The sequence below is a fragment of the Mercenaria mercenaria genome, chromosome 13, assembly GCF_021730395.1.
Source record: "Mercenaria mercenaria strain notata chromosome 13, MADL_Memer_1, whole genome shotgun sequence".
Taxonomy (NCBI): Eukaryota; Metazoa; Mollusca; class Bivalvia; order Venerida; family Veneridae; genus Mercenaria; species Mercenaria mercenaria.
Window position 1 is genome coordinate 58,216,726 of NC_069373.1, and position 102,169 is coordinate 58,318,894.

General features: G+C 36.3%; 5 protein-coding genes across 10 annotated transcripts; 3 read left to right on the forward strand and 2 right to left on the reverse strand.

Annotated features, from left to right (window-relative positions):
• Positions 1–1,537: 1,537 nt before the first annotated feature.
• Positions 1,538–2,638, forward strand: LOC128547766 (toll-like receptor 4). The gene has a single exon (XM_053520925.1). It carries the CDS (start codon positions 1,538–1,540, stop codon positions 2,636–2,638), a length of 1,101 nt encoding a protein of 366 aa, XP_053376900.1.
• Positions 2,639–6,179: 3,541 nt separating this feature from the next.
• Positions 6,180–11,090, forward strand: LOC123528765 (toll-like receptor 4). The gene is made up of 2 exons (XM_045308738.2): positions 6,180–6,333; positions 6,859–11,090. Coding segments are annotated over exons 1-2 (2,943 nt in total). The 5' UTR covers positions 6,180–6,331; the 3' UTR covers positions 9,800–11,090.
• A 6,145-nt stretch (positions 11,091–17,235) lies between these two features.
• Positions 17,236–27,739, reverse strand: LOC123530022 (mesencephalic astrocyte-derived neurotrophic factor homolog). 2 transcript variants are annotated; one of them, XM_045310707.2, is made up of 5 exons: positions 27,666–27,739; positions 27,325–27,493; positions 24,587–24,711; positions 22,716–22,857; positions 17,236–20,366 (listed from the first exon to the last, which is right to left on the reverse strand). In XM_045310707.2, the coding sequence occupies exons 2-5, from the start codon at positions 27,437–27,439 to the stop codon at positions 20,167–20,169; spliced, it is 582 nt and encodes a 193-aa protein (XP_045166642.1). In that variant the 5' UTR covers positions 27,440–27,493; positions 27,666–27,739; the 3' UTR covers positions 17,236–20,166. The 2 variants fall into 2 exon arrangements, with proteins under 2 accessions (XP_045166642.1, XP_045166641.1); XM_045310706.2 differs by having other exon boundaries at positions 27,629–27,704.
• On the forward strand, positions 27,734–62,517 carry LOC123530021 (heat shock 70 kDa protein 14-like). Its single transcript, XM_045310704.2, has 14 exons — positions 27,734–27,832; positions 31,464–31,544; positions 32,497–32,628; positions 37,834–37,939; positions 38,558–38,648; positions 44,025–44,129; positions 45,535–45,696; positions 50,600–50,755; positions 51,436–51,538; positions 52,867–52,995; positions 53,726–53,818; positions 54,820–54,981; positions 61,130–61,188; positions 62,061–62,517. The coding sequence occupies exons 1-14, from the start codon at positions 27,773–27,775 to the stop codon at positions 62,134–62,136; spliced, it is 1,515 nt and encodes a 504-aa protein (XP_045166639.2). The 5' UTR covers positions 27,734–27,772; the 3' UTR covers positions 62,137–62,517.
• A 15,636-nt stretch (positions 62,518–78,153) lies between these two features.
• LOC123528552 (early growth response protein 1-like) lies at positions 78,154–98,196 on the reverse strand. Of its 5 annotated transcripts, XM_045308350.2 has the most exons (4): positions 97,816–98,196; positions 97,376–97,574; positions 95,511–95,581; positions 78,154–81,204 (listed from the first exon to the last, which is right to left on the reverse strand). In XM_045308350.2, exons 3-4 carry the CDS (start codon positions 95,541–95,543, stop codon positions 80,224–80,226), a joined length of 1,014 nt encoding a protein of 337 aa, XP_045164285.2. In that variant the 5' UTR covers positions 95,544–95,581; positions 97,376–97,574; positions 97,816–98,196; the 3' UTR covers positions 78,154–80,223. The 5 variants fall into 5 exon arrangements, with proteins under 5 accessions (XP_045164285.2, XP_045164282.2, XP_053377917.1 ...); XM_045308347.2 differs by having other exon boundaries at positions 97,376–98,196; XM_053521942.1 differs by lacking the exons at positions 97,376–97,574; positions 97,816–98,196 and adding an exon at positions 96,548–96,565.
• Positions 98,197–102,169: the final 3,973 nt, after the last annotated feature.

Below are 102,169 nucleotides of genomic sequence, written 5' to 3' on the forward strand. Positions count from 1 at the left end.
CTACTAGGGAACTTAACCTGTCATCTAATTACCTTCAGCATATAGACAATGGGAATTTTGAATACTTGGAGGAGTTAATAAGTTTAGATTTATACAACACGTCATTGAAAAATGTCTCATCCGATGCCTTCAAAGGACTTACGATTTAAAGTTCTTAAATATCTCTCAAAATGACCAATTTCCTCTTACCATGAGTCTACACCAATGGAACTATTTGAGCACATTCCGCCCTTGAAGTGCTCCGAATGTATGGAACAACAGGAACGTACAATATCAAGAATGGATACCCGGATGTACAACTAAGTAAGCTTCCATCTTTAGAAGAACTTTGGATAGATGGACTTACAATTTGACATTTGGCCCGGCATTCAGGAACATGACCAGTCTAAAGGTCTTACGCCTCGCGGGGATTTTGTTGAACCATCGTGGAGGAGCAAAGAGTTTTGCATGACTGACCTAGTAGAGGGAATGTTTGATAATGTCGCTTCTATCACCATCTATATATAAGAAAATGTTACGTGACACAATTGATAAAAATGTTTTCAAAATTTGGAAAAACTTGGAGTATCTTGATTTGTCTGAAAACAAAAAGTGGGACTAGAAGATATGTTTAATTCATTTTGTAGTCTCTCCAATACGACTACAAGTCTAATTTTGAATAGCGTTACAGCAACAAAAAGCGTGTGGTCTGAATAAATACTAAAAATGGTTAAATGTATTGAAAATAAATCGATACGAGAACTTCAGCTACATCACAATAAAATTCGACACATAGACACACACGTGTTCTCTACTTACCTAAAACTCTTCAAGATTTTGAGAGCAACAAGTAATTATTTTTGATCTAAAATATCTACATATTCATATATTCCATTATGACAAATTTAACGCACTAGATATTTCTTATTCAATTTTTCACGGATGAGATATCACTTTGGCTCAAAAAAGAATATACCCAAGAACGAAAGACGCAATGTTTTCACAAGTAAGTACTGACCAATTATACTAACGATGGACAATCGCAATGAACGACTCGTATCGCATGTGATTACGTTATAGCAGCGAACAAAGTGAAGAGCACGGTGGTAGCCATGGTGGTATTTTCCATGATTATGCTCAACAACTTCTCTTGGATATTACTCACCAAAATTATTTTCAGTACAAAACACAAAGCACAGGGAAAGTATGTCCACAGTTAAATAAGGACAGATATATTCCACCTGGAACTTTTTTAGGAAACATTCCACCAAACATGAAATACTTAGATTTAAGTCACAGTAAACACGCATATCCTATATTTGAGTTATTTATCAACTACTCAAATACGTTAGAGATCATCAACGCCAGTAATTCTCTACTCTATTGCTGGGAAGGTCCAGTGCATGGACTAACAAAACTAGTAACTTTAGACCTCTCAAACAACTTTTGTAATAATGTATCCTTTAGGTTTTTCCAAACGTTGCCAACCCTGAAACGATTGAATATCAGTTATAATTTTTTGGGTTCTACAATTGCAAAAGATATCGAAGGAAGCATCATGTCCAATCTTACAGCACTCGAGACGTTAGATATTTCTTTCAACCTTATTGAAACAATTCCTAAGTTGTTTCTGAAGTCACAGAAGGAACTAATTGTACTGTCTGCAAGAGGAAATATTCTTGAAGATTTTAATGTTGATATAAGTCACATGACCAAACTTAGAAAATTAGATTTAGAACGGAATAGGATCAGGACACTTTCCGAAAAAACGTGTGAGGATTTAGAGAAAATTTCGCAACGAAGCAGCAATAACATAAACAGCCCATCTAGGAAAACTTTATTTGTTAACCTCAGATCTAACTCTATCGAGTGTTCGTGCATCAACATAAGGTTCGTGAAATGGTTATACAACTATTTTGGGTTCAACTCTACTTTGGCTGTGAATGTATCTTACTGCGTACAGGATGACGAAAATCATACACATATGACATTGGATTCCCGGAATAAGCTCGGACTGATAGTGGACATGTTGGAGCATAAATGTCGGTCGTATACCGCTCTAATTATTGGACTATCTACTGCAATAGCATTCATTGTAAATGTTATTTTAGTTATCATTGTTCACAGATACCGATGGAAGCTACGATATTGGTACTATGTTGTTTTTGACAAGAGGACTGTTAGAAGAGGAGATTATGAGCTTGTCGATGAACCGAGATTCAAGTACGATGTGTTTGTTGCGTCCTCTGATGATCAAAAAGAGTTTGTCATTGATAAACTTCGGCCTGCTTTTAAACAGAATGGATTAACTGCATTTATCTCTGTTTACCATATCAACTTTGGCAACAATTTGGTAAATGTTATTGGAAAGGCAATAAATGAAAGTAGCGTAGTTTTGTTCGTTTTCTCAGAAGAGTGGTCGAGTGATGACTGTATGAAAATTGCCTTACATATGTGGCAGTGTGACATGGTACACCGTAATGGGCCTGCAGTGCTTGGTATCAACCTAAACACATTGAGAGGCAGGGATGCCGAGATGGTCCGAGAAATTTACTGCCAACACTTTATTGACTATCCAAACGGAACTGATGAGGAAGAGCAAGAGGCATTCTGGAGGGATTGTGCAAAAACAATAAGAGAACAAAAAGAGGCGCAGTAAACTATAAATCATATTCTACAAAGGATCAGATTGTGTACAAAATAAAAAAAGCACTAGTTAATATGTGGTTGACTGGAGAGAATCAAAATTTAAGTATTAGGTGTTATATTTTAAACTGCAAATATCTGCTATAGGAAATCAGAATGTGTGCAAACTAAAAGAGCTTTAGAAGATGTACAGCAATATGTTGATATATTACAGAATTATTCAGAATATGTATAAATTGTAAAAACTGTAATATCACTTTGTAATGTGCAGCAATTTGTTGATATATTATAGAGCTAATAAGAAAGTATATGAAGTGTGATAGCATATAAGATTAAATGTATAAATAGCATGAGATGATGTGCAGCAAACAACATTTTTAATTATTTTATAACTGATTAGAATTTGTGTAAGTTGTAATAGCATGAGGTGGTTTGCATGAAACACCTTCTATATATATTTATATTATATTCAATTATAATTTATGTAAATTGTTGTAGTGCAAGGTGATGTGCAGCAATCTCATAACACAATCTACAGCGAATCAGAATGTACTGTAGCAATTTGTTAGTATCAGAATATATGTCAATTGTAAAATTGATAGGTTATGTGCAATGAACTTTTGATGTATTATTTTAAGCTAGTTATAAGAGAGCAAGGTAACATTCAACTAACTTCGATTATTTTGATAACGAATCAGAATTAATGTAAAATTAAAGGCAGTGTGCAGTGAACGTTTTCTGGAGAGGGTCTGAATGTATTCCTAGAGTTAGAGTGCTGGAGAAAGAGTACTGAATTTTGAGATGTGAAAAATGGTTATGGTTACAGCCAGTTGTTCCGTTTGTGTTTTTTTTCTGTTTCTTCGTGAATCTTCTACATTCCTATCGATTTTATCGTAGTATTCTTGTGTTAAACATTTATTATATCTTATAATAGCAGTATTGTGCTCCTGCATGTCTGTGTTATTCTATTGCGACTTATTCAAGATGACGTTTGCCAGGCTGTACATCGTCACCAGGAGAATTTGTTAAAAATATAGGACGTACGATGGCAAGTTACTGTCTGCTTTTTTATTTAGATATTTTTCTAAAACCACTAGTTCATTATATCGCGGCTTACTTTCAGTTTGAATATAACTTATTAAACATTTAGCAGGAATGCAAAGTCAATATTAAGACGTACTTGATAAAATAAATCTACATAGCCCACAAAGAGGGAACTACTTTGAGTCTTGGAGGAGTCAAGGTCGTTACAATCGCATTACACCACCCATACCTTCTCCCCTTTGCTGTGTGTCCTCAACCAACATCCTTTCATATCTGAAATAATGTCCTGTGTGTATTGATTTTGTTCTGGTTTAGAGTCAAAACGACATAATTCAGGTCATATAGCTATATTTGCAGCTTTTGATGGTAAAGGAAGAACCAGGTGTCCCGCCAAACAATATTTCCGGCAAAGGTTGGCCGCTGGGCCGAACCACTGACCTTCCATTATCCAGCCGGATGGCTTCCTCATACGAAGAATTCTACATCCAAAAGAAATGTTTCGAACCCACACTGGTGAGGGGCAAGTGATTCCAAGACAGTAACCTTAATCACTCGGCTATAGAGGTCCACTGTGTGTATTGATCAGGTAAAACAATAAAACAATATCGACATTCTTTAATGTTAAGACCCTGCATTAGTTACCTATCGGTGATAATTTCCCTCAACTGAATTTATACTCAAAAGTTTCTCATAAATGAGTCGCAAGTAGTTGAGTAAAATAGAAATAATCCTTGTAAATGAATGATGATCAAAGTGTCTACGTACGTCTTTGACCTGCATTAAACCTAACATAATACAGGTACAAGCTACTGTTGCGCCATTATGTATATAAAGTGCTACAATATTAGGTAAATATATACATGAGTAAAAATTAATGTAAGTCACATCAACACCAATCAAAACAAACAACATGAGATCATCCCTTATTTTTTACAGTGAAGCAATACATAAATGAGCCGTGCCATGGGGAAACCAACAGGTCGCCCAAATTGAAAATTTAAATGCGCCTGTTCATGGACGGTAGTGGAAATTTAAGCTAGCGTCCACGCCTTCTAGCCCCGAGGTGAGCAGAATTCAACATTTATACATGATATAAGTACTAGAATATGATTTAAAGACATCCGTAGATGTAGTCATACGGTTTCAATATGACACAGAGTTAAAAAAAAACAAGGATGAATATCTAACGGGGAAAGCCACGTCCTAAATACGCAATCCGAGCACGCGGACGCGCACACGACAAACACACACACGCGCATGCACACGCACACACACAAAGTAAACACACAAGGACAAAACAAAAAAATAAAGGAACACAGTGGAGCACCGTCCTGGAACGGTCAGTGGCAAAACTACCACTGGAGGAACTTAAACCGGTTTATCGTGCACCTAACCTCACTTCAACCCCCACCATGTTCCAAAGTCACAGGACAGTGTAAATAAAGGTTATCCCCGCCAGGTTTATCTAAATAATTCATTTAAATAATCAGACCGTTACATGTCAGAATGTAATCTGTTCCACTGTTTTACAATCAGGAAACCAGCTCAGAGTTTTAAATTGTTCATTAGTGATATGAGACCTATGTTCCATGTTTAGTACAAACCTTATCAATTCACTTTGGAGCAAACTGAAGCCTGTCTTTTCGATATTGCTTACACCACCAAAAAGAACAAGCATATTTGAAAAGACACTGAATAAAAAATTAAACAATTAACACATTTCTTAGTATTATCTGTGAAAAAATCTCGCTTTCAGAACATAAATTTAAGCCTAGCACTGGATTTTATGATAAAAAGAACAGGCCATGGATTCACATGATAAATTTAAGTCTAAAGTTTGATTGGGTCTATTAGCTTTCGGACAATAGAAGATAAACAAAACAAGTATGAAAGCAAGTATCTGTCAAATACCCAAAAGTTGTAATTTGAAATAGAAAATATTTAAAAATTATATAAAAAGGGGAATACTTGTGCATACTTGTAGATAATGGCGTTTGCGTGTTTAAAGTCTCATAAGGCTTTAAATTTTATGTTGAAAACAGATGAGCCATGCCATGAGAAAACCAACATAGTGGCTTTGCGACCAGCATGGATCCAGACCAGCCTGCGCATCCGCGCAGTCTGGTCAGGATCCATGCTGTTCGCTAACAGTTTTTCTAATTGCAATAGGCATTTGAAAGCGAACATCATGGATCCTGACCAGACTGCGCGGATGCGCAGGCTGGTCTGGATCCATGCTGGTCGCAAAGCCACTATGTTGGTTTTCTCATGGCACGGCTCAGATGGTAAAGCTGTCCGATGTTTGATATGTATAATTACATGGTAAATGATGGTTAGAAAGACACTGCGGGTGTAATCAAAACAATATAATCTATAAAACTTTGTAATTGTTAAACAATTACTGAAAATAGCATTTCACAAGAAATGAATATATATTATTTTCAGTATAAAAAATGTGTCAGTCAGGCATTATGAGCCTATAAATATAACTAAAGGTTAAGAAATGTGAAACCACTTTATTTAACTTCCTTGAATAAAATGTGTTTATTTACTTTTTACAATGTATAAATGCTATGACAAATAATCAAATTACAGCTTCGTAGAGGAAATAAAAGCAAGTTATTTACTTTCCTGTTTAGGCTGAAAAGAAATAGGAATTAAAATGTAAGTAGTCGTAATTAATACCTGATAGCTAATTTGGGATACCTGTTGTTTTTGCCATTTTTATTACCATGTTACTAAATGATAAAATCTAAAGCTATTACATGTTTACCATGAATATGAATTCATTTGAGTTACACCTGTCATTTTCCTATTTATTGCAATTGTAGTTTACATGTATTTATTAGTTTTGAATAATAACTGCATTTTCTGTGAATCTTATTTAAAACATATTTGAGCCGCGCCATGAGAAAACCAACATAGTGCGTTTACGACCCGCATGGACCCAGACCAGCCTGCGCATCCGTGCAGTCTGGTCAGGATCCATGATGTTCGCTAACGGTTTCTCAAATTGCAATAGGCTTTGAAAGCGAACAGCATGGATCCTGACCAGACTGCGCGGATGCAAACGCACTATGTTGGTTTTCGCGTGGGGCGGCTCATTTTACATTTCATTTATTAAACACATTTACAAGAAGTACAATTTCTTGGTATTGATATAGAAAGTAAATATATTTTCGATTTCAGGACTATTGCAAATACACTCTTGCTTTTCCTCGTTGGTTGTGTCTGTGAGTCAGTATTTGCAGACGATGTGTATATAGACACGTGTACAACATGTAAATGTAACATCACTACGCTCCAAGTAAACTGCTCAAGCACAAACCTTACAGAAATACCTACGGACCCGTTTAACGGCAAGACACGTCTTCTCAACATGTCATTAACAGCACTACACATCATTAACAATAAGGACCTGGAGACATACAGCGCGTTGCAAGTCCTGGATCTTTATAAGACTTCATTAGAAAACATCAGCGATTCAGCGTTCAGTAGTTTGAAAAACCTCAAATACTTAAATCTCTCCAATAACGACCAATTACCGATGACAGAGAACACGACCAGTCCAAAACTGTTCAGTAATCTTGATTCTCTAATCGAATTAAAGATATATGGAAATACTGGCGCGTATAACCAAGATGGCTATCCTGGTGAAGCTTTGGGTGAAATAAAACAACTAAACTCTCTGTGGATAGATGGTTTAACAAACATGAATTTCGGACCTGCGTTCAAGACCATGTCGTCTTTGAAAACCATCTGGATACCTGGTGATATTATTCAACCTCCTTGGAGATTCTGTGAGACAGATATTAAGGATGGGATGCTTGACAATTTAGTACATATTACCAATTTCACAATGAGAAAATGCGGTGTACGACATGTTGGGTCTAATGCATTTAGAAACATGACAAGCCTGGTTCACCTCGACTTATCCTACAACAGGTTCCTTACTATTGAAGGGCTTTCGCATGCTTTCCCCAGTCTGGGAAACACTAAATTGGCTGTACTAGTTCTAAATGCCATCGAAAACGTTATACACATGAGTTGCGGAGTGACTTTCACAAAAGATATAACAAAGAGAGCGTCCAGTATCAGCACACTAAAAGAAATTCATGTTGAATACAATGCGATCAATGGCTTTGAAAGACACTCAATACAATACTTGCCAAAGTCGATAGAATACATCAATGCAAAGAAAAACGAATTTGAAATAGGTTTTTATGCATTTGACGCTTATCTTCTGGAAAATTTGAAAGCATTTGATATGTCATACAACTTTTTCCCTGATGACACTGCGATATGGTATCATGATCCACCAAAGTTTTCTCAGAAACAAAAACAAACAGCAGCAAATTCATGCGAAAATATTCCTTTGGAAACGGACCAGGTTATCAACTCGGAAGCAGCCATATCGAAAGGAAAAATTGCTTCCTCTTCTCGGCAAAATAAACAGACGTTTGCTAAACAAGGAAACACAAAACACAAAGGAAATCTGAATATGGAAATCTATAGCTCTAATGATATTTCTAAGCAGCGAGCACTGCCAAATAAAAACCAAGACCACTTCAAATTTACTGATTTCATGCATGAGAACATCAAACGGGAACATTCAGAACCGGATACGAGTGATAAAAATGAAAGCGACGAGCCGGTTTGTCCTCCAGCTATTTCATTCATTCCGCCGGGTACAATCATTCCGTACCTTCCAAAGAACTTAGAAACTTTGGATCTAAGCCACGGCAAGTTCGTTTACCCGATTCCTGAAATGTATTTCAACGAGACAAACAAACTTAAAGTTATCAATGCTTCTTTCTCGCTGTTTTATTGCTGGGACGGTCCAGTACATGGAGTAAAACACCTGGAATACGTAGATCTGAGTTCGAATCTCTGTTCGAAAATGAGACTTTCGTTTTTTGACGGAGTTCCAAACTTGAAATATTTGTCAATAGCGAGAAATTTCCTTTATTCTGCCATTGAAAACGACACAAATGGTAGAATTCTAAGAAATCTGACAAAATTAGAAAGTTTGGACATGTCGGACAACAAAATAATGAAAATACGACGCCGTTTCTTAATGAGACAAGAAAACTTGAAGCTTCTGAATGCATCAGAAAACAAGCTTACTACATTCGATATTGAGATAAGCCATATGAAACAACTCACTACAATTGATCTGAGAGAAAATATTATACACACTCTATCAAAGGAAATGCGAGATAACTTGGAAGCTATTTCGGAAAGGAATTACAAGAAAACGATGAAATCATTGTTCGTCAATCTCAACGGAAATGACATTCAGTGTTACTGTAACAATTTAGACTTCCTGCAATGGGTATACGATCATATGTCTACTTGTCGCTTTCTTGATGTTGCTATTTCCAAGTGCATTTATTACAATTTGACTGAGATTGAACTAAACGACCGTAAGCACTTTGGTTCAGTACTTGAACATCTGAAGAGTCATTGTGCCTCATACACAAGTGTTATAATAGGTGTTTGTGTTACATTGTGTGTTTGTCTCAACATCGGAGTGGCTGTTTTGGTCCATCGCTTCCGGTGGAAGATCCGATATTGGTACTATGTTGTTTCTAGCAAGCCTACAACTCGCTCCGGCTACATTTCTATAGACAGCCTCAGTGCCATTGGATCAAGGTACAAATTCGATATATACATTGCATCTGCTCAAAGCGATAACACCTTCGTTATGTACAAAATGAAAAGCCGACTGGAAAACGAAAAAATCCGGCTCTTTATCCAAGATGTTGATATTGTTCCAGGACAAAATATCTACAGTATGATTGCAAATGCTATACACGTCAGCCGAGCAGTGATCTTTATCATTTCAGAGGGGTGTGAGCAAGACAGGGAATGGAAGATAGCCATGCGGATGGCCCATGAAGAGTCTCTAAAAAGGGGACAACCGATGTTCTTTGGAATATTTATCGACCATGAGCCTGGAACACCGTATTCTTCGGATGTCAGAGAGATAAGGAAGAGGTCGTACATAGACTATCCTGGGGACACCCAGCCAGCTAATGAGCAAACGTTCTGGATGGAACTGCTGGAGAAAATTTCCGAAACGGGAAATGCGCAAATTTTGAGCTTTGATACAAGAATGCAGCAGTAACTACACATAGTTGATTTTGAGTTTAACATTTGACATTTGTTCGAATAACACATCGGTATTATGATTAAAAAAAAGGATTTTATGTCAGAAACTGTATACAACAACTTTTTTTATCATATATATTAGCTCTGAAATTATGAAGGGAGTACTAGTATGAAGACCATTTTATATTAATATTTCCTGTGGTCAGTGTTTGCCAGTGAATATAATTAGAGATGCTGGCTTTATCGTCTGCGAAATTTCTAAAGTGGACTGGTCGATATTTCTATTTGGACAGTGCCTTTAACTGTTTAAAGGGGTGTTTTCCAAAAAAGATACTGACTGAATGGTGGACAGTGCAGACAGTGATCTTGGTCTGCACTGGTCGCAAAGGCAGAATCACTTGCTGCCAGCAGGCTAATGGTTAAAGAACCAGAAGTGTTTTTTTTTTAATTTCTCTATGTGGACATTTCCTGTTGTAAATCACGTTATGTCTGGGTGTTTGTTTTCAGAAATTCTCAAAACTGCATCGTCGCTTTCCCAAACTGAATCACAAGACAGTTTGCTTTTAAGGTATAGGTCCATGTTTCGGAGAAAAAAGTTCGAACGTCATCAAATCATAGAAAGAAAGCATTGTTTTACATGAAAATTTAACAGCGTATAAAACATTTATATTCTACAAAACCATTGTCAATTTACTCATATATTATTGAATTCCGGAAAGGAACTGCATGAAGGTGCCACACTTCTGGACAGTTTAGCGCCTTTAAAAACTGACCGTTTTTTAAAAGCTGTTACACGTCTTCGTTTTGATGCATTTGCAACATCGTGCGAGTGTTTAAGCTTTACATAACTAGGTAAAACATCGTTTTGACAATTGTTTACATTTATTTCTTTATAAATGGCATTCTTATTTAAAGGGGGACAACTCGTTCAGAATATTTTAAGTATCCAACTCTGTGGGGCAGAACAGTAAAACATGTATTGGACAGATAAGTTGTGTGTCAAGATGCTGTTCATTCATTAAAAAAATCTGTTGTTTTGTGATATACTGCTAAACCTTAACTTTTTTACAGCAAAATATATTATTGTATACTAGCTTATGCTTTTTTTCTCTTTCAAGATTGAACTTTATGACTTTTTTCTGGAAAAATGGATGTTATTTTCTGTAACAGTGTATGTGTTGATACTTTTTATAACAATGTTATTTTTACACTTATAAGTATGATAAATATTTTTGAAAAGAAACACATTTTCTTTTAACAGATGTATATTTTATATTCGTCTAGATGAAAGACAAGAATAGAGCGTTTTTAAACAACTTTATTTATTGGCTTATTAACCATGATGTGAAGTTCGTGAAAGAGTATTTTTCACATGACCTTTTTGTTGTCATAGCAAATGGTAGTTTCTTTAGGCTCCATTTGTAATCGCTAAAGTAACATCTTCATGAAATTTCAATACATCTAGCCAAGCGGTATTGTAAAAGATGAATTGTATATCCATAAAGCATATGGCTTATAATGGACACCTTACCATTGCAAAAGCTGTCGTTCAGGTGACCTAATAAACGTGAGATTACGTAACCTTAGTGCGACACTACTGTAACCTTAGTGCGACACTACTGTCATCTTAGTGCGACACTACTGTCATCTTAGTGCGACACTACTGTCATCTTAGTGCGACACTACTGTCATCTTAGTGCGACACTACTGTCATCTTAGTGCGACACTACTGTAACCTTAGTGCGACACTACTGTCATCTTAGTGCGACACTACTGTAACCTTAGTGCGACACTACTGTCACCTTAGTGCGACACTACTGTCATCTTAGTGCGACACTACTGTAACCTTAGTGCGACACTACTGTCATCTTAGTGCGACACTACTGTCATCTTAGTGCGACACTACTGTCATCTTAGTGCGACACTACTGTAACCTTAGTGCGACACTACTGTCACCTTAGTGCGACACTACTGTCACCTTAGTGCGACACTACTGTCATCTTAGTGCGACACTACTGTCATCTTAGTGCGACACTACTGTCATCTTAGTGCGACACTACTGTATCTGCTTCATGTACAACAGGTCTGCACTGAAGCGACGCTATTAGGCTGGTGAAAACTAATCCCAATATGTATCTCTGCCTCCTCTGACAGGTCCATCCATAGAATATCAGACTAAAAAGATATGAAAGAGATAATTGCGACAAGAGTTGAATTAAGTGAAAACATGAGAAGCACGAGTAGTTCAGTGATTTTGAGAAAGACGTAATTAAAGTTAATATTTTTATTTTTATACCTCTTGCAGCTATTAAGCACTTCAAAGCAGAACCATTTGAACATATTTCTTAGAAATCCATTTAAGGATGTTCCTGGTTGGAGGGCATCCAGAAGTGACGCATGTAAAGGATGTTCTTTTTAGCTCATCTGATTTTTTGAAAAAAAATGATGAGTTATTGTCATCACTTGAGCGGTTGTCGGCGTCGGCGTCGGCGTTGCCTGGTTAAGTTTTATGTTTAGGTCAGCTTTTCTCCTAAACTATCAAAGCTATTGCTTTGAAACTTGGAATACTTGTTCACCATCATAAGCTGACCCTGTATAGCAAGAAACATAACTCCATCTTGATTTTTGCAAGATTTATGGCCCCTTTTGTACTTAGAAAATATCAGATTTCTTGGTTAAGTTTTATGTTTAGGTCAACTTTTCTCCTAAACTATCAAAGCTATTGCTTTGAAACTTGGAATACTTGTTCACCATCATAAGCAGACCCTGTACATCAAGAAACATAACTCCATCTTGCTTTTTGCAAGAATTATTGCCCCTTTTGGACTTAGAAAATCAGTTTTCTTGGTTAAGTTTTATGTTTAGGTCAGCTTTTCTCCTAAACTGTCAAAGCTATTGCTTTAAAACTTGCAACACTTGTTCACCATCATAAGTTGACCCTGTACAGCAAGAAACATGACTCCATCCTGATTTTTGCAAGATTTATGGCCCCTTTTGGACTTAGAAAATATCAGATTTCTTGGTTAAGTTTTATGTTTAGGTCAACTTTTTCTCTTAAACTATCAAAGCTATTGCTTTGAAACTTGCAACACTTGTTCACCATCATAAGCTGACCCTGTACAGCAAGCACCATAACTCCATCCTGCTTTTTGCAATAATTATTGCCCCTTTTGGACTTAGAAAATCATTTTCTTGGTTGAGTATTATGTTTAAGTCAACTTTTCTCATAAACTATCAAAGCTATTGCTTTAAAACTTGCAACAGTTTTTCACCATCATAAGTGGACACTGAACATCAAGAAACATAACTCTATCCTGCTTTTTGCAAGAATGATGGCCCTTTTTAGACTTAGAAAATCATGGGTAGGACAATATTTCTATTACACAAAAAAAAAATCAGATGAGCGTCAGCACCCGCAAGGCGGTGCTCTTGTTTTACTACTAGTAATGCAGTGTAAGGGAACCATTACGAAATCTTGAGAGGACCCCCACAAGGATAATCTGTCCAAACTGGAAACTCCTAACAAAAAAAATAAAGCTGCCATGTCAACCAAAAGACCTGAACCCATATGTAGGATAAATCCATGCTCTACTTTATCAGTGTCGGTATGAGTGTTTGATAAAATATGAGGGTGATTACGACCATTTGTTGTTTATCATTTATTTGTTTCTTACTTTGTCTGGTGCACATCAGTCAAGTTGTGTTGTAAAAAGTGTCTAAAGCAGATATTCATAAAATCTTAAATTTTCGAATATATATATATATATATAAAAAAGGACAAAAATCCCAGAATTGATGTCCAAGTCCTCCAAATGACCACTACAGTAACTATTTAACAAACTTACATTATGTGAAAAGTTTATTTATCATAGTAAAACTTTTTACATCAGTAACCACAAAGAAAGACAACTCTAAGCTAAGTCTGGTACTTATCAGGTGTATCAATAAGGTATGTTACTTTACAGTAGAAGGGAAGTTCAAGGAAAAGAAAAAAGTTATTTTGATATCAATAGTTTAACAACAAGAGTGCCATACTGTCACAAAATACGCACATCATCAAAATTGGCCTAATTCGAGGGCCATAATCCAAAAGTGCCTGGGTCGATTTGGCTGATTATCAAACTTGGTCGAGATACTCTACCCACAAACATTGTCAGCAAGTTTGGTGAAGATCGGGTGAAAACAAGCGGACATGCTCTGGACACCGACCGACTGCCGCCACATGTTCACATAATACGCCCCGCTCTTTCAGTGATGGGTGTATAAAAACAAGAGCTGTCCGTAAGGCAGCACGCTCCACTATTTGGGGATTTGACAGTAAAACAAGAGCACCGCCTTGCGGGTGCTGATGCTCATCTGATTTTTTTTGTATAATAGAAAAATTGTCCTACCAATGATTTTCTATGTCCAAAAAGAGCCATAATTCTTGCAAAAAGCAGAATGGAGTTATGTCTCTTGATATACAGAGTCAGCTTATGATGGTGAACAACTGCTGCAAGTTTCAAAGCAATAGCCTGAATAGTTTCGGAGAAAAGCTGACCTAAACATAAAACTTAACCAATAAATCTGATATTTTCTAAAGACAAAAGAGGCCATAATTCTTGCAAAAAGCAGGACAGAGTTAGGTTTCTTGCTGTACATGGTCAGCTTATGATGGTGAACAAGTGTTGCAAGTTTTAAAAAAATAGCTTTGATAGTTTATGAGAAAAGCTGACCTAAACATAAAACTTAACCAAGAAATCTGATATTTTCTAAGTCCAAAAGGAGCCATAATTCTTGCAAAAAGCAGGATGGAGTCATGTTTCCTGCTGTACAGGGTCAGCTATTGATGATGAACAAGTGTTCCAAGTTTCAAAGCAATACCTTTGATAGTTTAGGAGAAAAGCTGACCTAAACATAAAACTTAACCAGGCAACGCCGACGCCGATCAAGTGATGACAATAACTCATCATTTTTTTTTCAAAAAAATCAGATGAGCTAATAATATATGTCTGAATAAGAGACCTCTACTTTAAAAGGAAGATACACCAAGGGGCATAGTTCCATCAAATACACAAATTTGAGTTATTAGGATTGCTACAACACATTCAGATGATGATAATAAAGATATGTTTTGAGTTTCAAGTCATTATCTTATATAGTACCAAAGTTATGTCCAGAAAACGAATTTTGTAAAAATTTTAAGTATAAAAGGGGCATAATTAGGTCGGTCAACAATACAAATCAGAGTTATGGGAATTGTTACCACACATGCAGATGATGATGATAAAGATACATTTTAAGTTTCAAGTCTTTATCTTATATTGCATTAAAGTAATATCCAGAATGCGAAGATTGCAAAAAAAGTTTAAGTACAAAAGGGACATAATTCTGTCAAAAACACAATTAGAGTTATGGGGTATGTAGCCACACATGCAGATGATTATAAACAAATACTTTTAATTTCAAGTCATTATCTTTTAAAGTACCAAAGATATGTCTATAAATGAAGCTTTTGAAAAAATTTAACATGAAAATAATTCCAAGTATAACTCCTTGGTGACCTTGACCTTGGGCATAATGCGCCTAGCCCCTGCACATACTTTGTGTGTATGCTGGACAATGTTTATGTGAACTTACAGTATGATATAATCAAAAGTAACAAAGATACGACAGAAAAACAAAGGTTGCAAAAAAACTTTAACCTTAAAAATAACCTAAGTATAAGATCTTGGTGACCTTGACCTTGGGTATAATGGGCTCAGCCCCTTAACATACATTGTTTGTATACTGTACAATGTTTATGTGAATTTACAGTAAGATATAAGCAATAGCAACAAAGATATGACAGAACAAGAGGGCCATGATGGCCCTATATCGCTCACCTGAGTAGAGTTGCTTGCTTGAACAAATTTCTTAGCTAAAGCTTTAAGATCTAAGCCTTCTGGTTTATTTTTAGCAAATTTATGAAGATTTCCCTATGCACAATCAAGCAACCCTGGGGCTGGGTCAATTTGACCCTGGGGGGTCAAGATTTGAACAAATTTTGTAGAGGTCCACTAGGCAATGCTACATGTCAAATATCTAAGCTCTAGGCCTTCTGGGTTTTTTTTAGAAAATTTTGAAGATTTTTCTATGTACAATCAAGTAACCCCATGGGGCGGAGCCAATTTGACCCCGGGGGTCATGATTTGAACAAATTTTGTAGAAGTCTACTAGGAAATGCTACATGTCAAATATCTAAGATCTAGGCCTTCTGGTTTACTTTTAGAAAAATTTTGAAGATTTTCATATGTAAAATCAAGTGACCACTGGGGCGGGGTCAATTTTGACCCCGGGGGTCGTGATTTGAACAAATGTTGTAGAGGTCCACTAGGCCATACTACATGTCAAATATCTAAGCTCTAGGCCTTCTGGTTTATTTTAAGAAAATTTTTGAAGATTTTCATATGTAAAATCAAGTGACCCCTAGGGCGGGGTCAATTTTGATCCCGGGGTCATGATTTGAACACCTTTAGTAGAGGTCCACTAGGCAATGCTACATGTCAAATATCTAAGCTCTAGGGCTTCTGCTTTTTGAGAAGAAGATTTTTTAAGATTTTCCTATGTACAATCAAGTAACCACTGGGGCGGGGTCAATTTTTACCCTGGTGTCATGATTTGAACAAATTTGGTAGAGGTCCACTAGGAAATGCTTTACACCAAATATCTAAGCTCTAGGGCTTCTGGTTTTTGAGAAGAAGATTTTTTAAGATTTTCATATGTAAAATCAAGTGACCCCTGGGGTGGAGTCAATTTTGACCCCGGGGGTCATGATTTAAACAAATTTTGTAGAGGTCAACTAGGCAATGCTACATGTCAAATATTTAAGCGCTAGGCCTTCTGGTTTATTTTTAGAAATTTTTTGAAGATTTTCATATGTAAAATCAAGTGACCCCTGGGGCGGGGTCAATTTTGACCCCAAGGTCATGATTTGAACAACTTTAGTAGAGGTCCACTAGGCAATGCTACATGTCAAATATCTAAGCTCTAGGGCTTCTGCTTTTTTAGAAGAAGATTTTTTAAGATTTTCCTATGTAAAATCAAGTGACCCCTGGGGCAGGGTCAATTTTGACCCCGGGGTCATGATTTGAAAAAACTTTGTAGTGGAGCTAATGATATACACATTCGAGTATACTCTTAAAGTTGCATTATGAAAGCATGTAAAAGAATTTTGCATTGAACAAAATATCACAAATATGGAAATGTGTAATGAATTAGTAAATATGGAAATGAGTAATGAATTAGTAAATATAATATCATTTTGATCTCTACTGCTATGAGTAAAGTATTGTTTAAAATTGAATGCTGACAGCAGACATATGAGCAACTGCCAATACTAATCCTTCCTTCAAAGACAGGACAGAATCATTTAAATATCGACCTTAAATTCTTGTTGGAATTTTCAATGGCTAACTGAAAAGCAGACTTAAGTATCTATAACAATATAATTTTATTCCAACATAACATCAAAGTATTATGATCATGTTACACCACTGTACACAATTCAGACATAAAACTATCACAATATTGACTTCACAGTCAGTATATATGATACAGCTGACGCTGTTAAATCTTCATCAAATGAGTCGCACCATGTGAAAACCAACATTTTGCTTTTGCAACCAGCATGGATCCAGACCAGCCTGCACATCTGCACAGTCTGGTCAGGATCCATGCTGTTTGCTAACGGTTTCTCTAATTTCAATAGGCTTTGAAAGCGAACAGCATGGATCCTGACCAGTCTGCGCAGATCCATGCTGGTCGCAAATGCACTATGTTGGTTTTCTCATGGTGTGGCTCAATATTAAGTCATATCATTAACTATACTTTTAGATTTATACTAAGATTTACTATCTTAAGGCTGAAAATGTTCAAAGAAAAAAATGAATTAGAAATTGGATGTAACATTCAGAGGCAGTTTGAATATGTTCAGTAATCTAATGTATATTTTATACCCTGCTGAAAAGTTTCATCAAGAGTGTAACTGCATCCTTGTTCATTTTACTTTCAAGCAGATAAATGAAACTACATACTGGCCGGATGTAAGTCTTTTTTGTATAATATAATAGGGTTATTATAACAGTAACTCAATCTGGGATGCTGTATTCCACTCGAGTGGATTTTGCCAGATGAGATCGGATCTCACGAGGCACGCATGCGCCAAGTGTGACCCATCCTTGTAAAATCCACGAGTTCCGAATACAAAATCCTACATCTAGCTACTGTTGTAATGACCCTTTTATTATATACCTGCAACTCTTTGTTTGTTTATTCGTAATCAAATGAAATCCTTAATGTTTATTGATGTTAAAATGAAATGAGTGAAGCTTTTGTATGCACTATTTATATAACTGTGTCACCTCATGCATATTCAATGAAGGTAGTCTAGCAACAAACAATACAAAAGGTACAATACAGATTTTTTTCTGCCCGGTCATATTTACTTGCGAAATAAAATCCAAATTTTTGACAGAATTTAAAAAGGTATATAATAAAAAATGTGTATCTGACATTTAAAGATACAAAAAAAAGAAATAACTGTTAAATTGACATAACATCCAAGCAGATTGTCCATTTTGTTCATGACAAAAAAGAGTTATAACACCCATAGATACATTTTTGTACAACATATGTAGGAATAATGAGTAATTCAGTTCCTGTCGAAGATCATCTAAACAGTTTACAAGTTTTATCTATTTTGAGATTTTAGTTGTAAACAAGTCAAAGCAAAGGCAAAAAATTCACACTCATCTCTCCATTTCATCCATATTTGAAGTCTTTGTCATGTTTTACACATATCAAATAGCACTCACAAACAGATATATAAATACAGCTATGATTAAAATATAATTCACTAACATGGACTCTGCCATTAATGAGTCTTATGTACAGAAATGAACTTGATGTGTACCACTTCTTATATAGCTTTACACCTTAAAAGGTATCACCCTATCTCATTCACTCTAACATAACAAATATTCAATAAACTGCCTGTTTGAAATAGTATGTCGTGACTAGCTTTTACCTTTCAATGTTAGTCTGTCATTAACACAAATCGTGCGTCTTACCTTACTATAAATAGTAACTTAAATGTACAAGACTGTTAGACAGAATCCTGTTACTGATGCCATTAAGAGTTTTTTTCTCATAAATCTGGGAAGATGGCTCATACCCACTGATGTGGGAACTTTAGCAGATTTTTGTCAAAACCGTTCAGTTATCCATTTTACAACAGCATAATATATATGCAACTGACATTTGTTTCTTTACAATAATTTACATTTTGATGGACTTCCCTACTATTTTTTGTTTTTCCCCACTAAAATTTCAATATTTATCACAGATTTTTTGCAGGGTGCAACTGAGAATTTCTGTCTCAAATTTTGCTAAAAAATAGAAACTTTTATCAAATTGGGAATATATGCCACTAACCACTATAAAGTCTGCTGTAAAAAAATTCTGCAATCACCCAAAAATTTATGCCATGCAACATGCCACATTAATAATTGGTAACATGCTACAAATTATAATATTAAGGTGTATAATTAACAAATTAAAAAGCAACAGTGTGTCTTTGTGTTTATTAGCAATATCTTTAACCTATATTGGCATAGGCTATAAGTTTAGGGTTTAGTTGTGCCAATAACCACCAAAGACATGCAACTGCCATTTAATTAGTCACTTGGTGTATATTCAACTGTTAATTAAATTGAGATTTAAACAGTGTAGAAGGAATTCATTATATTACAAAATGAAAAATGGTTGTTTGCTTGAGAATAAAAACGTGTCAGCTGAATGGTAAACACACAAAACTAAATAAGATGGTTATCATCTTTCACACAGTCGTAACAAATTGTTTGTATCCTAAGGTTCAGTAAAATATTATTACATGGTAGTTTTGTTTGCTATCTTTGATCTTCAGGCCTTGGGAATGGCTAAAATTAAAGCAGTGACCTAAACGAGACAGAAATGTTGCAAAATCAACATCAAACCTAACATTGTTACCAATAACATGTATACTGATCTAAAATTATATGTAAAATGTATCACATGTTTTCGAAGGGCATACTCATTATTCAAATTAATTTTCATCTATAAATCTTGTACCAATATAAATAAAAACATTTTCCATAATTTGTACCTTCCTGATACTTAATAAGGACATACCCTTGCTTTATCTCAGATATGTATAGTTCTACTATTAAATCTGGGACATTTCTGCAATTATGGTTCGCTCGAACCACTGTCATCTCCGCAGCTTATTTATATAAAAGTATGAGTATCAGGAAGAAATATTTGATAACAGGTGATGAATGAATTGGAAAAATACTTCTAATTGGAACCTAAAATAACTAGCGGTCATCAAAGCTCTTCTTTTTCTTTAAGTTTTTTGTATGCCTCTGGTGCGTGTTTTGGCATGAGCTCCTTCACTGCACGTACAAAGTCTGATTTTTCCGAGCATCCTTTGCAGGCTTTTTCTTCGTTCCAGTCAGACAATATCTTTTTCAGGTCCTTGACTTTGAGTTTCTTAAAGTCCACTGCGGTCAGGTCAATCTTCTTCTCTGAAATAACGGAATGTTACAATCTATTAGCCATTTATTGCCAGCACTTGGCTTTTACAATATTCAGATATTTGATACATGTACCAGTATATCACAGAAAACAATTATCAAAAAAGCATTTATTAAGAAATTAATAAATTATGTTTATTACAAAAAATCTGGCAGCCATGCCATAAACAAAGGCGTTATTCTGTTTACACAGATATTGTTTATCATAACATTATAGTATAAAATTTTAGCATAACATATCTTTAAGACTTTGCAAAGCTGATATATTTCATCATGATCATAAGTTCATAACTAGAATTTCTATGCGAAAATTATGGTCTGGATATGAGTCAACAGTTTGACAATGGCTTAGAGTTTGTGTGAAGCAACCTAAGTGTGCAAATCACTAATTTAAAAACATAATTTCCTCTAACAAAGTTAGTGTATTTCAAGCCAAATGGTAATTTAACAGTTTGAGTAACTTTAATAAAAGGTGAACACAGAAACACCCCAGCCTCATTACTAAGTCATGAGACATAAATGTACCTGTAGACCACATAACTAATCTCAATTCTAACTAGAAAATGCTTTTGTAAAAAAGCGCATGTCTCCCCCAATGCAAAGTCCTATAGGCAAGAAGTCAATAGGGGTCAGGAGTGAAAGTCAAAGAGACACTGATGGTTGGCTGCAATAGGGATCATCTACTTGGCATGTCCAGTCATCCCGCTAAATTTCAACACTCTTGGCCTAGTGGTTCTCAAGTCACTGTTCAGGCTCCTGTGACCTTGCCCTTGGATCAAGTGACCTCAAAATAAATAGGGGTCATCTACTCTGCATGTCCAATCATCCCATTAAGTTTCAACATTGTAGGTCAAGTGGTTCTCAAGTTATTTCCAAAAAATGATTTTACATGAACAGGCCACTGTGACCTTGACCTTTAATAGACTGACCCCAAAATCAATAGGGGTCATCTACCCTGCATGTTCAATCATCCTATGAAGTTTCAACATTCTTGGTCAAGTGGTTCTCAAGTTATTGATCGGAACTGGTTATCAATGTTCAGGCCTCTGTGACCTTGACCTTTAACGGAGTGATCCCAAAAACAATAGGGGCCATTTACTCTGCATGAACAATCATCCTATGAAGTTTCAACATTCTGGGTCGAGAGGTTCTCAAGTTATTGATTGGAAATGGTTTTCCATGTTCAGGCCCCTGTGGCCTTGACCTTTAACAGAGTGACCCTAAAATCGTTAGGGGTCATCTACTCCGCATGACCAATCATCCTATGAAGTTTCATCATTCTGGGTCAAGTGGTTCTCAAGTTACTGACCGGAAATGGTTTTCAATGTTCAGGCCCCTGTGACCTTGACCTTTCACAGAGTGACCCCAAAATCGTTAGGGGTCATCTACTCTGCATGACCAATCATCCTATTAAGTTTCAACATTCTGGGTCAAGTGGTTCTCAAGTTGCTGACCGGAAATGGTTTTCAATGTTCAGGCCTCTGTGACCTTGACCTTTAATGGAGTGACCCCAAAATTGATAGGGGTCATCTACTTTGCATGTACAATCATCCTATGAAGTTTCAACATTCTGGGTCAAGTGGTTCTCTAGTTATTGATCGGAAATGGTTTTAAATGTTCAGGCCCCTGTGACCTTGACCTTTGATGGAGTGTACCCCAAAATCAATAGGGGTCATCTACTCTTCATGACCAATCATCCTATGAAGTTTCAACATTCTGGGTCAAGTGGTTCTCTAGTTATTGATCGGAAATGGTTTTCAATGTTCAGGCCCCTGTGACCTTGACCTTTGATGGAGTGACCCCAAAATCAATAGGGGTCATCTACTCTTCATGACCAATCATCCTATGAAGTTTCAACATTCTGGGTCAAGTGGTTCTCTAGTTATTGATCGGAAATGGTTTTAAATGTTCAGGCCCCTGTGACCTTGACCTTTGACGGAGTGACCCCAAAATCAATAGGGGTCATCTACTCTTCATGGCCAATCATCCTATGAAGTTTCAACATTCTGGGTCAAGTGGTTCTCTAGTTATTGATCAGAAATGGTTTTCAATGTTCAGGCCCCTGTGACCTTGACCTTTGACGGAGTGGCCCCAAAAACAATAGGGGTCGTCTACTCCAGCAGCCCTACAACCCTATGAAGTTTGAAGGTTCTAGGTCAAATGGTTCTCCAGTTATTGCTCGGAAATGAAGTGTGACGTACGGACGGACGGACGGACGGACAGGGCAAAAACAATATGTCTCCTGGGGGAGACATAATTATCACATGTCCTCATACTAAAACAGAACTTTCATAAAAATATCACCAGTATGTAAGTATTTACAGTTTATACTGTACATACCATATTTCAGTTCACAGATCTGTGCATCCATATCTTTCAGTTTTTCACAGATCTTCACATAAGGCAAATGATGTTTAAATGGTTTTGTCATCTTCCTCACAATATTTGTTGCTGAAGTTGCTGCTCCTCCAAGATAGTAACACTATAAAATAAATGAAATATCCTGCTAAATTTCTATAATGAATTTGTGAATGTCCATCTTCCAATTTGGACAGTACCATTAACTGTTAAAAGGGGTGCTTACCAAAAAGATGCTAACAGTGTAGATCATGATCTACACTCGTGACTGGTCACAAAGGCACAATCAATCGTGTCCAGCATGGTAAGGGTTAATAATATTTCAATGAAAAGGAATCTATTATCAATTCAGTAAGTGACAAATATAAAATTATTTCAGGCTATAATAGCAAAACCTTCACCATATATTCAGTAAAATACCAAAAGCAAAAACCCAAATTCCGAAGCTCTACATTCTGAAGCCTATAATCTCATTTTTCCAATAGTTATATAGGGAAATCCTGGCAGTCAAAAGCCTGAAATCAGGGCCAGTCCTAAAAAATTCCAGACCTGTATTGGCCTTATCACTACGAATTTACTTCCATTAATACAGAGACTGGGGCCTATTGTCTTGAAAATATGGTAAATGCCATATAAACAAGTTTTAAATCTTTGTAAACTTCCATCTTAAGTGAGCATTTGAATTTTTAGCTTTTATCTGTAAATTCAAACCAAAGAGACGGGGGTCACACAGGATATCATAATATATAGCTTCAATGTGTGTGATAGAAAGTAAAATAGAAATCAAGTCATTTTAGAATTTAGTCTGTATTACTTTTATGCAAAATTTTCTATGAAATAGCATTTCACAAAATCATATCTATCTTGCACTTTATGGATCGCTTCAGGTTTCTGAAGCTATCTCAACAAAGAACAAGTAAGGCAAAGAAGTGATACAATTATCTTTGAAAATCACGAACAACAAGAGCTGTCAGTGGACAGCGTGCTCGACTATTCTCAGTGCTTGACAGTATAATATAAGCTATGAGTAAAACTTTAACATTACAATAAGCATGTTCTAAGTCGAAAAGGGGCCATAATTCAGTCAAAATGCTTGATAGAGTTGCCTCCTCCTTTTTACAGGCTGGGGTCATGATGGTCAACAAGTATGCAAAATATGAAAGCAATATCTCAATGGACTTTGAAAATATTTGGGGTGGTACGCAAACTTTAACAATAAGCATATTCTAAGTCGAAAAGGGGCCATAATTTAGTCAAAAGGCTTGATAGAGTTGCCTCCTCCTTTTTACAGACTGGGGTCATGATGGTAAACAAGTATGCAAAATATCAAAGCAATATCTTAATGGACTTTGAAAATATTTGTGGTGGTACGCAAACTTTAACATTACAATATTGCATAAGCATATTCTAAGTCGAAAAGGGGCCATAATTCAGTCAAAATGCTCGATGGAGTTGCCTACTCCTTTTTACAGACTGGGGTCATGATGGTAAACAAGTATGCAAAATATCAAAGCGATATCTCAATGGACTTTGAAAATATTTGGGGTGGTACGCAAACTTTAACATTTGTGTGACGCTCACGGTCACGCTAACGCCGATGCCGGGGCAAGTAGGATAGCTCCCCTATTCTTCGAATAGTCAAGCTAAAAAGGAATGAAAGATTAAATAAATCATTCTTTGAGCATCTTAAAGCTGGGCATTTTTGTCATACAAATCAGAGAAAAACCTATCTTCCTTTTCTGTCTAATAATTTACAGGGACGTACATGTTGACACATTCATTTATCCATCAAGCTACAAACATTTTAGAAATCAACTCCAAAAATAAGACAAAGTAAATGTAACACCACTTACAAATCTTTCATCTTTTCCTTTTGTATGTTTGCAGAATTTTTTGAAGGCATCTTCAATGTCTGCTTCAGATTTGTCTTTAAGTTCTGGGTTCTGTCCATCAAAGTTCCTCAACACATTTACACATACTGAAACAAGAAATTGAGTTCAGGATGTAGAAAATTAACCTTAAGCCTGCTGGTGGCAAGTGATTTTGCCTTTGCAACCAGTGCAGACCAAGATCAGCCTGCATATCCGTGGAAATTTTGATATATTAATCAATATATATCAAAATACTTATATAGTACATATTATATTTTATAATGCACCCATTTTCATGATAAAAAACATTCTAAGGTGCTTAACTTAGCACAAAGGCAGCCACTTAGGGCATCAAATTCATCCTCAACTAGTACAGACACACAGCGATCTGACCAGAGGGAGAGTGAGACAAAGCCCAAAGAACAGAGAGAGAAATGCTTTTGTATACAGGCCAGTCCGGCTAATTTTGCTTAGTTCTTTTGAATAGACAGTCTGGTCCTTTAACGTGCCTGGTGTATAGCACCGATACACGCAATATAATCATACTGATAATATCTCCTGTAAAATAAGTTACGGTAAAAAAAAATTTTCAGAAGATATTTAATGGCAATGTCAGACATTTTAAAATAAGTTCTTATTTTTGTGAATATGTTTAGGGCATGCCATAAGCATGCTAAAAGGGAACTTCTTTAATTTGTCATTACATTCTCTGTAACGAATCCTCTGATGCAACACTTAAACTTTATCTTTAAATTAGCTTTGAAACTTCTATTTGACAAACATTGTCTCGAAACAACATTACAACAACACAAGCATTTTTTAAACAATGAGAGTGTATGTCATGAGCAGCATTTTAACACATTATATTGATCCAGTGAAGGTAAGAAACTTATTATCTTAAGTATAGCACAATATTTTAACAGAAAAACACACACTTTATAAATAAATTGATTATAGGACACCTAGAGAGCCCCTATAGGACATGCTAGGTATTTGGTCATGGAATGGCTAATGGTTAACGGATGACTAACAAATCCTCGGGAGATTTTCTAGCGGCCTGGTAATTGATTTCTTAGTGAATATGTAATGATTTTACATAGTTTTAACTGTTATTTACTTAAGATATCAATACTTTATCTGCAAGCAAAATATTGTGTGAAAACATATGTGAAAACTTACCAAAGTGTATTTTAAATCATCTCGAATAGATTACTGATTTCCACTGATATTCTGTTTTTAAAAATGATAAAACATTGACTGCCGAACGTCACGTTTTTTTGTAAAAAGTGATGTTTTTCTAACGGCCTAAGCTTTAATTCTTTTACACATTTATAAATATTTTTCTGATGAATGGAAAGATTATAAAACAAGCAATCATTAGTTAATTTTGATTATTATTTTGAAATAAAATGGATTAATTATGAACGCTTAACTATCACAAACTGCCGCTATTGAAAAAAAAATGTCATTCAAAACAGTTATTTATTAAAAAATATTTAAATACTAAAATTGTACTTCAAAACTGTCTTAATTTTGAAAATCCGGTGAAAATGATGTTAAAATTTAAAAATCCTGATCCCATAAAAACATTGTTTTGTCCACCATCAGATGAACAGGTTATAATGAGTGACGTCACGGCTCTCGCCATTACTGATTTCCGCAAACTTTTGTTCCTTTATTTTAGTTGAAAGTTTGAGATTTTACACAGGGAGTCTATGATAAACTCCGATTAAAATGTAATCATTACCCAAGTGAAGTAAGTATTATTCTGCAATGTTTTGGACATGTTAAAATTATGAATCAGCTGAATAATGCAGTGATTTATTCGAGACGATTAAAAGTAAATCTCTAGTATGTATTCACACAGAATTTTGTTTGCAGATAAGTATCGATATCTTAAGTAAATAGCAGGTATCATTACTTATTCATCAGAAAATCTTTTACTATGACTAGACACTTCCTTAAACAGACTGGTAACATTGCCCGATCGGGCTTATGACACAAAAAGTAATATTTCTTGACAAATAATGAAGATATTTCTTTCAAACTTGGTCCATTTATTAAGCATTACATATAATGCTTATCAAGATAGAAATAATTTTGTTGCCTTCAGTTTAGTTAGAATTACTTCCCTTTTTCAGATTTTTATGATGCATAATTTTTGAAGTCCAAAAATATTATATTTTAATGCAATGTTTAAAACAGAAAAGGGTTCAGTGGCTTTCTAGTGCTTCAAACTTGTGTGCCAATACCTTTATTCTATATATTTAGGGTAAATTTATACTTTGTTTCTAGTGCAGATGTATGAGCAATTTTTTTAGGACTAACATTTCTCTATAATGTTGTAAGTGAAAGCAGAGTAAAATGTTTACATTCATGTACTAGCGCAATAATTTAGAGCATTAGAAAGCCATTTAACCCTTTTTTGTTTTAAACTTAGCATTAGAACATTGTTTTTTTGGACTTCAAAGATTATGCGTCATAAAAATCTGAAAAGGGGAAATAATTCTACCAAAACTGAAGGCAACCAAGTTATTTTTATTCTAATTTGTATCATTTGTTATGCTTAACAAATGGACCAAGTTTGAAAGAAATATCTTCATTATTTTTCAAGAAATACTACTTTTTGTGTCATAAGCCCGATCGGGCAATGTTACCAGCCTGTTAAATGATGCTCTCAGTTTCAGAAACTTGTTCATTCCTAAAAAGCTAAAAAATACCTTCACAATCTTCTTCTTTCAATGGTTTCTTTGCTGAAGCACCCGACAGGAAAGCGCACACAAACGCGCACACAAACAGAGTGCACAGAGACACCACTCCAATTTTATTCAACATTGTTCTGACAGATTGAAAATTTGACAGTCAAAAATGTAAACACAGCACCAAAATCTGAAAGTAAAAAATATCTTCAAAATTCAGAATGAAAGAATCCAAAGCTTCAGTTGTACTTCAATTTGTGGATTGTGAAGTACTAACTTTAACATTCAAAACAACTTGAAATGAGATATAAACAAGATATTAAACCTTTTTCTCTAGAAATACAATAAGAAGTTATTTTTACCAACGTGTTCTGTGAACTTCTGATACATTTGGCGCAAGCTGATTGGCTAAATTTTACCGGCGATTCACTTCCGGATCAAAATCTCGCGAGAAATTACGCGATTAAAGATGTCAGCCGCCTATGGGGTGCATTTTGGCTGCTCGTCAGCCTGTTTGGCTGTAAACAAGGTCTGTTTCTGTATGACAAATGAAAAAATCTCTTACTTAATGCAGTCTGTTATCTTTTTCATTGACTTGTATTTTTAAGTTCTTATATTCACTTGAAATTGCAGTAAAAACATTTCGAGATAGTAAATTGTTTTGATTCGTTCTCAGAATACTTCGACCTCGTACCAGTAAAACTGGCGAATCTTTTCTTTTTGTTCACTTATAAGTTTGTTTATATAGTTGCAACCGTAAGTCTCAGTGGGCGACTTTTCCAGAAAACTTAAATTTAGTTGGAGGATACTGTATGGGAAGTGGCTATTCTTACGGTCCCGCCGGTGGCTATTCCTACGGCTGTTTTGTATTACAATACATTGTACTGAAGTCATTCAATATTAATAGGGGATGAAAATCCCGAGACGGTTAAGTCCGTATATAGATATTCGTCTTTGCTGTTTGCATATACTGAGGCAATTTTTTCGATGTTTTCCGGTTCCGGTTTATGTAAAATCCGCTGACTGGTTGTCTTTATGAACATCCGAGCACCCAGAATCAGTCAAAGAAACTCGTAAACCGCGCTAACATGATTATTTTACTTCTTTTTCGTAATGAAAACTGTACATGCAACTGAAAAACACTTTTAAAACAGTAAGGAAGTGTAAAGACCGTCAAGTTTCTGCGTGGAGTGCAAACAAACAAAACAAAATTCTAAAAGCTAGTGCGAGAACGCTGAATGACGTCACCGGCATGACTTCCGTAAATTTTGCAAAGTATGATATTCGCTGTAAGAGGTATGATGACACTAAATGTAAACTACAGTTTAAAGCAAAGTTTCACTTTCTTGAGCGTTGAATATTTCTTTCTAAGCGGATATATAAAAGATAAATCCCCAATGCTAGGCGGTGCCTTAATTCATATTATATTTCAGAAATTTGTATGAGTTTTTCAGAATTGATTTCGAAATCTGAAACAGTGTTCACAAATTGACAAAATTGTGCAGAAAGTCAAAGACACAGAGTCATGAAAAAAGATCTAAACAGCTTTGTAGACAAGAAATAGCTTGGCAGTAGACTGACCAGGGGTCTCGCTAGGCCCATTATTTTTTTGGGAGAAGTCAATTCTCCCTCAGACTGATTTAAGGAGAAGTGGGGAGACTTTAGGGAGAAGTTGGAAAACTCCATTAATTTTTATATTTCTACCTCGACGCTGTGAATTGATTCAATGACCATTCATTTTCTTAGTTACATCATTTTACCATACACAGGGATTATTGTTTCAATACAAAATTCTAAAAAAAAAATGTTTTCTGTTCAAGACGGTGCTGAATCTAACACGCCGATTTTTTTGTTGATATATCATGTAATATATGAATGCAGGATGAAAAGGGGTTTATCATTTATACCTAGTCACCACTTGTGTGAACAGTTTCTCATTCGAATAAAACTGAAAGTAAACTGTGTCAAACCTAGAAATACATACCGATATTCAAATCAATTCATCCATCAAAGTTAGTTTTACGAAGTTAATTTACCATGGATACCAAATAATTGTGTCTATAATTCCAATTAATTGCATATGTAATTGACAATTTCTTTAGAAAACAACTCGCACGTGTTGACAATTAAATGCTAAGTGTCAAAGACGTAACCGCGGTGCTGATTGGCCTATTACAATTGCCTCTGGTGAAACCGATAATTTGATTTGCTTTCACACTTCTCGCGAAAATCTCACAAGTACCTGAAGTAGGCGGAGCTTAAATTATGCTATCGGCGAGTGTGTATGTGTATTCAACGCACATGGCATGGTGCAAATTGTCAAAAGATTAGCAAGTGCGCGTCCAAAAAAAAATTCAGGCGACTTGAATTCGCTTTGAGATTGGATTTGAGCAAAGTTTGAAGCTTCAAAGCAACTATTTTGCTCCCACGTTTGCAATGATCTTTTTGGTAAATTTATTCCTCAAAAATTTTTCATAGTCCATTTTTCGTAGCCATTGGCGATCGGGCTACCGTTATTGTCGCACACTGGCGATTTCGAAATGACATGTAATCACACTTGGTGATTGTGTTACAAATAAGGCAGTGGATAGGGTTACAGTACCGTAATCCTAGCCTCTGATTCTAGGACTACGGAAGTTCCGTATTTCTAGCATGTCTAGACAACCCTATGAGAATAGGCTAGGATTAAGGAAGTATTTAAGAGGAATCAAATATATGTTAGGACATGCATAAATGATGTTAACTTACTTGTTTCACTTAGAATATCGATTTTTCATGTCTGCCATATTATTTCGTGTTATCGATCTGCCATTTTGGGTTAGTAAAATATACGTGGACAGATATTATGCGCGTTTGATGAATGATTATGATTTTAATTTATTATGAATGACAAAAGTTAAAATATTCTTAATGAAAATAGTAATGTTTCAATGTTTACATAATTGTCCAACTGTATCCGGGCCACATCATGAGGAGGTGCTCAGTTCATGGCCCATTTCTTTTTCTTTTCAATTTCCATAAAAAATAATCGTTCTTTTTTTTTTTAAAAAAATATTGTTGTAATTTTGTTTTTGTTTAGAGTACATTATTTTTTCATAGTCATGATTATGCAATTTTTTTCTTTCATTTTTAATTGTTTTTCTATATTTTATTTTCTTTTCTCTTTCTTCTTTTACTAACCCAAAATGGCGGATCGATAACACGAAATAATACAACAGGCATAAAAAGTCGCTAATTTAAGTAAAATAAGTAAGTTTACAACATCATTTATGCATGTCTTAACATGTATATTTGATTCCTCTTAAATACTTCCGTAATCCTAGCCTATCTGAAACCAAACAACAACAAAACAACTTAATAAATTTAGCATGTAAACAGCTTTTAAATAGTTGCTAGAAGAACCCATCATTTTGCTAGTGGAAAAAGAAGTTAAATTCGATCCCTGTACCAATACACACTGGCAAACAAAACTAAAATGATATGGCAAGTAGAAAATAAACAGCAAAATTAATTTACCTGTGTCAAATTGCATTGGTGAAAAGCATAATAATTTGGCAACAAGAAATTTATCACTTTTGATGGAAAGTCATAGCAAGGCATTTTTTCAATGCAATCAATTTTATTTACAATCTGTCAACCCCGCCTGCTTAGCTCAGTAGAGAGAGGGCAGATCTACGGATCGCGGGGTTATGAGTTTGATCCCAGTGAGGCATATGTTCTCTGTGACGATTTGATAGAAGACATCGTGTCTGAAATCATTTGTCCTCCACCTCTTTTGATAGAAAACATTGTGTCTGAAATCATTCTTCCTCCACCTCATGTTCATGCGGGGAATTTGGCAGTTATTTGCGAAGAACAGATTTGTACTGGTATAGAATCCAGGAACTCTGGTTAGGTTAACTGCCCGCCATTACATAACTGGAATACTGTTGAAAAAATGGCGTTAAACCCAAAACAAACAAACAAATTAAAATCTGTATACAGCTTGTAAATTATTGTGTTTGACATGAGTGACTCAGTTGTATGCTTGTTTAAAGATGACTGAACGAGTGATTAAGGAAAAGCAGTAAAGCACCAGGAATTCATAGGGAGCAGCAGATTATGATTTATTATATATATGTGCCTTATTATATAATATTTGATGTGTAATTATATTTCAGGATGATAAGACAGATGTAATAGCTAATGACCTTGGCGACAGAACTACACCATGTATTGTTGCCTTCACAGATCATGACCAGGTAAAACAGCCCCTTAGTTTTCACATACTGTAAAATCAAACATTCATGAGGGATAACTTTCCACTAATTTCTTGAAAATTAATCCTTAGGAAAAGTCTGATTATAATTTACTTTTTAAAGAGGAACTTTTAACTTGGGTGAAGATAAAACTTGCATAATTACACTTTCTTGGTTCTACAAAATTTTGTCACAAAAATATTTGATAATACAGTATTAATATGATTTTGAACAAACACTTTGGATTCAAAACTCATGCCCTCTTCCTAGAAGAAATAGCACTGATGTTGTTTAATTAGGTGTGATTGCATTGCAGGCCTATTAGGGTTCAACAGTTATAAGCAACCTCCAGTTTAGGGTACAGGGAATCTTGTAAATTTGGTATCAAGTGTATACGGATTTTACAATTTCCATCAAGCAAGTTTGTCAGTTCTTTGCACAAATATGGAAAATTAATCATAACTGCTAAAAAATCCAAGTTTTCTAAAAGGTACCATTCTGCAATGACTACTGGTATTTTATTTCTATAACTGCAGAGATTTTTTTGTCCTTTTTTGGAAAAGGTTCGGTACCGGATAAATTGGGGAAAATTGCGGGGTTTTTACTCAGATTGAGACTTTTTATAGTTAATTAATAGCATATCATTAAGAATGCTTCTTCCTTTAATTCCATGTAAATAGCATCAAACAAACTGTTTAAATGGTTAAATCATGGTGAATGTCAATGTAACTAAGTTTTCCTTCTGCAATCATCAAAATGCAAACATAATTAAATTTGGTCATTTGGGAAATTTTTGGATGATAATTTGGAAAAAAGATTGCATTTTTCAGTTGGGAAAAGGTCCTTTTAGGGGTACTTTATAAAGAAGGAAAAAAATCGCTGATTTACTGAAATGATAAATTTGGATTTTAGTTGACTCCGAATAAAATGTTGGAAAAATGTTTTCATGTTTCAGGCTGTGGGTGTTGCAGCAAAGCAGGGTATGATACGCAATGCACAAAACACAGTTTGTCATGTTAAACAAATCTTAGGGAGAAAATACGATGATCCGGTAGTGACTGAATACAAGAGAAAGTCATCAGCACAGGTAATTTTCTACATTGAATCACTTTATTTCTTTTCCTTTTATTGTTCTGTAAATAACAGGCCTGAGATTTTTCAGGACTAAGCCTAATCTCAGGTTTTCAGTTGCCAGAATTTTCACATAACACTACTGGAAAAGGGATATTTCAGGCTTAGGAAAGTAGATTTGTAGGCTTCTCATTTTTAACCGAATGCTAGACCAGAAATATAACTTTATTATTTGTTATTTGCACTAAAATCTCGTGTACATATGGATTTGGTAGGTGACAAGAGTCTTCAAGCATATTTGTAGATATGGGCTATCGAGCAGACATCCCTTGTCTTTTTTTCTTGTTTCCTAATTTTCTGTTGGAAGTAAAGGATGGTTGATGTATTCGTCCTGGTATCGGTATCTATGTTTTATTCTTGTTAAAGTTTTATTGCAAGTTTCTCGATTTTACTATATATGTCTTCTTAAGTACTGCCACTTTACATAAGGGTTTGTCTTGGTAAGGGGTTTAAGGTAATCGTGCAGGTCAAGATCACTTGGGTCATGTTTTCTAAAAGTGCATAAAGTTTTATGGCAAGCTTAAAAATATCAGTATATCCTTTTAATACTTCTGCTGTTGTCATCAGATCTTGCATAAGGATTGCCCGCCCGCTTAGCTCAGTAGGTAAGAGCGTTGGTCTACGGATCGCGGGGTCGTGAGTTCGATCCTCGGGCGGGGCGTATGTTCTCCGTGACTATTTGATAAACGACATTGTGTCTGAAATCATTAGTCCTCCACCTCTGGTTCATGTGGGGAAGTTGGCAGTTACTTGCGGAGAACAGGTTTGTACTGGTACAGAATCCAGGAACACTGGTTAGGTTAGCAGCCCGCCGTTACATGACTGAAATACTGTTGAAAAACGGCGTTAAACCCAAAACAAACAAACAAAACTTGCATAAGGATTACTCTTAGTAAGGGACAGAAATCTTTTGGTTAATGGCTAGATACCTCAAAGGTCAAAGTAACTGGGGTCAGGTTTTGTAACAGTGATTGTAAGTTATATAGCATGTTCATTTCATTTTCATTTCTTACACTTACTTCAGTCATGTATCTGAAATGGTTTCTTAATATCTCTCAAACCTCTCCCCCCCCCCCCCCCCCCCCCATTTCTCACCCCCTCAACCTTCTAACCCCTGCCGTCCTCAATCTTCAAAAAAAAGACATACCTCCTTACACTGACTTATAGCTCATGTTATTCTTTAGATTCTCTCACATGCCCTATGTCTCAACCACCAAGTTCACCATTAAAACTACATTTTTAGCCCATCTGTCACATAGTGACAAGGTGAGCTTTTGTGATCACCCTTCGTCCGTCTTCAGTCTGTGTGTCAACAATTTCTTGTCTGCACGATAGAGGTTTCATTTATGATTTTATTTTAACCAAAGTTGCACACAACTTGTATCTCCATAAGATCTCGATTCCTTTCTTCAACTGGCCAGATCCCATTATGGGTTCCAGAGTTATGGCCCCTGAAAGGGCCAGAATTAGCTATTTTAACCTTGTCTGCACAATAGCAGCTTCATTTATGATTTGAATTTAATCAAACTTGCACAAAAACTTGTGTCACCATAAGATCTTGGTTCCTTTCTTGAACTGGCCAGATCCCTTAATGGGTTCCAGAGTTATGGCCCCTGAAAGGACCAAAAATAGCTATTTGACCTTGTCTGCACAATAGCAGCTTCATTTATGATTTGAATTTAATTAAACTTGCACGCAACTTGTATCACCACAAGATCTTGGTTCCTTAATTGAACCGGCCGGATCCCATAATGGGTTCCAGAGTTATTACCCCTGAAAGAGCCAAACTTAGCTATTTTGACCTTGTCTGCACAATAGCAGCTTCATTTATGATTTGATTTTAACCAAACTTGCACACAACTTGTATCACCACAAGATTTTGGTTCCTTTCATGAACTGGCCAGATTCCATTATGGGTTCCAGACTTATGGCCCCTTAAAGGTCCAAAATTTGCTATTTTGGCTTTTGCAGTCAAATAGAAACTTCATTTATGGTTTGATTTGATACAAACTTCCAAAATATCTTCAACAACAATAAATCTTGGATTCCATGACAAATCTGTCAGATTCAATCGTATGTTCCAGAGTTATTTTATATCTGATTACCTCCCCTGATTGTAATCAAAATTGATTTATATCAGTAAGTACTTATAGGACTTATTTGAAAGTTCATTATTGTCATTAGCTGGATAGATAACTATGGACTGTTTTTATGTCAAATTACTTCTCTTTATTTCAAATTAAAATGGGTATATCTCTCTAACTAATAATGATACTGATCTGAAATTTCATTTATGTCAACAGATGGACTTGGACAATCAGTGAAGATACATATTGACTGAATTTATGACAAATAATCTACCTTTATTTTTAGCTCACCTGTCACAAAGTGACAAGGTGAGCTTTTGTGATCGCGCAGCGTCCGTCGTCCGTCGTGCGTCCGTGCGTCCGTAAACTTTTGCTTGTGACCACTCTAGAGGTCACATTTTTCATGGGATCTTTATGAAAGTTGGTCAGAATGTTCATCTTGATGATATCTAGGTCAAGTTCGAAACTGGGTCACGTGCCGTCAAAAACTAGGTCAGTAGGTCTAAAAATAGAAAAACCTTGTGACCTCTCTAGAGGCCATATATTTCACAAGATCTTCATGAAAATTGGTCAGAATGTTCACCTTGATGATATCTAGGTCAAGTTCGAAAGTGGGTCACGTGCCATCAAAAACTAGGTCAGTAGGTCTAAAAATAGAAAAACCTTGTGACCTCTCTAGAGGCCATATATTTCAAAAGATCTTCATGAAAATTGGTTAGAACGTTCACCTTGATGATATCTAGGTCAAGTTCGAAACTGGGTCACGTGCCGTCAAAAACTAGGTCAGTAGGTCAAATAATAGAAAAACCTTGTGACCTCTCTAAAGGCCATATTTTTCATGGGATCTGTATGAAAGTTGGTCTGAATGTTTATCTTGATGATATCTAGGTCAAGTTCGAAACTGGGTCACGTGCCTTCAAAAACTAGGTCAGTAGGTCAAATAATAGAAAAACCTTGTGACCTCTCTAAAGGCCATATTTTTCATGGGATCTGTATGAAAGTTAGTCTGAATGTTCATCTTGATGATATCTAGGTCAAGTTCAAAACTGGGTCACGTGCAGTCAAAAACTAGGTCAGTAGGTCTAAAAATAGAAAAACCTTGTGACCTCTCTAGAGGCCATATATTTCATGAGATCTTCATGAAAATTGGTCAGAATGTTCACCTTGATGATATCTAGGTCAAGTTCGAAAGTGGGTCACGTGCCTTTAAAAACTAGGTCAGTAGGTCAAATAATAGAAAAACCTTGTGACCTCTCTAGAGGCCATATTTTTCATGGGATCTGTATGAAAGTTGGTCTGAATGCTTATCTTGATGATATCTAGGTCAAGTTCGAAACAGAGTCATGTGCGGTCAAAAACTAGGTCAGTAGGTCTAAAAATAGAAAAACCTTGTGACCTCTCTAGAGGCCATACCCTTAAATGGATCTTCATGAAAATTTGTCAGAATGTTCACCTTGATGATATCTAGGTCAAGTTTGAAACTGGGTCACGTGCCTTTAAAAAACTAGGTCAGTAGGTCAAATAATAAAAAAACCTTGTGACCTCTCTAGAGGCCATACTTTTCATGGGATCTGTATGAAAGTTGGTCTGAATGTTCATCTTGATGATATCTAGGTCAAGTTTGAAACTGGGTCAACTGCGGTCAAAAACTAGGTCAGTAGGTCTAAAATTAGAAAAATCTTTTGACCTCTCTAGAGGCCATATTTTTCAATGGATCTTCATGAAAATTGATCTGAATGTTCATCTTGATGATATCTAGGTCAGTTTCGAAACTGGGTCATGTGCGGTCAAAAACTAGGCCAGTAGGTCTAAAAATAGAAAAACCTTGTGACCTCTCTAGAGGCCATATTTTCATGAGATCTTCATGAAAATTAGAGAGAATGTTCACCTTGATGATATCTAGTTAAAATTCAAAACAGGGTCACGTACCTTCGAAAACTAGGTCAATAGGTCAAATAATAGAAAAACCTTGTGACCTCTCTAGAGACCATATTTTTCAATGGATCTTCATGAAAATTGGTCAGAATTTTTATCTTGATAATATATAGGTCAAGTTCAAAACTGGGTCACATGAGCTCAAAAACTAGGTCACTATGTCAAATAATAGAAAAAACGACGTCATACTCAAAACTTGGTCATGTGGGAAGAGGTGAGCGATTCAGGACCATCATGGTCCTCTTGTTTATCTAAATGAATACTCTTAGCAGCTTCTAATGAGATTGGTTTGAAACATTATTTATGTCTTCCATGGTAAGAAATAGTCATATTAGATAACTCCTGATTGAAAATTTATCGATACGAATACTTTACTAATATATTGTTGTATAGGCTTGTACTCTGTATCTTCTACATGCATATACCAATGCATGATTACCTCCCCTGATTTTAATAAAAATGGCTTTATCTCAGTAAATATTTATAGAACTCATTTGAAATTTCATTATTGTCTTTAGTTGGACTGAGGCAATCAGGGCTGATTATGTCAAATTACCTCCCTTTGTTTCAAATTAAAGTTGGTGTATCTTATAACCAATGAAGACACTGATTTGAAATGTCATTTGTGCCATCAGATGGACTTGGACAATCAGGGTAGATAACTTTATACTGAAATTATGACAGATTACCTCCCTTTATTTTATGTAAATGAATATATCTCAGCAGCATCTAATGAGATTAGTTTTAAATGTTATTTAAGTCTTCCAGGGTAAGGAATAGTCATGTTAGTACAAAAATGCAGCATTTGAGCCTAGGACCCTCAAACTTGGTATGGAAATTGGCCATGACTAGGTCAAAAGGGACTGTTACAAGAAAATGTTTATCCTGATGATATTTAATGTGTATGCCTATGTGCTCTGTGTCAAAACTGGATCATATCATTTTGAGCAATGGTACTCAGGTGAGCGATACAGGGCCATCATGGCCCTCTTGTTTTCATACTTATTTTGTCATATATCTCTAAAGCTTCATTAGTATCCCTCATAGACCCTCTTGCTGCAGTTTTAATCACAGATGATGTCTTTTTGGATAAATGCTGTTGTAAATGTTTTAAAAGAAGCCGTTTCTAAAATTCACAGGTGTTTGACCAAAATGGGGAACCAAGATATGAAGTGGACTTCAAAGAATCAAGGAAAATATTCACTCCCTCTCAAATTGCTGTATCTATCTACAAGAAAATGCTAGGTGGGTACTGCTTCTATATCAATTTGAACTGTGATTTATTGAAGAAATGATCAGTGTGTGTGTGTTTTCGGGTTTAAAGTCTTTTTCAATAATTTTTCAGTCATATAAGAGATGGTGTCTACTTGTAGCAGTCAGCACAATGCCCAACTTTATAGTGCTGCCTCACTGAAATATCACGCCATAGACATGTGATGTGATACCCAACCCAGTCACATTATACTGACACCGGGCTAATAAGTCCTTGCACTATCCTCTTAATGCTGAGCGACAAGCAAGGAAGCTACGTCTTTCTTATGACGCGGCTGCAGATCGAACACGCGACCTCTCGCATTTTAAGAGGGTGCTCTAACACTTGGCTACAGAGGGAAATGACCAGTTGTTCTCTCTTAGAGGTTAAAGTTTAATGGAAATTTTTTGGATTTTAGTTCATTTACATTTTCAGACATTTTAAAAGATAACCATTTCGTGCTTAAACAGTAGCATCTGAGAGTATTACAAAACAGAATATGTAGTTCAGTGTTATTTGTACTCATCAGTGTTTGTAAAAAAAAATAATGCCTGTTTAGAACATGACTCATAATAAGTATATGCAGTATAAAGTGTCTGTTTTACTGTCAGAGACTGCTCAAAGTCATGGAGGAAGTGGTTCTCAGGACTCGGTGCTCGCTGTGCCTACACACTTCAATATGGACCAGAAAAAGGCTATTGGGTAATGCATGCAATATACAAATATTGCTGCACAAATTTTGTTTATTTCATTCTGAATACATTAGATTTGTTTTTATTGCATGTTTTTAGTAGGTTTATAGCTTCAGAATCATTGAATGTCTGTCTGTTGTCCACAGTTTTTAGCTCGACTATTCGAAGAATAAGTAGAGCTATCCTACTCACCACGGCGTCGGCGTCGGCGTCACACCTTGGTTAAGTTTTTCGTACCAGTCCACATTTTGACAAAGTCTTTTGAGATAAAGCTTTGAAACTTTCAACACTGGTTTACCATCATCATGGCCAGTTATAGGCAAGAGCACGTAACTCCATCAAGGATTTTGGCTGAATTATGGCCCCTTTTGACTTAGAAATCATGGTTAAGTTTTTCGTACCAGTTCATATTTTGACAAAGTATTTTAAGATAAAGCTTTGAAACTTTCAACACTTGTTTACCATCATCATGGCCAGTTATAGGCAAGAGCACATAACTCCATCAAGCATTTTGGCTGAATTATGGCCCCTTTTGACTTAGAAATCATGGTTAAGTTTTTCGTACCAGTTCATATTTTGACAAAGTCTTTTGAGATAAAGCTTTGAAACTTTCAACACTTGTTTACCATCATCATGGCCAGTTATAGGCAAGAGTACATAACTCCATCAGGGATTTTGGCTGAATTATGGCCCCTTTCGATTTAGAAATCTTGGTTAATATTTCGTACCAGTTCATATTTTGACAAAGTCTTTTGAGATAAAGCTTTGAAACTTTCAACACCTGTTTACCATCACCATGTCCAGTTATAGGCAGGAGTACATAACTCCATCAGGGATTTTGGCTGAATTATGGCCCCTTTCGACTTAGAAATCTTGGTTAAGTTTTTCGTACCAGTTCATATTTTGACAAAGTCTTTTGAGATAAAGCTTTGAAACTTTCAACACCTGTTTACCATCACCATGTCCAGTTATAGGCAGGAGTACATAACTCCATCAAGGATTTTGGCTGAATTATGGCCCCTTTTGACTTAGAAATCTTGGTTAAGTTTTCGTACCAGTTTATATTTTTTGTAAAGTGTTTGACATATGGCTTTGAAACTTTTATCACTTGTTTAGTATAATAGTCTCTATCTGTAGGAAAGAGAAAATAACTCTGTCATCTATTTTGGCTGAATTATGGCCCTTTTTGGACTTTGAAATTAGTTCTGTTTTCATACAAGTCCATGTATTGTCAAAACTATTTGACATATGGCTTTTAAACTTTGAACACTTGTTTATCATTATGATTTCCATCTGTAGGCAACAGTACATAACTATTTTGACTGAATTATGGCCATTTTTGGACTTTGAAATTGGCTCATATATTGCCATTTAGTGCAAGACTTGTCGAAATCATAGTAATACAGGAACATTGTTTGTCTAATCTATTTATTTCTTTTGTCTGAATATCCTTGGAAATATTTTGACCCCATTTTTAAATCAATTCTTCGAATAGTCGAGCGCGCTGTCATCAGACAGCTCTTGTTTTAAAACATCTCGTCCAAATTTCTTTAAAGAACATCTCATAAAACTCGAAGCTCATTTCAGTCAAACATCACAGGCATACTGCTCATGTGGACCTCTTTCAAATTCCTTCAAATCTACCTAGTCCTTTTAAACATCTTCACCTTATAGAACACTTGCTTAATTTCAGAATAATTTCACATTATAGGCTGTATTGAAAAGTTTGGAAATCTTCTCTAGCTAAACTGCAGGCCCAATTTCAAATTTTTTTTTGAAACGTCCCTGGGTTGTCCCATCACCAAATTCCTTCAGTCCATGTTGATATGTTAAAAAATATGGCTGCTTAAGGGCAGGACTTGTTTTCTTTATATGGCTAAAATGAAAACTTGGACAATCTTTTAATACTCTAAAACTGATGGCCTGATTTTAGAATATTTTCACACAAATTTTCCTTGGGTGCCGGTGAGCTACCCAATATCCCATTTGTTGTACAAATGTATATGGCTATATTGCAAACTGTGGTAATCTTCTTTTCAAAACTGGGTGGTTTGATCGCAAAATGATATCACAAAAATGTCCCTTAGGATATTCTGTTATATTCCATCAGTTCATTCTGCAGCTTTGAAAAATAAGCCACCAGAGGTGTTGCAGATTTTCTTCATTTATGTATAGTGAAAACTTTGAGAGTCTTTTCTAAGGAAGTGTTTGCATGGTTTCAGAATGATTTTATTGAAAAATTTATTATGTGTTAAAATTATTTTGATTTGTCAAAAAACATTGCCACCTGAGTGCATGCTGACTTTGCTGTATATGTTTACAGTATAAGTTATCAAAACCTCTATTCCAGATGTAAAATAATTCTACACAAATGTTCCTTAAGTGATAGTCTACTCTACAAAGTTTGGTTTTTTAGCTCACCTGTCAGAAAGTGACAAGGTGAGCTTTTGTGATCGCGCGGTGTCCGTCGTCCGTGCGTCAGTGCGTCCGTGCGTCCGTAAACTTTTGCTTGTGACCACTCTAGAGGTCACATTTTTCATGGGATCTTTATGAAAGTTGGTCAGAATGTTCATCTGATGATATCTAGGTCAAGTTCAAAAACTGGGTCACGTGCCATCAAAACTAGGTCAGTAGGTCTAAAAATAGAAAAACCTGTGACCTCTTCTAGGGGCCCAAAATATTTCACAAGATCTTCATGAAAATTGGTCAGAATGTTCACCTTGATGATATCTAGTCAAGTTCGAAACTGGGTCACGTGGGGTCAAAAACTGGGTCAGTAGTCTAAAAATAAAAAAACCCTTTGTGACCTCTCTAGGGGCCATATTTTTCATGAGATCTTCATGTATTGGTCAGAATGTTATCTTGATGATATCTAGGTCAAGTTTGAAACTGGTCACGTAGGTCAAAAAACTAGGTCATTGGGTCTAAAAATAGAAAAACCTTGTGACCTCTCTAGAGCATATTTTCTCAATGCATTTTTCATGAAATTGGTCAAATTTTTCATTGAAATATCTAGGTCAAGGTCAAAACTGGGTCACGTGGGTTTTAAAAACTAGGTCAGTAGATCAAAAATAAAAAACCTTGGTGACCCTCTCTAAGGAACCATATTTTTCATGAGATCTTCATGAATATTGGTCAGAAGGGTTCACCTTGATACTAGTCAAGTTCGAACTGGTCATGTGGGGTCAAAACTAGGTCATAGTCTAAAATAGAAAAACCTTGTGACCTCTCTAGTGGCCATTTTTCTCAAGGAATCTTCATGAAAATTGGTCAGAATGTTCACCTTGAGATATCTAGGTCGAGTTCGAAACTGGGTCACGTGGATTAAAACTAGGTCAGTCGATCAAAAAATAAAAAAAACCTTGTGACCTCTCTAGAGGCCATATTTTTCATGAGATCTTCTGATATTGGTCAGAATGTTCATCTTGATGATATCTAAGTCAGATTCAAAACTGGTCACGGGGGGTCAAAAACTAGGTTCAGTAAGTCTAAAAATGAAAAAACCTTGTGACCTCTCTAGAGGCCATATTTCTCAATGGATCTTCATGAAAATTGGTGAGAATGTTCAGCTTGATGACTTCTGGGGTCAGGTTCGAAAACTAGGTCATGTGCTTTAAAAAACTGGGTCAGTAGTCGAAAAATAGAAAAACCTTGTGACCTCCTAGAGGCCATATTTTTCACGAGATCTTCATGAAAATTGGTGAGAATGTTCACCTTGATGATACTAGGTCAAGTTTAAAAGTGGTCACGTGCCTTCAAAAACTAGGTCATTAGGTCAAATAATAGAAAAACCTTGTGACCTCTCTAAAAGGCCAGTTTTTGAATGGATCTTCATGAAATTGGTCAGAATTTTTTTATCTTGATGATATCTGGGTCACATGTGCTCAAAAACTAGGTCACTATGTCAATAATAGAAATAACGATGTCATACTCGTTGAACACGGGGTCATGTGGAATGGGTGGGGCGATTCAGACCATCATGGTCCTTTTGTTTAGATAGTTTAGATTTATCAAAAACTGGCTGCGAGCACATACCGTAATCGTAAAGTGCTGATCTGATTTTGAAATTAGTTTTACAGAAATGATTATTAGGTGACCCTGTAGTGTACTGACTTAGTTTAAATTATTCTGATTTGTCAAAAGCAAGGTCACCACAGGGAATGGTCACTTGTTTGTATTGTTTGTTTGTGTTTGAAGCTCACCTGAGCAGAAAGCTTGGTTGCACATAGGGGCCACCAGGGCTAAAAATGGAAAAATGGCACTGGTCTGATTTTGAAATAATTTCACACAAATAGTTCTTGTGTCACCTTGTATCAAGATTGTTCAAGTTGTACTGATTGGTCAAAAAACATGGCCACCTGGGGGCGTGGTCACTTTTCCTTATGTGTATATAGTGGAAACTTGTGTGAAACTGATTTAAAAATAATTTTGCACAAATGGTCCATGTGTGACCCTTTACAGAGATTTTAAGGTTATACCGATTTGTCGAAAAACATGGCTGCCAGGGGGAATGGTCACTTCTATATATTATGCATATATAATGGAAATTAAAACAATCGTCTCGTATGAAACTGCTGGCTCGATTTTAAAATATTTTTACACGAATGGTCCTTGTGTGACCCTCTACCAAGATTGTTCAAATTATTCCAATTCGTCTAAAAACATGGCTGCCAGAGGGCGGAGTTACTTTTCCCTATATGTATATAGTGGAAATTTAGAAAATCTTCTTGTATAAAACTGCTGGCCCAATTTTAAAATAATTTTATCAGACTATCGGACTTCGAAAATCTTTTTCACTTGAGCTTTGATATTTGGCATGTGATATAAGGACATGACTCTCTACCATAACTGTCCAAATTATTGCCATAAGGCCAAAAATGGCCATGCCCCTGTGTGTAACATGTACTTACCATAGACTTATATATAAGAAACTTTGAAAATCTTTTTCTCTGAATCAATAATAGCTAGAGCCTTGATGTTTTGCATGTGATATCAGAGTTGTACTGTCTACCATAATTGTTCAAATTATTGCCCTAAGTTCAAAATGTGTGTGACTTGTATATAATATAAGCTAACATAGAAGAAACCTAACAAATTATATGTTCCATTGGTACTGTCTTTAAAAAAGGTACAGCAATTTGGTTATTAAAGATCATTATTACACACAAAATAGAAATTAGTTTGTTTTACATGCAAAATCAAAATATCCCTCACCCATTGTCACCAGATCATATGTTTTTAAATTAAATATTGCATGTTTGAGCTCAGATTTTACTATAAGTACATGTGTTCTTGACTATTCTACTTAAGGTTTTTTGACATCTTAACTCTTGTATATTTAACTATGGTGTTTACTAGGAAGTACCTATGTTTTTATGATTTACAGCTCGGCAGCTAATCAAGCTGGTTTCAACATTCTACGCATGGTATCTGAACCATCAGCAGCTTTGTTAGCATATGATATTGGACAGACTGATGTCACTTATAGTGGGTAGGTCTATTTTTACAGTTCCTTTGATTTAAGGTTACATATTGTAACTGGACTATAGTTGTATTTTTACAAAGGTATGCCTCTTTTTCAACTTAGCAGTTTTTTTTTGCTGAATTTTTGTATGTAAGCTGGTTTCTTAGTACCCACTTAAGGAAATGGATTTAAACTTCTCACACTTGTCCACTGTGATGAACTGACATGTACAGGTTCCATAACTTTAGTTTGCATTTTTACAAAATTGAAACCACCCGCTTAGCTCAGTTGGGAGAGTGCAGATCTATGGATTGCGAGGTCGTGAGTTTGATCCCCGGGCAAGGCATATGTTCTCCATGATGATTTGATAGAAGACATTGTGTCTGAAATAATCCTTCCTCCACCTCTGATTCATGTGGGTAAGTTGGCAGTTAATTGCGGACTGCGGAGAACAGGTTTGTTCTGGTACAGAATCCCGGAACACTAGTAAGGTTAACTGCCCTCCGTTACATAACTGAAATATTGTTGAAAAACGGCATTAAACCCAAAACAGACTGCGAACAAACAAATTTACAAAATTATGCCCCCTTTTTTGACATTTAGTTCAATTGACAAGGCTGTTGCTGTAAAATAATCAAGCGTTGCTGTCTTCTGACAGCTCTTGTTAGATTTTGGAGTCAGGGCAATCTTTGCTGTGTAAGAAGAGTTCCACTCCAGCCAATGCTAGGGAAATTTAAGGTTGTTCCAGTTTCCTTTACTTCTCTTGAACAACCTAGTAAACCTGAGTCTGGTGGTGTGTGTTTACTTAGGTTTTATGCTTCCAAAGGATCTACCTTTATGTTCAAAAGCAGTGTATTAGCCAAATTAAATATAAAGATAATCTAGATATTACATGCTCTTATGAATGTTACTGTTTTTGATAGATGTGTCAGTATGTATTCATTACTTTGTCATTATTTGTGGCAGCATGCTTAAAGAAGGCTTTCATTCCTCTAGACGCAGGGGGAGGGGCGTGGGGGGCCTTTTAAATTTGAATAAGAACTAACACTTTGATGACTTAAGAAGTATAAGGTCGTAGATGTAGTAATGGGAGCAGTTAATATAAGAATCTTTCACTGGCTGTTGGTATGGGTAGGACTATTCAGATTCCAGCTGGAAGATACCTTCTCATTAGCTCCTACAACATGTGATACATTCCTTTCTTATCTACAAGTTATAAAAGAAATGAAATAAAACACATGTTTATTTTAAAGCACTTCCTTCTGTGTAGCCCAAGAATTTATACATTCATTTGTAAATGTGGTTAATTATGATGTCATTTACAATGCAAGTGTCATCCTTCATTTATACCCTGGAATATAGAGGGAGTTTAGCCAGTAACTAAACAGTAAAGCTCCTCACTGATATACAAAACATTCATTTCTTACTACAGATCAGTACTAGTGTTTAGGCTAGGTGGTGTATCAGCTGAGGTGTCGGTGGTCAATGTTCACAATGGAATGTACCAGGTATCTACGTCAGTTACAGACTCCACACTCGGGGGTGACCTCTTTACAGATGAACTGATGAAATACCTAGTTGTAGAATATAAAAGGTATGGTCTTACTAATAACTGATAATGGGTCTGTGTTCATCAACCTCTTAGTAAGAAATTTAAAATTGACTATGAGAGAACAGAATTTTCCATTTACTAAAGTGTTTCTCTGGTAATCTTTCTCAGGTATCAAAGGGGCCTCTGTGACTGAGTGGCTTAGGTCACTGACTTTGAATCACCTGCCCCTCACCAATGTGGGTTTTAAACCTCTCTAAAATTCTTCAAGTGAGGAAGCCATCCAGTTGGCTTACGGCAGGTCAGTGGTACTACCCAGGAGCTGGTCAATGATGATATAATGCACAGAAGGGCACCTGGGTCTTCATCATCAGAAAGCTTGAATAGTCACCATATGACCTAGATTGTGTCAGTGTGACTCAGGTTCTCAGGGTATTAAAAAATGTATATTTGAGGGTTTCTGAAGAAATATGGTTCTAACCAGATGCCCCTACAATGAATGTATCCCAGGAACTGTTTTCTCTATATAATATAGCTGGGGCATGTGAAAGGCCCCTTCTCAGATGAAACGGAAATGAATTTATAATATTCACAACAACTAAAGCTGACTACTTTGAGAGGTGGTTGAGTGAAAAAAAAATATTAAGAATTCTGTTAGTAAATTTATAGTTACATTAACAACCATTACATTTTTAGCTCACCTGTCACATAGTGACAAGGTGAGCTTTTGTGATCACCCCTTCGTCCGTCGTGTGTCCGTGCGTCCGTCAACAATTTCTTGTCTGCACGATAGTGGTTTCATTTATTATTTTATTTTAACCAAACTTGCACACAACTTGTATCACCATAAGGTCACGGTTCCTTTCTTGAACTGGCCAGATCCCATTATGGGTTCCAGAGTTATGGCCCCTGAAAGGGCCAAAATTACCTATTTTGACCTTGTCTGCACAATAGCAGCTTTATTTATGATTTGATTTTTACCAAACTGGCACACAACTTGTATCACCATAAGATCTTAGTTCCTTTCTTGAACTGGACAGATTCCATTATGGGTTCCAGAGTTATGGCCCCTGAAAGGGCCAAAATTAGCTATTTTAACCTTGTCTGCACAATAGCAGCTTCATTTATGATTTGATTTTAACCAAACTTGCACACAACTTGTATCACCATAAGATCTCGGTTCCTTTCTTGAACTGGCGAGATTCCTTTATGGGTTCCAGAGTGATGGCCCCTGAAAGGGCCAGAATTAGCTATTTTGACCTTGTCTGCACAATAGCAGTTTCATTTATGATTTGAATTTAATCAAACTTGCACAAAACTTGTGTCACCATAAGATCTCGATTCCTTTCTTGAACCGGCCAGATCCCATAATGGGTTCCAGAGTTATGGCCCCTAAAAGGGCCAAAATAAGCTATTTTGATCTTGTCTGCACAATAGCAGCTTTATTTATGATTTGATTTTAACCAAACTTGCACACAACTTGTATCACCACAAGATCTTGCTTCCTTTCTTCAACTGGCCAGATTCCATCATGGGTGCCAGAGTTATGGCCCCTTAAAGGTCCAAAATTGTCTATTTTGGCTTTTGCAGCCATATAGAGACTTCATTTATGGTTTTATTTGATACAAACTTCCAAAATACCTTCAACAACAAGAAATCTTGGATTCCATGGCAAATCAGATCCAATCATAGGTTCCAGAGTTATTTTATATCTGATTACCTCCCCTGATTGTAATCAAAATGAATTTATATCAGTAAGTACTTACAGGACTTATTTGAAATTTCATTATTGTTATTAACTGGACTGAGACAATCAGGGTTGATAACTATGGACTGATTTTATGTCAAATTACCTCCCTTTATTTCAAATTAAAATTGTTATATCTCCATAACTAATGAAGATACTGATCTGAAATTTCATGTCGACAGATTTATTTGGCAGATCCTTCTTTTGTCCACTTACAATATTTTTTTTTTAATTACTTCCCTTTTATGTTACTATAAATAGCTTATTTTTAGTAACTTTTTTTATTATTCGCCGTAGGGAAAACACGAGACCAGTTTTCTGTGGTACAACATGGATGGTACCTCCAATTTTTAGATGTATTTTAACATATCTATACCTTGTTAGATTTTTTTTTCTTTTTGGTTAAATTTCTTCCCTTTGTTGTTCCTGTCCTTTGGACTTAGATATTTTTTCTGAGGACCTTCTTGTCCTCAAGTGCAATGATAACAGGTGAGCAATATAGGGCCATCATGGCCCTCTTGTTTAAGTAATTCATGTTATATTAACCTTTAGCTTGCTGCCGGCAACAATTTCTTGTCTGCACGATAGTGGTTTCATTTATGATTTTGTTTTAACCAAACTTGCACACAACTTGTATCACCATAAGATTTTGGTTCCTTTCTTGAACTGGCCAGATCCCATTATGGGTTCCAGAATTATGGCCCCTGAAAGGGCCAAAATTACCTATTTTGACCTTGTCTGCATAATAGCAGCTTTATTTATGATTTGATTTTTACCAAACTGGCACACAACTTGTATCACCATAAGATCTTGGTTCCTTTCTTGAACTGGCCAGATTCCATTATGGGTTCCAGAGTTATGGCCCCTGAAAGGGCCAAAATTAGCTATTTTGACTTTGTCTGCACAATAGCTGCTTCATTATGTCTCCCACCACACATTGGTGTGGGAGACATTTTGATTTACTCCAGTCTGTGTATATGTGTGTGTGTGTCTGTCTGTGTGTCTGTCACAAAGCTTGTCCGCACTCTAAGTCGAACATTTCTCATCCGATTTTCACCAAACTTGAACAAAATGTGTTTGACCATAAGACCTCGGCCAAGTTCGTTAACTAGCCAAATCAGTCAAGGGGTCTTGGAGTTATGGCCCTTGAATTACCAAAAATCGGTCTTTTTACTCTTGTCCGCACTCTAATTCGAATATTTCTCATCCAATCTTCTCCAAACTTAAACAAAATGTGTTTGACCATGAGACCTCGGCCAAGTTCGATAACTAGCCAAATCAGTCCAGGCATTTTGGAGTTACGGCCCTTGAATTATCGAAAAATTGGCCTTTTTACTCATGTCCGGACTCTTAATCAAACATTTCTCATCCGATCTTCACCAAACTTGAACAAAATGTGTTTGACCATGAGACTCGGCCAAGTATGATAACTAGCCAAATCGGTCCAGGCATTTTGGAGTTACGGCCCTTGAATTATCGAAAAATCGGCCTTTTTACTCTTGTCCGGACTCTTAATCAAACATTTCTCATCCGATCTTCACCAAACTTGAACAAAATGTGTTTGACCATGAGACCTCGGCCAAGTTCAATAACTAGCCAAATCGGTCCGGGCATTTTAGAGTTACGGCCCTTGAATTACCGAAAAAAATCCATCTGTTTACTCTTGTCCGCTCTCTGAGTCGAACATTTCTCATCCTATCTTCACCAAACTTGAACAAAATATGTTTGGCCATAAGACCTTACCCAAGTTCGATAACTAGCCAAATCCGTCCAGGCACTTTTGATTTATGACCCTTGAATTACTGATGGATCCACTCATCCAGACCATCTAATTGGATCCACTCGTCTTAAACATCTAGAGAAACTAACATTTTTCATAGGGGTAGTTGTGGGAGACATGCGCTTTTCTCAAAAGCATCTCTAGTTTATGATTTGAATTTAATCAAACTTGCACAAAACTTGTGTCACCATAAGATCTCGATTCCTTTCTTGAACCGTCTAGATCCCATAATGAGTTCCAGAGTTATGGCCCCTGAAAGGGCCAAAATTAGCTATTTTGACCTTGTCTGCACAATAGCAGCTTCATTTATGATTTGATTTTAACCAAACTTGTACACAACTTGTATCACCACAAGGTCTTGGTTCCATTCTTGAACTGGCCAAATTCCATCATGGGTTCCAGAGTGGCCCCTTATAGGTCCAAAATTAGCTATTTTGGCTTTTGCAGCCATATAGAGACTTCATTTATGGTTTTATTTGATACAACTTCCAAAATTTCTTCAACAACAATAAATCTTGGATTCCATGACAAATCAGATCCAATCGTAGGTTCCAGAGTTATTTTATATCTGATTACCTCCCCTGATTGTAATCAAAACAGATTTATATCAGTAAGTACTTATAGGACTTATTTGAAATTTCATTATTGTCATTAGTTGGACTGAGACAATCAGGGTAGATAACTATGGACTGATTTTATTTCAAATTACCTCTTTTTATTTCAAATTAAAATGGGTATATCTCCGTAACTAATGAAGATACTGATCTGAAATTTCATTTATGTCAACAGATTTCTTTGGCAGATCCTTTTTTTTGTTCACTTACAATAATTTTTTTTCAATTACTTCCCTTTTACGTTACTATAAATAGCTTTTTTTTTTTAGTAACTTTTTTTATTATTGGCCGTAGGGAAAACCGAGACCACTTTTCTGTGGTACAACATGGATGGTGCCTCCAATTTTTAGGTGCATTTTGACATATCTGTACCTTGTAAGACTTTTTTTCTTCCTTTTTGGTTAAATTTCTTCCTTTTGTTGTTCCTGTCCTTTGGACTTAGATATTTTTTCTAATGATAACAGGTGAGCGGTATAGGGCCATGATGGCCCTCTTGTAGAAATTTAGCAGGCTAAAGGTTAACAGATAGATCAGGTTCTGTTTAGTGAAGTAACTCAAGACAGGGTATTATGCTAGATATGATTTAATACAATAAATGATGGGCATCCAAAAAGATGTTCACAATTGTGAAAAATATTGTACTATTTATTTACAAAATGTTAGGACACAGGCGTCTTTAATATTTTTTGAAAAGAAGTGCTGTAACCTATCTTACCATTTCATGTTTACAATATTTTTCTTTTGTAACATATACAACTGCCAAGTATCTGTCTGAAATCTGTAGCGGTATTTTTATGTTTGTTTCAGAAAAAGTCGAAATGATATATCGGATAACAAGCGAGCCATGGCCAAACTACGTAGACAAGCGGAGATCTGTAAACACACAATGTCAAAGATGGACAATGTTCATTGTGCTGTAGACTCCCTGTATGATGGAATGGATTTTGATACAAAAGTGTCCAGGTAATGTATTAAACTGTCATTGGGTGAGAAAATGTGCAGCCATACTGGGACTCGAGCCCGGGGCCTCAGAATACCATTCCAATGCTCTACCGACTGAGCTACCCGGCCATCTACACTTTTTCTCCATTAAATATATAATATTCAAGTCCTATACTGTGACATACTCACACGCTATATGAAATTTGTCCTTGAATTTCTAATGGGACAGAGAACAAGGTGAACATGATCTCGGAGTATATTCAGTCAGCGCAAGATGTCATTAGGTGAGAAAAATGTGCTGCCAGCCTAGGGCCTCTACCGACTGAGCTACCCGGCCACCTACACACTTTCACCCCATTTTAATATTCAAGTCCTATACCATGACAAAACAATTACATATTTACATACCACTGTGATGCATACAATTCCAGGCTTCCTCCTAGCCCCTACCCTCACTACCCACCTCTCCATTTCTTCAACCTTTAAATTCTAACCAGGCTTAAACATTGAATGCTGCTTTTTGACTTAGGAAAAACATATATCTGTCTTTTAGTATGCATTCACAGCTCATTAACGGCAGGCTTTATGAATGTAGTGAATGTTTCTCAGAGCATAGTTTCTGTGTTGCATAAATTTTACAAAAAATAAAATGTTTGTTTCAAAATGTTTAAAAAATAATGCTGTATTTTGATTTTGTTCAGGGCAAGGTTTGAAAGTTGTGTAAGTGAACTGGTACAAAGGTGTTCACAGTTAATTGACCAAGTGCTGTCTGCAGGACATCTTACACGCAAGTCTGTCGATAAGGTAAAATTCTGAATCTTTCTTTTACCAAAACATTGTAGAGGATAGCTTCTTTGTTTACTAATTCACATTCCATTGTTTGTTTAGAACTGTTGCAGGCTTTTTTATGGCCTAGCTACTATGAAGAGTGGGGATGACATATATTTATATTAGTCCTTTAGGATAAATATTTTCAAAAAAGTTACGTCTGACTTCCCATGTGTTCCATTGCAGAGTAGGTTCACAGATATCCGTAGATTATCAGCCAGGATGAAAAGATGTAGAATTTAAGATTATTACTAGAAGCTTTGACTCAATAAAGAGCTATCATTTTACATCATGATTACACTTGTTATTATGCCCCCTTTGAAGAAGTAGGAGTATATTGTTTTCTAGATGTCTGTCAGCCGGTATGTAGACCAATCGGTTTCTGGATGATAACTTAGGAATGCTTAGGTCTAGGATCATGAAAGAGAATAGGGTGGTTGATCATGACAAGCAGATGACCCCTATTTATTTTGAGGGCAGTAGGCAAAACTTCAAGGTCACAGTGACCCAGAACATTTAAACGGTTTCTGGATGATAACTCAAGAACGCTTGGGCCACATTTCCCTTCTGTGATATACTCGACCTTAATGTGTGTTTACAGGTGATATTATGGGACAGAGGAGCCAATGTCCAAATACTACAGCGAGCAATAAGTGACATGTTTTCTGACTGTTATTTACTCAACAATGTCTGTGGACCAGTTCGTTTCACTCAACCAGGGGCACGCCGGTCACGTGGACGGCTAGAAAAAAATACCTCGCCGGTTTATTAATAAACAAACGTTTAGGCGTACGCCGGTCACTTGAGCTGCAAATACAAATAAATGAATTTCCAATTTATTATGATTTTGTCTTGTGGCCTGTTCTAAATAACTTAGCAAATAGTTTATGCGGTATGTTTCTACATTTACTGGTACTAACCCAAATTTCCAAATGTTTACCCAATTTTATATCGCAAAAATATATGATTCACTGCTTTGCCTATCTCGTAAGACCGGTGCACATCGGCGTACGCTGGATAGACCTGGGCGGTGCCAGCAAGCCAAACAAATGCTTAGCCAGTTGCATGCGGCGACATGTTTTCTGACTGTGGTATACTTAACTCAATCTGTGTTTGCAGGCGATATTATTGTGGAGGAAGAGCCAATGATCCAATACCACAGCAAGCAATAACTGACACATTTTCCTTCTGTGATATACACAACCTTATTTGTGTTTCAGATGTTTGTAACTACAATGAGCAATAAATTAAAATGACATGTTTGCCCATTTGTGATATGCACCACTTTTTTTATATGTTTACAGGTGATATTATGTGGAGGTGGAGCCAATGTCCCAGTATTACAGAAAGCAATAAGTGACATGTTTTCCCATTGTGATATACTCAACACTATAAATCCAGAAGAAGTTATAGCTATTGGGGCAGCTAAACAGGTGATAAGTTAATAATGAATAGCTTTTATATATCATTTCCTAATTCATTGGCAGTGTTTCCCCTTTTTCTTCCTGAATGTGCGTAATTTTACCTTTTGAATTCTTAACATAAGTTAACAATTTATTACTATTTATTGAAAGCTTGTTGTAATTTGCCACTTACTAGTAGCTTTAATCAAACATTCTGAGGAAAATCTTTTATTATAAAGGCGTGTTGTAAAAGCATTTCTGCGGAAGAGCATATCAGACATGCATCAGTAGACAAGAGAAAAACACTGCGAGTATATTGTGTCTACAGCTCGTTTAAATGGGTCAGCCATGTTGATGTACTTATAAAATAGACTTGCCCGATTTATAGGTTGGTCAGGGCTACGGATATGTATTGTAAATTGCCATTGGAATATTTCTATAAAATGCTTCTTCCCCTTCCGTTTGGTTCCGTCCATGTTTATAAACACGTTTGTTAATTTTATGGACTGTACCTCATAGTATGAGTCAACAAGAAATAGGGTGTAGAAGAATCTTTCACTGGTTGTAGATGTAGAAGGAAATATCAGGCTTGGCAGTAAGGAGGATTTGCGGGTTACTATTAACCTTTAGCCTGCTGGCAGCTTGTGATTCTGTCTTTGCGACCAGTGCAGTGCAAGATAGCTAGACAGTGATGTTAGCTGAAGATAATTTTATACAGCCAGTAACTCAACTCTTAATACTCTTGACAATCTATTTTCAGGCAGGGACTCTATCGGCATTGGAAGATGAAGATATTAAGCTCAACACGGATGACAGTACTATAGATTGTATATCTAAACCTATATGCATAAAAGTAAGACTGACCTGTTTATACTTGCAATTTTAAATCAGTTTTACCAGTTTAACACACCTTGTCTCATAACTGTGTAGGTTTATAAATTTGTTGTAGATGTAAATGTGTCAAGCTGGCTTGATGAATGGGTAAGTGCAAAATCTGATAAACTTTTAATGTCCTAATTTTGACAGATTCTTTTTGAAAGACATGACAATATCCTCATGCAGGCTCACTCATAGAAGCATAGAATTTCAGTGTTTCTAATATTGTATAATACTGTGAAATTATTAATATTCAAGGGAAATAACTCTTTGGTTTTGAAATTAAGTAGATGCACGTAACCAAATCCAAGGAACATAATTATAGAATTCCTGTTTGTATGCCCGTCTGTGAAAGAGCGGGACATATTATGTGAACACCCGTGGCAGGCGGGCAGTCAGCGTCCAAAAGCATGTCCGCTCTCTTTAAGTGGAACAGTTTTCATCCAATCTTCACCAAACTTTCTGACAATGTTTGTGGGCATAATATCTAGGCCAAGTTCGATAACCCCCCAAATCCCCCTAGGCACTCTTGGATTATTGCCCTTTATTTACTCAAAAAAACTGTGAATTTAGCCTTGTATGCCCACTAAGTCGAACAGGTTTCATCCGATCTGCACCAAACTTGGTGACAATGTTTTTGGGCATAATATCTCGGCCAAAGTCGGTAACCACCCAAATCGCCCCAGGCACTCTTAGATTATGGCCCTTGAATTTACGTAACTGAATATTTAGACAGGTGTATTTTGTGAGTCTGGCACTCTTGTTTATCTATCTTTACAAAATATGGAATATAAATATTCATGTGTTACATACAGAGAACAGTGCTGGTTCAGAATCCAGTAGAACTGGTTAGGTTAACTAATGGTTGTTGCATAACTAAAATACTGTTTTGTAATGAAACAGCTGTTATTGTCAGAACCATAAATCTATGTACCTACAAATATTATCTCACTATGTGTATGGTATGTATAATTGCAGACACAAACAGAAAGTGGATCTCAGATTACCCCGGTCTTTCCGGGATTAGCTCCCTTACATTCACGGAAACACCTAGACTTCAGTTTGAACCCTGATCAAACAGCATTCAGGTTGGAGATTTGTGAAATAACATCAGAAGAGGAGTTGAAAACATTAGCTATAGTAAATATACTGCTTTATTATTATTATTTTATGCCCCCTAAGATGGGCATATTTGAATCGCGCGTTCCGTCCGTGTGTGTGTGGGTCCGTGTAGATTCTTGTCCAGGCTGTAACTTGAACATTCATAGGGTGATTTGAACATAATTTGACACAAATTTCAACCATATTGAGAAGGTTTGTCGCGCTTATGACCCTGGTCTCTCAGGTCAATGTCACAAAATGATGTGTGATTTTTGCAGTGTATGGTCCATATCTTTTTATACACCCCAAGGGACGTATTATGTTACGATGCTGGTGTCCGTCTGCCCGTTTGCAATTTCGTGTCTGCTCTGTAAATCTTGAACCCCTTGAAGGATTTCAAGGAAACTTGACACAAATGTTCACCACACCGAGACGACGTGCAGAGCGTATGTTTTGAATGTCTCGCTTCAAGGTCAAGGTCACACTTAGGAGTCAAAGGTCATATCGGTTTGTTTCGTGTCTGCTGTGTAACTCTTGAACTGCTTGAAGGATTTCAAAGAAACTTGACACAAATGTTCACCACACTGAGACCACATGCAGAGCGCATGGTCCGGATGACTTGCTTCAAGGTCAAGGTCACACTTAGGGGTCAAAGGTCATACATGACTTTGCTTTGTTTTTATTGCTCTGCATTGCAGTGCTCTTGTTTTTATTTGGCAGATCCCTCTTTTGTTCACATGCAATAATTTTTTTTTTTTATTACTTCCCTTTTATGTTACTATAAATAGCTTATTTTGAAACTTTTTAGCTCACATGTCACAAAGTGACAGTTTGAGCTTTTGTGATCGTGCAGCGTCCGTGCGTCCGTGCGTAAACTTTTGCTTGTGACCTCTCAAGAGGTCACATTTTTCATGGGATCTTTATGAAAGTTGGTCAGAATGTTCATCTTGATGATATCTAGGTCAAGTTCGAAACTGGGTCACGTGCGGTCAAAAACTAGGTCAGTAGGTCTAAAAATAGAAAAACCTTGTGACCTCTCTAGAGGCCATATTTTTCACATGATCTTCATGAAAATTGGTCAGAATGTTCATCTTGATGATATCTAGGTCAAGTTCGAAACTGGGTCACGTGCGTCAAAAACTAGGTCAGTAGGTCAAAATAATAAAAACCTTGTGACCTCTCTAGAGGCCATATTTTCAGGATCTTATGAAAATTGGTCGAATGTTCATCTTGATGATATCTAGGTCAAGTTCGAAACTGGGTCAGCTGCGGGCAAAAACTAGGTCATTAGGTCTAAAAATAGAAAAACCTTGTGACCTCTGTAGAGGTCATACTTTTGAATGGATCTTCATGAAATTGGTCAGAATGTTCACCTTGATGATATCTAGGTCAAGTTTGAAACTGGGTCACGTGCCATCAATAACTAGGTCAGTAGGTCAAATAATAAAAAAACCTTGTGACCTCTCTAAAAGCCATATTTTTTCATGGGATCTTTATGAAAGTTGGTCAGAATGTTCATCTTGATGATATCTAGGTCAGATTCGAAACTGGGTCACGTGCGGTCAAAAACTAGGTGAGTAGGTCTAAAAATAGAAAAACCTTGTGACCTCTCTAGAGGCCATATTTTTCACATGATCTTCATGAAAATTGGTCAGAATGTTCATCTTGATGATATCTAGGTCAAGTTCGAAACTGGGTCACGTGCCTTCAAAAACTAGGTCACTAGGTCAAATAATAGAAAAACCTTGTGACCTCTCTAGAGGCCATACTTTTGAATGGATCTTCATGAAAATTGGTCAGAATGTTCATCTTGATGATGTCTAGGTCAGGTTCAAAACTGGGTCACGTGCCTTCAATAACTAGGTCAGTAGGTCAAATAATGAAAAAACATTGTGACCTCTCTAGAGGCCATATTTTTCATGGGATCTGTATGAAAGTTGGTCTGAATGTTCATCTTGATGATATCTAGATCAATTTCGAAACTGGGTCAGCTGCGGTCAAAAACTAGGTCATTAGGTCTAAAAATAGAAAAAGCTTGTGACCTCTCTAGAGGCCATACTTTTGAGTGGATCTTCATGAAAATTGGTCAGAATGTTCATCTTGATGATATCTAGGTCAAGTTTGAAACTGGGTCACGTGCCATCAATAACTAGGTCAGTAGGTCAAATAATGAAAAAACCTTGTGACCTCTCTAGAGGCCATATTTTTCATGGGATCTGTATGAAAGTTGGTCTGAATGTTCATCTTGATGATATCTAGGTCAGATTCAAAACTGGGTCACATGAGCTCAAAAACTAGGTCACTATGTCAAATAATAGAAAAAAAACGACGTCATACTCAGTTCAAAACTGGGTCATGTTGGGACAGGTGAGCGATTCAGGACCATCATGGTCCTCTTGTTTATTATTGGCCGTGGAGAAAAAACGGGACCACTTTTCTGTGGTACAACATGGATGATACATCCAATGTTTAGGTGTATTTTGACATACCTTTACCTTGTAAGGATTTTTTTTTTTGTGGGCTTAAAATTTTTTTGGAATTTCTTCCCTTTTTGTTCCTGTCCTTTGGGCTTTACACTTCAAGTCCTTTAAATTTTGCTCCCATCCTCTGATGTAACCCTTCGGGCGTATATTGCCCTGCTTGGCGGAGCTCTTGTTGGCACATAGAGGGGTTTTGAAAAAAGTTTGCGCAAATGTTCATCTAATCCCAAGGGTGTGTCTTGTCAATGACCCATATCTCTTGGATCAAGGTCAAGGTCACAATTTTTTGCTGCTTTTTTTATGTCCAGTCCATATCTTTTTTGAATGTGGAGGGATTTTGAAATAAGTTTGCACAAATGTTCATCTAGTCCAAAGGGAGTGTTGTGTCAATGACTCAGATCTCTTGGGTCAAGGTCAAGGTCAAAATTTGACATATTGGTTTTCTGCATGCAGTCATTACTTTTTTTTAGCTCACCTGTCACGAAGTGACAAGGTGAGCTTTTGTGATCGCACGTCGTCCGTGCGTCCGTAAACTTTTCCTTGTGACATCTCTAGAGGTCACAGTTTTCATGGGATCTTTATGAAAATGGGTCAGAATGTTCATCTTGGTAAATTCTAGGTCAAGTTCGAAACTGGGTCACGTGCCATCGAAAACTAGGTCAGTAGGTCTAAAAATAGAAAAACCTTGTGACCTCTCTAGAGGCCATAATTTTCAATGGATCTTCATGAAAATTGGTCAGAATGTTCACCTTGATGATATCTAGGTCAAGTTTGAAACTAGGTCACGTGCCTTCAAAAATTAGGTCAGTAGGTCTAAAAATAGAAAAACCTTGTGCCCTCTCTAGAGGCCATATATTTCACAAGGTCTTCATAAAAATTGGTCAGAGTGTTCATCTTGATGATATCTAGGTCAAGTTCGAAACTGGGTCACGTGCCATCAAAAACTAGGTCAGTAGGTCTAAAAATAGAAAAACCTTGTGACCTCTCTAGAGGCGATATATTTCAAAAGATCTTTATGAAAATTGGTCAGAACGTTCATCTTGATGATATCTAGGTCAAGTTCGAAACTGGGTCACGTGCCATCAAAAACTAGGTCAGTAGGTCAAATAATAGAAAAACCTTGTGACCTCTCTAGAGGCCATATTTTTCATGGGATCTGTATGAAAGTTGGTCTGAATGTTCATCTTGATGATATCTAGGTCAAGTTCGAAACTGGGTCACGTGCCTTCAAAAACTAGGTCAGTAGGTCTAAAAATAGAAAAACCTTATGACCTCTCTAGAGGCCATATATTTCATTAGATCTTCATGAAAATTAGTCAGAATGTTCACCTTGATGATATCTAGGTCAAGATCGAAAGTGGGTCATGTGCCTTCAAAAACTAGGTCAGTAGGTCAAATAATAGAAAAACCTTGTGACCTCTCTAAAGGCCATATTTTTCATGGGATCTGTATGAAAGTTGATCTGAATGTTCATCTTGATGATATCTAGGTAAAGTTTGAAACAGGGTCATATGCGGTCAAAAACTAGGTCAGTAGGTCTAAAAATAGAAAAACCTTGTGACATCTCTAGAGGCCATACTTGTGAATGGATCTCCATAAAAATCGGTCAGAATGTTCATCTTGGTGATATCTCGGTCAAATTCGAAAGTGGGTCAGGTGCCCTCAAAAAGTAGGTCAGTAGGTCAAATAATGAAAAAAACGTTGTGACCTCTCTAAAGGCCATATTTTTCATGGGATCTGTATGAAAGTTAGTCTGAATGTTTATCTTGATGATAAATAGGTCAAGTTTGAAACTGGGTCAACTGCGATCAAAAACTAGGTCAGTAGGTCTTGAAATAGAAAAACCTTGTGACCTCTCTAGAGGCCATACCCTTGAATGGATCTTCATGAAAATTGGTCAGAATGTTCACCTTGATGATATCTAGGTCAAGTTTGAAACTGGGCCACATGCCATAAAAAACTAGGTCAGTAGGTCAAATAATAAGAAAACCTTGTGACTTCTCTAGAGCCCATACTTTTCATGGGATCTGTATGAAAGTTGGTCTGAATGTTCATCTTGATGATATCTAGATCAGGTATGAAACTGGGTCAACTGCAGTCAAAAACTAGGTTAGTAGGTCTAAAATTATTAAAATCTTTTGACCTCTCTAGAGGCCATATTTTTCAATGGATCTTCATGAAAATTGATCTGAATGTTCACCTTGATGATATCTAGGTCAGTTTCGAAATTGGGTCATGTGCGGTCAAAAACTAGGCCAGTAGGTGTAAAAATAGAAAAACCTTGTGACCTCTCTAGAGGCCATATTTTTCATGAGATCTTCATGAAAATTAGTGAGAATGTTCACCTTGATGATATCTAGGTAAAGTTCAAAACAGGGTCACGTACCTTCGAAAACTAGGTCAATAGGTCAAATAATGAAAAAACCTTGTGACCTCTCTAGAGACTATATTTTTCAATGGATCTTCATGAAAATTGGTCAGAATTTTTATCTTGATAATATCTAGATCAAGTTCAAAACTGGGTCACATGAGCTCAAAAACTAGGTCACTATGTCAAATAATAGAAAAAACGACGTCATACTCAAAACTGGATCATGTGGGAAGAGGTGAGCGATTCAGGACCATCATGGTCCTCTTGTTGTTTTTATGCCCCCAGCATCTACTGATGCAGGAGGCATATAGTGATTGTCCTGTCCGTCCGTACGAGGTTTACCAAATTTGACCGTGTCGTCTAGCATCAATGCTTCTTATTAGAATGACTTGATACTAATGCAGATGTAACCTGTGACCATTCCTCATCTTCAGACATCACCTGACCTCAGTTTGACCTCGACTCGACCTTGACCTCATTTTGGACTTAGGTTGCTTTATATGGCCATCTCTTGGTTAACCAAATGAGACTGTTTCGTCTAGCATCAATACCCCTTACATATGTAAACTTTGACCATTCCTCATCTTCAAACATCACCTGACCTCAGTTTGACCTTGACCTCGTTTTGGACTTAGGTGCAAAATCTATCGACAAGGATGCCAATGGGGGCATCAAGCGTTTATTGAACGTAGCTCCTTGTTTATATATGGATTTAGAAGTCATTTTGTGCAAATAATTATTCTAGCCTGAGAATATGCCATGTATATGATCTGGGTCAAGGTCATGGTCATTATTTAAATTTTTATTTGTTTTGCACTGACAGCTGTAGCATTCTTGGGCATGCTTCGGGGACATATGTCACTAATAGTGACAGTTCTTGTTTTACCAGGTAAACCCCTAATGTTTTGGGGGCACAGTGACCTTAAAACTGTAAATGGTTTTTGATCGATATTGAGAGCACTTTTTGACTTGTTACTTCAAATTTCATAGGATGATTGCCTGTGGTCAGGAGATGACCCCACTATACCTCAAGTATCTTACAGTGACCTTGATTGCCTTTGACAGGCTGTTAGGGAGGCATATTTACAAATGATTGTTGTCTCAGTAGCCAGGACAAACTTTTTTTTCTTCTGTATACGTTAGTTATTTCAGAGCTAATTGTTACTCACAAATGGTTAAAGCTGATCGTTTATATAATTTTAGGGTTTAGTAGCCCTCATTTGTGAAAAGTAAAAATTGTGACTTGGATGGCCTAACTATATACTAATAAGACAAATGCCAAATCATTTGAAGTTTTTGACAACTAATAAAATTTTGCATGTTTCTTTTCTCCTAGATTGTAATGAGAGAATTGCCAGCAGGGTCAAAGGTCAATTCTACTTTTCATCTGAGAAGGTATGTGATTTATTTGTTTAGCTACAGTATTTATATTCCATGTTTGTGATTTATTTTGACTTTGCTTAGAGCACAGGACTATGAACTGTGAGGTTGCAAGTTCAATCCCAGGTTAACCTTTAGCCTGCTGGCGGCGAGTTATTCTGCCTTTGCGACCAGTGCAGACCAAGATCAGCCTGCACATCCGTGCAGGCTGATCATGGTCTGCACTGTTCGCTATTCAGTCAATAAATTTTCAATGAACACCCCTTCAAATAATAAATGGTACTGCCCAAATTGAATGATGGACCAGTCCATTTTAGAAATTTAGCAGGCTAAGGGTTAAGGTGACTGTTATTTATTTAGTTGAGGATGGTATGAAGTAATTTGAACTCAACCTCCTATTCTTAGGTGAAGTGTTTGTGTACTTGTGGATATTTGGTTAGTACTGGTATAGGATATGGTAACACTGGTTAGGTCTCTTGACTGTCATTACATAACTGAAATAGTGTTGAAAAATGGCATTTAATGTGTGAAAGTTTTCTGTAACATGCACAGAATAAGTAAGTACTGGTATAGAATCTGCAAATACTGGCTGGGTTACTGGGCTCGCATTTAACTAACATTAAATAAAGGGATAATTAATTTTCACCTGACTTGAAGTTACTCATTTGGCTTTTTAGATATGACTCAAATCCAAAGCATGTAGTTTCAGATCTTTGTAAAAGCATAATTTGGGCGCATTCCCCATAATCAGGTATGGGTACTGGTTAGAAACCCAGAAAACAAATAGTGAAGTGTAACTTGCAAACTTTCATGAACTTTACACTGGATGTAAAGAAGACAAGTTTAAACTGAAATGTATATACAGTGTACATGTATTGCTGTTCCAGGGATGGCCATCTACATATAACATGTACAGAATCCAGCTCGAACAAAACAGAATCTGTGACAATAGAGCCAAGCTGATCTACACTGTAGTCTAGCATTATAATACATTTATTTCTACCACCTACCAAATACTGTTTGTTAATGCCCTCTTCGTATTAACTTCTACAATTAAACTGTAATCAAGTAAAAACATTGTTTAATTTTACTTTAGGAATACAGTGCCTTTTCTGCAGTGCACATCATAAAAATAACACCTGCTGTTTGCAAAATGACTCCTTATTGTAAAAAAAATTCTTAATGTATTGCTGCTTTATATTTTGTATGGAGCAATATTTCAAGAGAGACAGAAAAGTTGTAGTTTGCCTGTTTAATGTTTGCCATAATGAAGTATTTTGTTTTTGTCTCCATAAATGCAAATAAGTTTGTATAGTTTTGAATAAAAATGATTTGAAATATTAACTGCTTATCTGGTTATCTTTTAGATATTGAATACTTCTACATATTTCTCTGTAAATGAGATCAGTACTAGCAAGCTGATATCTATGATTCCAGTCAGGCATTCAGCTGATATCTGTGATTCCAGTCAGGCATTCAGCTGATATCTGTGATTCTTTTTTTAGCTCACCTGTCACAAAGTGACAAAGTGAGCTTTTGTGATCGCGCAGTGTCCGTCGTCCGTCATCCGTCCGTCCGTGCGTGCGTGCATGCGTCCGTAAACTTTTTGCTTGTAACCACTCTAGAGGTCACATTTTTCATGGGATCTTTATGAAAATTGGTCAGAATGTTCATCTTGATGATATCTAGGTCAAGTTCGAAACTGGGTCACGTGCAGTCAAAAACTAGGTCAGTAGGTCTAAAAATAGAAAAACCTTGTGACCACTCTAGAGATCACATTTTTCATGGGATCTTCATGAAAGTTGGTCAGAATGTTCATCTTGATGATATCTAGGTCAAGTTCGAAACTGGGTCACGTGCGGTCAAAAACTAGGTCAGTAGGTCTAAAAATAGAAAAACCTTGCGACCACTCTAGAGGTCACATTTTTCATGGGATCTTTATGAAAGTTGGTCAGAATGTTCATCTTGATGATATCTAGGTCAAGTTCAAAACTGGGTCACGTGCCTTCAAAAACTAGGTCAGTAGGTCTAAAAATAGAAAAACCTTGTGACCTCTCTAGAGGCCATATATTTCGAAAGATCTTCATGAAAATTGGTCAGAACGTTCACCTTGATGATATCTAGGACAAGTTCAAAACTCGGTCACGTGCCATCAAAAACTAGGTCAGTAGGTCAAATAATAGAAAAACCTTGTGACCTCTCTAAAGGCCATATTTTTCATGGGATCTGTATGAAAGTTGGTCTGAATGTTCATCTTGATGATATCTAGGTCAAGTTCGAAACTGGGTCACCTGCTGTCAAAAACTAGGTCAGTAGGTCTAAAAATAGAAAAACCTTGTGACCTCTCTAGAGGCCATATATTTCATGACATCTTCATGAAAATTGGTCAGAACGTTCACCTTGATGATATCTAGGTCTAGTTCGAAAGTGGGTCACGTGCCATCAAAAACTAGGTCAGTAGGTCAAATAATAGAAAAACCTTGTGACCACTCTAGAGGCCATATTTTTCATGGGATCTGTTTGAAAGTTAATCTGAATGTTCATCTTGATGATATCTAGATCAAGTTCGAAAGTGGGTCACGTGCCGTCAAAAACTAGGTCAGTAGGTCAGATAATAGAAAAACCTTGTGACCTCTCTAAAGGCCATATTTTTCATTGGATCTGTATGAAAATTGGTCTGAATGTTCATCTTGATAATATCTAGGTCAAGTTCGAAACAGGGTCATGTGCGGCCAAAAACTAGGTCAGTAGGTATAAAAATAGAAAAACCTTGTGACCTCTCTAGAGGCCATACTTATGAATGGATCTCCATAAAAATTGGTCAGAATGTTCACCTTGATGTTATCTAGTTCAAATTTGAAACTGGGTCACGTGCCATAAAAAACTAGGTCAGTAGGTCAAATAATAAAAAACCTTGTGACCTCTCTAGAGGCCATACTTTTTATGGGATCTTTTTGAAAGTTGGTCTGAATGTTCATCTTGATGATATCTAGCAAGTCAAGTTTGAAACTGAATCAACTGCGGTCAAAAACTAGGTCAGTAGGTCTAAAATTATTAAGATCTTTTGACCTCTCTAGAGGCCATATTTTTCAATGGATCTTCATGAAAATTGATCTGAATGTTCACCTTGATGATATCTAGGTCAGTTTCGAAACTGGGTCATGTGCGGTCAAAAACTAGACCTGTAGGTATAAAAATAGAAAAACCTTGTGACCTCTCTAGAGGCCATATTTTTCATGAGATCTTCATGAAAATTAGTGAGAATGTTCACCTTGATGATATCTAGATAAAGTTCAAAACAGGGTCACGTACCTTCGAAAACTAGGTCAATAGGTGAAATAATAGAAAAACCTAGAGACCATATTTTTCAATGGATCTTCATGAAAATTGGTCAGAATTTTTATCTTGATGATATCTAGGTCAAGTTCAAAACTGGGTCACATGAGCTCAAAAACTAGGTCACTATGTCAAATAATAGAAAAAACGATGTCATACTCAAAACTGGATCATGTGGGAAGAGGTGAGCGATTCAGGACCATCATGGTCCTCTTGTTTTTTTGTTGGGTTTAACACCACACTAACAATTATATGTCATATGGCGACTTTCCAGCTTTTGGTGACGGAGGAAGACCCCAGTTGCTTTATAGGCATTCATTGTTTCATCATTGGCAGGTACCTTGGTAGAACTACAAACCTTCCGTAGGTGGTTTCCTCAAATTCTAAGCCCCAAGTAAGGCTCAAACCCTCGTCAGTGAGCATCAAGATCTAACTGATATCTGTCCGATACAATATGGAACTGATATGAGCCGCATTTCTGACCAGCATGGATCCAGACCAGCCTGCGCATCTGATACATGTATATGTTTCAGAATCACATGCTGAAACAGAGAGACACAGTGAGAAATGTGTGATATGTGCAATTATGCCCAACTCGGAAAACAATATATTGAGCTGGTTCAGCTTTATCAATATTAGCTCACCTGAGTACAAAGCACTCAATTAAGGGTGTGCGTCCAATTGTGATTGCTCTTTGTCTGTCTGTTGACCATCAACATTTTCATGTAAGGACATTAGAGAATTCATTTCTTTTTTAATCTTCATGAAACTTGCATTAAAGTGATATAATCACAAGATCTTGTTCAAGGTCTGTGATATGCAATATTGCTATGGTAACACTAGAGTTATAACCCTTGCATTAGACACAATTGTCATATAGCCCGCCCGCTTAGCTCAGTAGGTAAGAGCATTGGTCTACGGATCGCGGGGTCGTGAGTTCGTTCCTCGGGCGGGGAATATGTTCTCCGTGACTATTTGATAAACGACATTGTGTCTGAAATCATTAGTCCTCCACGTCTGATTCATGTGGGGAAGTTGGCAGTTACTTGCGGAGAATAGGTTTGTACTGGTACAGAATCCAGGAAAACTAGTTAGGTTAACTGTCCGCCGTTACATGACTGAAATACTGTTGAAAAACGGCGTTAAAACCCAAAACAAACAAATATGGTATAAACATGCAACATGCATACATTTGTATTATTTTAATAATTCACGTTACACAAACTGTTTACTTACACGAGATTGCAGTCCGGATCAATTATAGGACAATATTGCTTTACCGTAATTTACCACAGTTACAGTCATTGAATTAGTCAAGGTTACAGTGTTAAAATATTACAGACCACTTTTCTATAATAGTCTTAAAAATAGTTACATAGGTTATTAATTGCCACCATAATGTATATATTGCCACCATAAAATACTACTTTTAACCACAGAATATGGCCACAACTGTTGTTTCTTTAAAAAAGAATATATTTTATTTACAAATTATTGACCATCGCCGGTATATAAATCCCAAACATAAATGCAACATGACAAAAAAAAATTCGAAAGGTAACGAAGGCTTGATTCTGACTGATATAAAACAACTATACATTCAACACATTCTTTATAACCTATGTTATATGTTTAAAGTACTCAGTCAGTCTCTAATGATGTTCTTGTTTGTCATTTTGGCTGATAAAACGTTTTGTGTAATGCCTTAAAAAGCACTAAGCAAGCACAAAAATACACTGGCAACATCATCAACTCTGGATCCCACAAAGTTTGCGGAAATCCTCCCAAGTGGATGTTATGGCAGAAAAAAGGTCATTTAAAGTTTTTCCTCCAGGCCAGCTTAGTGGGAGAATATTTGGGCTGTCGTTCCAAAGGTATTGGCTGATCCGAAAGTTTAAATATATGGTCTTTATCTGTACTGTAACGTTTGTAATTATTATCATCATTATTGAGAAATGCTTTGCTTTGCATTTTGCTGCCAGAATCTTCCGCAGCAACAGGATTGAAGGTGATGAATGGTTCTAAGATGAAATCGAGAAACGATGGTAGGTCAGCTGACCTCCATTTCAACTATAGGCAGTATTGGGCTTGATATTCGAGCTATTATGAATATGATATGAAACAGATTGGGCCAATACCAAACTCAAATTAGGCAATATGTAAAAAGTTCGGGCCGAATAAGAGGAAACGGGGTCAACACGGGATTCAAGCATTCTAATGGTTTTCCTGATTGGACAAATATGGAGTCGAATAATAAGATAGTTGTCCCCAGGCAATCTTAGGGCCAATACCACCACCCTTGGACAAACAACAAGGCCAAGACGAAAACACTTTATTGATAATAGCATACTATATTGTTGGATGCGACATGTAACGCCGATGAAACAAACGATGATATTAAACAGTGACAAAACTAATCCACCTGTAAAGTTATCTAATCGATAACACATTTTGTACATGTACATATAAAGAGATAACCCAGACAGTTATGCGGGCGGCTTATCACACATTATATAGATGGTGTACATGAGTACATGACACAGTCCGACCCTGATAACAAAAACTGACCGAATAGATGTTTCATGATGCAGTAGAATGGGGAAATTACTGACATGCCCTTTAATTAATGTCACAAGTACTATCAACAATATCGGCTTCCATTCAGCAATAATTATCTTGCAGATTTAGGTAGTTCTTTCTTAGAAGTTCTTTCTCTTGAACCGACACACACTAAAGACAACTTGGAAATACAAAGCTATTTTCAAGAGGTGTTAACTCAACTTATGCAGTTTTCAACGTAACACGTGCTTTTTCAGAATTAAAACCTAGTCATGTAAACAGATTGTTCGAAACGTCAGTCCTTTCTTTTAGTTTTATGCTTAGACTGATGAAAGTTGCAAATTCCAGCTTTACCGTTGTTTATGGGTTTATTTATTTATTTCCTTAAAGATTCACAATTTCTGGTCAGAAAGACCCAAAATCATTTGGCCCCGGGGAGAATCACCGACCCTTGAGGTACGTCACGTGAATTGGACGACTTTGTTCAAGGGAAAAGCGGTATACAAATAGATTTATAATCAGACTAAACACTTATTGAGATATTAACATAAACAAATTAGATATATGAATGAAACATAATGTCGTTATCTATACCGATATCGCCAAATACCTTGCACGAACGTCGTTCATCTGTTTAACCTTGAATTAGGTCAGGAGGTCAAATAAAGCGTAAAAATGCATATTTGCAATTTAGACACAAGAAAACGTACTGGTTATTAAAAGTGAATAGTCCATTCAGAGATTATCGACAGAAATCCCCCATAGCACCCGCGCTTACAGCGTTAGACAGAATGGCCCGAATCCGCCCCTGGTTAATTAAATCAAATATGAATGATATATACAAATGATTATATGGTCTGTGGGCCAGTTTCTGTAAGTCCTCTAGTTTTTCGATTTCGTAACCCAGAAATTAGGCAAAGGTTCATCTACTTCAGCCATTAATACATTCATTCCGGGATTGTTTAAGACCGGATGTCGCATTCTACCGTATGTCAAACAAAAATTATGCTCATTTGAGTAAACCATGTGTATGAAAATTGCGGAATTTTCTCTGTTTGAAAGTATTATTGGTTACACACGAATTTTCAGTAGACTGTTTCAATACTCACTTTCAGATATTAGCAATTTACTCATGTAACTGTTCTAAATCAATTAAAGGCTCACTGTAACAATTTATTCCAAATTTTGACGATTTCTACCACAATTTAGGGGGTTAAAATACCCCACCCACCCGAGCTACATTTTCGCCATTTTTAATAACTCATAAAATTATCAAAATTACTGTACTTTTTAATAAGACATCATCAAATAATTGTGTTAAGATTCACAATTTTATATATTTTAATGTGAAAATATAATACTTTGCAATCAGCTTAGGTTATAGACAATGTGCATACAAATGTAATACATATAAATCGCAAGGTGTTTCTCAATAAATCGAACCTATTTGTGTTTCATTCAGAAAGGTTTGGGGTAATAGTTTCCTTCTATTTTAGATGTCAAAGTAAGCTTACTTGTATAATTTTGATATTTAGTTGATAAAGATACATTAAAATGTAACTTACGTAACAGTGCCACTCAAATTTTTCCACCTTGAAGAATTAGCAACATTGAAAACACTCCAACAATTGCATTTGTATGCTTTTAATTTGAATAAACCATGTTTACTGAACATGCACACATGACCGTTATAATTTTGTTGGACTTAATACTGTTACTTTTCTTAATCATAGGATGTCGACAAACTACAGTGAAACAATGATGCCTCTTTCAGCATCACTTAAAGATAGCATAGATTAGCAATTTTCAGGGCTTTTGCTTCAAACATAGCTAACAGCATATTGATAGTTAACAGTAGACTTGGTTACAGTATGTGCGCAGTCTGAATAGTTTTGACTTTCATTCAATAGAAATACAGAACATGAGGGTATCTAAGAATAAAATATACGTTACCTAAGTTTAAAAGGTCACCTATTCAATTTCATATTTCGTATATTATTATTTCAGGCTTATGTATAAAAAATGCTTATTGGCATGGCAAAACACCTACTCAGTCAGTTTTTACAGCCTTACAAAGATGAAATGAAACATACATTATGAAACATACGTTACCAAGATGACACAGAATATTAAGTTTCATTAAAGCTAGGATAGTGTTTGGGTTTGGATCGCCTTTGGTGGTTGTAAGACAGAGGGTTTTATATTTTCAATGCGTTGTTTTAATATTTATGGAAGTTAAGATTGTATTCATTACTGAAATTTTCGGTTTATGTATTATGTGTTCAAAGTTGTTGATGTTATTCCTGATGTAAATAAACACCACACATTTTGAACTTTTAGAACATCATACATGGGTAGTGAAATAAATATAACTTTGGTAAAACATGTTTCTTCAGTTCTGTTTCTTTGGCCATAATGATTTTCAAATATCACTTATACTGTATGACGGAATTACTGAACTACGCAATCCTCTTATATTTCCTTAACGAAAACATAGATGAGACTCCTTGTTCATATTGTGGTTGTGGTTGTGGTTGTGGTATCATTATTGTCAATTCTGAGTTCTTACTTAAATTCAATATTCTACTTTTAAAATGATTAACAAATGCAAACAAACTAGTTCATTCAAAAGATGATGTATTTCAACTGTTACATAAAGATTATCTCGTATTACCTTGGTGTGGAACTGTGTTTAAAACATTAAGTCTAGTAACTACCTAAATTCGGTAACGTATGTTTCAGAACTACACAAAAGGAGACATTTAACATCCATATACACTATATGACAGAAGTATACTCTAACATTTGATGTGAGAGGTTGCGAGAAGTCACTTTTTGCTATCAGTAACAGAATAAGTTCATCATACATGCACATATGCATATGATATGTATATACTTATAGAGTCTGCACCATTGGTTTAGAACACGCCAGTGGTGCATTGATGTCTTGATGACATGTTTGTAAAAACTCCTTTAGTTAAGTGCTTTATTTCGTAGAAATATCATTAAGCTACATCCTAAAATGGATTGAAACATACGTTACTTTAAATATTAATTACAACAATCCCAATTAGTATTACTCATACGACCAAACAACAAACAGATACGATACACGACTTCTTGATTCCATGACTTGCTCAATTTATAGCTCTGAATCTCTACCTGTTCATAATGTCAAGCAAATGCATAACTATAGATGTAGTCATAATAGTTTGACACTATTTCAGAGGCATACGCATTGAAAGGGGTTTTTTGCCGAAGGATATTGAAGGGATTTGGCATTGAGATATATCTGACAATTTCTATTTCAAACAAAACAGATAAAACGTTCAAGCACCACGAAAAGGTACATCAATATATATGTATCATATCATAACTTGCTTTGTTAGGTTTAGAACTGTATATGCTCATTTCCGTTTGTGTTATCAGATAGGCTTTGTCCTAAGGCTTCAAAAATAGGTCGTAAATATTTAGCTGAATTGTGACTGAAAAATGCAATTTGCATTTAAACATAAACTTAATAAATCAAATGTTTAAAAAACACAAATGTTTGTACAATGCTCTTTTCCCCCTGACTTTTAAAAGAAAGACATGTTCGATTCTCCATTTCTCGTTATTTTACTAGGTTACACATGTATATGTAACATCTATCAGGCAGCCATTTTGATACAAATTAATATTACATTGTAGCTACATTGAAAATCCTTTGAATGAAAATTGAGAGTAACATGTGTAGGTTTAAAGAAATAAAAGCAAGATTTAAATTATATTATTGTAACGGTTTTTACGGTATGCATTTTGAAAATGGCGCTAACGTGATTAAAACATGAGAAGAAGCTCAGCTCGTATTGGTACGTAGTTTTCAAACAAAAACCAGATGACATCTATTAAAGCAATGATTACTTAAATCTTATCTATATGTATGTTTGCAAACTTATTTAGGGCGGCCAGTTTGAAAATGACAGGGCAGTACCTGTATTAGATTTATCTGAATAACCAAATTTCAGTCCCTTGGAGACTTATTTGATTTCTTTTATGATACTGAATATTTATTAAACAGTAGTAGTTCGTCAATATTTGTACGTGTAACCGATTAAATGTGGTCAGTTTGTGAGCAGTAAAATCGTCTGTAAAATGTTCAAATCAGTATCAGGTGATTTCTGTTAAAGCTTTGACTTTTGAAGAACTATACCTCTTTCATGTGTACATGTTTGATCGAAGTTAAGGCAGTTATCTGGAAATTTGGAAAATGGTGGCCATCTTAGTTTGAATAGGCTGTGTAACTAAATAACCTATTTTTGGGTAGTTTAACAAATTTAATTTTGGGTCATTTAATTACTACGTACATAATGACTACTAAAAAGACTTAATCAAGCAAAGAAGACTAATAAAGTCATCGATAGATGAAACTTTTGGTGGCATTAACTCATATGTATAATATTTTCGGATTAATTTGAACTAGCTGTCATCTTGAATAAAGACTTATATTGATGGATCGGCTTCCCTATTGATGTTTCCTATAGGGAATTCCTTGAAAGTGTTGCATCAGCTTTTGCAATACTTTCATCATTTCTACTCCACTAGCAAAGAATAGGTCTGTCAGTATGCAAATCGCCCGGAAATAAAACACGGACCACAGGTTTGGCCAAATGACATTAAGGTGCAAAGATGTCTGACTTTTTAGTCAATTATTCATTCATTTTGTTTTTTTAATGTAAACATGATGGTTCTATTCCTTTATAAATGATTAGAAGATTCCCCGCGTAAGTATATGTACACATGTGGTGGGTGGAGTACATCAACCCCTAATTTTTACATTTTATTCGGTATATGATATATAACGTAGCATTATTTGACAACCAAAGTAAATCATTGATTATTTCAGGCATCAAAAAATAAGATTTATCATAGGCAATGTCGCATAAATTTCTTTTTCAACATCCAAATCAGTGTTATCCCTATGTAATGCTGAATTGTGTTCATTAGACACAAACGTTTTTAAAATCAACATTAAATTTTACTGACATGTTGCTCAGACCGACATCCACCCTTAAATGTTTCCTGGATGATAGTATAACATCATGATATAGCTCAACCTTTGCCTAATTTCTGGGTTACGACTTTCAATTTTTTTTGCCTTGGCCCACGGACCAATATTCCAGCGTCACTTTTCACAAGACAGACCTTTACAACGTGACGTGGCACTCATAACATAAACTAATGTAAATTAACTAAGTACAAAATAATACGCACGTGGAGATAATTCAAATTATAAATTATGATAGATTATCTATTTAAATTAATACGATTTAGATTCATTAATGTCATACAGCGAAAACACCTTTCTTTATATATGGAAAATGTTGAAGTGTATGAAGATTGTGTTACACAGGTCTATTTTACATTTTTTTTGTTTGAGGCCCCGTGTGTAACCCCGTTTATTATCCCCATATCTTAGAATCGGAGAGCCATTTGCCTGTTAAACTTGAAATATCTTTATTCCCTTTTCTTATATATATTTATAATAGCATCAAGTACATACACACGCAAATATATACACTATGTATTATGAGGAGTTTGAAACATTTTCAATGGGATTTCTTAAAACGGGCATCCAACTTAGTATTAATGTAAAGGCCTGCAGCAAATAGATGGCAAAGAAAAACTTAAAGGGAAAAAGTAGTACTTTTCTGCTATCACTGGATTAGCGCCTAAGTTTTTTAGCAACAGTGGGTATACATTTAAGAGAGAGAGAGAAAAAAACTTTTTATGCTAGACCATTCCGTTGATTGCTAATAGCAAACGTTAACATAAAATGCATCCTTAGCTGCGCCTAACTGCGAGTATTGGACCCCATACACCGTTTATATAGGTCCTATATTCCATGTCATAAAGTAGGTCTGCGTAACTTGACAGCGTCATAGATTTCAAACCATGTAATACGGATTCAGAGGTACAAATCCGTTCTCATCTGGATGCAGCCGACGACTTCCGGGGTGGCATACCTCCCATACCCGCCCTGTAGCTCATCCACCCTATTTGGTCCTCCGTAATGTTTATAACATCACGACACGCCTGATTATTAATTAATTAAGGTAATTCGCACGTCGGATCAACCGGGAGTGTCTACGAAACGTTATTTATTATGAAGACCTAGAATAATGCCTGGTGGTCGTTATACGGGTAGCATAAATATTAGACTAGCCACTAAACTGATAATAAAGAATTCGTCAAAAATTTAAGCTATTGTAGTTTTTCTTTTATTCTGTGTAATAGTGACAAATCATTTTATCAAGGAACTGGTTGTAATATTGGACATAGGATACAGACTGGCTACATTCACAATTTTAAAAAGCAAATTAAAAAAAAAATCATTGTCTAGGAGCTAGTCTACATAAATATAGCCGCGAGTCTATTATATTAAGTGTAGAACAATCGACGCTGATGTCTTTCTTAAGGTTAATATGTGACAATAGATAGGTTTTGAGGCACCGTAGAAGGAAGGATGTTCCATAGTTTGCTGTCCAGAGGAAAGAACGAGGTCCGGTAAATGTTAGTTTTGCGCACAAAGGACCAGGAACTAGTGAGTTGCCTCTATTGTTGAGGGACGCTTAGAGTGATTAATAGACCCATGGACACAACATTCGTATTCTGGCTACCGACTAGATGATCTTTATAAACAAGAGCTGTCACTAATGCCCCCACAGCGCCTTGACCTTTGACCTGGTGACCTTGACCTTTGACCTGGTGACCCCAAAGTCAGTAGCGGTCGTGTACTCAATAAGTACTATCAGCATGAGAAGTTTAAAGGTCCTGGGTGCAGTGGTTCGCGAGTAAAGTGCCTTAATGCAAAAAGTTAACGTTGTGGGGAACGAACGAACTAACGAACTAACGGACGGACAGTTGAAAACTAATATGCCTCCTTTCGGGGGCATAAATTCTTTTATCATTTCTCTTATATATTCTGACCAATCTTTCTTGGCTCTGATTATCTAGTGTTTTGAGAAGAATAGGGACATAATTATACTAAATTTGAATAGCCTCAGGAGTTATCTCTTTTGAACAAAACACATTATTGTGGTGTTTTCCAGTCAAGGTCATGGGTCATTAAGCTGCATGTTGTCTTGAAGCCGCCCTTCACGAAACTTGCTGGACGGTTCCAGTCTAATGTTTTGACGGCGTACTGTGCTGGTATACAGAAGAATAGGCCTGGTAAAGGTCTGGTAATCTTTAGCCTCCTGGCGGCAAATGATTCTGCCTTTGCGACTATGCAGTGCAGACCAAGATCAGCCTGCACATCCGTGCAGGTTGACCGTCTGCACCGTTCTCTATTCAGTCAGTAAATTTTCAGTAAACACCCCTTCAAATAATAAATGGTATTGCTCAAATTGAATGATGGACCAGTTCATTATAGAAATTTAGCAGGGTAAGAGTTAAATTTGGTTCCAACAAAGAATGATTGATTGCTTCAAAAAAGCTGGATAAAACTGGCAACCACTGCGATGTTCACATTTTATTTGACAATATCATTGTGCTTGTGAATTTTTGATCTTGCAAGAACCAAACAAAACCATACACAATTTTAAGTTCTCTGTTTCCGGGCCCACTACCTTAACAACATTTCTCATCCTCAACTTTACTTAAATTGGCAGTTTTTCTGTAAAATATGATGTCTAGTCTTAGATAATTTGCTAGTGTTGGGGTGATGGATCCGAAATCAAACTGGGTAACAACCGAGTGTTTGCTTATATGACATCTTGTTTCATATGCCATGTTGTGTGTTACATTGATTGTAATGTTTATGTCAGATGCCCATAAGGGCCTTGACTTTTGAATAAACTTGAAACTTGACACTACTTGTTAACATTCTTCATATTTTTCTAAACACGAACATACATTAACTACAAGATTCCATACGGATACCGCTGCTTTACGTCTAGTTATATGTTACACCCTTTATTACACCCTTTATTTCTAAAGGGCATCTACAAAATGCATAGTCACATTTAAAGGACTTCTCTCTTGTATTTTCGATGTCCATCTTGAAAATCGATTTAAGTATAGATATAGATTTACATTTCTGAGAGTTTCAAATAAACAGTGAAGTATAATGAAATAAGTCATTCTTATAGCAATAGCCTATATTAAGGTTAAAATGAAATAAAATCAAATAATAAAGTGTCGTCAATCAGAAAATTAATAAGAATATTACGCAAGTATAATCTCCCTTTATTCACTGTACATCGTTTTCGATTCGAAGAAAAGTCACCACTACGATTACTTCCCCTTGCTATTTGGAAACGCCCGAAGTGTTTTCAGCTTATAATAAGTATTTGATTTTAAAAATAGTCTAAAACAAAAGTACAATTAACAACTCGATTCAAACAGTCAGCGTTCTATTAATTCTCTTTATTACACTTCGAATCACGTGCACATCTCCATGACGAAGGCGGCTGACCAGCGGCCTTATGTAAGGTCGGTGACTTTTTCCAAAGCTGGATAACCTTCCAGAAACCTTCAATACAATTTGGACTTACACGTGTTTCTCACCAGTTTCCAATTTATGTAAATAATACCTCAGATTCCGAAAAGCCAATTTCGACTGAGAAGACTAATAAGGAAATAAGATGTATTAAAACAAAAACAACTAAATGTGAAAGCTAGTTGAAGAGATTCTTAGAGCTTGTCGAATCTTCAAACTGGTTCGAAATTCAGGATTTTTTTTTTCCAAAATGTGAATTTCGATTTTCGAGATGACTTGCTATGTTATGCTAGCTTGATATTCGACTTTTGAAAATTTGAGTTCTGATCGATATTCTAGAATGCTTTAATTTTAATGTCATTGCAATATTTGACATTCTTCCAGCTTGCTCAAAACGAAATGCTGGATCGCAGTTAGAGAAATAGTGAAACTGAGATACAGTGCATCATAACAGAGACACTAAGATACAACACAACGGAACCGAGTTGCAGTGCAGCATTAGGGCCTACACACAAACAAGATGCTAAGCGCATGTCTCCCCCAATGCATAGTCGTAATAGGCAAGAAGTCAATAGGGTACAGGAGCGGAAGTCAAAGAGACAGTGATAGTTGGTTGCAATAGGGATCATCTACTTAGCTTGTCCAATAATTCTATGAAGTTTCTACATTATGTGTTAAGTGGTTCTCAAGTTATTGATCGGAAACGGTTTACCATGTTCAGGCACCTGTGACCTTGACCTTTGATGGAGGGACCCCAAAAACGATAAGGGTCACCTACTCTGTAAGTCCTATCATCCTATGAAGTTTGAAGGTTCTGGTTAAAATGGTTCTCAAGTTATTGATTGGAAACCGTTTTCCGTGATCTCAATAACCTCAAGTTATTGATCGGAAATGTTTTTCCATGTTCAGGCCCCTGTGACCTTGACCTTTGATGGAGTGACCCGAATAACAATAGGGGTCGTCTACGCTATAAGCCCTGCCACTCTATGAACTTTGAAGGTTCTATGTCAAATGGTTCTCCAGTTATTGATCAGAAATGAAGTCTGACAGACGGACGGACGGACGGATGGACAGGGCAAAAACAATATGTCTCCCCCAGTGAGAGGGAGACCTAATTACAGAGATACTAAGCGACAGTTTACTGAGCTATGAAGCTGAATTACTGTGGATTATTGTCTGAATATGTCTAAAAGCAGAACAATAAGAAATCGAGATACCGAGTACAATATAAACCAAAGAACCAAATAATCGGAATGGTACAACAGATACTACCACGCTGTGCAGTCTAACAGAAACTGAGTTAAACATCAAAGTGAACGAGATACAGCTCAGCATAACAGAAACCAAGATACAGCTTAGCAAAACAGTAAACGAGATACAGCTCAGCATAACAGAAACCGAGATACAGCTCAGCATAACAGAAACCAAGATACAGCTTAGCATAACAGAAACCGAGATACAGCTTAGCAAGACAGTAAACGAGATACAGCTCAGCATAACAGAAACCGAGATTCAGCTCAGCATAACAGAAACCGAGATACAGCTCAGCATAACAGAAACCGAGATACAGCTCAACATAACAGAAACCGAGATGCAGCTCAGCATAACAGAAACCGAGATACAGCTTAGCAAAACAAACCCGAGAAACAGTAAAACATTGAAGCAAACGAGATACAGCCAGCATAACAGAAACCGAGATACAGCTCAGCATAACAGAAACCGAGATACAGCTCAACATAACAGAAACCGAGATGCAGCTCAGCATAAAAGAAACCGAGATACAGCTTAGCAAAACAAACCCGAGAAACAGTAAAACATTGAAGTAAACGAGATACAGCTCAGTATAACGGAAACCATGAAACAGTAATGCACAATATAATTCGATGTTTAAAATTGTTTGCATTAAAACGAGAAACAGTTCATCATGTCAGACAATAACTCGGTATGACATACTTCAAGACACGACACAACATAATTTGAAACTGAGATATAGTGCAACATAACAGAAACTGAGACGCACTGAAGCAAAACAGTAACGGAAATACAATAAAACATTATAGAAACAGAAATACTGTGCAGTGTGACAGATACCTTAATACAATTTACAGCACAACATACATCATTATACAGTTCAGTATAAGAGACACCGCAACACAGTGCAGCAGGACAAGAAACCGAGATAGACTGCAGCACAGCAGAAACCAATACAAAGCCGAAGAACACCACAACATGTACCGCGGACCAGTGCAACATAACAGAAACCGAGATACATTAAAACATTACAATAACCGAGATAAAGGGTATCTTACCGAAAGCCGAGATGCAAGCAATGCAGCAGACATCGAGATACAGTGAAGTATGATATAGTGCAGTCCAACAAATACAAAGATACAGTACTACGAAAACAGATAAGCACATCAGACTCTGAGATATAGTACAGGACAACAAGGACTCAACACATACTCCTAGAACACACATTGACAGAATGTAAAAAAGAAAATTATTTCTACATAAGAACTGGCAGTTAGTGGTTTAAAGAGTCTTAAAATGTCATTAACCGTCCTTACTTAAAAAAAGAAAATGACAGAAAAAACAAAAGCTGATTACGGTAGAAATGCTCTTTATTTCTACATGTCAACTTCAATAAATGTCATATACATAATCTATACTGTCACGGAAGAAATGTTCACAACAGAATACATATACTTATCTCTAAAAATGCTTCAAACACCTTTAACATATTGTAAGAAACTGATTGTTAAAATTAAATACAAATATTTTTTCATAACAAATTAATGACCAGCATTTTTAAAAAATATGAGTATTTCTTAACACACATATGCATAACTGTAATAGGTGGCAGCGTAGTTTTTATGGAATGTTTGTGTCAAACACTTTAAAACTTTTTAAACATATAAATTATACCGTTTAACCACAGCTGTGCAGTGAGTCTGGGGGGACCGCAATTTATATATTTTACAGAGATCACTACCGTATTATTTAGGCAAAGCTACTACCCAGACATTGATATACCGGACCAATATCGGCAAACCGATATCTGTTTATGATATAGATGCGATATTTAACCGATATCAGGCATCAACACATAACCGCTATCTGTTGGAAACAATATCGGACCACATTTACGTCAACTTTGCAAAACTGATATTGGGTCGAAATTGAGTACCATATCGGTTCGTTTTAGGCCCGATATATAATGGTGGCTGGGAATTAATTATAAGAACCGAATCTTGTCTGAAAAAGGTGGTATCACCGCTTCAAAGGGTCTGTTAACAGAAGTTGCACAGTATTTATCAACTCTCATACAGATGCCAAGGAAACAATACGTTTGTGCAAAAATGTCTCAAGAAAAACAAAACAAAATTAATAGTAATAGAAGCTAAATTTAAAAGGAAACGGAAAGAGGCACTCAACTATACTTAATCAAAGCTCTCTGTCAGCAGTCACTTTAAGTGAACTTGTCTCTCGTCCTTGATTACATGCTGGCACAAATTTAGTAGATATTGTGCTGCTGTCCTTAATTATGTTGTGATATCTGAAACCTGAAAAACTAGAGTGCTTACAAAATCACTGACCTCGCTGGAATGGCCAGGCTTGAAGATAAGTCCGGCTATAACCGAATTTACTGACACAGTAACTATTTGAGCCGTGCCATGAGAAAATCAACATAGTGGGTTTGCGACCAGCATGGATCCAGACCAGCCTGCGCATCCGCGCAGTCTGGTCAGGCTCCATGCTGTTCGCTTTTAAAGCCTATTGGAATTGGAGAAACTGTTCGCGAACAGCATGGATCCTGACCAGACTGCGCGGATGCGCAGGCTGGTCTGGATCCATGCTGGTCGCAAAGCCACTATGTTGGTTTTCTCATGGCACGGCTCATTTAATTTAATCAGGGTGTTGATTTGACCGGTACAAGATTTAGATGCTGTACGATAGCTCCTCAATTTAACAGAAACATAGAGTTAGCTTAAACAAAAAAAAAGAATAATTAAAAGAAGTTATAAGGAGAGTCAATTTTGATTAAGTAATACACATATCCTTATATAGTTAAAAGGAACTTATCTCAAGATAAGATATTAAAATTCAAGGGAGCGTACAGACATGGGCATTTTACAACTTTAATTAGACGAAATTATTCACTCGAATTTTAAACATATGCGTTGTGCATTATCTTTGTAAACATCTGCAAGTTAAACAGTATACAAAGAACGACGAGGCTCATCTACAAATGCATTTCGAGGTTTGAGTGCGAAACTATTGTATCTTTTTCTTTTATTTAATACAGTTACAATAGTTTCGCGCTCATCCCTCTGTGTATCGATGAAGCGCTGAACACACTCCACCTTCCTTAACCCCCCCCCCCCCCCCCCACCCCCTTACACACACATACCCGAAAAATATCGAACAAAGTCACTATGTCATAACATTAAATGCTTATCTTTTATAATGGATAGCGGTAGTCCTTATGCAAGTTGATGTAAACCTTTCCAAATAAGATCCATCCAAGCATCAGAAAAAAAATGAAAAATTCAACCAACTATAAAGGATAACGGTAGCACTATTCCATTTCAAGAATGATTAGCTGTTTTCAGTATTGTTAATGAAGTTATGAATTTTAATTTATTAAATGTTTCTTTAAGATTTCATATTTCCTACGACCCGTTGCGTTTTCTATGAACTTTCAAATGTTTTGATAAGTGGTCGGAACGTGAAAATTTCTTTTCACAAATTTTACACTGGTATGGTTTAATGCCGGAATGAGACCGCTTGTGCCTCGCGAGTTCGTCTGAGCGTGAAAACCGCCAACCACACCCCGGCCACGTACAGCTGAACGGCTTCTCGCCAGTATGACGTCGTAGATGAGCCTTCAGGTGCGATGATTTGCTGTAAACTTTGGTACATCCGGCGTACGTGCAGTGAAAAATTTTGTCGTCTGCTACTGGCTTGGTGCAGCTGTTGCTACGCGACACTTGGGTTTTCATAGTTCGGACTTTCACAGCGTTTAAGAAGGAAGTTTGTGTCAATAGTGAGTTAGCGTTGTTTATAGTATATTGCGGATGGATTTGAGCACGAGGCAGAACAATCTGCGGGGGACGGGGAAACTGGTCGATCATTAAGTCTTGTGGATTTTGTGACTTCTGATTAGTTGCCTTAGCTGCATAGGTATGCATTAAACTTTGAAGACCAACGCCTAGTACGACAAAGTCCTTATTTTCAGGTGGAAAAACGTCACACGAGTCTGAGTCGGAATCACTACTCAGTGTTTCTTTTGGCAAATCGGCTAGCAAGCTATTGCAATAGCTATCGCAAAATGACGTCACTTTTTCGTTATTCCTATTCACAAACACTGGATTTACGCTGCTTGGTTTTTCAATAGAGTCCGCTAGCCCTTGCGAAAAAAGATATTCCAAATACATTTCGTCGTCCATAGAATCAAGGTCCCAAACGCTCGAAGATGGACTTAAGTTCTGAACGTCTTCCATGCTGGTGTCTGTATCTCCGGCGGAATTAAGACGCTGTAAAGTGTATTGTTCGCGTTCTAGGCTGCTACATAAAGGCAAGAAGTCTTCCATTCTTTCTTGCACGGGAAATTCATGGTTTTGTATTCGCACTGCCCTCATTAGTAAAAATGCCTGAAAATAGAGAAAAGAGAACATTCATTGACAATCACCAGTAATTAAAATAACACTTCGTGGTCTTACTCGTGACGTAATTCTCACTTTCATTCCATTTCAGTCCGATATTATATTACTTGGACGGGCCGTCAGGGGAGGTAATTAGAGTAACGGACTTGGACTGTACTCGATGTATATTAGAAGAACGGTAATATTATAAAATCAGTCCCAGAATGCAACCTTAATTATCATTCGTCAGTTTTAAAACTGTCAACTGAAACAAAAAATCAGATACCGGATATCTCAAATTTCGGTTTTACACCCTGAGACCCGCATAAACAGTTTCGCGTGGAACTACAGCAAATTTTAGCTGCGGCCTATTCAATCAAATCTACTGACACATAGCTATTATATAGTACCCCTCTGTTTCTTCAGTTGTTCTTCATATATCAGGAATCGAAGTTCGATACGTGTTGTTCGCACTGGCCTAAAATAAGCACTTACTGTTACAACAATATTTCTACTATTGTGATATAGAACTGCATGTAGTTTACGAATATGACATATTTTTAACTATAGCTGAACTGGAATTTTCGAAAGAAAATGTTAACCAGGCTGTGGAATTACAGCATTTTCAGTGTTTTATTCGAATTTATTGTTCATAAATCCGATGCAAGATAACTGAATGAAAATAAATGTTAGAAAAGTCTCCAACAATAGACAGCTTGGTGCTATACCACGGATTTCGATCACACGCATGTGCAAGGACACTTCTTGTTTCTTACTGTATTCAAACTACGCCACTGTATATATAGTTGCCGGAAAGTGTTATAACAGCGGGTTGCTTTGTAGCCTAATACTCCTGGAGGCCAGATACAGAGTGACACACGGTAAGTCGTTATCAATTCGGTTCGAAAACCCTGCTCTATGAAATATTTCAACATAAAATTTTGCCACGTTTATAGCTAATGAGAATTAACAGTGCACTCTATCACACAAAATTCAAAAGTTACATCGTATAATAATGCATGATGTATCTTTTCATGCATTGTGACTTAAGCAGGACATCCATGGTTAACAGTGCTTTATTCTAATCGATCAAGTATTTCCCCTTATATGAATTATTTCAGTGCATATGTGTCGGAGCCTGACGATAAATAACGCGATAAAAAAACTTTTCTGAAGGAAATAACGTCAACGTAAGATGCATAATCAAGGACGCAACATAACTCGTGCAGTTATCCCTTTATTACTGTGTTCCATTTTGTTTTAACGGTACATATATAATTGAACTATATTGCTTAACATGCAGTTATATTTTTATGTTCTATCTATGGTGTACCATAGTTGCTTTCAAATTATGTACGTTCACACATGATCGTATTTGCATTGTTTTTAATGCATGACAATTGATATAAACATCTTACCACAAAAATGCAAATTAGAATTGAAAATTAATTGTTGGTATCTCACGTGAATGGAATAAAGGAAGAATAAAAAACATACAAACATACCTTGAGTTAACTCCATTATTTTTAATCGCTACTATTCACAGTATTAGTTTGCATGCCTATTTATCAGGTATTTGATGTATTTTACTATGTAAACAATCTATGATGAAAGTATATAGTTACATATATTAAATATTGAGAGTTACTGTACCGTACAAATTTATAACTAACCTAAGCGACAATCCGCACAGCGATTTGCCCGTCGGCAAAGTGAGTATAAAACTAAATTGTTCAAGATGCCGTAATAATTAGCGTTGATTTGATTGTTTTACTGTATGAATGAATTTGAAGAGTACTTGTTCTAGAGTTAAGTATGCAATAGTCGGATCCTCTTATCCAACCGCAGTTAATACTTATGAGCTACGAGGCAATTAGTGCGACCATGTGACGGTACATTAGAGTGGTACAGAGTCCGCGTCATTTACATATACTATACATAGATAGCTCCTAATCTCGCAATACAGCTACAGGCATGTTCAGACAGTCTTGTTTAATTTTGATAAACTTAAGTTGGTTTGATATTATAATAGGGAAGGATTCTTTTACAATGATGTGTGTGTGTGTGTGTGTGTGTGTGTGTGTGTGTGTGTGTGTGTGTGTGTGTGTGTGTGATGAATTACTTGAACATAAGTTGTTCCAGTTGCAAAGGGTTTCATCTGGGTAAACACAACTTAACACCTCATCTGGTTGGAAATTTTGATAAAAATCAGTTGACTCTCATTCTTTGCATAGTTTTCCCTGGTTAGAGCACTGGTCCGCCTCAAAATGGTAGCAACGAATTTTGGTACTGACGACTAGGAATAGAGAGGACACAGGTTCGAGCACAGGACGAGACGTTTTATGTTCAAATGAAGATGTTAATGTATAAGACAGTCAATAGTTTCGAACATAAAATCATAATTGACTTCAAGCAATGTCGTGGGAAGATGAATTAGATAAACATGGCGTAGCGTTTAATAAACTTTTCTTCTGTACAGGCAAATGATAAAACATCAAATGCGAAATAATATATAACTTGCGGGTTCACATAAACTAGTATCTCATTATGAAATATGAATCCCCAATGTACACAGAATATATAGTACGAGTACCGTCTATATACCTGCTCTTCTTATACGCTTTGACGCCTTATTAACCCGTTTGAGGTCAATCAAGTGTTTTACTACAACGTTAAAAACTAAGAGATACAAGATTTCTTTTAAACCGGGTATTTAATATTCATTCAATGTATTTCGAGCCTTTACGATGTCGCGACAGAAAATGACTTGACTGATATCACGAAAGAAAGTAATAAACATCGGGTCTCTACGGGTATCGCAGATTAGGCATGAAAGAATGAAAACAATCAAGGCCTTCTCGTGGTTTATCGTCTAATTTACCACGTTTCATCGTTCAGATGCTTAGATATTTAACCACTCGGACTAACGGTTCAGGTCCTGAACCATGATAAATCTGACGACAAGCAACTCGAAGGCAAGGCCTTGATTATTTGATAATTAGATGTCTACGGTTTAAAACACGGTCGCGTTTACGTCACGTCGAATTACTATGTGGCACAATACGTTCGCCAAAAAAATAATAATTCTCTATTTCATTCACTATATATATATAAATCGAAATAATATATAGCAGAAAATGTTTTTATACATTTAAACACTCCGAATCGGTTATGGTATGCCTTCAGGAAATGATTTAATACATTTTAACACTCCGAATCGGTTATGTGCTGTGTCCACGCAGACGAGTAACTTTTTTGTCGTGTTTGTGTGCGTGCATTTTTTTTTTGTCGGTGGAAAGGTGAGGGAAGTCATTGTCATTTTTTTTTCTCTGTTTTGTCATTTCACAAGGCTGTACGAAATTTGATAAGTCGCTGGGGTAATGGATCACATATTGTGAATCTTTGTTAAAACTTTCCCATATTTAATCAGAGATATAGGTCCAACTCCTAATCAAATTTTACAGTTATCTCCTAACCCAGGTTGATACACGTCTCGGCATGATATTGGTCAATTGATCTAGTTAATTAATTAGATTCATCTGCAAAACAATACTGAACAAATTTGCTGCGAAGTTCAGCTCAATCTAGTTTATACAAACAGCAGGTTTGTATACAGATCTGCAAAACAATAACATCCAAAACATATACATGGATCATAAAAAAAAAACGAATGTACTTTGGTTTAAAGCTTACTGATTCAGTCTCCGTTAATAAGATACAACGTTTAGCTACACGACATGTTTTATCCCCCGATGTATTCTATAAATTTTAGCGTTGTCCGTGTTTTCGTCTGCGGATATCCTTCTGCAACCATTATCTGTGATGATTCGTCATATTGTGTTCATATGAAATGTTTGTATTCACTCGAAGCTGTTATCGCCCCTAATCTTCTTTAAAATGAATATTTTGCTTATATATTCACATTTTATATAGGATTTAATTGACATTATACATATATAATTGTATCATAACGATAATTAAGTCTAGCAAATACAGTCAGAACCTGCACAAAGATACAAGAGTTATTGCCCTTCAATGCGCTACAGGTTTTGTCCCTCTGTAATGGTTATTCACACTGAGTGAATATTTGGTGTGTTTGTAAACACACTAATTTTTGCCCCTGAATTTAATTTGTTAAAAAGGCAACTTTGTGATTATTTGTATGCGATAGTTAGGAATTGGAGGATGTCTTGTGGCACCCGATAAATGTCGCAATTACCGTTAAATGTCTCGCAAGCATAGTTAAATGTCGCAAGGTTGACGTTAAATGTCGCAACCACCGCTAAACGTCGCAAAATCATCTGCCGCACTTTTAACGCTAAGACTTTGTCCACCGTTATAAGTCGCAAAGTCAACGCTAAATGTGGCACTGTCTATTCAAAACTAAGACATATATTAAAATTTCACTGTGTAAGTCTTTTTCAAATTTTATTTTATGTAATAAACTTGAATCTTCAATAGCAAAATAATATGAGCCGCACCATGAGAAAACCAACATAGTGCATTTGCGACCAGCATGGATCCAGACCAGCCAGCGCATCCGCGCAGTCTGGTCAGGACCCATGCTGTTCGCTAACAGTTTCTCTAATTGCAATAGGCTTTGAAAGCAAACAGCATGGATCCTGACCAGACTTCGCGGATACGCAGGCTGGTCTGGATCCATGCTGGTGGCAAACGCACCATGTTGGTTTTCTCATGGCGCGGCTCATATGGTGACGGAGGCAGCAGACTTAATAGTTAATGTTATACAAATAATCATCTTTATACTAATTGCTAGTACATATAGAAACAAGAGGGTGGTGATGGCCATATATCGCTTAATTTTGACAGAGGGTCACGCAAGAAAGATATCTGTGTAAATATTTTGAAATAGGATCAGTGTTATTTTAATGTTTCCCTTACATAAATACGGGTTGGTAATAACACTGTAATAGCTATGTTTGTGGGGTGCGGTGGGGGTTTGGAAAGGGGTGAATTATGAAGCAGGAACATAATACACAATACAACAAATAGTAAAAAAACACGACATTTTTTGTGGGTGGGGGTGGGGAGGGGGTTAATGTGTGGGGATGGGGTTTGAAGAGTGAGGGGAGAATGTGGGCAGGGATGATAATGATGTGTTACTTTGAAATAGAACCCATGATGAATCAATAGAAGATCACACGTTTTATACTGCTGCACGGTACAAAACAAAGGAACACTGTTTATGTTAATTGGCAGTGGGCGGATCATGCACGAACAGGTCAAAGTCTCACAAAGATCTTTTTATTTCACATATATCATACATTTTCCTTCTTTTAGCAGCTTTTACTTAAATGAGTCAGGCTTGACTGGGCTTGGCTAGGCTAGTTTAGCCTACAATTTTGACTGAAAATAATTTTTTTTTACTATATTTGGTATCATGCGGGAAAGTTATCGGCAACTATCTATATACAAATGCAAAATTTTAACTTTGTTACAACTACATAAAAGTACAGTGATTTGTTTATGACACACACTTATGTTTTTAATAACATTATCACAAACGATCGAAATAAAAAGTCGTGAATTCAAGATAAAATGTCCTGCGTTCAAGATAAGATGTCGTGCGCTCGATAATATGTCGAATACTCGAGAAAAAGTTTCGAGTGCTCGAGAAATGATGTCGTGCAATCCAGATAAGATGTCGTGCACTCGAGATAAGACGTCGAGCGATCGAAATAAGTTGTCACGCGCTCGAGATAAGACGCCATGCACTCGTGACAAAATGTCACGAATTTTAGATAAGATGTGTGTGTGCGTGCGTGTGTGTGTGTGTGTGTGTGTGTTCGGGTTTAACGTCTTTTTCAACAATTTTTCAGTCATATAAACGACGGAGATAAGATGTAGAGCGCTCCAGATATGTCGAGTGCTCGAGATAATTTTATCTTTTAACACGAGGGTTATAATGGTCCTAGATTGTTCGCCCGAGTTTTACAGCTTAAAAGATATGAAAAAAATCCTGTCTACCAATGGCCACGTTTTTGTACAAGTGCGTGAGCAGTCCTAGTTAAATGTTCACGTGATATTTTAATGCCAAGACATCCTGAAAATATAAGTCATGTTCAATTAATAACTGCGGATAATCATGTACTCTGAAATCGAACAAGCTATATTTAGACAAGAAGATTTCAAAGTATTCTATTTACACATATAAGAACAGTAAGCCCGTCCATGGAGGAGCCGACAAGTTTGGTAAAAAGTCAAGTTCTGCCAAATTACTTGTTTGAAACTGCTTATTCGATATTACAATAATTGCAAACAGTAATAGTTCTTTTTGTGTTGTTAATGGTATTTTGTTATGTTAAAAACATGGCCGCTATGACTTATTTTCTGTTTGTCAAAACAATTTACAGCAAATGACTCTTCATGGAACCATTCTACTTAGACTGTTCACAATATATGATTTTGGAAAAATGACCGCTGGTGGCTCCGGCTTGCTGGAGTTTTAACAGATGTTTTCGCTGTGAAACTCATAGACCTTGAGCTGACAATTGACCCTGCTTTCACCCCCCCCCCCCCTCCCACACCCCAGGGGGAATTTTCAACACTATGGTTTTCTTAAACCTTATGGTTGTTGGCATTCACAGACAAAAGTTTGCAAGTTTCCGTTGGGGCTTTAACGAGTTACGGAGATTTAAAATACGTTACCATGCAAAATTTTCATTTAATTCACCATTTATGTTAATTTAATATTATAAACATACCTGTTGTACAATTAATCGTAATAAACAAGACACTTAGATATGTTTATGTATTTAAAATTGAAATTATCATATGTTCATATCATTTTAGGTGAACAGATGTTATGTATTATCCGTAACTTACGTTACTCTTTTTGAAATTACTAGAACATAGAAATATATCAACAATGATGATATTTTTAAGTCGTAAAATACTGATAATGGCCAATACACAGTTCAGTAATTAAATTTATATATAATAAAACTGTCCCTAGAGTTAACTTATTCGATACGTCACATATGATACGTTACCTTTCCAAAATATGTGTTAAAGAAAAAATATTTAAAATTTTGGTATTACCTATATGGTTAGGATTTTAAAAAATTTATACATTGGACTATAAATAAACATCATCAGACATGAACAACATTATCAAATAAATGTATATAGATTTTATAATTCATTAGAAATATTATTTAAATGTATATTAAGAATATATAGCTCTTTGAATGTACCAGTATGACTGCATATCATAATTATCATTAGTATAATTAAATAACATAGACTCCGCAATGCGAAGCAATATTAGTCCTAAGGTATGACCTCTGACGACTAAGTGTGACATTGAGCTTGAAGTGAAAATGGTATTCACTATACCGGGGTCGACACTCTTATTAGGGGCAGAAGAGGTTTCTAACGCTAAAAGGCAGATGGCCTTAGATTTCGGTTGTTGATGATAAATACAACTGCATTCAATAGAGTCTGGTCGAGAGGAGATATTCCTCGTAAACGATTGATCCTCCTAGCCATGTGATGTCGATCCTCCTCGCTGATTTGCTGTTTCTCCTGTGACCTCTGGCAGTGACCTTGGTAACCATTAACAGCATTCTCACTACACTCCCCCCAGCCCTGTTCTATAAAGTGGGTCATAAGGGCTTGGGAGGCCACAAATGGATTCCTTGCAGAATCAGACATAACAGGGATACCCTGCAGGATAATTAACATGGAGGTTTTGCCAATAACGATTATACATCTAATGCAAAGCAGACCACAAGTACTTCCTTCTTAAAACAGGCGAGATTCCCCAATGGATGGTTAATTACTATACTGAAGCAGTTACTCCACACATATCTTATAATAACAAAACTTAAGGCCATGGGATACCCTGACCCAAGTTCATAAACCTCCGGGATGCCTGGAAAAAAATACCAAATTATTAAGGCCTTGGGATACCCAGAGCAAGGACCATAATACTGACAATAATGTATGCCAGGTGATACATATACTGCATTAGTTCATAAACTCTTAGGTTGCACGGAGAAATGTACCAAATTATTACCATGCTGGAATACCCATACTAATGTGTACTATGGGATACTCATTCTGACCTAAATTTCTAAAACACAGTCAAGATACCTAGCAAAACATACACATCTGAGAAACTTGGGTTTTCTTGAAAGTTTGGCGGACGGATGGACATAGCTTCTGCATCTTTCACAAGGATAAACCTTGGATACCCAGGAAGCTGGGAAGACTTCAAACAGATAGACACAGTTTCTGCGTCTATTGCTGGACTGGGCTTTGCCTCTGCTGACACATATCTAAACGAGGATCTAAAGTAAATGATCCAAGACCCGAAGTCCCTTTCCTATGCCTCCAGCCCAAGAATCTCTTTTGCTTAAACCAGACAGGTCCCGCAACATGTCCCGAAATACCAATACCCATCTGGAAGGGACTCGTGTTTCAACCCAAGTACAAAGGATGTTGTGGTTAAATAAAGGCTGCACAGCCATATCTACCATCAGTTTTAGAGACTGCAGTCTCACACTGGAGATAAGTTGATCCTGCCGCCACTTAACTAAATCCACACGTCCACTTACTGAGTAAGGGTAAGCAAGCCAAAACCAGACCAATAAGTGAGACTCTGGCACAAAGTGCCCCTACTGGTCTATCCATCAGAACATGAGACCTGAACACATCCCATAGATCCAGCCCCTCCTAGTCGATGTTTCCATAATTGTGTAAAGCCATAGTTTCAGGAGCAAGGTCCATACAGTAATTATTGTCATAACAAAACCCTTTCCCCTGAAATGTGCACAGTAAGGGTAGTGTAAACTACCAACCTCGGAATGAAGGAATTAGTAAAATAGACATGAAGGACACTGATCCTCAAACAACGACACTGCAGTTTGCGACGCAGGACAAGTATTGTTCAACATATTGCTGTCATGGAGATGGATTTGATGTACATGCACTTAGGTTAAATGCAGGAAGGTGGTACCGAATACAATAAGGTTTCTAGTAGTGGCAACCACTAGACCTGTATGCCCCCATGACCTAGACAAATGCCCTCATGACCTAGACAAAACAATGATAGATTGACTGTTGGTACCCAACATTATTAAAAGGCAACTGCCCAGTGTGATTGAAGGGCAGTACTCTAGCAGGCTTTTGATGTTGATGTTGAATAGGGTTGCTAGTATGAGGTCCACAAACCTTTGGAAGGAAGTGGCCTCCGAACTTCACACAAGTGGCTTGACTTTTAGTAACAATATTCCCCAATAGTGTTATTTGTCTCTGACCTTAGGTTCTCTAGAAACCAGTTGAGGTTCAAATGACTGCAAATCAAATAGGTCCTCTGTCTGGCATAAACTTGTCAATTGGTAACGGAATTCACCCATAAAAGTTTAAAGTCCCATATTTACCATCAAAAGGGTTAGTTTTGTAAGAACTTGCCTTCAGACTGGGCAATCAAATGCACTTTACTTTACCTACTAGAGTTACATTAATTTCACTTGCAGAATATCCTATTTTGAGGCAGTTCCTATAATTGTCTTATTGAACTACCATCAATATATACATACCGTATTAAAGAAAGTCACAGTATTCCAGTCATGACCATTACTGGATACCGGCTCCATAGAAGATACATGTACATGGTATATCTACTTAAGGATACAGTTGAGATTGACAACATGTTGGATGAAGTCTATGTTGACGAATGAATCTACTGTACATTCAAAACAATCACAGTTACAACATACAGCAGTTAACAAAATGTAAAATGTGTGTGCATAAACATGCACAAGATTTCTAAATATCGTGATATGCCTGTTTCAAATTTAGCATCTTTATAGAGCACTGTGTTGGGCAATGTCTGTATATATTTTATGTATGTCACTACAATGTGCTTAAATAGCTGAATATATATATCAATTGTTTAAAAAATGTTTGGGTGTGTAATATTCTCGTGAAGGTGTAATCATGGACCATGTAAATTAGGTTCTAGAATGTGTTTAGAATTGAAAGCAAAATATTTAAAACAAAACAAAAATCATTTTAAGTTTGCTATTTTTCAAAGATAAAGCATATGTTCACAATACAGAATACATGAAAATGTATAGCTTATATGTTAGGTAACGTACGACGTAAATTGTAACGTAGACTGTTTTTTTTTAATACATGGGTTTAAAGTTGAAATGCAAAACTATGTTAAAACATATTTTGATTGAATTGTAGATATGCTTTTTCTAAGTGCTACAGTATATTTAAGGTAACAGAACACAATATATATAGTTAGTTTGTTCGGTAACGTAAATTGTAACTTAATTTGATATATTTATACGTGTTTTGAGTTAAACCTTCAGTTTGAAATGCAAAACTATACTGTTGAGAACAGAATTATATTGTTGTTTTTTTTTTCAACTGATAAAGTATGTTTAAAAGAAAATGAAGACATACAATATAATTTGTATGTTTGGTAATGTAAAATGTAATGTAGAATTCAATGTAAGACAGCTTACAAGTTAGAGGCTTGTTGATAAATAAGTATATAGTTGTATTACATGTAACTAAAGAATGTCAATATAAAATTGATAGAACATTTTAATGAAAAACATGTTTGAAGTAGGTATGATTGAAAATTAGCATATTTTGGAAGAATTACGTTACATTTTAAGAATCGCTAAAAGTATGCTTTCCCTTAACTTATACTAGCAATCTATATATCATTGTTTTTGCTGAACTTTGAACTTTTTAATAGTAACTTCAATTTCTAATTACCTGGTCATCTAAATTTGCAATAAAAACTTTATGTCAAAAATGTTGTTTTTTTTAGGGTAACGTATCTTTTTCTGATATTTTTCTTCTTTAACATCACATTTTAGATATTGAAATTTAATCAAATTGCAGCATCTAGTATACACCTTGTAATAAAATATGCAAACTTGAAATGATTTACTAACATAATGGTACCATTTGTCTGTAAAAATTGATGAAAAAATTATTGGTTTTGAGGGTAACGTATTTTAAGGTGTTTTTACGGAGAAAAGCCCCACCCGCCAGTTGCAAACTTTATGCCAAAATGTTCACCACACATTGGAGTTTCAAAAAAATATGGTCCACAAAATTTCCCTGGGGGGGGGAGCAAAACCACTTCTGGCTCATAGTCTATCAAGTGATCAATCCAGAACCGTCATGACGCTTTTGTTTTAAGAAAAAAAATATCTCAAGCGCTCGACATATTATCTCGAGCGCACGACATCTTCTCTCGAGCACTCGACATTTTTTCTCTAGTGCACGATATCTTATTTCGAACGAAAAGCACGAAATCCAACATTTTCATCGTTTAATAACAATTCGAAAGCAAGCGCAAAACTGTTCAAATTTCATTACTACGGTATATTACGAAAACGTCTCTTTCCAATGTCGGTATTTGGTAAAAACAATTCCAGCATATGTAACAAAATTATCTTGTCATCTTTCGTGTTGTGTGTTGACCGTTTACTCTTTTAAATCGGCGCACGACATACCGCGATACAACGCGCGACATTACGAAACGACGCGCGACACGACGTTCAACAAAGATACGACGGGCGACACGACGCATTACATTATTATCGCATAAGTTAAACAGGACTCCATTAGATTCTGTAGTTTTGACCAAAAATGTTTTTAGTACTGCGGAGAGTAACGCGTCGACGTTCAAACCTCTAAGTATCAAATGAATTACGTATTTTATGGCGCGGCAAAATTGAACTTACCTTAGTTATTTTTTTCTTCTTTTGCTGTGCGACATTACGCGTTGGTGTTGCGACATATAACGGTGGACAAATTCTTGCGACATTTAGCGTTTAATGTGTGACATAAAGCGGCAGAAGATTTTGCGACATTTAGCGGTGATTGTGACATTCAACGGTGTTGCGACATTTAACGGTGCCACATTACTTATTTCCATCAATTGTAATCCAGACATACACATTAACACCAACGTTACTGCCGTTGAATTATTCTTAAAAAAGGGGAAAATTTGTCTTTATCCTTGTAATGGCTCATAACTGGGTTTCTTGTTTTTGTTTTGATTTCAAGTAACCGTTGTGCAATTAAATACATCTCTTATTGCTTACTGAATTACTTATTGCTCTTGAATTAATTACGATTTTCCTTAGCTTTACTCATTTGGCTTACCGGGATGACTTATTTTAGGGGTTGTCATCCCTCTGACGGGACAGCGACAGTCAAAAGTTATCACGCTGTCCCGAAACGTCCCATTATTTGGACTAGATTTTCTTCAGCGTGCTATATTGATTCGACGAGTTTGTTTCGATGATTTTTACTCTGAACTGTTTTTTAACATATCCACGATATCCACGAGCGAAAATGCGAGTTCTAGCGTTCGCTGGGTATTTTTTTTATCTCTCATGTAAGACAGACATATTTCTTGTACAGTCAAACTTGTGTTAAAGACCGCCTCTGAACAGAGACCACCTGGCTCTAAAGACCACATGTTTTGTTTCCCATTTTTACATCTGCTGTGTATTTTAACTTTGAATAGAGATCACCTCCCAATAAAGACCACATTTTGGCTCTCCCAAGGGTGGTCTTTATAGACAGGTTTGACTTTCTAAAAGTTTTACCCTAATGGCCCGCAAAATCTGTGAATACTGTACATGTACTTGATAAGTTTGACTGTGAAATTACTAGATACAGTTCAACGTTCTACTTTAATAATTCACTGGAGAGACAAGAAAAAAATGCTTACTTTATGAAGTAATCGTGATATAGCGATACATCATAAGTGCAACTAAACACTCGAGTTCATGTTACTGTTTGTATCGTTACATGGTACAACATGCAAAGGGACACCAAACGTACCCAGTTTCATAAACTTGAGGAGCAAGTTGTACCTCCTAACTAGTATGTAACGCATTTCATCTCGTCGCCAGATTGCCTAGCCAGATTACCACGAGCTCCCTCTAACTAACCGCTTCTCTCCGAAAAAAGAAGAGATGGAAATTTCAACGGTCAGCACATCTGGAGCGACACGCTCATAACATGTTTTGAATAAAAGGGCATGATGTCGTCCACTTCTTTTTCAAAAACAATAATTATTTCAGCACGAAAAAGTTAACATAGACATCGTTTCGAAAATCTAAATTTCGATCTTCGAGCTGGCTTGAAATTTAATCCCAGCTCAAAATTCGATATGCAATGAAGATGAATTTCGATCTTCGAGCTCTGCTGACTCAAAATTCGAAACTATCTCGAAACTGAATTTCGAATTTCGATCTTCGATGTGAATGCCAACTATTTCAAATTTCGATGAATGGGTAGTTCCGTGTATGAATGAAAGTGCTAGGCTCGCCGGTATCGTATATTTTGTTTGTTTTATGGTAGAATTGTTTTCCCGTAAACAGCATAAGGGTTTCGTTTTCGTGTAATCACAGAAGTTTATTTTCCTAGTTTTGAACGTGTGAGAAGTGTTCGTAGTTTGCTTTTGGTCTGTTCTTTACCGCTGCAACTGTCTGTCAGAAATTTACTGTTATGGGCCGAGAAGTGGTCGGTTAGAGGAAAAGTGGTAGACCAGAGGAAAAGAGATCGCCTGTGACAAAGCTGTTTGATCCGGTCTAACGTAACACAATTTTGTTATTTTGTTTTATATGTCTATGTATGCATAGTACAAATAGTTTATAATAATGTCATCACTTTTGAATAATGATACAATACATGTTGGAAAGGGTCGATCGCTAATGTTGTAAGAACTTGAATCCAGTACTTTTGCCGCGAGTTTTCAACTGTACCGTAAATGATTTATATCTGTATATACATGTACACATTGGGAAATTAAGCGGTAGAAAAAAAACAGACAAAATAATTCACCAACACTATTTACATTTTCAAAATCAGGAGTCAAAAGAATAGATATGTGATGTGCTTATGCTGATCCGTACAATAAACCAAAGTTGGGCCACTCCGAACCTAGCGCTACCATTCCTACACTGAATAACTGTTACTGTATATAAAAAAAACATACACACACGAAAAAAAAAAAACAAAGAAAATTGTGAACGGAAAAATAAAGGTAAAGGTAGTAACTATGGATATCGCGACTTCGGTCCGTACTCTAGGTGAAAGTTCTGTGTTACCAGGACAACACATGTATAGCTGAAGTCTCTGTTCAGAAGGCAGGTAGAAGTTGGTATCGGGTAGTACCAAATCCGTATGAAACAACTGACATATTAACTTACATCGTATAAATAAACTGCATTTTAAAATGTGACCAAATAGTCAGTATGGTATAATTCCCATAAAAATGATATTAATTAATAACCTACCTTTTCTGGCATCACGTAGACAATGAAAGTCATCTAAACGCCTGCATCGTCTGCCGATATCACTGGGAAACCTAAATATAAAAAAACACGTTTCCTTTAGATTAGGTGCATATCTGCATGTAGGCTTAAAACGAAAAATCTTGATACAACATGTATATAGGTCAGCATATTTTCTTCCTTCTAATAAAGTTAGTCCGATGAAATATGAGCAAGTACATTAACTTCCTGAAATGACAAAATATCAATATACTGTCTCTATGATAACATTAACCAATGCATAAATACATGCACTTATGTTTGTGTGGTTCTTTGTTCTTAACCTTTTGAAACTAACTTCCTGAAACAACTAGAAAAAACACTTTGACCAAATTTAACCATCTTATCGCAGGGATCTACAGTTTTATAGAAACCTAATGTTTAAGTCGCATACTCCGTAATAGATAGGGGTTTTTTTGGGTGGATTTCTTTTTATTGGTGGGTTTAACGTCACAACGATACAACATTTGAGCCGCGCAATGAGAAAACCAACAGAGTGGCTTTGCGACCAACATGGATCCAGTCCAGTCTGCGCATCCGCGCAGTCTGGTCAGGATCCATGCTGTTCGCTTTCAAAGCCTATTGCAATTAGAGCAACTGTTAGCGAACAGCATGGATCCTGACCAGACTGCGCGGATGCGCAGGCTGGTCTGGATCCATGCTGGTCGCAAAGCCACTATGTTGGTTTTCTCATGGAACGGCTCATTTAATGTAGATAGTATGGCCACTTTTCAGTTTTGGGGTTTGAGAAAGATTTCAGGAGCCCCTCCGGGTATTATCTCAGGTACAGGTGCGCACCTGGGTAGAACCAACTACCTTCCGTAAGCCGGTCGGAAGAAAAAAATCTACACACCTAGACGAGGATACGAACCCACAGCGGTGAGAAGCAAGCGACTTAAAGTCAGAAACCGTTACCACTCTGCCATGGACGACCCTTATTTAGTTTTAAAACACATTATGACATTTCTATAAAACCTGTTAGAAGAGGAACGAAATTGTACCGGATGAAAAACATCCGTATGTCCACGCCACCCTTTCGTAGATCTTTAGGATGCATTCTTTCAAACAATTCGAACGAGAAAAATAAAACTTATATTGTATTGTCCATTGTTCACGGGCCCTTGGACTTCCGACGAAATGATCGTAGTTCAATTATTTCTGTTTATCATTTATTTTTCGTTGATTAGATTCTATTTAAATACGATAGCTAATAATTATAATGAGTAAGATATGTTGTGCGGATGACATACATGCACTTTGGGTAAGTTCAAGGGTCAATGTTTAAAACATTTGCGTATCGATACCACTGATAATCCTGTCATCTTAAAAACTCCTTACATAAATGAAACACCATTTTTTTCAGCCTTGCTGCAGAAACAGTGTTCTTGTGAAGATGCTTAACTGCTAAAATGTTACTTTCTACAAAACTGATTCACAAAACATTTTGAACGGTATGAATCAGGCCTCCATTTAGAGGTGTTCAACCTTTACCTCAACTATACAATTAAGAAATAATACTATATGTTTTTACTAAACTTTTCACCCAAAAAGTATAATTTCATTTGTATAATTGATATGAAGACACAACTTCATGTTCGATCACTTCAGACGCTTATCAAAATGCAGTCAACGATGTGTACAAGGACTACCGTACACGTACCCGGAAGCGCGTTAATAAGAAATATTTTGACCTCCGTTAAGAATATAGGACTACTTGGATATAATAACATTTACGTTAAGTTTAATATAAGTGTCTTTGAAACTTTTAATTTAACATACATTTTCAATAATCTACCAATCTTGTGACATGAATAAAAGATTGCACTTACCTTTTCTTACTGGAGCGAGAACCCGACAGCACGTTAAGTCAAATTTCCACTTAACAAGAAACAGCTTACATCATCAGATTTTATATGTGTACGCAATCACATGACGTGAAATAGAACACAATATATAAAAGTTATATATCTGTCTCCACCCTTCACTGCGCATTTATCAAGTACTTTTAACCATACCTCTGCAAAACACCTAAATTAAGTAGGCAAAATGTAGTATCAAATGTTTGAAATATCCAGTTATACGAAGTGTACGTATATCACATAATTATAATACATTTAATTGCGTAGGACATATAGCGTTGAAAATGTATGTTAAACTCACTTTCACGCACAAAAAAATGGATTCAAATTACTCATTTGCCAAAGGTAGTATTGTATTTTAGTATACATCGTTCGATATGTTATGTCTATCCTTATCGGTTATTTCTCACCTGACAGATGGAAGTAATGTCTGGTTTGGGCTCATAATGAATCATTAATGATTCATCTCCACGTGGAATCTCGCTCTATAAACGGAGATATCTATAAAAAGGTTCATTCACGATACGGTCACTTTTAGGTGATTTAAATGCGTAACATATAAATTTAACTACACCGGTTTTATTTTCAGTCAATTTTATCAAAGAAAAGACTAGCAATAATTTTATTTAACTACTAGTGCGTGTTTTAAGTCATATATGATTACAGAAATCATTTTGTCTAAGAACTAGAGGATTCCTTAATTGATATCTAATCTAACGGCAATGAATTCAGTCATAATCCTCAGCGGATTGCTGGTTCCTAACCATAAATCTTATCCACTTTTTCTGTCCTAGTATCAATGTGACTTTTAACTTCAACACATGTTTAAGTATTAAGTTTGATTAGAAATATTGTTCATTCGGCTTCTGCTTCCGGGATGAAATATGGTTAGTCATTTTGTTTGTTTACATATAAGTTCATGAACCCTAACTAGACTGGATGTTTCAATGACCTTTTCTAAACAAAATTCCTATTTTTTGCGTGTTTAAAAGAAAAAAAAGATTTCATTTACAGACCGCAAACTGATATTGAGATGAACTTTTGTGTAGCCGGATCCTTGTTGTTTATAAATTATGCGCAGTGCGGATGTTGTTTTTTTTCACTGACGTTGAATCATTTATCAACATTTTAGTCATTAATTTTAAAAGTATCGAGAAGAAAAACGCATTAATTGATGCGTAAAACTAACCTCTATACGACAATGAAAAAACAAAAAACAAAACAAAAAAACGTAAGTTAAATTTTTGCGAACGGACTAGTGTTTTCTTGTTTGTTGGAAGAGGGTAACTGGAGTTCGTTCCATTCATGAAAAATGCGACCGTCTCGAGCGTTCACCGGGGCTTTATCAAGAGGTCATTAGTTCTTCAAGTGGGCTCTTTATTTACTTCACAATTAACCACAAGCATCGTTGAACACTCTTATTGTCAAAAACTTATAACGTATTTTATCATACGTATATATACTATACTATGTGTGTTTCGTCATGTTAAAGCGGACCTCTGTTTTTGCTGTCGGTTTTCCCTGTAAATGACTTGAAATAGAACAACAGACAGAAATATATAACGTTTTTCTTTTAAATTCAAATATTATATACAGTATATTTTAAGAATATTTAAAGATAATCAATCTTAAAGTACATTTCAACGCGGCGTTTCACAGGTACATTGACAAAGTACACATTTATACTTTCGTCCATTGCATTGACCGGTAATTGGGTTACCTTGAAAAATTTTAAGTGTTAGATGTTTTAAAGCCATTCTCAAATACTATCTATGTCAGCAAAAATAATTTTATATGGCAAGGGAATTCCCGATCCTGTAGCGGTTTGGGCACAAGTGTATCGAGGTCAGCGACTGTAACCATCCCGCAATAATTTGCCCCTTCCCATTGCTCATTATCTGATAATCAAGATAGTTGCAGTTTTTAGGATCGGAAGAAATTTTTCGTCACGTAAATGATACGGTGTTCCGTTAAGTCCATCGTACAATTGCCTTTAAAACACCATTAAATTATCATTTTCTACATTTTCGCCTAAACAGTGAAGTATTTCTCAAACACAAAACAATCCAGTCAGATATTCTGTGGTGGGTCTTCAGGTCACTCCATATTTTCCTAACATTCAGGTGACAATCAACGTACTACAATTAATCATATAGCATATTGCATGTTAAATCAGATATATATGTATTTTGTCACATAAAGGTATTAATTAGGCATTTCTTTCAATCTTTCATTAGTTTATACAGAATTTATTTCAGGTCGATTGTGAAGGAAGTTCTACAACTTATATTAATCACTCTCGACACCTCATTCCTGATGGAAACCATCGCCACGAGAGTATGAAAGAAGAGGCCAGTTTCCCTTTTATCTTTCATTAGAAAATAATTACAACTCAGATTACTCTGTTCATAGATTTGCGCTTTTCTGGTTGGCTGCTAGCACACGTGACCAACTTTCATTTCTCAATGAAGCCAGATCAAATAAATATTCATAATTTTACAGACTACTTTCTCGTTTCTGAAAAGGTTGATTTTTTTTCAATTAGAAAACAAATGGAAGAAGTTTTTATAATTGTAATTATAAAAATTGAATGGTATTTTTCTGCTGTTCATTGATGTATGAACTATCAGGAAGTGTACACCTGATTTTTAGCTCACCAGAGCCAAAGGCTCAGGGTGAGCTATTCTGATCGTTCACCGTCCATCGTCCGTCGTCCGTCCGTAAACTTTTACTTTAATTAAATGACATCTCCTCATAAACCGCTAAGCCAATTTCATCCAAACTTCACAGGAATGTTCCTTGGGTGAAGCTCTACAAAAATTATTCAATTGAATTCCATGCAGAACTCTGGTTGCCATGGCAACCGAAAGGAAAAACTTTAAAAATCTTCTTCTCAAAAACCAGAAGCCCTAGAGCTTAGATATTTGGTGTGAAGCATTGCCTAGTGGACCTCTACCAAGTTTGTTCAAATCATGACCCCACAGTCAAAACTGACCCCGCCCCAGGGGTCACTTGATTTTACATAGGAAAATCTTAAAAAATATTCTTCTCAAAAACAAGAAGCCCTAGAGCTTAGATATTTGACATGTAGCATTGCCTAGTGGACCTCAACTAAAATCATGATCCCGGGATCAAAACTGACCCCGCCCCAGGGGTCACTTGATTTAACATAGATTTCTATAGGAAAATCTTCAAAAAAAATTTAAAAAATAAACCAGAAGGCCTAGAGCTTAGATATTTGACATGAAGCATTGCCTAGTGGACCTCTACAAAATTTGTTCAAATCATGACCCCCGGGATCAAAATTGACCCCACCACAGGGGTCACTTCATTTTACATAGGAAAATCTTCAAAAATGTTCTAAAAATAAACCAGAAGGCCTAGATCTTAGATATTTGACTTGTAGCATTGCCTAGTAGACGTCTATAAAATTTGTTCAAATCATGATCCCCGGGATCAAATTGACCCCGCCCCATTGAGTTACTTGATTGTACATAGAAAAATCTTCAAAATTTTCTAAAAATAAACCAGAAGGCCTAGAGCTTAGATATTTGACATGTAGCATTGCCTAGTGGACCTCTACAAAATTTATTCAAATCTTGACCCCCAGGATTAAATTGACCCAACCCCAGGGGTTACTTTATTGTACATAGGGAAATCTTCATAAATTTGCTAAAAATAAACCAGAAGGCCTAGATCTTAGATATTTGATATGTAACATTGCCTAGTAGACTTCTACAAACTTTATTCAAATCATGACCTCCGGTGTAAAATTGGCCCCGCCCCAGGGGTTACTTGATTGTACATCGGAAAATCTTCCAAAACATTTCTAAAAATCATCAGTTTGACATTTGAAACATGTAGCTCATATTACTCAGGTGAGCGATCCAGGGTCATCATGACCCTCTTGTTACATAAACACCGGTGTTTATGCAAATTAGGTGTAAACTTGCTGACAGTTCATACATCGATGAACCGCAGAAAAATACCATTCAATTCTTAACTAAAAAGAGATCTCTCGATATAGGGGAGTATATTACAGGTTGGCCAAAATTCGCAAATAATCACTGAAGATTTTCAGTTGAAACATTGCATTAGGAAATACCGTGCAAATTCAAGAAGGTAAATACCATACATCACAAAACGGCTTTCTTGGACAAACATATACAGTGGCTTACAGTTTTTGCAATAAAGTGGAAGGAACGCACAAAAATTGGGTGAAAATGATTCTAATTGTGGTTAGTCTGTACATTAGTAATTTCCTCAAGTATGAAAACCGTCGAATTTTTCTCTTTGTTTGTTTTTGTTTTGTTTCAGTGAAGTGAAAAAGGAACACTTGAACAGGCATTAACGAAGTCCGGTTTTGTTGACAATGGCTAAGTCTCTTACAAACCACTTGTCTTTTCTATTTCTCCTTTGATGCGTCTTGTCTCTATGTTACTATAGGCCTACCACTTGAATTATCTGATAAATTCAAGAAGGGACCAAGCTACTGAAGATGAAACACCACTCCTCTCTTTTGTTGTTGTTTTTTCTTACCATTTAAATGTATTTTACAGACGATGATGATGAATCTTGATGTAATTGATAATGACTTGAACAAACAAGCTGGAATGTTCAGAAGTGCGTGCAAGTTTTGAAATAGGAAAAAAATGACTTGTCAAAGAAACTGGTAATTCTTGCAGAGTATGATAGTTCAAATAAACATCAGATGACATAAAGGGGATATATATATATATATACACACACCAGTATTTATCGACA

Bases quoted from the DNA above. Each gene is read 5' to 3' on its own strand.
- LOC128547766 (XM_053520925.1), top strand. From the start codon at position 1,538: ATGTCCAATCTTACAGCACTCGAGACGTTAGATATTTCTTTCAACCTT.
- LOC123530022 (XM_045310707.2), bottom strand. From the start codon at position 27,439: ATGTTGAATAAAATTGGAGTGGTGTCTCTGTGCACTCTGTTTGTGTGC. The intron at 24,712-27,324 runs GTATTTTTTAGC...TTCTTGTTTCAG, and splicing joins GAAAGAAGAAGATTGTGAAG to TATGTGTAAATGTGTTGAGG. The intron at 20,367-22,715 runs GTATGTACAGTA...CCGTTATTTCAG, and splicing joins GATCTGTGAACTGAAATATG to AGAAGAAGATTGACCTGACC.
- LOC123530021 (XM_045310704.2), top strand. From the start codon at position 27,773: ATGTCAGCCGCCTATGGGGTGCATTTTGGCTGCTCGTCAGCCTGTTTG. The intron at 27,833-31,463 runs GTCTGTTTCTGT...ATTATATTTCAG, and splicing joins CCTGTTTGGCTGTAAACAAG to GATGATAAGACAGATGTAAT. The intron at 53,819-54,819 runs GTAAGACTGACC...GTATAATTGCAG, and splicing joins CTAAACCTATATGCATAAAA to ACACAAACAGAAAGTGGATC.
- LOC123528552 (XM_045308350.2), bottom strand. From the start codon at position 95,543: ATGACTTTCATTGTCTACGTGATGCCAGAAAAG. The intron at 81,205-95,510 runs GTAGGTTATTAA...CTCTATTTTCAG, and splicing joins TCTACGTGATGCCAGAAAAG to GCATTTTTACTAATGAGGGC.